This window comes from Callithrix jacchus, chromosome 17, assembly GCF_049354715.1.
Source record: "Callithrix jacchus isolate 240 chromosome 17, calJac240_pri, whole genome shotgun sequence".
NCBI classification, from domain to species: Eukaryota; Metazoa; Chordata; class Mammalia; order Primates; family Cebidae; genus Callithrix; species Callithrix jacchus.
The window spans coordinates 5,016,682-5,159,462 of NC_133518.1; the positions used below are offsets into that span (position 1 = coordinate 5,016,682).

General features: G+C 47.9%; 1 protein-coding gene, 1 long non-coding RNA gene and 1 pseudogene across 2 annotated transcripts; 2 read left to right on the top strand and 1 right to left on the bottom strand.

The window, feature by feature from the left end:
* Nucleotides 1-3,405: 3,405 nt before the first annotated feature.
* Nucleotides 3,406-14,380, bottom strand: LOC128930960 (putative inactive beta-glucuronidase protein GUSBP11). The gene is made up of 10 exons (XM_078355008.1): nucleotides 14,272-14,380; nucleotides 11,460-11,851; nucleotides 10,555-10,741; nucleotides 9,725-9,851; nucleotides 8,972-9,076; nucleotides 7,166-7,283; nucleotides 6,853-6,967; nucleotides 5,645-5,722; nucleotides 3,837-4,043; nucleotides 3,406-3,489 (listed from the first exon to the last, which is right to left on the bottom strand). Exons 1-5 carry the CDS (start codon nucleotides 14,378-14,380, stop codon nucleotides 9,052-9,054), a joined length of 840 nt encoding a protein of 279 aa, XP_078211134.1. The 3' UTR covers nucleotides 3,406-3,489; nucleotides 3,837-4,043; nucleotides 5,645-5,722; nucleotides 6,853-6,967; nucleotides 7,166-7,283; nucleotides 8,972-9,051.
* Nucleotides 14,381-21,763: 7,383 nt separating this feature from the next.
* On the top strand, nucleotides 21,764-22,461 carry LOC144579992 (uncharacterized; annotated as a pseudogene).
* Nucleotides 22,462-38,142: 15,681 nt separating this feature from the next.
* On the top strand, nucleotides 38,143-83,199 carry LOC128930975 (uncharacterized). Its single transcript, XR_013528321.1, has 4 exons — nucleotides 38,143-38,319; nucleotides 42,072-42,234; nucleotides 50,793-50,956; nucleotides 76,509-83,199. It is a non-coding gene; the product is annotated as an uncharacterized LOC128930975 (long non-coding RNA).
* The last annotated feature ends 59,582 nt before the right edge of the window (nucleotides 83,200-142,781 follow it).

Here is a 142,781-nt window from a genome sequence, read left to right on the forward strand (position 1 = left end):
CGCAGTGGCTCATGCCTGTAATCCCAGCACTTTGGGAAGCCGAGGTGGGTGGATCACAAGGTCAAAAGATTGAGACCATCCTGGTCAACATGGTGAAACCCCGTCTCTACTAAAAATACAAAAAATTAGCTGGGCACAGTGGTGCGTGCCTGTAATACCAGCTACTCAGGAGGCTGAGGCAAAAGAATTGCCTGAACCCAGGAGGCAGAGGTTGCAGTGAGCCGAGATCGTGCCATTGCACTCCAGCCTGGGTTACAAGAGCAAAACTCGGTCTCAAAACAAAAAACAAAAAAAAACAGGTGAATGGATAAGGAAAATGTGGTACATATACACAATGGAATATTATTCAGCCATGATAATAATAGAATCCTGTTACTTACAACACCATGAGTAGAACTGGAGATTATTTTATTAACTAAAATAAGTCAGAAAGAGAGAGACAAATTTTGCATGTTCGCAGTCATTTGTGGGTGCTAAAAATTAAAACAATTGAACTCATAAAGATAGAGAGTAGGATGAAGGTTACCAGAGGCTGGAAAGAATAGTGGGCTGGAGGGGGTTCACAGAAATAATTAATAAATACAAAAATACAGTTAGAATGAATAAGATGTAGTACTTGGTAGTACAAAAGAGTGACAATGGTAAACAATAATTTACTTATTTAAAAATAGCTAAAAGGGACCAGGTGTGGTGGCTTATGCTTGCAATCCCAGAACTTTGGAAGGCCAAGGCAGGAGGATCCCCTGCCAGGAGTTTGAAACCAGCCTAACTAACATGGCAAAACCCTGTCTCTACTTAAAATACAAAAATTAGTCTCAGCTACTCAGGAGGCTGAGGCAGGAGAATAATTTCAACCCTGGGGACAGACATTGCAGTGCGATGAGATTGGAACACTGCACTCCAGCCAGGGAGAAAGAGCTACACTCCAGTGCAAAAAAAAAAAAAAAAAAAACAAAGAAAGAAAAAGAAAAAAGGAAAAGAACATAACTGAATTGCTTGTTAAATAAAGAAGGAAAATAAATGCTTAAGATGAGGAGTATCCGATTTACCCTGATGTGATTATTACACATTGCATGCCTGTATCCACTAGGAAGCAGAGGCTGGGCCTGGAAGGGCCTACCACAGGCAGGAGCCAGGCCTGGACAAACCCACAAGAGGAGGCTTTGGGCCTGGAGAGGCCACTGTCAGGCAGGAACTGGGCCTGGAGAGGCCAACTTCAGGACCATTTGGGCCTGCCCAGGCCACTGGAAAAAGGCTGGAGCCAAGCCAAGAGAAGCCAACTTGTGGAAGTTTGGGGCCTGTAGATGCTGACAGAGAGCAGGAGCTGAGCCTGGGGAGGCAACCATGAGCCTTTCGGGCCTATGGAGGACATCAGAAGCTGGGCAGGAGCTGAGTCCACAAAGGATGTTGGGAGGCAGGAGCTGGGCCCAATGAGGTCATTGAGAGACAGAAGCTCACCCTGGAGGGGCCAAAGTGAGGAGGTTTTGCAACCAGAGAGGCCACCAGGATGGCAGGACCTGGGCCAAAATTGGCCAATTTTAGGAACATGTAAACCTCTGAGGCCACCAGGAGGAAGCTAGAGCCAGGCGAATAAAAGCTGACTTGAGCATATTTGGGTCCTCGAGATGCATTCAGAGGGCAGGAGCTGATCTTGGAGATGCCAGTATGAGGCATGAGCTGTGTGGGCCTGGAGAGCTTGATTTCAGGACCTTTCAGGTCTACAAATGCCACAAGGAGCCAAGTTCACAGAGGTTGTTGCAGGGCAGGTGGGGGGCCTGTAGATGAAGCCATGAGGAAAAGCTTGCCCAGAATGGATTCCAGAAAGCAGCACCTGGGCCTGGAGAGGCCACAAAGGAATGAGCTTATGAGCTGGGCTTGGAGAGGCCACCAAAAGCTTCCAAGTAGCGGGCATGCAGGCCTAAATCGTCTAGTGAGGAACAAGCTGGGCCTGCAGAGGATGCCGAAAAACAGGAGCCTCCATCAGCCTGGGGAGGCCATGGTGAGGCATGACATGTGCCTAAAGAGGCCATCAGAGAGCCAGGAGCTGCCATGAGACAGGCACGCAGGCAGGCAGAAATGGCCTGGGGAGGCCAACATCAAGGGTAAGAGCTGGGCCTACCTGTTGGTAGGCAGGAGGTGGGTCTGTCCAGGCCACTGGGAGGCCAAAGGTGGGCCTGGAAAGCCCAACTTGAGGAAGGCTGGAGCCTACACAGACTGCTAGAAGCTGAGCAGGAGCTGGGCCAAATGTTGTTGTGAGGCAGGAGTTGGGCCTGTAGATGCAGCCAGGAGGAAGAGCTGAGACCAGAGAGGCTGACTTGAAAATGTTCTGAGCTGAAATAGGAAGCCAAAAAGCCAATGCTTAGCCTGGAAAGGTGTCTACCACAGGCAGGAGCCGGACCTGGAGAGTTACACGAGAGGACTAGTGCAAAGACACATGTACACATATGTTCACTGCAGCACTGTTTACAATAGCAAAGACTTGGAACCAACCCAAATGCCGATTAATAATAATAGACTGAATAAAGAATATGTGGCATATATACACTATGGGATAGTATGCAGTCTTAAGAAAGGGTGAGTTCATGTCCTTTGCAGGGACATGGATGAATCAGGAAACCATCATTCTCGGCAAATTGACACAAGGAAAGAAAACCAACCACCACATGTTCTGTCCTAAGTAGGTGTTGAAGAATGAGAACACATGAACACAAGAGAGGGGAACATCACACACTGGGGTCTGTTGGGGGGTGTGGGACTAAGGAAGGGATAGTTGGGAGTGGAGAGGTTGGGAAGGTATAACATTAAGAGAAATTCCTGATGTAGGTAATGGGGGCATGGAGGCATCAAACCACCATGGCATGTGTGTACCTATGCAACAATCCTGCAAGATTTGCACACGTACCCCATAACTTAAAGTGTAATAAAATTTTTTAAAAAAGAAAACAGGCTCCAAGGTAGTGACTAAACAATAATTTGTAATGAAACAGACTAAGGCACAAATGAGTCAATAAAATTCAGAAATAATAAAGCAGGCTTTAAAGTAGTGAACTAAACAATATGTAATCAAAAATAATCATATATAAATGATTCAATAAAGTATACAATTTTTTTGAGATAGAGTCTCACTCTGTTGCCAAGACTGAAGCGCAGTGTTGTGATCTCAGCTTTCTGCAATCTTCACGTCCCACACTAAAGCCATCTTCTTACTTCAGCCTCCTGAGTAACTGGAACTATATGCATCCACCACTGTGCCTAATTTGTATTTTTTTTTGTAGAGATGGGGTTTCAACATGTTGTCCAGGCTGGTCTCTAACTCCTGGACTCAAGTGGTCCACCTGCTTTGACCTCCCAAAGTGCTGCAACAGAGCAAGCCACAAGGGCACAAATGCTTCCGTTAGAGTAGTCGGAGCTCCTCCTCCTCCATCAGCTTCCGACTGAAGGCTGCTGGCCCTGGCTGATGCCTGTTACCCACAAAGCCTCCTATGTCACCTGGTTACCAGGAAACAACAAAGTCAGGCCAGTGGCTCACAATGCCACTTCCCACAACCCCACCCAAAGGCTCACAATGCCCATCCCTGCTGCTGGCCACCTGTGGCCACCCTGCCCCTCTCGGTGACTGCATTATTCATCCTGAGTGGCCGGAGATACTCCATTTTTCACCATAGGCCTCAGAAAACCCAGAAATGTCCCTTCATAGATTGTATATAGATAAATATATATAGAATTCTATATAGAGAGTGTATCTAACCTGTGAATAAAAACAAAGGTTTCGTTCGGCATGATAAATCCACAAACACACAGCATTTTCACAGAATCCTTTGGGGCCCACCTCTCACCTTCAGCTTCCTGTTCTTGGTTATTTGGGCTTCTGTCTTGTATGCTCTGTCAAGTTCTAGGCCTTGTAAGGGTGAGTTCCATGTCTCCACTCATTTATATGTGCCCAGGATGGTTGGCTCTTGGGAGGGTCTTCATGACTGAGGCCATGGATCCTTCGCACTGTCCCTTGAATCCACTTGACACAAAATACTCATCCTGCAATGATGCTTTGAAAGTGGTGCTTCCATTCAATTAGAGGCCAACTGTATTACGGATCCCTAGTACCCAATACATGGCATATAAGAAATGAATGAAAAATGAGTGAATGAACTCAAGTGTGCCTACAAGGTGAGAGAAAAATGGTCCTACTTACTAGGTGTACTACGAAGGCATCTGGGACCATTGGCTTTGCTATTTCATAGTAGGCTTGGGGCTTTGAACGCCGGTATTTCCTCATTCTAAACCTCAAATTCTAACAAATTACCACCAAGTGGACAAAGGTCCATGGGCCAGAGCTCTTGGTGTGAACAACATACCTTTTGTGGGTGTGATTAATGGACAGGGACTATACAAAACTAAAAACAATGTTTGTGTGCTACCTGCAAGCCATGGTGATAAAACACTCTGTATACAGGATCTTATTCAATACTTGTTACAAATCCACGAAGTGAATTTTTACGCAAACTTTCTATTCAAGCTTTTTGGAACAAGAGGCTAGTGTGGTGACTTTCACCTACTCGGCAGCAGATTCAGATACTTGTTATCTGATGGCCAATCTCGTTACATGTATACTCCTACATGCTTCTCCTCTCCCTCTCAGGATTTTATAGCAAATCCCACACATCATATAATTTCCTCCCTGACTCTCTTGGTATATGTCTGTAAAAGATACAATTCTTGTTTGTTCTTTCAAGACAAGGTCTCTGTCAACCAGGCTGGAGTTCAGTGGCATGATCTTGGTTCACTGTGGCCTCTCCTGCCTCAGCTTCCTGAGTAGCTGCAACTACAGACTCACACCACCATGCCAAGCTAATTTTTTAATTTGTATTTTAGTAGAGACAGGGTCTTGCTATGTTGCCCAGGCTGGCCTAGAATTCCTGGATTCAAAGGATCTTCCCATCTTGACCTCCGACACTACTGAGATTATAGGTGTGAAGCGCCGTGCCCGGAGACAAGAACTCTTTAAAAAATATAATAATCCCAATACCATCATCAACCAACCATCTCACACCATTGCTCTTTATCACTGTCAACTCTCCTTCTAGCTCCAAATTTCCAGTCATTTCATGTATTTATTGTGTGAATCAGGATCCAAATAAAGTCTCTCCTTGGGATTGTTTGATTCACCTGTTAGGATTTTCTTGATCCTGACAACTTCCCACTTTGATCTCAGTGCTGTCCCTTGCAGTCCATTTATTGAATAAATCAGGTCATTTCCCCAAGGTTTGGATTACGCTAAGTGTGTTACACTAAGGCCAGCCCTGCTCAGACACATTCACTGGCTTGGACATCCCCACCTTAGCAAGACCTGGGGATCCATGCAGGGTCCCCCTCTGAGCAGATAACCTGATTTTCTAACTCTCTCTGCCCTTCCCAGCTCATGTGTGAATCCCTGGGCTATGCAGCAGCCACCCCCACCAGGCCCTTAGGGCACTGGAGTTTCACCCACCTCCCCAGGGGCAGGACACCAATCAGCTTCTGAACCTCCAGCAGCTGCTCAGAGTCTAGGGTCAGCACCATGGCACCTTTGTGGAAAGCCAGGGGCAGGAGGGTCAGGGCAGCCAGGGTCCTCCCATCCAGTACAGCCCCAGCACCTCACCCAGCTCACCTCAGAATCCAGTGGCTCCAGTGATGGGGCTGGGCCCTCTGCAGGTGGGTGTACCCTGGGAAGAGGATGTCATGTTCCCTGTGGGAGAGGAGGAACAGGGGCTTAGGTGGAGGCCAGGTCAAGGCCTGCCAGTGACACTGGGACACTGCAGGCCTGGGTCACCCCGGAAGAAGTGTTGCCCTACAGCACTGCACCTGAATGAGGGATCCAGGATCTCCCAGGGACAAATTGCTCTCAAGGGAAAAAGAGGACGAAATGGGGCCATGTGAACCATGGACTGGGCCTGAGCTGTGGGGCTCCTGGGGTGAGGCTTTGCCAGGAACACCCAAAGCCTGAGCCTCTGTCACTCAGCATCTCCCAGCCAGGGCTAGAAAAGGGGAGGAGGCCCATGTTGGGTATGACTTGGGTATTACTTGGGAGGTTTCATTTGAGGACCCCAGAAATAGCTGGGGCTCATAAAGAGCTGCTCGGAGCAGGTGGGATACCCTGCCCCTCATTCAAGTTACTAATTTTTCATACTTTTAATAGAAACAGGGGTTCATCATGTTGGCCAGGCTGGTCTCAAGCTCCTGACCTCAGATGATCCACCCACCTTGGCCTCCCAAAGTGCTGGGATTACAGGCATGAGCCACTTCGTCCAGCCTGTTGCTGTTTTAAATAAACCAACTTTGCTGAGATATCACTCACACTTTAGTGCACATCCATCACCGATTTTAGAGCATTTTCGTCACCCCCTAAGGAAATTCTGTACTCAAGGCCAGGTACGGTGGCTCAAGCCTGTAATTCCAGCACTTTGGGAGGCCAAGATGGTAGGATCACTTGAGGCTGGGAGTTCAACCAGACCGCGCCACATAGTGAAAACCCGTTACTACAAAAAAATGTAGAAACTTTGCAGGGTGTGGTGCACACCTGTGGTCTTACCTACTCAGAAAGCTGAGGTGGGAAGATCATTTGAGTCCAGGAGTTTAAGGCTGCAGTGAACTATTACTGAGCCACTGCGCTCCAGCCTAGGTGACAGAGCAAGAGCTCATCTCTAAAGACAAACAGAGAAAATTTGGCCGGGTGTGGTTGCTCACGCCTGTAATGCCAGCACTTTGGGAGGTCAATGTGGGTGGACCACAAGATCAGGAGATTGAGAACATCCTGGCCACATGGTAATACCCTGTCTCTACTAAAAAATACAAAAATTAGCTGGGTGTGGCACATACCTGTAGTTCCAGCTACTGTGGAGACTGAGGCAGGAGAATTGCTTGAATCTGGGAGGCAGAGGTTGCACTGAGCCGAGTGCCATTGCACTTCAGCCTGGGTGACAAGAGCAAAACTCTATCTCAAAAAAAAAAAAAGTTAAAAATTTTAAAATTAGGCTGGATGCAGTGGCTTATGCCTATAATCCCAGCACTCTGGCAGGCTGAGGTGGGCAGATCACCTGAGCTCAGGAGTTCAAGAGATCAGCCTGGCCAACATGGTAAAATCCATCTCTACTAAAAAAATACAAAAATTAGCTGCATGTGGTGCACATACCTGTAATCCCAGCTACTTGGGAGGCTGAGGTAGGAGAATCACTTGACCCAGGGAGGCAAAGTTTGCAGGTAGGAGAGATCCCACCACTGCACTCCAGACTAGGTGACAGAGCAAGACCCTGTCTCAAAAAAAAAAAAAGTAAATTAAAGAAACCCTGAGTTCTGTAGCAGACACTCCCTGTTCCTCCTAGCAGCCTTGCACCACCTCCATGGTCACAATTGTGTGCCCTTATTTCCCTCCAAGTCTGAGAAACAGGGGTCACAGGGAGCTGACCAAGAGGAGGGGTCTCTGACAACACGTGGAGACTCCCCAGCAGCTCCTCCTCCAGGTCTGCAAAGAACAAATCCAGACCCAAAAACACCAGGTCCCAGAAGCCAAAGCCTGGGATGAGGCCAGCAGGAGGCAGCCTTTGCCTCTGCCTTTCACCAGATGGGCTGGGTGGGGACACATAATGCGGGAGACGTGGGACACAGGCAGAGTGGGGAGAGACTCTTGCTGCTCCAGGCACAGCCAAGCTAGTGCCTTAGTTTCCTTCCCTCAAATCTGCAAAGGATGAGTTCTCTTCCTTTTTATTTTTTAGTTATTGAGGTGGAGTCTCACTCTGTCTCCTAGGCCGAAGTGCAGTGATGCAATCACAGCTCACTGCAATCTCTGCCTTTTGGGTTCAAGGGATTCTCCTGCCTCAGCCTCCCAAGTAGCTGTGATTACAGGTGCACACCACCACGTCTGGCTAATTTTTGTATTTTTATTAGAGACAGGGTTTCACCATGTTAGCCAGGCTGGTCATGAACTCCTGACCTCAGGTGATCCACCAGCCTCTGCCTCCCAAAGTGCTGGAATTACAGTCATGAGCCACCACACCAGGCCCCACGAAGGGTGACTCTTCCCTGCCTGATAAGCTAGACTGCCATGGGAGTATTGGGGCCTGCAGGAAATGCCCCACTCCTGGCTCTTCTGCCTTGATCTTGGAGTTCTGTAATACCCCTGTACCCCAGGCCCTGGCATATCCACCCTGTTTGTCCCTGCCACCTAGTCTGCTGTTCAGGATGCCATCACACCTCTCTCTAACCCCTGGGTGTACCTTGGGACTCACACCTCTGTGGGATCCACCATGGTCCTGATAGGCTCCCACAGGAGGCCAGAGAGCATCGAGCAGGTCTGCCACATCCATAGTCTAAGCTCCATGACCACCTGTGCAAGCAGGAGGTGATGCTCAGGGAGGCTGATGAGCTGCTTCCCTGGGGAGCCAGGACCCTGCTGAGCTCTAACTGCCCCCTGGGCTCCCCAAGGTTGGGACAGCAAAAAGCAGGGGGTTGGAGGGGCTAGAGGCACCTGGTTATTCCGGCTGCATCCCGTGAGCAGCTTCCCAGCAGTTTTGCCAATGAGCTCTTGGAAGTGAAGGGAGGTCCAGGGTCACAGTCTAGATGCCCAGAGGAGTCAATCCAGGCAGGGCAGCTTTCATCAGCCCTGCCAACCTCCCTCTCTACCCAAGGGCCCCAGGTCTTGCCCAAATCTCTCACCAATTCTGCTTAGCCCTGTTGTTATTTTTTTCTTTCAAATTTTTGTAGTTATGAAACCTTGTTATGTTGCCCATGCAAACTCTTGGCCTCAAGTGATCCTTCCACCAGAGCCTCCCAAAGTGCTAGGATTATAGGCATGAGCCACTGCAACTGGCCCATGTCCTGAGATCATCACTGCTGTCTGCCAATGGTGAAGTAAACGGAACAATGGTGCTAATGCTCCAAGTGGCCCAGGGCCAGGTGGAGACGGGAGGCCAGGAAAGCAGTGGGGCTGCAGGGGTCTTACCTTCAGGTGGTGCTTGCTGGCTGTGTGGATGTCCTAATCATTGGGGTTGAGTCTGAAGGTGCCCTAGGCCCACTTCTCAGTCACCTATAGCAGGTGGCAGTAACGCTGGGGGGCAGGCGAACAGATATCAGGAGTCAGGAGAGCCCCTGCCCTGGTCCCACCCTATCCCTAATGGCTGACTGTCCCTGTCTAGGAGCTGAGTCCTGAAAGCACACCTTGGGAGGGGGCATCTGGGGTGGGGACACCTTCACTCATGAGCCATGTGGGCATCAGGGGTCATTAAAGGATGGAGAGAGGCAGTCATCAAGGCACACAGTTAAACAGCACTTGAGCATTTAATTAGTTCAACATGAAACCACAGACAGGCAACACTGCACTATTTGCTCAGGGATTTGGTGGGAGCCTGGGGCCACAGGGAGGGGCCTCGGGCCACAGGGAGTACCTGGTAAGCTGCCTGTTCCTTGAGCACGATGTGTACCGAGGGGAGCTGGAGTGAGGGTAGCTCCATGGGAAAGGGACAGGATTGCGACCCTGAGCTGTGTGACCATAGGCAAGAAGACCCCTCTTCTCCAAATGAGGTCAACCACACAGGTGATTTTGGGAGCTGGTGCCCGCTCAGTCTGGATTTGAGCTTTGTAGGTGGATGGGAACCTGGGAGGGTTTAGAGATGCTGGGAGAACCTTTTTCCTGGGAGAGCTTTCCAAACAGGGAACAAACAGAGCCACCCTGGGCCCCGCTGAGAAAGGATCCTACTGGAAGCTCTCACCACTGTCTTGCTCCACGCTGGTGGTGACGGTGATGGTGATGTCATCAATGCAGGTGGTGAGTGTCGTGAACAGAAGCACAGACCGCTGCAGTCCCGCCGAGCTGAAGTCAAAGTCTGTGTTGTGGACAAAGTAACCCTTGGGATATCCAGGGTGGGAGAACTGTGGTTTGCTGGACCCCTGCTGTGGGTTGTTTAACCTCAGCTCACATGTCTGTGGCCTCCCCAGATCCAGGCCCGTCCACTCTGTGAAGGCAAATCTGTCCCTAGCAGGAAGACTACTGGGTGGGGTGGGGAGGTGGGGCGTGTGGTGGAGGCAGGATGGTAGCCACTTGCAGGTGTCGGTCATGTAGCAGATGATCCCTGGTGGCTGGATGGAGGGAGTGTGTTGTTGATGGCAATAGTGACAGGGAGGAGGGAGGGCAGGGGCCCCACCTGGACCAGGCTGCTGATGTTGGCCTTGAAGGGGAGGTAAACCCCCCATGCTCTAGCGCATCGACCCCATTCACCCACTGCAGACACTGGAGATATGGGGAGGGGGCGGCAGCTCAGTGCATGAGGAGGGGCCATGTTATCGGGCACTCCCTCATAACTTGCAGCATAGAGCTGAGGCCTGCCAGCCAGACGGGAAGAATGGCATCCCAATGGGGTAGACTAGGTCACCTATCCCCCTACACAGGGAACAGCCTCCAGGGCAGAGCAAGGAAGGGCCCCTCACCATTCCATCCCAGGAGACAGGCTGTGGGTGGCACCTGGGACTCCCATGCGGTACAGCAGCCACACCCACCCACCTGCCCTACGTGCTCCTGGCTGCACTCACCAGAATGGCATAGGAGTGGGCACTGCCAATCCTCAGCACCACTCTTCTCTGCAGGTCCTGGGTCCACCACTCTGGCAAGGTCACTTCCCATTTGTGCCACACCCAGCTGACAAAAATGCCATAGCCGCGAGTCCTGGCAGATGTTCTTGAAGCTGGAGAGAACCTGCATGTCCAGAGTGGGGCCAAACTGTGGAGAGAAGAGTGGAGCTCAGCTCCTAGGACCCCAAACAGATCTGGGACCAAGGTACATTCCTGCCTTCTTTGCAGAGCTGACCTCAGGATGTTTAAACTGTCTCCTCCTCCCCATCCTCAGGTCCAGCTCTGTGCAGCCCAAGACGCTCTGGCCCCACTACTGGGAGGAGTGTTTGGGTGGCTCATGCCGGGAATCAGTGCTTTGGAAGGTCAACATAAAATGATGGCTTAAGGCCAGGAGTTCGAAACCAGCATGGGCAAAGTAGTGAGACCCTATATCTAAAAGAAAATTTTTTTTAATTAGCCAGGCACGGAGCCCCCCAGCTAACTTGCAAGGCTGCAGCAGGAGGATCGCTTGAGCTCAGAAGTTAGGATTGCGCCACTGCGCTCCAGCCTGGGCAACAGGGCCAAGCCCAGTCTCAAAAAATATTTTAAAAATTAGAAACAAACATTAAAAAAAAGGACACTGCCCGGGCTCAGCCTTCGCCTCGGGAGGGGGCTCGGCAGGGGCGCTTCCTCCTCCTCCGCAGCAGTCCTCCTGGGTCCCCTCCCTGCCCCACTCCCCCAACCCAGCGCTCCCAAGCCCACTGACCTTTAACCTCCTCTGGGCCTCCAACCCCCGGGCGACAAGGGGAAGGAGCCTGCGAGGCGGCCCGGGCTCCCCTACTCCCTCCGCCCGGCTTCTGTGTGCCTCCCGGCCCTGCCCTAAGTACCGCAGCAGCGGCCGCTACCACCGCTCCTGGAAGCCCCGGCGCCGGTCGTCTGAGAAGTCGGCGCGGAAGCTCCAGGGGCTGTCCAGCTCCTTGCACTTCCATGACGGGCTCTCCCGGGGGTACAGCATCCCGCCCTGCAGCACCACCGTGCAGCCACACAACAGCCCTGGCGCTGCCTAAACCACTGCGGACCCCAAAGCCAGGCTTTCCGCTCTGCTGCTCGGCTTCCGGCTGCGGGGATAAAAGAAGCGCGGGAGGAGGCCGGCGGGCACGTCGCTTGACGTACTGAGGCCGTCGGCGCCATTTTGGTTGAGGGCGAGTGCCAGGTCTGGAGGGGAGGGGGAGCCGGGAGCTGCTGGGTGGTGCCAGGGACTGGGAACCGCGGGCTAGGCCTTGGCGAAATGGGACACTCACACTCAAACCCAGTCAAGAAGGGCAAGGTCTTCCCACCCCGACCCAGGCTGGACGATCCAGGGCGGCAGGCCAGGACAGAACTGCTGAGATGTGAGATTCCCTATTTTCTTCAAGGAGCACCTCCACTTGCTTTCCCCAGCGTGACTCCTCTGAGCAGGACCCAAGGGAACCTCTTCCATGCCTGCCAGGTGCAGCGGTGGCCCTCGCCTGTAATCCCAGAACTCTGGGAGGCAGAGGTTGGTGGATCACTTGAGGCCAGTCTGGCCAACATGGCGAAAACCGATCTCTACTAAAAAAAATCAATAAATAGCTGGGTGTCCTGGCGGGCACCTGTAATCCCAGCTAGTAGAGAGGCTGAGGCTGGAGAATCGCTTGAACCTGGGAGGCGAAGGTTGCAGTGAGCCAAGATCATGCCATTGCACTCCAGCCTGGTGAGAGACATATCACAAAGAAAAAAAAAAAAAGGCCAGGGCCGCGGCTCAAGCCTGTAATACCAGCAGTTTGGGAGATTGAAGTGGGCAGATCACTTGAGGTCAGGAGTTTGAGACCAACCTGGTCAACATGGAGAAACCCTATTCCCACTAAAAATACAAAAATTAGCCAGGTGTGGTAGTGGTCTCAGACCAGCTACTCAGAAGGCTGAGGCAGGAGAATTGCTTGAACCTGAGAGGCGGCCATTGCCATGAACTGAGATGGTGCCACTGTGCACCAGTCTGGGTGATAGAGTGAGATGCCATCTCAAAAAAAAGTTTACTGAAAACCTTTAGAAAAGGAAGGAAAGGAAAGGAAAGAAGGATAGTACAACTTGGAAGAGGGCCAAGTGTGTGACCTGAGAAACCAAGTGCCCTGCTAGACCTCTTGACTCGGGGTTTCATAAGTTGGCATCCTTCTGGGGTCTTGCCACTCCTGATTCCTTAGCTTGGGGCTGAGAACACACGTTCTTCTTAGACCATAAAGTCATTCTCGGGGAACACATCAGTTACAGCTGTTGGGTGCCCCTGCCATACAGAGGGGGCCCTTGGGTCCTAGGACCACCACCTGGACTCAATTGTTTGTATAATTCCTCCCCACCCCCTGTCTGATGCTTGCCCAGTCTTCTGAAAATGGACCTTAACACTGGAAATGGAGTCCCCAGTGTAGTGAAATAAATACATTCTAGGAACTGACAAGGCCTAAAGGCTTTTTCACAAAGGTTTATGCTCTTTTTTCCTTATTTTCTTTAATTTTACTTTTACATTACCTTAGCAAAAGGTTTACACACTTAAATTAGGATACATTTCACTGTTTATGAGGCAGGTTTAGGCAAAATTTAACAAAAGTAATCCCAGCAACAGGAGAGGCTGAAGCAGGAGAATCGCTTGAACTCAAGAGGCAGAGGTTGCAGTGAGCTGAGATCATGCCACTGCACTCCAGCCTGGGTGACAGAGTGAGACTCCAACTCAACTCATAAGTAAATAAAGGGAGAAACATATATTTATATATGTATAATGTTTATGCTATATGAAAATATGACATTTCTATTTATAAAACAATCTACATATTTAATACATTAATTCATTAAATATATATTTTATATACATTATATATACACATATAAAAAGGAATTTATTATGGGAAGTAGAATTTATTATGGGAAGGTCCTCTCCTGAGAGGCAGAAACTGTTGCCTCCACCACAACTTCTCTCTTGGCTCATTCCAAGCTTGGCCAAATTAGGGAAGTGAGTGGAGGTTGCCCTGCATGCCCCCTCCTCTGCCTAAGTGTGTTTTTGTAACATCAGCTGGCATCACACAAAGGGCAGGAGAAGCAAACACCCAGAACTCTTTTGCTGGTCAGAGATTCCCTGAGTGTCTGTCCTCACCCAAGCCTGCTCTGTGTGTCTGTGTTGTGAAGCTTGAGTCTCTGGAAAGAAATCGGAAGGGGGGCGGGGTGGCGAAAATGTTACCATGAGAATGCTTCTCATTCCTCTGTTCTTGTAGGGTCCTGTTTTGGGGGAGGGTGGGGGTTGGGGGAAGTGTGACCTTGTGTCTTTGTCAATAAACTCATTTACACAAAATTTTTAAAAAAAGGAATTTATTTCTTTGCTGTTCTGAGACTTCCCTGGTCTTCTTTTCCCTGTTGGTTCTGGTCTTGTCTCTGATTCCTGGAGGTAGCCAGCCTCTAAATCCATGGAATTCTTGAATGACAGGTGTGTCTGTTACTCATAGTGGCCACCCCAGGGTCACAGCTTAGTGCATGCTAACCAGATGACTTGGCCAGGGGGACAACCACACCAGAAAGACCAACCATGCGATTTGAAGGTTGTGATGTTGAGCCACATGATGTCAGCCCAACCTCCAGAAAGGAACTGGGGGGCTGGAGATGGACTCAATTGCCTGGCCAATGATTGCATCAACCCACCTGCTGTGATAAAAGCCCTGGACATGGAAGCTACGGTGATCTTCCCTGGTTTGAGATACACATCAGTATGCTGAGAGGATGATGCATCCTGAGGACACAGAAATGTCATCTTCAGGACCCTCTCGGAGTTTATACTACATGTCTCTGCTTTTGACTGGTGTTACTTTTGTCAGTTTTTCTTACATAAAATTGTAATGAAAATATCATGCTCAGCCGGGCACAAAAGCTCATGCCTGTATCCCAGCACTTTGTAAAGTTGAGGCAGGCAGATCACTTGTGTTTGGGAGTTCAAGACCAACCTGGCCAACACAGCGAAACCCTACCAAAAATACAAAAATTAGCCAGGTATGATGGCACTCATCTCTAATCCCAGCTACTAGGGAGACTGAGGCAAAGAGAATCATTTGAACCTGGGAGTCAGAGGTTGCAGTAAGCTGAGATTGTGCCATTGTACTTTTGCTTAACAGTGAGACTTCATCTAACAAAAAAGTATCTTGCTTTTCTGAGTTCTTTGAGTTGTTATAAATTATCAAACCGGAGGACACTGTGGGAACCTCTGAATTTGTAGCCAGTTGGTGAGAAGTACATGTGATCTGAGGACACCCAAACTTGCAGCTTGCATCTAATGTGAAGGCAGCCTAGTGGGGGTTTGTGGCCTTAACTTGTGGCATTTGAAGTTAACATCAGGGAGTTGACATCAGAATTGTGTCATACAGGCCAGCTGTGATGGCTCATGCTTGTAATCCCAGCACTTTGGGAAGCAAGGTAAGAGGATCACTTGAACTTGAGTCTGGGGCTACAGTGAGCTACCACACCACTGCAGCCCAGCATAGGTGACAGAGCAAGACCCCAACTCCAAAAATAAAAAAATTGCATGGCACAGTGCCTGTCTTTAATGGCTCAAATGTTGCAGAAACTTTTTTTTTTCTTTGGAAAGCAGAGTCTCGCTCTGACACCCAGGCTGGAGTGCAGAGGCACAATCTCTGCTCACTGCTACCTCCAATTTCCAGGGTCAAGTGATTTCTCCTGCCTTGGCTTCCCGAATAGCTAGGATTGCAGGTGGCCACCACCATTCCTGGCTAATTTTTGTGTTTTTAGTAGAGATGGGCTTTCACCATGTTGGCCAGGCTGGTCTGGAACTCCTGCTGGGATCCCAGGTGTGAGCCACTTTAGAAACGCTAGAAAATAAAAACCTTTAGAGTATTTTTACCACCTGGTTTTCTTCTCTCAATGTCTTTCTCTAATTTCCTGCTTTAAATCTCTAGCTTAGGGGCTGGGCATGGTAGCTCATGCCTGTAATCCCAGCAATTTGAAAGGCCAGGGTGGGTGGATCACTTGAGGTCAAGAGTTTGAGTTCAGCCTGGCTAATATGGTGCAACCCTGTCTCTATTAAAATACAAACATTACACCTCACCGTGGTGGCACACACCTGTAGTCCCAGCTTCTTGGGATGCTGTGGCAGAAGAATGGTTAGAACACAGGAGGTGGAGGTTGCAGTAAGCCAAGACTGCACTACTGTACTTGATCCTGAGCGACAGAGCGAGACTCCGTCTCAAAAAAACAAAATAAACAAAAATCTCTAAGCTTGGGATTGGCCTTCTCTATTTTTTTTCTTTTTAAAAATATTTTTTAAAAATAGATGTAGATGCTATGTTGCCCAGGTTGGTCTCAAACTCCTGGTGTCAAGTGATCCTCCTGCCATGACTTTAAAAGTGCTGGGATTATACATGTGAGCACTGAGCACAGCTTTGTTTTTTTCTACATGAAAAATAACAGGATTATCTTCCAGAGCTAATAAATATGTTCAAATAACCAAATATTTGGACATTTTTCCAAATAACATTAAGGAAAAATGTCACTTGATAGGAAATAAGCAATCCAGAGCAATATGATCGCACTCTATAAAGGTGAAAAAACTTCATCTTTATTACATTTCCCCAATACATGCACTGCTCTGTTCTCTTGAAAACACACAGTGCATGTCCTCCTTTAAAACATACATCCTCTTTAACATACAAACATGTCAATATGAGGTAAAAAATCATGTCTGAATTCTCACATTTCAAAAACATACACTTAACATCAAATAAAAATTTATTTTTACAGGAATTTAGGGGAACTACCATGTAGCTATAAAGGTAATATACTAAGTAAGTATCAGAGAAAAAAAGTGTCATCCCTTCACCACCACATGTAATAATACATACAAAGATTTAAAGATAAAATACTTAGGATAAAAATAATCCTCTCTTGAAAGAAAAACAAAATTATATTTATGTGTATATAACAGCTATAACACTCATCACACAACTCTATAGGAACAATGTCTTTTCAAAATACCAGGATTTCCAAACTATTTAAAATAAATATAGTAAGAATTCTAGGGGCTGGGTGCGGTGGCTCAAGCCTATAATCCCAGCACTTTGGGAGGCCGAGGCGGGTGGATCACGAGGTCAGGAGATCGAGACCATCCTGGTCAACATGGTGAAACCCCGTCTCTACTAAAAATACAAAAAATTAGCTGGGCATGGTGGCGTGTGCCTGTAATCCCGGCTACTCGGGAGGCTGAGGCAGGAGAATTGCCTGAACCCAGGAGGTGGAGGTTGCAGTGAGCCGAGATCGCACCATTGCACTCCAGCTTGGGTAACCAGAGCGAAACTCCGTCTCAAAAAAAAAAAAAAAAAAAAAAAAAAAGAATTCTATGCCCACCTTTTTCAAAATAAACCAATAAAATGTATAGTATATATTAGACCTATTAACATATACCTAAGATATGTTAAAAATCACAACTGGATTCTCACAATTCAGTAACAAACATGAAACAGCAAATAAAAATTCCTAGTACAAGAATTTACGAGAACTACCACATAGATATGATATAATAGATTACATAAGCATCATAGATAAAAAGAGTGTTCACTTCAGGAGCACATATAATAACAGATAATAAAAGATTTAGGATAAACAAAATTCCTTCTTAAAAATGGAAAGAAAATTATATTTATGTATATGTAACAGCTATAACTGTCATCAAAAAACTCTACAGGAGCAGCATGTCTTCAAAAGTATAAAAATTTCCAAACTATCTGAAATAAATGTACTAATAATTCAATGGCCGACATTTTCCAAACAAACCAACAAAATGCATAGTATGCATGAAGCTATCTGTTACAATCCTGTGGCACTCATATTTTACAAATAATTCTGTGCCAATCTGAGCACGTGCACTGTGCCTTCAAATGCTCCCGGACTGTGGCAACCAAGTCCATAGGAAGCAGGACCTCCAGGTTCCACCCCAGGGAGGTTGAATTCAGCAATCTAAAAAGGGAGGTGGTGCTGCAGGAAGGGGTGGAACAAGAAACACCGCTGGTTTCTCACTGTCCTCCAAGGATGCCCAGAAGTACCCCCTACCCACCACTCCTAGGAGGGCAGCATAATCACTCTATTCTGCTCCTTCTAGAACAGTCCAGGTTCTTCTAGGTTCTTCCAGATGATCTGCACAAATGGTTCCTCTCTTTCTTCCTGGTGTCTGCCATTAACATTGGAATAAACTTCCTGCTGAAAATCCACATCTCCCCTGGGTCCAGTGTTCTGGAAGTGAAAGAGAGGAGGTCACATTTCAAGGAGGCAGTTCTCTAGACAGGAAAGTTACTCACATCCCACTTCAATTCTAACTAGCAATTGACCAATCCAATTTTATCTCCTGCCCTTCATTCTCTACCCTGCTTCTGAACCATCATGTTCAATTGTGATATTCACACTTTGGCGAACCTGACTCCAAATCTCACTTAATACACCCAAGGCCAGCCCCAGCGATCTGCTTCATAGCCAGGACTTTGGGTGGGTCTGCTCAGGGAGTAGAGCACCCTCAGAGAATGTGGCTTTGGACTTCATCACACCTGGGGCCTTTGGTGTAACTTAAGATCTAAACTTGTAACCATGCTAGCTGTGTTTCTAATGTGACATCATCACTAACCACCAATCCAGAAGCCTGATCCGTAATCTCACTTCCTAATGGTTAAGTCTCATGCTGGGTCCTCAACGTGGTTAGCTGCACAAGACATAAACCGAATCTTCACTGAATCCTAGACCCACATCGGTAACTCAAGTGCGTCAATCGTAATCAACCTCCTGGAACTCAGTATTTATGATGATTTTTGATATGGGGTCTCAGACCGGAGTGCAGTGGCAGGATCAGGGCTCCCTGCAGCCCCAACCTCCCAAGCTCCAGAGATCCTCCCTCTTCAGCCTCCTGAGTAGCTGGGAATAGAGATGCCTCCCACGTCACCCAGTTAATTTGTGTATTTTTGTGGAAAAGGGATCTCGCCATGTTGCCCAGGTTTGAAGCTGGTTCAAGCAATTGGGTTCCTCAAATTTCCTAAATAGACCATAATATTCTGCCTTGACTCTAGGGGACACAAATGTACCTTCCCTCAGGCTGATGACCTCAGGCCTCCATGGTCCCTGGAGCTCTAGGAAAGGAAGGCGTGGTCTCATACCCACACCCAGTTCTCTGGATCATAAGCCTGGATCTGGATAAGAAAATGGTCCTTGAGAAGACGGGGACTCCTCAGATGCCCCTCCCTCCCTTCATCCAGTCTCCAATCCACTTGACTCCTCCCCACCTCCTCCACCTCCCCACACCCCACTCACCTTCTCCAACTCCTCTGGGGAAACACAAGCTCTCCAGTGCATGGAACAGAAGAACTGGAACCGAAGCTTCTGGAACAAGGGTCGCTGGAAGCGGTTCTTCCCATACAGGAAGTGGAAGATGGCTTGTTTGGGGGCCTCATCAACCTCCTCCACGTCATTGGCCAGGTACCTGGGGGCAGAAATCAGGTTGCTGCTGAGGGACACTGCCAGTAGAGACCTCCGGCTGAGGTCAACTTCCAGAGAGAAGGGCAGGTGACTGTCCTCAGCTCAGGACTACTACCCACCCTGCAGAGAGCCATGCTTTCCTCAGGAGGAACCTGCTGGGCAGGGACCTGCTGAAAGATTTCTCTCACACCTTCAGGATAGAGAGAAACAAAAACCCAACTGGTGGCCAAGAATGGTGGCTTATGCCAGCAATCCCCCCACTTTGGGAGGCCAAGGCAGAAAGATTGCTTGAGGCCAGGAGTTCGAGACAAGTCTGGACAACATAGCAAAACCCTTGTCTCTATTAAAAATAGAAAAAAACTCTCGGCCATGCATGGTGGTTCACGCCTGGAATCCCAGCACTTTGGGAGGCTGAAGCAGGTGGACTGCTTGAGGCCAGGTGTTTGAAACCAGCCTGGTCAATGTGGAGAACCCCATCTCTACTAAAAATACAAATATCAGCCTGGCATGGTGACACACACCTTATTCCTAGCTACTCACGGAGCTGAGGTGCAAGAATTGCATGAACCCAGGAAATGAATGTTGCAGTAAGCCAAGATCAGGCCACTGCATTCCAGCCTGGGAAACAGGACTCTGTCTCAAGAATTAAGTAGGCTGAGGCTAGGCATGGTGGCTCATGCCTGTAATCCCAGCACTTTGGGAGGCTGAGGTGAGTGAATCACAAGGTCAGGAGTTCAAGACCAGCCTGGCCAAGATGGTGAAACCCTGTCTCTACTAAAAATACAAAAATCAGCTGGGCCTGGTGGCAGGTTCCTATAATTCCAGCTGCTTGGGAGGCTGAGGCAGAGAACTTGAACCCAGGAAGTGGAGGTTGCAGAGTCAAAATCATGACATTGCACTCAAGCCTATGCAACAGAGTGAGATTCTATCTCAAAAAATAATAATAATTAATAGGCTGGGCACTGTGGCTCACACCTATAATCCCAGCACTTTGGGAGGCTGAGGTGGGTGTATCATGAAGTCAGGAGATTGAGACCATTCTGGTTAACATGGTGAAACCCCACCTCTACTAAAAATACAAAAAAAAATTAACTGAGCATGCTGACACACACTTGTAGTCCCAGCTACTTGGAAGGCTAAGGTAGGAGAATTCGTTGAACCCAGGAGGTGGAGGTTGTGGTGAACTGAGATCACACCATTGCACTCCAGCCTGGGCAACAGAACAAGACTTTATCTCAAAAAATAAAATAAAATAAAATAAAAAATAAATAAATAACTGTCCTGGTGTAGGGGCACAGCCCTTTAGTCTGAGCTAATCAGGAGGCTGAGTTGGGAGGATTGCTTGAGCCCAGGAGGTGGAGGCTGCTGTGAGCTATGACCTCACCACTGCACTCCAGCTTGGGGGACAGAGCTAGTCTCTGTCTCAAAAAAAAAATAGGATACACTGATATTTTACAAAACTCTGCCTTCTACAGGCATCTAGTCTAATGGGACTGGAAGAAATCAGGGAAGATCACCTAACCCCAATGTCACATTATAATAGGATGTAACTGGAGTGCTGTGGGTATGCAGCGGTGGGAAGATGAGGGCAGGCATCATAGAGGCGTGGGGTGAACTGACTTTAAGAAATGTGTCATTCTCCTCAAAACACGTGTGCAGGACCCCAGACAGAAAACACAAAGTCGAGTGGTGAGCATTTGGAAGGAGCGGTGAAACCAAGCCAGGAAACACCAAGAGGATGAGCCAGTTTGGCTTTAGAGACATTGCAGAGAGGGTGGAATTGACCCTGGCCTCGATTTCAAAAGACATCAGCTAAGGAAGCTGTTCAGGTGGGCAGTAGGGGGTCAGACCTGGGCTTTGGAGAGATGTTCAGGGTGCACTAGGAAGCCCCCTGGCTTGGGGAGAGGCTCCAGGAGACCACAGCAGGGAGGATTTAACAGTGGATTCGGGTGATGACAGGGGCCTGAACTGTGGCCTCTGTCATGGGAACCCAGAGGCCAATGTACCCTTGCATTTGGGGTTGATGTGGGAAGGAGAGAGACAGAGGAACCAGAAATGGCTGCTTGCTGGGGGAAGTGTCATGTCCACTACATTTCCTCTCCCCTTGGGGGGTGGTTACAATTCTTTTTGATTTATTCTTTTATTTGTAAACTAATGTTTGAGCTTGGGTTTTGTTTTTTTTTTTTTGGCTTTGTTTGTTTTTGAGAAAAAGTCTCAGTCTGTTGCCCACACTGGAGTGCAGTGGCTCAATCTTAGCTTACTACAACCTTTCCCTCCTGGGTTAAAGTAGTTCTCTTGCCTCAGTGTCCTGAGCAGCTGGGATTACAGGTGCACATCACTGTGCCTGGCTAATTTTTGTACTTTTTTAGTAGAGACAGGGTTTCAACATGTTGGCCAGGCTCGTCTCGATCTCCTGACCTCAGGTGATGTGTCCACCTCAGCCTCCCAAAGTGCTGGGATTATAGGCGTGAGTCTGCACCTGGATTGAGTTTGTTTTTAGATAAAGCAGTCTAAAAACATCATGGCATAATGCTATCTTTTCAATACACAGAGTAAAGAGGACAAGTAGGTGAAAGAATAAATGAAAGATTGGAATCCCACTTCCCCCCACTGTCCCAAGGTGTTGGACATTGACGAATAGGAGGAAGCAAGCCACTCACAGGGCCAGGAAGAAATGAATGCATCAGTATTGCCAGGAGAAGAGGCCGGCACAGCTAAAATATGCTATGACCATAGCTAGCAGGTACTGATGGAGAGAAAGGAACACACAGAAAGAAAAGTCACATCTTGGAAGAGGAAGATCCTGGAGATGGGGCAATGGGGGGCTGGGGAGGGGCTGCCCATCAGAGAAGGGACCTCAGTGTTGGGGTGACTGTGCTTATTTGGAATCTGTGGGGTGGAGGGGTATTTGATGGTGGGATGCAAGTCTGAGGAGCCAGAGGAAGGGATGTGGGTGATGCGCCCAGCCTGGTGAGCTCCAGTGGGATCTTTGCAGGGAGTGTGTCTACATTGGCTGGCATCAGGAGGGTCTTTTCTGTGCCAGGCAGTGAACTTTCTGAAAGCACGAGGAGTAGAGAGGCCAGGAGCTTCAGGGCTGTGGCTGGACTGTGGGCCAGGGTTCAGATCTCAAAGGATCGGTAGGAGAGGGAGGGGCCACTCAGTCACTCTGAAACAGACCAGCAGAGTCCCAAGGAAAATGCTGACAAATTATAAAAAGACCAAGAAGAGCCAGGAGTATTCTGTGACCCCAGTTCTTTGACAGGCAGAGACAGGAGGATCACGTGAGCCCAACAGTTCAAGAACAACCACAGCAAGGCCCTCTTTCTACAAAAATGACAGAAATTAGTGGAGCAAGGTGGCCTGTGCCTGTAGTCCCAGCTACTCAGGAGGTTGAGGCAGGAGGACTGCTTGAGCCCAGGAAATTAGAGGCTGCCATGAGCTGCAATCATACCACTGTACTCTATCCTGAGGAACAAAGCTAGACTCTGTCTCAAAAAAAGAAAATGGTGGGCACCAAAACTGAAGACCTTGGGAGCTGGCTGGGCACAGTGGCTCACATCTGTAATCCCAGCACTTTGGGAGGACAAAGCGGGCGGATCACCTGAGGTCAGTTGTTCAAGACCAGCCTGGCCAACATAGCAAAACCCTCTCTCTACTAAAAACACAAAAATTAGCCAGGTGTGGTAGTGCACACACCTGTAATCCCAGCTACTCTGGAAGCTGAGAAAGAATCATTTCAACCCTGGAGGTGGAGGCTGCAGAGAGTCAATTTCATGACATTGCCCTCCAGCCTGGGCAACAGAGCAAGATTCTATCTCAGGAAAAAAACAAAACTGTGGAGGGGGAGCATCAGGTGGGAGATGGTGAAGGGAGAGAGAGGGGAACTGTGGGTGTGGAGGCTGTGTGTTGGAGCAGGAACACAGTTACCTGGAGAACAACCTTACCTTGTCCAGCACCCTCAGATCTTTGTCCCAGGCCAGGAATCTTTTAACGACAAGATCCTCTGTGATCAGAGAGCATGCTACTGTGAGAAGCAGAACGGTTTCCCTGGGAGCAAAAGGGTAGTGAGGAGAAGTGCACCTCTCTGGGGAAAGCCCTCAGGATGGTGTCTCAGGTGAGGTGGATGGGACAGGAGAGAATGACTTTCACTGGGCAAAGGAGAGGCTTCCGCTGTGAGGCTGCCCTGAGAAGTGGCCGAAGAAGGTCCTGAGTGTGCGAATCTATAGGACAGAGAGCTGGGAAGAAGCCAGGATGCCCTCCCCGCAGACACACAGGGATAACTGCAGAGTCATAAAGTAATTCCCGTCATTTCCTCATGAGACAGTCACATCAGGGTGTGACCATGGCTTTGGTATCTCCCTCTAGGGATGGAGACAGTTAGGTTTAGAAAGTCAGCAAGAGGCCGGGCACGTTGACTCATGCCAGTAATCCCAGTACTTTGGGAGGCAGAGGCAGGTAAATCACAAGGTCAGGAGTTTGGGACCAGCCTGGCCAACATGGTGAAACCCCATCTCTACTAAAGATACAAAAAATTAGCTGGGTGTGATGGTGTGCGGCTGTAATTCCAGCTATTCGGGAGGCTGGGGCAGGAGAATCACTTGAACTAGGGAGGTGGAGGAGGCTGCAGTGAGCCGAGATCATGCCACTGCACTCCAGCCTGGACAACAGGGTGAAACTTTGTCTCAAAAAAACAAAGTCAGCAAGAAACATTAAGTTTCAGAGGGCACAGCTGAAACCTTTCTTTGATTTTGTTTTTATTTCAATTGATTGATTGATTGGAGATGGAGTCTCACTCTGTTGCCCAGGCTGGAATGCAATGGCATAATCTCAGCTCACTTGCAACCTCCACCTCCCAAGCAAGCAATTCTCCTGTCTCAGCTTCCTGAGTAGCAGGGATTACAGGTATGCACAGCCACTCCCAGCTATTTTTTGTATTTTTAGTAGAGAGGGGGTTGCACCGTGTTGGTCAGGCTGGTCTCAAACTCCTGACCTCAGGTGATTCACCCATCCACCTCAGCCTCCCAAAGTGCTCAGATTATAGGCATGATCTACCACGCCTGGCCTTGGTTTTTCTTCTGAGATAGGGTTTGGTTCTGTCACCCAGGCTGGAGTGCAGTGGTACAATCACAGCTTACTGCAGTCTCAAAGTCCCGAGTTCAAGCAATCCTCTTGCCTCAGCCTGCAAAAGTGCTGGGATCTCAGGCATGAGCCATGGCGCCTGGCCTGAAACCAAGCAAGCTTTCTTATCCCAATTGCAGACCTTCATCAAGTCTAGCTGAATCCTCTATAGCCTCCTAAGCATCCCTCCTGAGTGATCACTTCTGAGTCCTCCTGTATGGAGAGCTCACCCAATAGGGGGGCATATTTTTCCCATGGGAAAAGTATGGTAATGGGAAGTTTCCCTTTAGGACTGGAGGTGCTCTCTGGGTGTCCTCCTACCAAGCAGCCTGTTGAAGACCTCATAGTGCTCAGGGAGCATGGGCAACACTCGCCGTAGCTTCAGCTTCACCTTCAGACCACACAAGGTCTCCATCACCCAGGTCTCCTCAGGCTCAGGGAGCACCTTCTCTGGCTCCTCCTGATTCGTCTGACCACTCCCTCTTCCGTTTCCAGCACAGAAACCTAAGTGGGCGGGGGGGGGTTGCAATCTACCCAAGGGGTTGAGTAAAAACACAGGCCACCACGTAATGCTTCAGTAACTGATCACCTTAAACCCCGATCCCAAACCACAAAACACTCTCCATCCTCCCCAGCCCTGCAGACTGTTGGCTTCTGCAAGCCATCTTTCTGTCTTTCTTCTTTGTAAACCCCATGTGCCTCTTCTTCTCTTCCCCATTCTTCCATCTCTCTGTCCACAGAATGCATCATTTCCTTTTCTGGTCCCAGCTTTCTGAGTCATATTTCTTGTTTTACTTTATTGCCCAGGCTGGAATGCAGTGGTGCAATCTCCTATCACTGCAACCTCCATCTCCCATGTTCCAGTGATTCTCCTGCCTCAGCCTCCCAAGTAGCTGGGATTACAGGTGCCCACCATAACACCCAGCTCATTGTCATACTTTAGAGACAAGGTTTTACCATGTTGGCCAGGCTGGTCTCATACTTCTGGCCTCAAGCGACCCTCCTGCCTTGGCCTCCCAAAGACCTGGGGTTACATGTGTGAGCCACTGCACCTGGCCTGAGTTCCCTCTTTGCTTCCCCCACACACTCCCTCAGTGCTCCTTCCTGATTACTGGGTTGGTCTTCCCTCCCTTCCCCCCTCCCCCTCCCCTCTCCTTCCCTTCTTCTCTCTCTCTCTCTCTCTCTCTCTTTCTCTCTTTTGAGACAGGGTCTCATTCTCTCCCCTAGAGTGCAGTGACTCCATTTCAGCTCACTGCAACCTTTGCCTCCCAGGTTCAAGAGATTCTCCTACCTCAGCCTCCCTAGTAGCTGGGATTACAGGCATATAACCTGGCTAATTTTTGTATTTTTGGTAGAAATGGGTTTTCACCATGTTGGTGAAAACAGGCTGGTCTCAAACTCCTGATCTCTGTTGATCCACCCACCTTAACCTCCCAAAGTGCTGGGATTACAGGTATGAGCTACCACACCCGGCTTTGTTTTTTCTTCTTCTGAGATGGGGTTTTGCTCTGTCACCCAGGCTGGAGTGCAGTGGAAGAATCGGCTCACTGCAACCTTGGCCTCCCAGGCTTAAGCAATTTTCCTGCCTCAGTGTCTCGAGTAGCTGGGGTTACAGGCACGTACCACTACCACCCAGCTAATATTGTATTTTTAGTAGAGATGGGGTTTCACCATGTTGGGCAGGCTATCTCAAACTGCTGACCTCAGGTGAACCGCCCACCTCAGCCTTCCAAAGTGCTGGGATTACAGGTGTGAGCCAACCCCCAACCCCTACCCTTGTTCCCTCCTGGTTCTTAGTCAATCCTCTCTCATCTCTTCTTCCTCTAGTCCCCTCTCCTGATGGTCCTGGCATTTCATAGTTCACCACCTCTGGGAGGGAGTACTCTGAGGTGCTAGGCTGGGGGCTCTGCTCCTCAACCTGGGGTTGCCATTGATGGCTGGCCATGATCTCCCCCAAATTCTGTTCCCTCCCAGGGAACCTAGTTCCTGTTGTGGCCAAAGCCTTCCTCCATACTCTACTAGGAACCAGAAGAATGTGCTATCTATTCTGAAGGCTGGGAAGAAGTCAGGAGTGGAGAACAGCTCTGAGAAGATACTGTTGTCCACCTGAGTTTCAAAGTCCCCACAGAGTTCAATCCCTCCAATCAGGAAGGGTGGAATCTCTGATGTCATTGGTCATTCCAACCTGGCAACCAGTTTGAAGAAAAACACATGTAACTGCCAGCCTGAGCTCCTGTCCTGGAGATCCGAAGTGAATGGCATCTTTTGCCACCATCCCAACCTCAGACCATTGTCCTAAAGCATCTTCAGGGTTTCCACATCCCTCGCTTCCTGTCCCAGCAGAGGCTGTGTCCTCTCTACTCAAAGCCTGAAGCATGCTGGGGTCTCATCTGGACATGCACATTTCAGAGTCCCATCTGGTAGGAGAGGGAGCAGGGTGGCAAAGAAAAGTAGGGAAAGTAGAAATGATGCAACCTTACAAGAGTGAGACTAATATGTACAAGAGATCCCAGGTTCACTGACTTGATGAAAAAGTTACATCAAAGCACTCAATTTGGCAAAGCTTTTCTGCTGAATGTTTCCTGACATTCACTGTATGAGATTCTGTATTAGGGGTACATGCATCCTCTGCCCTAAGGCATCTTTGAGTCCAAGAGACATTCTGAGGACTGAAAATCATAGGAAACTGTCCATGAGCTCACACCTATTTCCAGTGGTGTCCCCAATTTCAGGAAGTCCATGGATTACCTAAAACTAGCCCCTCCAGTTGAGCTAGGAAACTCTAGTCTACATATCAAGTTTTGTATCATATATATTTCCCTCAACCCAGAAATTTCCCTACCATTTATGGATTCTATGAATAAAATATCACATGTACAAAAAGATTAAGTCAAAAAAATCTCGGCTGTGCACAGTGGTTTTGCTTGTAATCCCAGCACTTTGGTTGGCCAAGGGAGGAAGATTGCTTGAGGCCAGGAGTTCAAGACTAGTGTGGGCAATAGAGCAAGACCCCCATCTCTATTTAAAAAAAAATAAAAAATAAACAAATTAGCCAGGTGTGGTGGCTGGCACCTGTGGTCCAACTACTTGGGAGACTGAGGCAGTAGGATTGCTTGAGCCTAGGAGTTAGAGGCTACAGTGAGCTATGATTGTGCCACAGCACTTTAGCCTGAGCAACAGAGTGAGACCCTGTGTCAAAAAAATTTTTTTAACAAAAAATAAAAGAGTTTCATGGCATTCAGAGACCATCCTGGGAAACTGTGAGTTCTGGCTGTAGTGGCTCATGCCTGTAATCCCATAACTTTGGGAGGCCAAAGCAGGTAGATCACCTGAGGGCAGGAGTTCAAGACCAGCCTGGTCCACATGGTGAAACCCTGTCTCTGCTAAAAGTACAAAAAATTCGCTGGGCATGGTGGCAGCTTCCTGTAATGCCAGCTACTTGGGAGGCTGACAGGAGAATTGCTTCAACCCAGGAGGTGGAGTTTGCAGTGAGCCAAGATAGTGCCACTGCACTCCAGCCTAAGCAACAGTGTGGGACTCCAACTAAAAAAAAGAGCTATGTATTTCTCACCCAATTTGCCTGCTAGGAAATTCCTTGTGAGCACCAAGAACTTTACTGAACTATAAGTCATCCTTGTGCTCACCTGAGACAAGTGCATATCTGATTGCTTCCTCTGCTGGAAAAATGCAGATTCCCTGAGCTAGGCAAAGGCATAAGTGATGGATAGCCAGCAGCAGTGGCTCAGGCCTGAAATCCCAGTATTTTGGGAAGTCAAGGCGGGTGGGATCACCTGAGGTCATGACTTCAGACTCGCCTGACCCACACGTTGAAACCTCATCTCAAATTTGAGAAGTTGAGGCTCCAAAAGGTAAAATTACAAGTTTGAAATATCTTTTTTATTTTTCTTTAGATGGAGTTTGCTCTGATGTCCAAGCTGGAGCCAAGCTGGAGTACAGTGGTGTGATCTTGGCTCACTGAAACCTCTGCCTCCTAAGTTCAGGGAATTCTCCTACCTCAGCCTCCTGTGTAGCTAGGATTACAGGTGCATGCAACCATGCCTGGCTAATTTTTTCCATATTTGTAGTAGAGACAAGGCTTCACCATGTTGGTCAGCATAGTCTTGAACTCCTGACCTTGTGATCCACTCACCTCAGTCTCCCAAAGGGTTGGGATTACAGGTGTAAGCCACCAAGCCTGGCTGGGACTTCTTATTAATGATTTTGAAGAGATAAACTTAATTATTTTAATAAATATAATAATGTGTATGTTTGTAAGCTTAGTGTGATGTTTTGACCTACGTATACATTGTGGAATGATTATATGAAGGTAATTAACACATCCACCATCTCACACATGTACCATTTTTCTGTCGTGAGAACATTTAAAGTCTAATTTTTCCAGTCACAGTGGCTTATGCCTGTAATGCCAACAGTTTGGGAGGCTGGTGCAGGCGAATCATCTGAGGCAGAGTTCAAGACCAGCTGGGTTAACATGGTGAAACCCCACTTCTAAAAATACAAAAATTAGCTGGCCAAGGTGGCACACACCTGTAATCCTAGCTACTCAGGAGGCTGAGGCAGGGAAATCACTTGAACCATGGAGGCGGAGGTTGCAGTGAGCCGACATCGCACCATTGCATTGCAGCCTCAGCAACAGAGAATGACTCTGTCTCAAAAAATATATATATAAAATAAAATAAAATGTACCTTCTTTTTGAGATGGAGTGTGGCTTTCTCACCCATGCTGGAGTGCAATGGCACAATCTCAGCTCACTGCAACCTCTGCCTCCCAGGTTCAACTGATTCACCTGGCCTCAAGTGATCTGCCCTCTTCAGCCTCTCAAACAGCTGGGATTACGGGCATAAGCCACTGGGCCAAACCAAAATCTACTTTTTAAGTAATTTTGAAATATACATTATTAGTAACTATAGTTCGTAATGAATAATACTCTTGATGGGCAATATATCTCAAAAACCCACTCCTCCCATCTAACTCAAATATTGTACCTTTTGGTCAACACGAGAGACGTATTTCACTGCATTTTAAAAATATCATGAAGAGGTCTCAGGAAACATTTGGCATCTTCTTATTTCTGTAGGTCTTACTCATAGACTCTTAGATCTTATTCATCTGCCTGCTGATCTGTTCCTTTTTCAGAGATGTAGATGCTATCCAACATTTTTCTTTCCTTTTTTTTTTTGTTTTGAGATGGAGCCTCGCTCTATTGCCCAGGCTAGAGAGCAGTGATACCATCTCAGCTCACTGCTACGTCCATTTCTCAGGTTCAGGAAATTCTCCTGCCTCAGCCTCCTGAGTAGCTGGGGAGTATAGGCACACACCACCATGCTTAGATAATTTTTGTATTTTAATAGAGACGAGGTTTGACCATACTGGCCAGGCTGGTCTTAAACTCCTGACCTCAGGTGCTCCTTCCACCTTGGCCTCTCAAAGTGCTGGGATTACAGGCGAGAGCCATTGCATCCAACCAGCCATCCAATATTTTTCTGATACCCTTGTTTTTAGCATGATCATAGCTCACTGCAGCCTCCAATTCCTGGGCTCAAGCGATCCTCCCACCTCAGCCTCCCGAGTAACTGGGACTACAGGTGAGCACCACCATGCCCAGCCAATTTTTGTAGTTTTTTTTGTAGAGATGGGGGTCTTGCTTTGTTGCCAGGCTGGTCTGAAACTCCTAGCCCCAAGGGATCCTCCCACTTCAGCCTCCCAAAGTGCTGGGATTACAGGCATGACCCACCATGCCTGGCCAGCTTCACGATTTTACCTGTAGCTTCTGCTTTCCTGAATTTATCTCTGCCTTTGGAAACCCACACCTGCCAATGCCCAGCTAATCCTGTATTTTCAGTAGGGGTGGGGTTTCTCCATGTTGGTCAGGCTGGTGTCAAACTGCCAGCTTAGGTGATATGCCCCCCCTTGGCCTCCCAAAGTGCTGAGATTACAAGCATGAGCCACCGTGTCTGGCCAAAAACGGGTTTTGAAGTTGTATTTGTGAAGCCGTGTTTTTGTATGGGGTAAAATCTCAGGTTCATTGTTCCAAGACCATGGAAAACTGAATGCAGACACTCCAGAGTGAAATTAAGAGTGGAAGTATAACAGACAAAAGAAAGCGAAGAGCTCTCTGTGCAGAGAGGAGTCCTGGAGAAAATGGGTTGCCACTTCCACAGTGAATGAAGAAGGTTTTTTGTTGTAATTTTAGGTAGAGTCTCACTCTGTCTCCCAGGATGAAGTGCAGTCGTGCTATCTCGGCTCACTGCAACCTCTGCCTCCCTGGTTCAAACAATTCTCCTGTCTCAGCCTCTCGAGTAGCTGGGATTACAGGCACCTGCCATATCCTCAGCTTATTTTTGTATTTTTAGTAGAGAGGGGTTTCACCATAATGGCCAGACTGGTCTCTAACTTCTAACCCCAAGTGGCCTCAGGCTTTCAAAGTGCTGGATTTACAGGTTTTACAGAGGAGCTTGAGGAGGTGGTATCTGATTTACATAGGGTGCAAAAGACTGGTTGGACCAGGGATGCTATTTGTAAAGCCTGTGAAAGAAGCTGGCCACTCCACCCTAATCTTTTATCATGCAGATGGTTTTTTACCAGATTGAAGCCATGTTGTCTAGTATTTTATTATTTTATTTTGTATTTTATAATGGAGTCTAGTTCTGTTGTCAGGCTGGAGTGCAGTGGCACAATCATGGCTCATTGCAACTTCCACTTGCTGCCTTCAAGCAATTCTCCTGCTTCAGCCTCCCGAGTAGCTGGGATTACAAGCGGGACCACCATGCCCGGTTAATTTTTGTATTGTTAGCAAAGACAGGGTGTCACCATGTCGGTCAGGCTGGTCTCAAACTCCTGACCTTGTAAACTACCTGCCTCAGCCTCCCTAAAAGCTGGGATTACAGGCATGAGCCACTGCGCCTTGCTGTTCCTCCTCCTCCTCCAATTTTCCTTCTCTTCAGATTACAGGCATGAGCCACCTCACCTGGCTGTTCCTCCTCTTCCTGATCCTTTTTCTCCTCCCCTTTTCCTTCTCTTCCTCCTTCTCAGATTATAGGCATCAGCCACCCCACCTGGTTGTTCCTCCTCCTCCTATTACAGGTATGAGCCACCTCACCTGGCTGTTTCTCCTCCTCAAATTACAGGTGTGAGCCACCATGCCTGGCTGTTCCTCCTCCCCCTCTTCTGGCTGTTTTTTCTCCTCCTCCTACTTATTCATATTATTTTTTAATTCGGTGTCTTGCTCTTGTCACCCAGGCTGGAGTGCAATGATGTAATTCTGGCTCACTGCAACCCCTGCCTCTTAGATTAAACTAATTATCCTGCTTCAGCCTCCCATGTAGCTGGAATTACCGGCATCTGCCACCATGCCCAGCTAATTTTTTTGTATTTTTAGAGACGGGGTTTAACCATGTTGGCCAAGCTGGGCTCAAACTCATTACTTCAGGAGAGCCATCCACCTTGACCTCCAAAGAAAGAAAGGAAAAAAGAGAAGGAAAGAGTCAATGAAAGAAAGAGAGAAAGGAAGGAAAGAAAGAGACATAAAGAAAAGAAGAGAGAAAGAAAGGGGAAAGCAAGGAAGGAAGGAAAGGGAAAGAAGTGGGGGAATAAAAGGAGGAAGGAAAAGAAGGAAAGAAGAAGAAAGGGAGTTGGAAGTGTAAGGGGAAGGGAAGAGAGGAAGAAAGAACAAGAGAGAAAGATGGAAAGAGAAAGGAAGAAAAGAGAGGAAAGAATGAAAGAAAGAGAAAGGAAGGAAGGATAAACAAAGATATAAAGAAAGAAAGGAAGATGAGAAAGAAAGGAAAGAAGGAAGGAAGAGGAAAGAAGTTGGGGAATGAAGGAATGGAGGAAAGGAAGGAGGAGGGCAGGAAGGAGAAAGGGAAGTGTAAGTGCAAAGGGAAGGGAGGAAGAAAGAAAGGAAGAAAGAGAAAGAAAGAAGAAAAAAGAAGAAAGGAAGAAAGGAAGGAAAGAAAAAGGAGAGAAGTGGGGAAAGGAAGGGAGGGAGGAAGGGAAAAAGGAAGGAGGGAAGGAAAGAAGGAAGGAAGAAAGAAGGGGAAGGGGAAGGGGAAGGGAAGGGAGGAAGAAAATAGAAAGAGAAAGAAAGAAACAAAGGAAAAAAGGAAAAAGGAAATAAGGAAAGAAAGAAAGAGGAGAGAAGTAGGGGAAGGGAGGGAGGGAGCGTGGGAGGAAAGGAAGGGAGGGAGGGATGGAGGGGTGTGTCACCAAGGTCAGGTGGAAAAGGTTGGGGCTGGGCTGGGAGGCAGGAGGTGGAAGTAAGCAAGGAAGGAGAGAAATGGAAGCAGGGAGACACTTGAGGAAAGGCAAGAAGAGGATCGAGCAGCAGGAAGGTGCCAGGGTCTGGGCTGGGAGACAGGTGATGCCCTGTGGAGCCCCCATGTTGGTGCTGCTCTGAGGAGCCAGGGTGTGGCTGCAAGTTAGTAGAGGGTGACTGTGTGGCCACCCTCTAGTACTGAGGAGAAAGGGGTTGACAAGACTGGTGGTGGGAAGAGTCACTGGTGGGGTGGGGGAGCCCAGAGAGAGGGGCCCAAGGCCCAGAGAGCAGCTGCTCTCTGCCTCTGGTCTCTCATACTCTTTTCTGCACAGCTGTTCTGGGACATTCCATGACTGGGGGAGTTTATGACTCTCTCCTCACCACAGCTCCTCATACCCAGCACCCTTAGCAGACTGAGACCCTCACTACAAGCCTGGCCCAAGTGCCCAGAGTCACTCCCTTCTCCCCTCCTTCCTCCCTGCCCTGCAGTCGGGCTCATGGCGGTCTGGGATCCCCCAGTACATGCTGGCACTTGCCTTTTTTTGAGACAGTTTCACTCTTGTTGACCAGGCTGGAGTTTGGAGGCAAAATCTCAGCTCATTGCAACCTCTGCCTTCTAGGTTCAAGCATTCAAGCAACTCTCCTGCTTCAGCCTCCTAAGTAGCTGGGATTACAGGTACCCACCACCACACCTGGCTAATTTTTGTACTCTTTGTAGAGACAGGGTTTACCGTGTTGGTCAGACTGGTCTCGAACTCCTGACCTCGTGATCCTGCTGCCTCAGCCCCTCAATGTGCTGAAACAACAGGTGTGAGCCACCAAGCCTGGATAATTTTTTATATTTTTTTAGTAGAGCCAGGGTTTCACCATGCTGGACAGGTTGGTCTTGAACTCCTGACTTCAGATGATCCACCTCCCAAAGTGCTGAGATTACAGGTGTGAGCCACTGCGCCCAGCTTTTGTTTTTGTTTTTCCTGAGATAGAGTCTCACTCTGTTGCCCAGGCTGGCATGTGCGGTATGATCCTGGCTCACTACACCCTCCACCTCCTAGGTTCAAGCAATTGTCTTGCCTCAGCCTCCCTAGTAGCTGGGATTACAGGTTCACAGCACCATGTCCAGCTAATTTTTGTATTTCACCACGTTGGCCAGGCTGGTCTCCAACTCCTGACCTCAGGTGATCCTCCTACCGTGGCCTCCCCAAGCGCTGGGATTACAGGCATAGGCCACTGTTCCTGGCCATACTTGGTGGTCTTTAATGAACACCCTCTGGGTGAGTGAGTGCCCACTGGGAGCTGCCAGGCCCACCCCATGTCTGTGGGGACTGCCCGTCCCCCACCACCTGCTGAGTTTGTGTTCTTTCCCTTTTCTCCAGCTCTCTAGGGACTTCATGAAGCCCCCGTTCCCTACCCACCAGCCTGGGGCACAAGAATCCACTCTCCAGTGTCCCTCACCTCTGGGACTTATGTATTGGTTTGGTGGTTTTCAAATGTCAGCAATTAATTTCCAGCTCATCACTGTTGCGACGACAGTGCATGTCCTTCTGGAAAAAACATGTCTCCATCAACACCTTGGTGCTGAAGAACCTGAGGGGCCCACTCTAAAGATCCATTAATTGCCAGAGAAGGAGTTTCCCATAATTAGAAAATCATATTCTTTAAAATTCCCTAAGTGCCTTTTCACTGAACAGCCCAAACCATAGTCGTTTTACACTTTGCAGAAAATTACAACATGAGGCTCTCCCAGATCCACATCACCCACACACTGAGGGAGCAGTTCCAGGACATTTTCAATAGGAAATACACTGAGCAGTGGAACACCCCCGGGGGAGGGACACGCAGACACTGTGGACAGAGAAGTGGGAGGCTTCCCACTTTCAGCCAAAACTATTCACTCCCTTACACATATTTCTTGAGGATTTACTAAATGCCAGGCATGTCTCAGGCACTGGGGATACTGCGGTGAATGAAACAGGAACTGTACTCATGAGCCTTGCACCTGGGCAACATGGCAAAACCCCGTCTCAACCAAAAATACAAATATATTAGCCAGGTGCGGTGGTGCACTCCTGTGGTCCCAGACACTCAGGAGGGTAAGGCAGGAGAATTGCTTGAGCCAGGGAAGTAGAGGTTGCAGTGAACTGAGATCACACCATTGCACTCCAGCCTGAGCAACAGAAGTGAAACTATCAAAAAAAAAAAAAGAGCCTGGGCTTGGTGGCTCACACCTACAATCCCAGAACTTTTGGAGGCTGAGGTGGGCAGATCATGAGATCAGGAGTTCAAGACCAGCCTGGCCAACTTAATGAAACTCCCTCTTTACTAAAAATACAAAAAATTAGCTGAGTGTCCTGGTGGCCACCTGTAATCCCAGCTACTCAGGAGGCTGAGGCAGGAAAATCACTTGAACCTGGTAGGCAGAGGTTGCAGTGAGTTGAGATCGCCCTACTGCACTTTAGCCTGGGCAACATAGTGAAACTGTCTTAAAAAAAAAAAAAAAAAAGAGGAGCACAGGACATGGTAGCATGTTGGTGTGGCTTCTTCTTTCTTTTTTCCTTTCAGTCAGTCTCTCTGTCACCCATGCTCGAGTGCAGTGGTGTGATCATGGTTCACTATAGCATCAAACTCCTGGGCTCAAGCAATCCTCAGCCTCCCAAGTGGCTGGAACCACAGGCATGCACCACCATGCCCAGCTTTTTAATAGAAATTCTTATGAGAGACAGGGTCTTGCTATGTCCCCCAGGCTGAACTCAAACTCTTAGACTTAAGTGGTCCTCCCGCCTTGGCCTCCCAAAATGCTGGGATTACGGGCATGAGTCACCCTGCTGGCCTATTGTTTTATTTTCTGATCAAATAGCTCATATTTTAATGCCTATACGTTTCCACGGTGCTACAACACTTTCGCATCGTTCACTCTTCTGCATGGATGCCTTTCCATCACATGCGTGAAATCCCATGTACACACGCCCCACACTGCCTCTCACTGCAGACCAGCAGGACCCTGCCTCTCACCCACAGGGGAAGCCTTGGGCATCAGGTACCCGGTCCAAGTGCCCTACAAGTGATAAGAGTAACCCTTGCCCCATAATCATCGAGGGGCTGCTCCCAGAAATCCTGTTCTGAAAACCCTGCACCTTCGAGCTATCCCTCCAGCCCGCTCCCCCACCACTCCGGCCGCCCTCCTACCACTCCAGCCCGCTTTTCTACCGCTCCAGCTGTCTTCCTACCTCTCCCGCCGCCCTCCTACCGCTCCAGCCTGCTCCCCTACGACTCCCGCCGCCCTCCTACCCCTCCAGCCCGCTCCCCAACCCCTCTGGTCGCCCTCCTACTGATCCAACCCAGTCCCCTAAGACTCCGGCCACCCTCCTATCCCTCCAGCCCGCTCCCCTATGACTCCAACCGCTCTCCTACCGCTCCAGCCCACTCCCCTCTGACTCTGGCCTCCCTCCTACCACTCCAACCTGCTCCCCTACGACTCCGGCCGCCCTCCTAACCCTCCAGCCCGCTCCCCTACCTCTCCGGCCATGCTCCTACCGCTCCAGACCGCTCCCCTACGACTCCGGCCGCCCTCCTACCGCTCCAGCCCGCTCACCTACCGCTCCAGCCCGCTCCCCTACCGCTCCAGCCGCCCTCCTACCGCTCCGACCGCCCTCCTACCACTCAGGCCGCCATCCTACCGCTCCAGCCCTCCCCTACCTCTCCGAGCACCCTCCTACCGCTCCGGCTGCCCTCCTACCACTCCAGCCCGCTCCCCTACCTCTCTGACCGCCCTCCTACCGCTCCAGCCCGCTCCCCTACCGCCCCAGCCGCCCTCCTACCGCTCCAGCCCGCTCCCCTACCGCTCCGGCCGCCCTCCTACTGCTCCAGCCCGCTCGCCTATGACTCCAGCCGCCCTCCTACCGCTCCGGCCGCCCTCCTACCGCTCCAGCCCGCTCGCCTATGACTCCAGCCGCCCTCCTACCGCTCCAGCCCGCTCCCCTACCGCTCCGGCCACCCTCCTACCGCTCCGACCGCCCTCCTGCCACTCAGGCCGCCATCCTACCGCTCCAGCCCGCTCCCCTACCGCTCCGGCCGCCCTCCTACCGCTCCAGCCCGCTCCCCTACCGCCCCAGCCGCCCTCCTACCGCTCCGGCCGCCCTCCTACCGCTCCAGCCTGCTCCCCTACCGCCCCAGCCGCCCTCCTACCGCTCCGGCCGCCCTCCTACCGCTCCAGCCCGCTCGCCTATGACTCCAGCCGCCCTCCTACCGCTCCAGCCCGCTCGCCTATGACTCCGGCCGCCCTCCTACGACTCCGACCGCCCTCCTACCTCTCCAGCCGCCCTCCTACCGCTCCAGCCCGCTCGCCTATGACTCCAGCCGCCCTCCTACCGCTCCAGCCCGCTCCCCGATGACTCTGGCCGCCCTCCTACCTCTAGCCCGCTACCTTAGAACTCCGGCCGCCCTCCTACCCCTCCAGCCCGCTCCCCTACAACTCCAGCCGCCCTCCTACCGCTCCAGGCAGCTCCCCTACGACTCCCGCCGCCCTCCTCCTGCTCTAGCCCGTTCCCCTACCACTCCGGCCGCCTTCCTACCGCTCCAGTCTGCTCCCCTATGACTCCGGCCGCCCTCCTACCCTTCCAGCCCGCTCCCCTACCTCTCCAACCACCCGCTCCAGCCCGTTCCCCTACCGGTCCGGCTGCCCTCCTACCGCTCCAGCCCGCTACCCTATGACTCCGGCCGCCACCCTACTCCTCCAGCCCACTACCCTACCTCTCCAGCTGCCTTCCTACCATTCCAGCCCGCTCCCCTACCCCTCCGGCCGCCCTCCTACTGATCCAGCCCGCTCCCTTAAGACTCCGGCCACGCTCCTACCCCTCCAGCCCGCTCCCCTAAGACTCTGACCACACTCCTACCGCTCCAGCCCACTCCCCTCTGACTCTGGCCTCCCTCCTGCCACTCCAGCCTGCTCCCCTACGACGCCGGCCGCCCTCCTACCACTGCAGCCACCCTCCTACCGCTCCAGCCCTCTCCCCTTCGACTCCGGCCACCCTCCTATCACTCCGGCCGGCTGCCTTCCTACCGCTCCAGCCCGCTCCCCTACCACTCCGGCTGCACTCCTACCGCTCCAGCCCGCTCCGCTACAACTCCAACCGCCCTCCTAATGCTCCGGCCGCCCTCCTACCGCTCCAGCCTGCTCCCCTAACGCTCTGGCCGCCCTCCTACCGCTCCAGCCCGCTCCCCTACCGCTCCGGCCGCCCTCCTACCGCTCCAGCCTGCTCCCCTATGCTCCCGACGCCCTCCTACCGCTCCAGCCGCTGCAGTTTCCGTCACCACCACCCACTGCAGCGAGGCCAGCCGCGGTACAGCAGGCTGCAGCCTCCAGCGTGCAGTAGGTGGCTCCGCCGCCCACTGTGAACACAGTGGCTCCGCTAGAAGATACACAAGAGCCTGGAACAGCATGAGGTGACCTCAGCATGCCTTATATACTGAGGTTTTGCCCATGGTTCCTGGACTACATGTTCTGATTGGATGAGAGGAAACCGTTAGGCCTACTCTGATTGGGTTTTATTTTCATGCTCTGATTGGCTGGCCTCAGACTTGTTTTCATCCAATGAGACTGTGTAGTTCAGGAACCTCTGTGCCTAACCTCAGTATATAAATGGCTCTGTTGGGCAGGCACTCCATTCCAGGCTTTTCTGTGTCTATCGGCTGTGCTCCTCCGTGCTGGGCTTAGAGGAGAAGAAGACGGGAGAGCCAGCTGCTGCCTGCTGGACGCTGGAGTCTGCAGTATTGCGGTTCGCCTTGCTGCAGCTCACCTCACTGTGGTTGGTGGTAGCCACGGACGCATGCCCCTGGAGCGGTAGGAGGGGAAACGAGTTTGGGGCGAGGTGGGAGGGCTAAAGAGGGTGGTTATTGCCAAAGGGACAAAGAGGATGGCGAACAGGATAAGATGTTGAAAAAAGACGGTGAGGAAAAGATGGTGGGAAAACTATTTTGGGGTAGATGGAAGGGGAAAATGGAGTGGCAAGTGAGAGGAGGAATGAGAGGATGGTGAGCGGGGAAGCAGGGGGCGAGGAAGAGGGAGAGAAGCTTTTGTGAAAAGATGGTGGGGAAACGTTTTTGGGTAGATGGAAGGGGAAAATAGAGTGGCAAGTGACAGGAGGAATGAGAGGATGGTGAGGGGAGAACCAGGGGGTGAGCAGGAGGGAGAGAAGGTCTGAAAAAATACGGGAGGAAAGAAGACGGTGGGTAAAAAGATTTTGGGCAGATGCAGAAGGGAAGAGGGGGACAAGTGGGAGAAGAAAAGATGATGCAAAGAGGGAGGGGGAAGAGAAAGTGGGCAAGCAGGAGGGAGAGAAGGTTTTGCGAAAAGAAGGGGAGAAAATTTTTTAGGTAGATGAAGAGAGAAAAGAGGGTGGCGAGTGCAGAGGAGAAAAGGTTTTGCAAATAGACGATGGGCAGGAAAGAAAGACTGCAGAAAGAAAAGACAGTGGATAAAGTGGATAGATGGAGGGGGAAGAGGGTGGCAAGTGGGAAGAGAAAAGAGGGGGTGGCCAGAGGGAGTGCAGAAAGAGGGATGGGAAAAAGAAGATGGGAAAAATAGCGTAGAGGGCAAAGACGTGGCAAGCAGGATAAGGGGAAGAAGAGGGTGAGTGGGAAGCGGGGAAGGCTTTGCAAAAAAGATGGTGAGGAGATGTTTTGGGATAGATGGAGAAGGGAAAGAGGGTGGCAAGAAGGAAAGGGGCAAAAGACGATGGGGCAAATAGTTTTGGGGAGATGAAGGGGGAAAAGAGGGTGCTGGGAAGGAGTGGTGAGAAGGCTTTGGTAAAAGATGGGGAAAGTGTTTTTGTGTAGATAGAGGAGCAAACGGGATGAGAGTGAGGCAGGAAAGAGGGTAGGAAAGAGGAAGAAAACACAGTGGGGGAAAATGGTGTAGAAAAGTTTTGGGGTAGATGAGTGGGGAAAACTGTAGTGAGCAAGAGAGTAGAGAAGGCTTTGTGAAATGACAGTGGGGGAAAATGTGGAAAAAGCTTTGGGGTAGATGGAGAAAGAAAAAGGCTGGCGAGAGGGAAGGGCCAAAGGCTGTTGGGAAAAGAAGATGGAAAAATAATGCTGGGGGACGGACAGAGGGTTTGGGTAGATCTTTTTCTGATTTTTAAATAAGGTTATTTGTATTTTTTGCTTTGGAGAAGTTTGAATTCTTTATATGTTTTCTGTATTAGCTGCTTGCCTGATGGCATAGTTTGCAAATTCTTCCATATTCTGAATTTTCTTCATTGTGATTGCTTCCTCTACTTTGCCGAAGCTTCTGTGTTTAATGCAATTGCATTTGACGCTTTTTGCTTTTGTTGTGCTTTTGATGTGTATTTGAAAATCCCTTGTCCTAACCAATTTCATGAAGGATTTATACTGTTTTCTTCTCTAGTAGTTTCATAGTCGCAGGTCCTACATTTAAATCTTTATTTTGAGTAGATTTTTGTATTGGTAAGATAACGGTCTAGATTTATTCTTGACCGTTTATTATGTATGTGTTGTGTTGTCCTAGCACAGTTTATTGAAGAGACTGTCCGTTCCAAAGGTGTGTTTTTGGTGCCTTTGCTAAAAATGAGTTGACTTTAAATGCATGAATTTATTTCTGAGTTCTCTATTCTGTTTCATTTGTATATGTCTGTTTGTCATTCCTCTATGTCTGTGTGTCTCTCTGTGTCTCCCTTGCCACTTTTATGGCCAGTACCATGCTGTTTTTGTTACTAAAGATTTATAATACATTTTAAAATCAGGTATTGTGATGTTTTCAGTTTTTTTCTTTTTGTTCATGATTCTTTTATCTATCTGAGATATTTTGCATTTCTATGTGAATTTTAGGATTTTTTTTCTGTTTCCATGAAGAATGTCTTTTGTAATTTCACATGGATTGCATTGATTCTGCAGATCACATTGGGTGATAGATTTTTTAATGTATTGTTCTAGTGCTTGGACATGGGCGATCTTTCCATTTACACGTGTCTGTTTTGATATCTTGTCTCTTTTATCATTTTCATTGTGGGATCTTCCAAATTTTTTGTTGTGTTTAGGTATCTTTTTTGGGTGGTAGAAGTAATGAAACAGCTTTCTTGAATTACGAAGGAACGTTGAATTTTATTTTTTTCAGCGTTACTGAAATGATGATATATTTTTTCTTGATTTGCTGAATGTGATGCGGCACGTTTACTTATTTGGGTTTATTGAATTGCCCTCGTATTTCTCAGATGAATCCCTCTAAATCGTGGCAGATGATCTGCTTATTGTCTTGTCAAATGCAGTTTTCAAATAGTTGGTTGAGGATTTTTTGCATCTGTGTTTATCGGGGATATTTGCCTGTGGTTTGCTTTTTTGTGTTGTGTTTTGGTCTGGGTTTTGTACCGGGGCTGGCCTCATAGGACAAGTTTGGAAGTGTTCCTTCCTCTTTATTTTTGGGGGAATATTTTGAGTATATTTGGTATTAGCTCTTTTAAAAACGTTTCATTGAATTCAGTAGTAAAACCATGATTCTTGTGCTTTTCTTTAATGGGAGACTTTTTATTACTACTTTAATTGCATTACCCATAATTGGTCTGTTCTGTTTCTTATTTTTCTATCATTCTCTCCACACCAACCAAGGGAAGCAGTGGAGGCCCCAGCAAGTGGCCACACTAGCTGCTGCCCTTCTCTCTAGCCACTGACACATCTGGTTTATCTCAGTATCCCCAGGTGTCATGTGGGGGGCAGAGTGTAGCCTTCCCTGGCCTAGGAATGCACCAACACAGGGCTCCAGGGTGAGCCCAGAGTTGGGGCTGCAGCTAGAACTTCAGGGAAGGAGAGGACCCTGACCTCTTGCTTCCTGGTTCTGGTGGTGAGGTTCCAGGAGTGTGGCCAGAGTGGGCCCACTCAATGTTGTGTAATAACAGGACAGAGAAGACAGCAGCCTTCAACACTTCACATGAAAATGTGGCATAAGAACCACTGATCAATCCAGTCTTGGTCAGAAAGGCATTGCCACTGTTGAGAGAGCCACTGTCTGAGTGCCTGTAGCTATGTATGTATGAAATATATACATATATAATGCTGTTTGGCTTACGGTGTCTAAAATATTTACCATCTAACGTGTCATAAGAAGTGTTTGCCTCTCCCAGTGCTACCTGCTTATGGTTGTGCATGACCCTGTAAAGATTTAACCACTTTTAATAACAATAAACAATATTAGGTACCGTTTACTGAGGCTCAGAAATGTTTAGTAACTTCCCTAAGGTCACACAGCTAGTAAGTGGCATAGTGGGATCTTGCAGTGACAGTTTGGAGGGAGAGGAGAATAAGTGATAGACTTGATTACTGCCATGCAGATGCAGGTGGCCCCCTGGACTTCAGCTTCTCCAGGTCCGTGCATGACTCCAAAACTGCCAGGCAGCTTTGTGACCCCAATATCTCCTCATGAGGTTGCTCTGGGATGGCTGCCAAAGCTTCTTTTTAATAAAAATCCTCATGAGAACACTGTGACCAGAGCTTCTATGTTTCTGGCATTTTCTTTCCCATGGGGCCGCCCAGCCTCAGCCCTTATTTTGTAACTTGGCTAACTCCTTTCTGGTTTCCTCCTAGACTTTACCTTGTGGGTTCACAGGGGAGACTACTGTTGCTAAACCCTGCTGAGCGTCGTTTCTGGTGGGAAGAGTTGACAAGCCACCTGCTTCTTCACTACTCCTGACTCATCTCTGCAGAGCAGACACACCTCACTTTTTGGGCATCACTGAAGAATGTTCTGGTAAGTACGTTTTTCAGGAATCAAAGCTTAGTACTCAGAACACTCAACTTTAGAAATTTGGAATTATTTTGCACATTAAATCTTTTTTTTGTAAAAGATGGGAGTCTTACTCTTACTGCCAAGGCTGGAGTGCAGTGGCACAATCTCAGCTAACTGCAACCTCTGCCTCCCGGCTTCAAGCAATTTTCTTGTGCTAGCCTCCTGAGTAGCTGGGATTACAGGTGCCTGCCACCACACCCAGCTAAGTTTTACATTTTCCGTAAAGACAGAGTTTCACCATGTTGGTCAGGCTGGTCTTGAACTCCTGAGCTCAGGTGATCCACCTGCCTCAGCTTCCCAAATTGCTGGGTCTGTGCTATGACCAGGTCCAAGACAGGACCCAACCAAGTCTAGGGTGACAGCCAGGGCAGGGTCAAACCTAGGGTGTGGCCTAGACAGAGACAAGGCAGGCAGAGCAGGGCCAGGGTGATGCCAAGGCAAGGGAAAGGACAGAGAATGGCCAGGGAAGTGCCAGAACAAGGGTAAGGACAGTGCAGCTTCATGGCATGGCAAGAGTCCAGGGAAATGGTCAGGGCCATAGCAGCACTGGCAACAGGGCTGGGTCTAGAACAGTGACAGCCAGGGTCAGGGCCAGAGTAGTGCAAGACCAGGGTAATTCCAGGCATTTCAGGGTCAGGACAGGATCAGGACCAGGACAGAACCAGGTAAGGCCTTAAGCAAGGAAAGGCCAGGGACGGGTCTAGGTTAGGGTCAGGTCAGGGCCATAACAGAGGGGCAAGGCTAGGGAAGGACCTGAGCAGGATAAGGGCCAGGACCAGGGCTGTGACAGAGCAGGGTCATGGTGGAGCAGGGACAGAGCTGGTTCATAGACAAGACAGGACCAATGTCAAGGTAGAGCCAGGCTAGTGCCAGCTAGTACCAGGGCTGAGAAGGGTCAAGGCATATCGAGGGCAGGACCAGGACCAGGGAAGAGCCAGGAAAGTGTAGGGCAGGGCATTGGCATAACTGGGCTGTTGCAGGGACATTTCAGTGCCAAGACAGGGCAGAACAGGGCAGGATGATGGTAGAGCCGGGACAGGGACAATCCAAAGCTGAACCAGGTCACTTCAGCGCCTGGATACCTCCAAGTCCAGTTCATGACAGGGCAGGTCCAGGATAATACCAGGCCAAAGTATAGGACCAGGGTCAGGTGCAGGGCAGGGCCTAGTCAAGGCTAGGTTAAGGGACAATGGCAGGGTCTGGGGGTGGAGGACAGAGACAGGACATGTCAGGGAAGGGTGGTTTAAGACAAGGGCTATACTAGGACAAACCAGGCCTAGGGACTTGGCAGAGTCATGACAGGTCCTTGGAAGGGCCAGAGACCAGGGAAGGGTCAAGGTCAGGATACGGGCAGTGATAGGGTCAGGGATATGGCAATGACGGGGCAGAACCATGGCGGGGCAGGTCCAGAGGAAGTCCATAGAGAGGGTAGAGAAAAGCCAAGGCAGGGTTAGGGCAGGTATAGGGAGGGACCAGGGCCAGGACATAACCAGGGAAGGGTAGGCCAGGGAAACTACATGACTAGGCTAATGCAGGGCCAGGTCAGTCCTGGGAGAGAGCAGAGCAGGCAAGGCCATGGTGGGGACAGGGCAAGGATGGGCCATGGCAAGGACGGGACCCATCAGGCACATGACATGTCCAAGTCCAGGTCACGGCCAGAACAGGACCAGGAATATGACCTCTGACAGCCTGGGGTCCTGTCAGGATCAAGGTTGGGACAAAAATCAGGGTCAGATGAAGGCACGGCCAGCCCAGGTCCAGGGAAGAGGCAGTACATGCTGGGGCTGGGCCAGTGTAGCACAGGGCCAAAGAAAGGCCAGGGTAGGACAGGACCAAGTCAGGGTCAGGACTATGGCAGGACTGGTGTCAGGGTCAGAGCCATGGTAGGACCAGAGACAGTGCCAGAGCAGGTCCTGGACATGGGTAGGGTTGGGCAGGGCAGGGCCAGAGTAGTCCAGTGCCCAGTCAGAGTTGGGTCAGGGCAGGATAGGGTCTGGGCAGAGCAGTAGTAAGGTAGCACACGGTATTGCCAAAAGCAGGGCATGGTCATAGCAGGGGCAGGCCTAGGAACAGGGACAGGGCAAGCACTGGGCCAGGGTATGGTGGGGCAAATACAGGCCCAGGTTAGAGGATGACAGAGTAGGGCCAAGGCAAGGCCAGGGAGAAGGCACACTCAGGGCCAGGGGCAGGCCAATGCAGAGAGGGCCGATGAAGGGTCAGTGCAGGGTGAGGGCAAGACCAGGACATGGTGGGGCAAGGAAGAGCAAGGGAAGGGCCAGGGTCCAGACCAGGGAAGGCTCAGGATCTGGATAAGGACAGAATAGCACCATTGCAGGGAAGGGCAAGACAGGGCTAGAGCCTGACCATAGAGAGAGCAGGGCAAAAGCCAAGTCAGGGTCAGGGCAAATCCAGGAAGGGGCTAGGGCAGGCCAGAAACAGGGCACAACCAGTGTAGGGTAAGACTGGGTAATGCCATGACTGGACCATGGCAGTGCCAGGAAAGGGCAGTATATGCAGGGACCTGATAGACTAGGTCAGAGACAGGTCCAGGAATGGCTGGGACAAATCAGGCTTAGGACATGTCCACGTCCAGGTCAGGGCCAGAACAGGGCCAGGACAGTGACCACTGGCAGGCTGGGTACCATGACAGGACCAGAGTCAGCAGGAGCAGTAGGGCCAGAATCAAACCATGGCAAGCACAATTCCAGGGAAGGTACAGGGTAGCACATGACCAAGACAAGGATAGGGTAGGGCCAGGGAAGTGGGTACAGCAATGCCTAGTCAGGACTGGATGAGGGCAAACTGGGGCTGGGTCATGGCTCGGGAATAAACAAGGGCAGGGTCACAGCTAGGGACATGATGGGGCCAGGAGAGGTCAAGACATGGGGAAAAACCAGAGCAATGCCGGGGACATGGCAGGGTCAGACCTTGAGAAAAGGTAAGGTTAGACAAGCTCAGGTCCTAGGCAAGCCAGGGCTAAGGTAGCACAGAAGCAAAGCAAGGCAGACAGTGTAGGGTGAGGACAGTGTCAGGGTATGGCAGGGCAGCGACAGAGATACCCAGGGCTGGTACATGGACAGCAGGGCCCACAACAAGGCAGTGTCAGGGAGGGGCTAAGACAAGGGCAAGGCCAGGTCAGAATTACAGCCAGGGTAGTGTAAGACAAGGGCTGGATATGGCCAGTGTAGGGAGGGTCATGTCAGGCTAGGATAGACTAAGGGCAATGTCAGCATTGAGGCAAGACTAGGATAGCACAGGACCAAGGTAGGGTCAGAGAAGGGCAGGGCCAAGGCAGATCCAGGAAATGGCAGGGCCAGCATAGCAGAGAGACAAGGAAAGGCTAGGGCAGGTAGTGGCCAGGGCAGGGCCAGAAGCAAAGTAAGAATGACAGGCATGAATGAATGAAAGGGCAGGACCAGGCCAAGTCAGAGTGAGGGCTATGGCAGGGTGAGGGTCATGGGCAAGTCAGGGCCCAAGCAGTATTAGGGTTAGAGCAGCACCCTGGCATGGGAATTGTAGGGCAGGGCACTGGGGAGTACAGTGCCCAGTTGGTTGTGCTAGGGCAGGACCTGGGTGGGTCATGGTCAGGGAAAAACCAGGGACAGGGTCACAGCCAGGGACATGATAGGACCTAGATTAGGGCCAAAAGCAGTGCAGAATCAAGGCCAAGGCAGGAACGTGGCAGTACCAGGACTTGGCACAGGATAAGGTCAGGATGAACTGGGGGCCAGGTCAGGGCAGAACTAGGGTAGTGCAGAGCCAAGAGAAGGCAAAATCAGTATAAAGTAAAGACAGTGCCCAGGGATGGCAGGGCGGGGACAGGGAATACCAGGGTTGGGAAATGGACAGGAGAGGACCCACAACAAGTCAGGGCCAGAAAGGGGCCATGACAAGGACAAGGGCAGAGAATGGCCAAGGAAAAGGAAGGGCCATGGAAAGGTGAAGGCAACGGGTGGGGAGGGCCAGGGAAAAGGCCATGGCTGAGGCAGGACTAGGACAAGGCAAAGTCAGGTCCTGGGAAGGGTAGAGCCCTGACATTGCCAGGTTCGAACCACGGTATGGCAGGGCCAGATCAGAGTCAGGTCTATGGCATAAACAGAGCAGGGTCAGCTCCGTACTGTAGCCAGGGAAGGTCCAGGGACAATGCAGGGATAAAGAGGGTTCGGGGTGATTTGTATTTTGCTATAGCCCCCTAATTTTAGTAATACTGCCACAAGTACTATTGAGCCAGCAATAGGGGCTTCTACATGGCCTTTGGGAAGTCATGGGTGAAGTCTGTATAGACATATTTTGACTATGGAAGCCATCGTATATGACAACAATGTGGTGTTATTAGTTCAAGAACATAATAATTCTTGGGTTATATTTGTTATTGTTTAGTATATTTAGTGATGAGATGTTTTGGATATATAGGAATGTAATAAGTAAGGGGAGGGATCCCCTAGTATATGAAATAAGAAATATGAGCTTCCATTAAGACATTCTGGCTGATACCCTCAGCGGGTAGTGATGATTAGAATGGGGATTAATGTAGCTTCAAATAGAATATAAAATATAATTAGGTCTGTGGCTGTGAATGCTATAATTAGAAAAATTTGTAGAAGAATTAGTGTGGAAATATAGAGCTATTTGTGGGAAAGAATCAGTGGCTACGTGATGTTGAGTAGCTAGAATTATAAGGGGTAGTAATCAGCTGTTAAAATTAGAAGAGGGGATGTTAATGGGTCTGAAAGGAAAGTCAGTGAGAGGCTGGGTGGGTTGTTGGGTTGGCAAAAGCGTAATAGTGCAAAGAGGCTAATAAATAAGCTATGGGTGGCTGTGTTGATTCCGATTGTTATTTTTTAAAAGTTATGTTGCTGGTAGTAGTATGATATCCCAAATTTTGGGGATAATATTTTTTATATTTTTAAATTATTTTTTAGGGTGTACAGAATATAACTTTTTTTATTGTTCCATTATACAATTTTACCTTTCTTTGGAATCTCCAATTCTCATAGTGGCAGAAAATTAGTCATGGTCATTTCTTGGTAAATTCAGGCATTTTACATTTAAGCTTAGTTAATTATGAATTGTTCTTTTTTCTTAGCCTGGCTCCTAGGCTTGGGGATATACTTTATATCTCAGTCTCAGGGAGAGGTGTCTGCTCCCCAGACCTCCAGGTGGAAGTGTGTCACTGCCACTTCTGCACCTGCATCCCCAAACTTTATCTGGAGAATTCAATAATAGTTTCTCATACTTCTTTACATCTAACCCCTAAGTAGGATACAGGGATATCCCTTCTTGGAGACCATGACTGCTTTTATCATTACTTCCGCCCCATTTCACCTCTTCCCTCAACTCAGCTTTATCTAGTCTGGGGTTGGGAAGAGTGTGAAAAAACTGATTGAGCCAATATACTATTTGTTCAATTTTTGGATCTTATGTCTGAGTTGAGAACTCTTGTCTTAAAACTCAAGAATTTGGCATATTTCTTCACTGATTCCACTGTGACAGCTTCCGTAAACAATGGATATCTTGCATCTATTCCCCCAAATGGTAATTGGAGGAGGAATCCAGAGAAAAGGGAGTGTGGGATGGGGAAACCATAATTGGTGAAACCTCACATATTATCCCAGCTATATAAGAGATAGAGGATGTGAGAAAGACAAACCAAATATTAGCAGAGTTCACACCCAGGGCATAAGACGAAGAGAAGAAGGAAAAAGATTTTGGTTTTACATCTTTCCACATTGCCTAATTTGTTTTTACAATAAACATGTATTTTTTGGACATGAATTTAATTAGTCTAAAGATTAGTGAAATGGTGAAATGGCTCACATCTGTAATCTCAGCACTTTGGAAGGCGAAGGGTGAAGGATTGCTTGAGCCCAGGAGGTTGAGACCAGCCTGCGTAACATAGTGAGATCCCACCTCTACAATACATTTAACAATTAGCCAGGCGTGGTGGTGTGCACCTGTAGTTTAAGTTCTGCACACGGCTTAGGCCATATGTGTTGGAAATTGTGACTAGTAGGGCTATGCCTACTGCAGCTTCACATACAGCAAATACTAGAAGGACAATAGGTATTAGGAACTCAAACTCAGTAGTTTGAGTTCTTTGTTTTGTGTATTAACCGCTTTCCTGAGGCATAGTTTGCAGATACTTCCATATTCTGGATTGTTTCCGCATTCTTCTGATTGCTTCCTCTACTTCACAGAAGTTTCTAATTTGAATGTAATTGCATTTGGTTCTTTTTGCTTTTGTTGCTTGTGCTTTTGATGTCTATTTGAAAATCCCTTTTCCTAATGAATTTCATGAAGCATTTAAGCTGTTTTCTTCTCTAGTAGTTTCATAGTTTCAGGTCCTACATTTAAATCTTTATTTTGAGTAGGTTTTTGTATTTGGTAAGATAACGTTCTAGATTTATTCTTGTACATGTGGGTGTTGTGTTTTCCTAGCAGTTTATTGAAGAGATTGTCTTTTCCAAAGGTGTGTTCTTCGTGCCTTTGTTAAAAATGAGTTTCCTGTAAAGGCATTAATTTATTTCTGAGTTCTCTATTCTGTTTCATCTGTGTATGTCTGTCTGTCATTCTTCTATGTCTGTCTGTCTCTCTCTGTCTCTCACTTGCACCTTTTTTGGCCAGTATTATGCTGTATTTGTTACTATAGATTTGTAATATATTTTGAAATCACGTGTTTTGATGCTTCTAGCTTTTTTCTTTATATTCATGATTCTTTTGTCTATCTGAAGTATTTTGGATGTCTGTGAATTTTAGGATGCTTTTTTTTCTATTTCTATGAAGAATATCTTTTGTAATTTCATGTGGATTGCATTGATTCTGTAGATCTCACTGGGTAATGTATATTTTAACATTCTTCATAGTGCTTGGACATGGGATATATTTCCATTTACATGTGCCTGCTTTAATACTTTCATCTGATTTATTGCTTTTGTTGTGGGATCTTCCAACTTTCTGGTTATCCCTAGGTATCTTTCGTTGGTGGCAGCAGCAATGAAATAGCTTTTTGAATTTTTATTATGAAGGACTGTTGAATTTTACGTTTTTCAGCATCTACTGAAATGATTATATGGTTTTTTTGATTTGCTGAATGTGATGTAGCATATTTATGTATCTGTGTTTATTGAATCATCCTCCTGTTTCTCAGATGAATCGCACTTCATCATGGCAGATGATCCTTTTATTGTCTTGTCAAATGCAGTTTTCATGTATTTTGTTGAGGATTTTTTGTATCTGTGTTCATCAGGTTTATTTGCCTTTTTCTTTTTTGTGTCTTGTTTTGGTCTGATTTTTGTACCAGGATAGTGCTGGCGTCATAAAACAAGTTTGGACATATTCCTTCCTCTTCATTTTTGGGGAAATATTTTGAATAAAATTGGTATTAGCTCTTTTAAAAATGTTTCATTGAATTCATCAGTAAAACCATGATTCTTGTGTTTTTCTTTGACAGGAGACTTTTCATTACTATGTAAATTGCATTACCCATAACTGGTATATTCAGGTTTCTTATCTTTCTATCATTCTATCCACACCGGCCCAGGGATGCAGGGGAGTCCCCAGCGAGTGGCCACACTAGCTGTTGCCTTTCTCTCTGGCCACTGACACATTTTGTTCATTTCGGCATCCCTGGGTGTTCTAAGCAGGGGGCACAGTGTAACCCACACTGGCCTGGGAGTGCACAAACACGAGCCCTGGGTGAGCCCAGAGCTGGGGCTGTAGCTAGAACTTCAGGGCAAGAGAGGCCCCTGGCCTCTCACTTCCTGATCCCAGTCCTGAGGTTTCAGGAGTGGGACCAGAGTGGGCTCACTCAGTGTTGTGTAATGACAGGGCAGAGAAGGCAGCAGCCTTTGACACTTCACATGAAAATGTCACATGAGAAGGACCACTGATCAATCCAGTCTTGGCCAGAAAGTCATTGCCATTGGCGAAAGAGCCCGTGTCTGAGTACTTGTAGCTGTGTATGTATGAACTATATACATGTATATATGTAATGCTTGTTGGCTTACAGTGTCTAAATATTTATCATCTAATGCGTCAGAAGAAATGTTTGCCTTTCCCAGTTCTAACTGATAATGGCCATGTGTGACCCTATAAAAATGTAACCATTTTTGATAACAATAAACAATAATATTAGCTGCCATTTACTGAGGCTCAGAAACATTAAGTAACTTGCCTAAGGTCACACAGCTAGTAAGTGGCAGAGCAGGATCTTACAGTGACAGTTTGGAGGGAAGAGGAGAATAAGTGATGGACTTGATTCCAGCCATGCAGATGCAGGTAGCACCCTGGACTTCAGCTTCTCCAGGGCCGGGCTTAACTCCAGAACTGCCAGGCAGCTGTGTCACCCCATCTCTCATAAGCTTGCTCTGGGATGGCTGCCAAAGCTACTTTTTAATTACAATCCACTTGAGAACACTGGTCAGAAGCTTCTGTCTCCCTGGCATTTTCCTTCCTGTGGGACCTCCCAACCTCAGGAGTTCCTCTGTAACATGGCTAACTCCCCTCTTGTTTCCTCCTAGACTTTACCTTGTGGGTTCAGAGGGGAGATTGCTGTTGCTAAGCCCTGCTGAGCATCATTTCTGGTGTGGCAGAGTTGACAAGCCACCTGCTTCTTGACTACTCCTGACTCATCTCTGCAGAGCAGACACACCTCACTTCTTGGACATCACTGAAGAATGTTCTGGTAAGTAAATTTTTCAGGATTCAAAGCTTACTGCTCAGAACACTCAGCTTTAGAAACCTGGAACTATTTTGCCCGTTAAAGTCTGGGCTCACTGCAACCTCTGCCTCCCGGGTTCAAGCAGTTTTCTTGTGCTAGCCTCCTGAGTAGCTGGGATTACAGGTGCCTGCCACCACACCCAGCTACATTTTATATTTTCAGTAAAGATAGAGTTTCACAGCATTGATCAGGCGGGTCATGAATTTGTGACCTCAAGTGATCCGTCTGCATCAGCATCCCAAAGTGCTGGGTCTGTGCTGTGGTCAGGTCCATGACAGGGCCCAGCCAACTCTTGAGTGATGGCCAGGGTAGGGTCAAACCTAGGGGAGGGCCAAGGCAGAGGCAGGACCAGGATGGTACCAAGACCAAGGAAAGGACAGGGGATGGCCGGGGTAGGGACAGGACAGGGGCAAGGATAGGGCAGGTTCATGTCATGGCCAGGGTCTGGGGACAGTGTCAGGACCATAGCATCACCAGCAACTGGGCTGCGGCCAGGGCAGTAACAGTGCCAGAGTCAGGCCCAGAGCAGTGCAAGACCAGGGTAATGCCAGACATTTCAGGGTCAGATAGGATCAGGACCAGGGAAGAACCAGGGTAAGGCCTCAAGCAGGGCAGGACCAGGACCAGGATGTAGGTTATTGCCAGGGTGGGGCCGTAACAGAGGGGCAAGTCTAAGGAAGGGCCTGAGTAGGTTAAGGATCAGGACCAGGGTGGGGGAAGGGCCAGGACTGTGACAAGGTATGGTCATGGCAGGGCATGGCCAGAGCTGGTTCATAGAGAAGGCAGGGACAGTGCTAAGGTAGGGCCAGGGCTGAGGAAAGGACAGTGAAAATCAAGTGTGGGACCAGGGCCAGGGCACAGGCAAGGCAGGGTAGGTCAGGGCATTGGTATGACTGGGATGTTGTAGTGTCATTTCAGTGCCAAGACAGGGCAGAAAGGGAAAGACAATGGTAGGGCCAAAGTAGGGACAAGCCAAGGCTGGTCCACATCAATTCAGGGCCAGGATACCTCCAAGTCCAGTACAGGACCATGGCAGATTCAGGGTTATTGCAAGCCAAAGTGTAGGACCAGGTCTGGGCTAGGGCCAGGTCCCGTGTGGGGCCTAGTCAAAGCTAGGTTAAGGGCCAAGGTAGGGCCAGGTCAGGGTCTAAGCCAGAGTAGGTCAAGGGCAGAGCTAGGGCAGGGTGAAGACACAGCCAGGGCACAGCAGGGAAGGGTGGGTCAAGACAAGGGCTATACCAGTACAGAGCAGGACCAGGTCAGTGGCATGGACCAGGAAGGGTCAGGGTCAGGCCTGGATAAGAGCAGGGTTATGGTCAGGGATATGGCAGGGACAGGGAAGGACCATGGTAGGGTAGATCCAGAGCCAGTCCATACAGAGTAGAGAAAAAGTCAAGGTAGGGTGAGGACAGGTCCAGCAGGGATGAGGTCCAGGGCACAACCATGGTAGGATAGGCCAGGGCAATGACACTACTGGACCATGGCATGGCCAGGTCAGTCTTGGGAGAGAGCAGAACAGGCAAGGATGTGGTGGAGACAGGGCAGGGAAGGGCCAAGGCAAGGATGGGACAAATCAGGCCCATGGCATGTCCAAGTACAGGTCACAGCTAGAACAGGACAAGGATCATGAGCATTGGCAAGCCTGGGGTCATGTCAGGACCAAGGTCAGGACAAAAGGTAGGGTCACAGTGAAGGCATGGCCAGCCCAGGTCCAGGTAAGGGGTAGGGCCTGCTAGGGCCAGTGTAGTACAGGGACAAGGAAAGGGCAGGGCAGATAGGGGTCAGAGTAGAGGCAGGGACAGGGAAGGCAAAGGGTAAGGAAAAGGCCAAAGAAGTGCCAGAGAAAAAGCAAGCCAGGGAGGGTTGAAGGCAAGAATGGCCATTTCAGAACCTGAGTCAGAGGAGGCCAAAGGCAGGGCCAGGACTGAGGAAGACCAGAGTAGGGAGGGACACATCAAGCCAGGGTAGGGCTAGGGCAAGGTTAGGGACAAGTTAGGACTAAAATAGCACAGGACTAAGGCAGGGCTAGTGCCAGGACAGAATCACAGAATGACAGGACCAGGTCAGGGTCAATTCAATGGCATGGGCAGCGTCAGCACATTGCTATGGGCAGGGCAGGTAAATGCAGAGCCAAGGAGGGGCCAGGGTTAAAGCAGACATAGGGTGGGTCTAGTGTCAAGGCACAGTAATTGCAGGGCGTGTACGTTGCCAGGGCCAGTTTAGGGACAGGTCAAGGTTGGGTGAGGGACAGGGCCAGATCAGGGCAGGACCAGTTAGGGTACAGGGCAAGAGCCGATCCAGAGCAGAACCAGGACCAGGAGAAACCAAAGGTAGGGCCAAGGTAGGGTAGGGCTAGGGCAGAGTAGGACTAAGGTAGCACAGCCTGGCCAAATGCAGGGTAGGACCATAGTAGGGGAAGGATGAGGATCAGGGCAAGGGCAAACACTGGGCCAGGGTATGGTGTGGCCAGTACAGGGCCAGGATAGAGAATGACAGGAGGATGGCTGGAGGAATGGGTAAGATCAGGGCCATGGCCAAGTGAGGGCCATGACAGAACCAGAGCTGGGTTAACACCCTCATATTGGCAATGCAGGGCAAGGAAAATGGCATTGCCCAGTCAGGACTGTGCTAAGGCAGGAGCAGAGCTTGGATAGGACCAGAACTGTGGCAGGGCAAGACCCAGGGTAGGATGAGGGTTGGGTCATGGCCAGGAAAAATTCAGGGGCAGGGTAAGAGCCAGGGACATGAAAGGACAAAGATGAGGGCCAGGGCTGTGTGGAAACAGGGCAGGGCCAGAAAGAGCCAGGAACATGGCACGGCCAGGGCTTGGAACAGGGCAGGTTCAGGACCAGGGCAAGGTAGGGCAGGGATAGGGTAGTGCAGAGCAAAGGCAGGATAGGGCCAGTGTAGAGCAAGAATGCAGCAAGAGGATGTCAGAGTGTGGTCACAGAAGGCCATGCTGAGAACATGGACCCGGCAGGGCCCACAACAAGACAGGGCCAGAAAGGAGCCAGGACAAGGGCAAGGTCACTGAAGGGCCAAGGAAAAGGCAGGGCCACGGAGGAGCTAAGGTAAGGACAGGGCTGTGTGAGAACCAGAGTCAGGCCAGGGCAAGACAAAGGGAAGGGAGGGCCACAGCAGACCAGAGGAGGGCCAGGGCAAGGTCAAAGCTAACACAGGACTAGGAGAGCACAGGTTTAAGACAGGGCCAGTGAAGGGCAAAGCCATGCAATCGCCAGGGCATGGTCAGGTCCATGGCTTGAACAAGGCAGGATCAGTGCCATACCATAACCAGGGAAGGTCCAGGGACAAGACGGGACCAAGATAGACCAGGACCAAGTCAGCCATAAGGTAGATTCAGTGACAGGGCATGGCTGCATCAAGGACAGGGCCAGTCCAAGTCCAGGTTCAGGAAAGGTCTAGAGCATGGATAGAGCCAGTGCAGAACCAGGAAATGACAAAAGCAGGTCCAGGGCAGAGTATGGTTAAGGGTAGGACCAGAGCAAAGCAGGACCAAGGTAGCACATGGCCTGGCCAAATGCAGGGGAGGACTAGGAGTAGGGCCAGGGAAAACACTGGGCTCTGGGCATGGCAGGGCCAGGGCAGAGGAGGGCAGTGCAGGGCCAGACTATACCATGGACAGAGTAGGCCTGGGGTTGTCATCCCAGAGCAGGGTGAGGGCAAGTCTGATAAGAAGGCAGGGCCAGAGCCAAGACAGAGCCAGGGAAGAGCAGGACAATTTCAGGGGAAGGGGAAGGTCAGAGCTTGCAGGGGCAGGGTCATGTAGATCAGGGACAGGATAAGGATAGGACCAGGGTCAGGGCCAGGGCCAGGGCCAGGGCCAGCTCAGGGCAAGGCAGGGAAGTACCAGAACCAGACCATGGGGCAGGGAAAGTCCCAAGGAAGGACGAGGTAGTACCAGGGCTGAATGACAGCTCCAAGTGCAAGGGCTGAGGAAGGATATGGGAAGGTCCATAGCTGAGTCAGGGTCAGATCGAAGACATAAACAGGGAGGGGTCAGGATCAGTACAGGTCCAGGGCACAACCAGGGAAGGGATAGGCAGGGCAATGGGAGGACCAGACCATGGCAAGGCCAAGTCACCACCGGGACAGGGCAGGACAAGACCGGGGTCACACAGGATAAAGGTAGGGCAAGTCCATTGCAGGGCTGGGGTTTGGACCAGAACCAGAGAAGTGCTGAGGCAGGGCCAGTGCTGGGACCAGGACTAGGAAAAAGGGCAATGTCAGGAACAAGGCAAAGAAAGATCCTCAGGGCCAGAGTCAGGGACATGGCAGGACCAGCAACAGGGTTAGGTACAGACAGTGATAGGGCCAGAGTCAGGGCGAGGGCCAGAAGAGTGTGTACTGGGTTAGGACTCAGGCAAATCAGGGCCAGGGCCAGGCCAGTGTCATGATAAGGCCTTAAGCAGGTCAGGACCAGGACAGGGTTAGTGCCATGGCCAGGTCTAGGACAAGACTGGGGCAGGACCATGATAGGGTCGGCACCATGGCAGGACCGGGGTTAGGAGCATGAGCCAGTGGTCAAGGTCAGGGCTAGGGCCAGGTCAGAGTGGCAAGACCAGGAGCAGGGTGAGTGAGGTCAGGACCAGGGTAGAACTAGGATTGTGCAAGGTCAGACCCAGGCCAGAAGCAATGTAAGGTCAGGCTCTAAGACACTGTGGCCATGTCTAGGCTGGGGCCAGGGCCACAGCAGATGCAGAGCCAAGGAGAAAGCAGAAACATGGAGGGTCCAGAGGAGGGCAAGATCAAGGCAGAACCAGAACCAGCAAGAAGCAAAAGCAGGGAGAGGGCAGTGCAAGGCCTGGTTAGGGCCAGTTCCAAAATAGGGCAGGGCTAGGATAGTACAAGGCATAGCAAAAAGCAGGGCAGGGGTCATAGCTGGGGTACAACTAGGAACAGGGCCAGGGTATTCTGGGGCCATTACAGGGCCATAACAGAGGATGACAGTGCAAGGCCAGGGTAAGGAAAATGTAGGGCCAGGGCCAAGGCAGAGAGTGTCAGTACAGGATCATTTCAGGGTGAGAACAAGACCAGGGAATGAATGGGTAGGGAAGGTCCAGGAGAGACCTGTGGTCCAGGGTCAGGGCCTGGAAAAGGAAAGGGCCAGGGCCAGGGATATGACAAGACCACCAAATCAGGGCAGGGCAAAAGTTAAGACAGGGTCAGGACAGGTCCAGAAAAGGGCCAAGGCCAGAGCACAAACTGTTCAGGGTAAGATAGGGTAATGGCATGACTGGTTCATGGCAGAAACAAGTACAGTGTAGCAGAGGGCCAAGGAAAGGACACTGCAGGATAGGGCCAGGGAAACGTCAGGACCATGACAGTACCAGGGCCAGAAGCAGGACAAGACCAGAGTCAGGACAGTTCCAGGGCCAAGAGAGGGTCAGGAACATGGAAGAACAAGTGACAGGATGAGGGTCCTGGGCAAGTCAGGGCCAGGGTACTGGGTAATGCAGTGCCCAGTCATGGGTCAGCCAGGGCAGAACCAGGACTGGGGTCAGGCTGGAGCCTGGACAGAACCTGAGCTGGGTCATGGCCAGGGAGAAATGAGAGGCAGGGTCACAGCCAGTGTTATGACAGTACCAAGACCAGGACCAGGACAAAGTCAGAAACAGGGAAAAACGAGGGCCAGGACAGGGAAAATGCAGGACCAGAACTTGGCACAGGTCGTGGTCAGGACCAGCACAAAGCCAGGGCAGGAAAGGGCAGATACAGGTTGTACAAAACCAAGACAGGGTAGGGCTAGTGCCAGAGCAGGACTAGAAAAGGGCCAGGCTATGACAGGACAGGCACATGCAAGCCCAGAGTCGTGATATGGACAGAGCAGGGCCCCCAAAAAGACGGTGCCAGAAAGGGGCCAGGACAAGTGCAAGGCCAGAGAAGGGTCAGGGGCCAAGGCAAGAGGAGGGCTAGGTCAGATCCAGAGCCTGCACAGGCTGAAGGCAGGGCTCAAGCTAGGCAAGACTAGCATAAGGTCACAGCAAGGTCAGTGCCAAGGCAGGACTGGGATACATAGGGCTAAGGCAGACCAGGGAAGGGTAGAGCCAGGGCAGAACCACAGCAGGGAAGGTTCAAATCCATGGAATGGACAGTGTGTGGCCAGCACCATGTCATAGCCAGGGCAGGTCCAAGGAAAATCCTGGGCCAAGAAGCACCAGGGCCAAGCAATCATAGGATGGGTCCAGTGCCAAGGCACAGCCAGTGGGGGCCAGGGTATTGCCAGGGCCACCATTGGCCAGGCCAAGCCTGGGTTGGTGATAGAGCCAGACAGAGGGCAGTGCCAGCAAGTTTCCAAGGTAAGGGCAGGCCCAGAACAGGACCAGGACTAGGCAAAGGTAGAGCCAGGACAGGACACAGCCAGTGTAGGGCCAGGCCAGAGCAGGACTAAGGTAGTACAGGGCATGGCTAAAAGCAGGGGAGGGCCATAGCAGTGGCAGGAATAGGAACAGGGTTAGGACAAGCAGAGGGCACAGTGTGTGGCTGGAACAGGGCGGAGGAGGTCAGGACCAGGACTAGGTCATGGACAGATTAGTCCTGGGGTCAGCCTTGGGCAAGACCAGGAAAAGTTCAAGGAGAAGGCAGGGCCAGGGCCAAGGCAGAACCAGAGTAGAAAAGGACCAGTGTAAGACCAATGCAGGGTGAAGGTGAGGCCAGAGCACCGAAGGGGTCAGGGCCATGGTGGGTCAGGGTCTGTACAAGGTTAGGGCCAAGCCCCAGAATATTGCAGGACCATGACCAGGGCAGAACCAGAGCCAGACCACAGAGAGGGCAGAGCAAGTACCAAGGCAGGGCCAGGTAGTGCCAGGACTGAGTGACAGTGAATTCTAAGTGCTAGGGCTGAGGCAGGGTCAGGGAATGTGCTGGGCTGAGTCAGGTTTGATCCAATACAATGCTTGGGCCTGCCCAGGGAGGATTCAGGGCCAGGATAGGGTTTGGGAGGGCAATGGGAGGACCAGTACAAGGCAGGGCCAGGTTAGCATTGGCACACAGCAGAGGCAGTCCAGGATAGCACAGAGCAAAGGCAGGACAAAGGTAGGGCAAGTCCAATGCAGGACCTGGGTCCAGATCAATGCCAGAGAAATGCAGGGGCAGGGACAAGGCTGGGACCAGGACCAGGGAAGGGCAATGTCAGAACCAAGACAAAGCCAGAACAGGGCAAGGGCCATGGCAGGACCAGTAACAGGGCTAGTGACAGGGCCAGGTATGGGGTTACGGCCAGGACCATGTACCAGGGCAGGGTGTGCACAAATGGAAAACGATTTCTTTTTCTATAATAGGGGATGTGGCATTTTGGAGTCCCGGCTGGGTTGGGTGGGCCATTAAGATATACAGAGTTTGCTCTGTAATTTAACTTTGACAATTTTATGTAATTATTTTACTAGTATCTTCTTGAAAGAGTTGTAGGGTTTATGGGATTGGCTTGAAACCAGTTTCTGGAGATTTGAATCCCTTTTTCATTTAAGATTTTACATAGGCTGATTCTTTGCATGTGTAATAAAAATGGAGACAGCTATAAAGTCATTATTAGTTATTTAATTGTTCAATGGGAAAAACTTTCATTTTGAGAAAGAGGCTTCTCAGACTATGAAGGCTGTCAGTACCTCTGCAGTTAATGAGATGAATGAGCCTGCAGATGAAATAATATCTCATGCAGTGATGCATCGGGGTAGTTGGAGTATCATCCAGGTATTCCAGATAGGCTGAGAAAATGTGGTGGGAAGAAAGTTAAGTTTACACCTACAAATATAATGGTGAAGTGATTTTTAGCATAGGTTTGCTTAAGTGTGTAGCCTGCAAATAGAGGGAGCCAGTGGATTAAGCCTGCTATCATGGCAAACACTGTCCCTATTGATAGGACATAGTGGAAATGGGCTAATATATAATGTGTGTCATGTAAAATAATGTCTAATGATGAATTGGCTGATAGAATTCCTGTTAAGCCACGTATTGTGGAGAGAAAGATAAAGTCTAGAGCTCAGAGTGTTGCAGGAGACCATTTAATGTTGCCACCGTGTGATGTGGCCAATCAGCTAAAGACTTTTACTCCGGTAGGGATAATGATACTTACAGTGGTGGAGGAAAAGTATGCTCGTGTATCTGTACCTATTCCTACTGTGAATATGTGGTGATCCCATATGATAAAGCCTAGGAAACCAACTGATATTATGGCTCATATTCTACCTATACCCAGATGGTTCTTTTCTGCTGGTATAGTATGTTACAATAAAAGAAATCATTCCAAAATCTGGTAGGATAAGGATTTAGACTTCGGGGTGCCCAAAGAATCAAAATAAATGTTGGTATAGAATAGGGTCACCTCCACTAGCAGGATCAAAAAAGGTATTATTAAGGTTACAGTTAGTAATATAGTAATATCAGTGGTTGGAACAGGGAGAGAAAGAAGTAGAGTAACTGCTATAATAAGGATGGATCAGACAAAAAGGGGTGTTTGGTATTGGCTTATGGCTGGAGGTTTTATATTAATAATTATGGTAATAAAATTTATGATTCCTAGGATAGAACAAATACCTGCTAGGTGGAGTGAGAAGATAGTTAAATCTACGGAGGCTCCTGTGTGTGCCAGACTTCCTGCTGGGGAAGGATAGATTGTTCAGCCGGTTCCAGCACCGGCTTCTAGTACTGAGGACACAAGTAGGAGTAGAAGGGATGTGGGGAGAAGTCAGAAGCTTCTGTTATTTATTTGAAGGAATGCTATATCAGGGCACCGATTATAGAGGGAAAACTCAGTTGCCAAAGACTCCGGTCATGATTGGTATTACTATGAAGAAAATTATAATAAGTGTGTGAGTGGTGACAGTAAAATTATAGATATGGTGGTCTCCTAGTAGGATTGCTGGCTGGCCTAATTCTGATGGAATTAAGAGGCTTAGGGCTGTGCCTACTATTCCTGCTTGTACACTCAGTAATAGATGTAATGTTCTGATATCTTTATGATTAGTTGAAAATAATCAGTAGTTGATGAACATAGGTAGAAAAAGGTAAAATGGCTGAGGAAGCATTCGACTGTAAATCTAAAGACAGGGGAATAGGCCTCTTTTTACCAGTCCAGCGGAGATACTATCATATTGAATTGCAAATTCAAAGCAGCAGCTTCAATCCTGCTGGGACTTCTCCTGCCTTTTTTTTTCTTATGGCAGGAGAAGCAGATTGAAGCCAGTTGACAAGTTATTTAGCTGTTAACTAAATTTTTGTGCGTTAAAGTCCCATCCATCTAGGAAGGGCTTGGTTTAATGAAAGTAGTTGATTTGCATTCAAGTGATGCAGAGTAAAGTTTTGCAGTACATAAAATTGATACAGAAATTAAGTATAATTTACTTCCTGAGGGCTTTGAAGGCTCTTAGTTGTGATTAATATTGACAGGGTTATATGTAGAAGGAGAGTGAAAAAAATGATCAGTGGAGGAAGGAACAGTATGGGTTTTATGTTTTCAAATTGTCGTTCTATTTTTATGTTGTTGGATGTAGGAAATATTGTTATTGAAATAGAGTAAATTAGGCATATGTGAAAGTATAGATTTTGTAGTTATTATCGCTATAGTAATTGGAATAATTGGGTTATTGTTTTTGTTAACTCTTGTTAGCTTTCTTATTTAGGAGAGACTCCTATTAATGGTGGTATGCCTCTTAGGGATAATAGAATTACTGCAATAATAGGTATTAATTACATTAGTTTATTTTGGGTGTGGGATAGTGATAGCGTTTTAGTATTCAAGTTTAAGTTAAGTATTATGGATATAGAAGCTGTTAGAATATAGTAGATAAGTAAGTTTAGGATGGTGATGTTTGGGTCATAGGTTAATACTGCTATTACTCATCCTATATGGGTAATCGAAGCATAGGCTTGGATTTTACATAGTTGTGTTTGATTAAGTCCTCCTCAGCTGCCAATTATAATGGTTAAAATTGAAATTAATAGGAGGTTATTTGTGTTGATTGATGGAAAGATTTGAAGTTACATGAGATGGGAGGTAGTTTTTGCCATGTGAGGAGAAGTATGGCAGGTATTGGGGGGTTTCTCAGCTTACCTCTGGGAGTCAAAAGTGAAAGGGGGGGCTATTCCTTGTTTTATTGCCAGAGCTATTATTATGGGTGAAAGGTGGTTAATGTGAGGGGTAATTGTTCATTTTCCGGAGGGCATGTTGTTAGAAAGAATAGCTATTTTAAGAATTATGATGTGCTTGCTTGTGTTAGGAAGTTTTGGTGGCTGCTTCTGTGGAGCGGTGGCTTATGTTTTTTATTAGGATCGGCATGGTGGCTGATAAATTTATTTCTGAACCTGCACAGATGAGGAATCAGTGTGAGCATAATTGTGTAATGAAAGTTCCTGTAAAAATAGCAAGGGAGATGGTGAGTTGAGCTAGTGGGTTAATTAGCACAGGAAGGATTAAACCAACATTTTTGGGATATGGGCCCAATAAGCTTGTTTAGCTGACCTTACTTTAGTGCATAATACATAGCACGGAAAGTTTTGAATTCTCAGGTGTGGGTTCAATTTCTATAGCCTTAAAATAAAGAGGATTTAAAACTCTATAATTTACTCTATCAAAGTAACTCTTTTTTTCTGGACACATTTCTTGTGTTTGGGGTGGGATGCTGGACATTAGAATAGGTATTGAGATAGATATCATATGCATAGTGCTAGTGTAAGTGATAAAAAATTTTTTCATAATAAATGTATTAGCTGGTCATAGGAGAACTGAGGATTCATTTAAATTCATAAAAATAGGGTGGTTAAGAGAAGGGTTTGGTGATTAAATTTATTGTGTAAAGTTCTGGTGAAATTATGGTGTGGAGTGCTCCTAGAAAAATAGTGTAGTTAAGGCATTTATTATAATATTTATGTATTCCACTATAAAGGAGAGTGAATGAACCTGCAGCATATTCAGTGTTGAAACCTGAGATGAGTTCTGATTCTCCTTCTCTTAGGACCAAAGGAGCTTGATTGGTTTCTGCTAATGTGGAGATAAATCATATTATGGCTAGGAGTCAGGATGGTAGAAGTCAGAAATGTTCTTGTGTTGTAATGAGTGTATATAAAATGTAGGACTGATAATGGAATGATGGCTAGGGTGACTTCATGTGAAATTGTCTGGGTTACAGTCTGTAATGCACCAATTGGTGCACAGTTTGAATTGGGTACTCATCCGGATCATAGAATGGAATAAAAATGGCCAGGCTTGATGTAGCTAATATAAATAGAAGGCCTAAGTTGAAATTGATTGGGGGATCTGGTCTGGGGAGAAGAGCTCATAGGAGGGCAATGGAAAGGGCTAAGGTAGGAGCAGTTATGTAAAGGGTTATAGTAGATGTGGAGGGTCATAAAGATTCTTTTATGAAAAGTTTCATTGGCGAATGGTTGAAGTATTGTGTAGGGACCTATGATGTTGGGCCCTTTACATAGTTGTATATAGCCTAGAATTTTTTGTTTGATGAGTGTTAGAAATGCCGATTAGGGCAGGAATACTTAGGAGGAGGAGGTTCATCATGAACTTGGTGTTAAGAAGAGGAACTGAACCTCTGGGTGTAAAGCTTTGAGTCTTATGTGGGTACTGGGCTCTGCCATCTTAATGAACCCTGTTCTCAGGCAGGGAAAATTGTTAGATTGAGATAATATCATCTGTTGGGTTTGGGCACTTTGTAAAGTAGGCTCTATTTCTCTTGTTCATTCATACTGGGAGAAATATTGAATACATAAAAACCTACCTGGGTGTCTCTGGTCTGAACTCACATCATGTGGTACTTAAATTGTTTGAAAAACGAACCTTTAATAGTGGCTGCACCATTGGGATATCCTGATCTAACATTGAGGTGGTCAACCCCATTGTCGATATGAACTCTAGAATAGGATTTTTCTCCTATCCATACGGTAACTTGGTCCGTTGACCAAGTTATTGGGCCAATGTCTGTTAATTTAGTTAGACTAGCGTGGTCTTAGTTTATACTGTTTGGAGGTTGCTGTACACCAAGGTCACCCCAACCAAAATTTTTAATGCATGGATGATAAGTTAATGCCTGTATGTTTTTTGAGTGTTGTTTGTGTTAGGAAATTGAAGCTCCATAGGATCTTCTCATCTTATTTGGTCATATCCACCTCTTCAGGGATGGATCAGTTTCACTGATGAAAAGTAAGAGACAGTTAGACCCTTGTGTGGCCATTCATACAAGTCCCTATTTGGGGAACAAGTGATTATGCCACCTTTACACAGTCAGGGTACCACAGCCATTGAACATATGTCACTGGGCAGGCAGTGCCTCTAATACTGGTAATGCTTGAGGTAATGTATTTGGTAAACAGGTGGGGGTAAGGTTTGCCGAGTTCTTTTACTTTTTTAAATCTTTCCTTAAGGACATGCCTGAGTTGGGTTAACAGTTTAATATGGTGTTTAGAATATAAGTTATTATAGTTGGGCTGTTATTTCAGTCTGATATAAACTTACACAGGAGAGAATGCTTTTGTTACTTATATTAACATTGTTGCTTCTACTAATAGATTAGTGCAATGTGATGTTAGGTGTTCAGTAAAGTGAGTAGAATTGAAATACTTAAATATTGAGCTCGAACACTTTCTTAATTGGTGGCTGCTTTTAGGTCAACTATGGTAATGAAGTTTTTTACTCTCTTTAAAAGGTTATTTCCTAGGGAGAGAAGAGCTGTCCCTCTTTAACAGTTAAACTTAACCATTAGTCAACCTCCTATAACTGGTCCAGATATACCAAGAGGCAATATTCTTGTGCTTGAATCATCCCAGAGCCATGAGCCAGGCAACTAGGGATGACCCCTATAGCCCAACGCCTACTAAAATTGTTCAAGCTAGCCAAACCCAATCTTGCCCTGCCTGTTTCCTATAGAACCCCCAGTAAAGGCAGTGGCCTAAATGTTCTTGCTCTTGTCTTCTGCCTCCTGACCACCTTAGTGTCTTTCCCATGAGGCCCTGTGTGGCATGCTGTGCATCTTGTTTCTTCAGCAACTCTGAATATTAAAAATCTCTTAATGGCATCAGACTCTCCATGTTATCCTTCAGTCATCTTTGTAAATTAAGACTTGGGCACAATGTATTGGAGATTTAACCACTATTTGATTAGTTAGAAAAGGACTACCCAAAACATGAGTATTCCTATGTTTCCCTTTAAAAATTGCATTTAATATAGTTGTTGCTTTAGGAATAACCATATCTATGTTTAATGAAAAATGAAACAATCTATGTGTACTAATGGAAAAGCTTAATGGAACTCAATCTGTATGATCTAATTGTAGAGTTTGTGACTCTTATTCAGAAGTAGACACAGATAATTTGGAGAATTTTTCCTCTCTTATGTGTGTCTGAAATTTAATTTTTTAAGGAAAAGCTGGAAGTAGAATAATCAGCCAGCTGATTATAAGAGCTAGTAAGCATTGCTTCACACAGAATATTTTTTTTATTTATTTGTAGCTTTAGGGTTTTTTTTTCCCACTAATGTTTTATAGATTTTAATGTGTAGAAGTTTTAACTCCTTGGTTAAATTTGTTCCTTCGTATTTTATGTTTGGATGCAATTGTAAATGGGATTTTTTAAAAATTTCCTTTTTGGATAGTTCATTGTGTATATAGAAACACAACCCATTTTTGTATGTTGATTTTGTATCTTGTAACCTTACTGAATTTGTTTATTAGTTTTAGTAGTTTTTGATGGAGTTGTTGGGGTTTTCTATATGTAAGAGTATGTTATCTGCAAATGGATAATTGTACGTTTTTTGTTTCTGATTTGCATGTCTCATATGTCTTTTTATGGCCTACTTGCTCTGGCTGTGACTTCTGGGTATAATACTGAGAACTGATGTGAGTTGGCTTCCTTGTTTCATTCCTGATCTTTGAGGAAAAATTTTCAACTTTTTAACATTGAGTATGTTAGTCTATAAACTTATGGTCTATGGCCTTCATTGTGTTGAGATACATTCCTTCTGTGTTTCATTTGTGGAGAGATTTTTTTTTTAATTATGAGGATGTTGAATTACATGGAATGCTTTTTCTGTACTATTAAGATAGTTATATTTTTATCCCACATTCTGTTAAATTGACGTATCAAATTGTACATATTGAACTATATTTGTATCTCAGAGATCACAGTATATAATTGTTTTAACATGCTGTCAAATTAGGTTTGCTAGTATTTTGTTGTGGATTTTTGCATCTTTGTTTACCAGGAATTTTGGCCTGTACTTTTCTTTGCTTGTAGTGTACTTGTCTGCCTTTGGTAGCAGGGTAATGCTGACCTTATAAAATTAGTTTGTAAATGTTCCCTATCATTCAATTTCTTTTTGAAGCTTGCGAGAAAGATTAACAATTATTCTACTGTAAATGTTAGAGTTTGCCAGCGTATCCATCAGGTCCTGGACTTTTTCTTTGTTAGGAGTTTTTGATTACTGATTTCATCTCGTTACTCTTTATTTGTCTCCTCTTAGTTTCATTTTTTTCATGGTTTAATATTATTGGATGTATGTTTCTGGGAATTTATCCATTTCTTTTAGGTTATCCAATTTGTGCATAATTGTTCATAGTCTCTTATGATCCTTTGTTTTTCTTTGTTACCAGTTATAATGTCTTATAATTATACTTATCTGAGAGTCATCTCCTTTTTTCTCCTTTTGAAGATTTGTCAGTGTTATCTTTCCAAAAGCAAATCTTAGTTTTGTTGATCTTTCTGTTGTCATTCTAGACTCTATTTCATTTTTTTCTGCTCCATTCTTTCTTATTTTCTTACTTCTGCTGACTTTGTATTTAGTTGCTCTTTTCTAGTTATTTGAGGTATAATATTAGATTGTTCATTTGAAATATTTCTCTTTTTTTAAATGTAGGCACTTGTCGCTATAAACTTCCCTTTTAGAACTGCTTTTACACCATCTCATAAGGGTCATATGTCGTTTTTCCATTTTCACTTGTGTCAAGATACTTTTTCACTTTCTTTTTTGATTCCTTCTCTGACTCAGTATTCAGGAGTATGTTGTTTAATTTCTACGTATTTGTAAATTTGGGATTTTTCTCCTGTTATTTATTTCTAATTTAATACCATTGTGAGTGGAAAGGATGTTTAATATTATTTCAGTCTTCTTAAATTTGTTAAGGCTTATTTTGTAGTCTAACATAGGATCTATGCTAGAAATTGTTTTATGTTCATTTTAAAAGAGTATATATTCTGTTGCAGTTCATTGAAATGTTAGGTTTATATTTGATAGGTTCATTTGGTCTATACTGTTGTTAAAGTTGGCTGGGTCCTTATGGTTTTCTGTCTGGATGACCTGTATATTGTTGAAAGTGAGATGTGGAAATCCTCTACCATTACTGTATTGCCGTCTGTCTCCCTTCAAATCTGGTAATATTTGCCTCATGTACTTAGGTGCTTCATTGTTGGCTGCATATACATTATAATAGTTATATCCACTTGATGAATTGAAACCTTTTTAATTATATAATGACCTCTCTTGTGACAATTTTTGACTTAAAGTCGATTTTTTTTTGTTTCTTGTTGTTTTTAATTGTACTTTAGGTTCTGGGGTACATGTGCAGATCATGCAGGATTGTTGTGTAGGTACACACATGGCAACATGGTTTGCTGCCTCCATCTCCCCGTCACCCACATCTGGCATTTCTCCCCATTTTATCCCTCCCTGATTTCTTTAACACCCTGCTGTCCTTCCTTGCCCCCCACAACAGACCCCAGTGTGTGATGCTCCTCTCCCTGTGTCTATGTGTTCTCATTGTTTAACACCTGCCTATGAGTGAGAATATGCAGTGTGTGATTTTCTGTTCTTCTGTCAGTTTGCTGAGAAGGATGGTTACCAAATTCATCCATGTTCCCACAAAGGAAACGAACTTATCATTTTTTATGGCTGCATAGTATTCCACGGTGTACATGTGCCACATTTTGCTTGTCCAGTCTATGGCAGATAGGCATTTGGGTTGGTTCCAAGTCTTTGCTATTGTAAACAGTGCCACTATTAATATATGTGTACATGTGTCTTTATAATAGAATGACTTATAATCCTTTGGGTATATACCCAGTAACGGAATTGCTGGGTCAAATGGAATTTCTATTTCTAGGTCCTTCAGGAATCGCCACACTGTCTTCCACAATGGCTGAACTAGTTCACACTCTCACCAACAGTGTAAAAGTGTTCCTATTTCTCCACATCCTCTCCAACATCTGTTGTCTCCAGATTTTTTAATGATCACCATTCTAACTGGCATGAGGTGGTATCCCAGTATGGTTTTGATTTGCATTTCTCTAATAATCAGTGATGAGCATTTTTTAATATGTTTGTTGGCCTCATATATGTCTTCTTTTGAAAAACGTCTGTTCATATCCTTCTCCTACTTTTGGATGGGTTTGTTTTTTTTCTTGTAAATCTGTTTTAGTTCTTTGTAGATTTTGAATATTAGCTCTTTGTCAGATGGGTAGATTGCAAAAAATTTTTCCCATTCTGTTGGTTGTGGGTTCACTCTAATCATTGTTTCTTTTGCTGTACAGAAACTCGGGAGTTTGCTTAGGTCCCGTTTGTCTATTTTGGCTTTTGTTGCCAATGCTTTTGATGTTTTGGTCATGAAGTCCTTGCCTATGCCTATGTTCTAAGTGGTTTTGCCTTGGTTTTCTTCTAGGGTTTTTATGGTGTTAGGTATTATGTTTGAGTCTTTAATCCATCTGGAGTTGATTTTAGTGTAAGGTGTTAGAAAGGGGTCCGGTTTCTGTTTTCTGCAAATTGTTAGGCAGTTTTTCCAACACCATTTATTAAACAGGAAATCCTTTCCCCATTGGTTGTTTTCGTCAGATTGTTAAAGACCAGATGGTTGTAGATGTGTGAGGTTGCCCCCAAGACCTCTGTTCTGTAATTTTGTTTGATATGTGTATAGACACCTATGCTCTTCTTTGATTATGTTTTTTTTTTAATTTTTATTGGATTTTAGGTTTTGGGGTACATGAGCAGAGCATGCAAGACAGTTGCGTAGGTACACACATGGCAGTGTGCTTTGCTTTTCTTCTCCCCTTCACCCACATTTGGCATTTCTCCCCAGGCTATCCCTCCCCACCTCCCCCTCCCACTGGCCCTCCCCTTTTCCCCCCAATAGACCCCAGTGTTTAGTACTCCCCTTTCTGTGTCCATGTGTTCTCATTTTTCATCACCCACCTATGAGTGAGAATATGCAGTGTTTCATTTTCTGTTCTTGTGTCAGTTTGCTGAGGATCATGTTCTCCAGATTCATCCATGTCCCTACAAACAACACAAACACATCATTTCTGATTGCTGCATAATATTCCATGGTGTATATGTGCCACATTTTTCCAATCCAGTCTATTATCAATGGGCATTTGGGTTGATTCCAGGTCTTTGCTATTGTAAACAGTGCTGCAATGAACATTCGTGTACATGTGTCCTTATAGTAGAACGATTTACAGACTTTTGGATATATACCCAGTAATGGGATTGCTGGGTCAAATGGAATTTCTATTTCTAAGACCTTGAGGAATCGCCACACTGTCTTCCACAATGGTTGAACTAATTTACACTCCCACCAACAGTGTAAAAGTGTTCCTTTTTCTCCACATCCTCTCCAGCATCTTTTGTCTCCAGATTTTTTAATGATCGCCATTCTAACTGGCGTGAGATGGTATCTCAGTGTGGTTTTGATTTGCATCTCTCTGATGACCAGTGACGAGCATTTTTTCATATGATTGTTGGCCTCATATATGTCTTCTTTCGTAAAGTATCTGTTCATATCCTTTGCCCACTTTTGAATGGGCTTGTTTTTTTCCTGTAAATCTGTTTGAGTTCTTTGTAAATTCTGGATATCAGCCCTTTGTCAGACGGGTAGACTGCGAAAATGTTTTCCCATTCTGTTGGTTGCCGATCCACTCTAGTGACTGTTTCTTTTGCCGTGCAGAAGCTGTGGAGTTTCATGAGGTCCCATTTGTCTATTTTGGCTTTTGTTGCCAATGCTTTTGGTGTTTTGTTCATGAAGTCCTTGCCTACTCCTATGTCCTGGATAGTTTTGCCTAGATTTCCTTCTAGGGTTTTTATGGTGCCAGGTCTTATGTTTAAGTCTTTAATTCAACTGGAGTTAATTTTAGTGTAAGGTGTCAGGAAGGGGTCCAGTTTCTGCTTTCTGCACATGGCTAGCCAGTTTTCACAACACCATTTGTTAAACAAGGAATCCTTTCCCCATTGCTTGTTTTTGTCAGGTTTATCAAAGATTGTATAGTTGTATGTATGTTGTGTTGCCTCCGGTGCCTCTGTTTTGTCCCATTGGTCTATATCTCTGTTTTGGTACCAGTACCATGCTGTTTTGATTACTGTAGTCTTGTAGTATAGTTTGAAATCCAGTAGTGTGATGCCCCCCGCTATGTTCTTTTTGCTTAGAATTGACTTGGATATGCGGGCTCTCTTTTGGTTCCATATGAAGTTCATGGAGGTTTTTTCCAGTTCTGTGAAGAAAGTCAATGGTAGCTTGATGGGGATAGCGTTGATTCTGTAAATTACTTTGGGCAGTATAGCCATTTTCACGATATTAATTCTTCCTAACCATGAACATGGAATGTTTCTCCATCTGTTTGTGTCCTCTCTAATTTCATTGAGCAGTGGTTTGTAGTTCTCCTTGAAGGAGGTCTCTTACGTTCCTGTGAGTTGTATTCCAAGGTATTTTATTCTTTTTGTAGCAATTGCGAATGGCAGTTCGCTCTTGATTTGGCTTTTTTTTAAGTCTGTTATTGGTGTAGACGAATGCTTGTGATTTTTGCACATTGATTTTATATCCTGAGACTTTGCTGAAGTTGCTTATCAGTTTCAAGAGTTTTTGGGCAGAGGCAATGGGGTCTTCTAGGTATACTATCATGTTGTCTGCAAATAGAGACAATTTGGCTTCCACCTTTCCTATTTGAATACCCTTTATTTCTTTTTCTTGCCTGATTTCTCTGGCTAGAACTTCCAGTACTATATTGAATAGGAATGGTGAGAGAGGGCATCCTTGTCTAGTGCCAGATTTCAAAGGGAATGCTTCCAGTTTTTGCCCATTCAGTATGATATTGGCTGTTGGTTTGTCGTAAATAGCTTTTATTACTTTGAGATACGTTCCATCGATACTGAGTTTATTGAGGGTTTTTAGCATAAAGGGCTGTTGAATTTTGTCAAATGCCTTCTCTGCGTCAATTGAGATAATCATATGGTTTTTGCTTTTGGTTCTGTTTATGTGGTGAATTACGTTGATAGACTTGCGTATGTTGAACCAGCCTTGCATCCCTGGGATGAATCCTACTTGATCATGATGAATAAGTTTTTTGATTTGCTGTTGCAATCGGCTTGCCAATATTTTATTGAAGATTTTTGCATCTATGTTCATCATGGATATTGGCCTGAAGTTTTCTTTTCTCGTTGGGTCTCTGCCGGGTTTTGGTATCAGGATGATGTTGGTCTCATAAAATGATTTGGGAAGGATTCCCTCTTTTTGGATTGTTTGAAATAGTTTTAGAATGAATGGTACCAGCTCCTCCTTATGTGTCTGGTAGAATTCGGCTGTGAACCCGTCTGGACCTGGGCTTTTTTTGTGTGGTAGGCTCTTAATTGCTGCCTCAACTTCAGACCTTGTTATTGGTCTATTCATAGTTTCAGCTTCCTCCTGGTTTAGGCTTGGGAGGACACAGGAGTCCAGGAATTTATCCATTTCTTCCAGGTTTACTAGTTTATGCACATAGAGTTGTTTGTAATATTCTCTGATGATGGTTTGAATTTCTGTGGAATCTGTGGTGATTTCCCCTTTATCATTTTTTATTGCATCTATTTGGTTGTTCTCTCTTTTCTTTTTAATCAATCTGGCTAGTGGTCTGTCTATTTTGTTGATCTTTTCAAAAAACCAGCTCTTGGATTTATTGATTTTTTGAAGGGTTTTTCGTGTCTCAATCTCCTTCAGCTCAGCTCTGATCTTAGTAATTTCTTGTCTTCTGCTGGGTTTTGAGTTTTTTTGATCTTGCCCCTCTAGCTCTTTCAATTTTGACGATAGGGTGTCAATTTTGGATCTCTCCATTCTCCTGATATGGGCACTTATTGCTATATACTTTCCTCTAGAGACTGCTTTAAATGTGTCCCAGAGGTTCTGGCACGTTGTGTCTTCGTTCTCATTGGTTTCGAAGAACTTCTTTATTTCTGCCTTCATTTCGTTGTTTACCCAGTCAACATTCAAGAGCCAGTTGTTCAGTTTCCATGAAGCTGTGCAGTTCTGGGTTGGTTTCTGTGTTCTGAGTTCTAACTTGATTGCACTATGGTCTGAGAGGCTGTTTGTTATGATTTCAGTTGTTTTGCATTTGTTGAGCAGTGCTTTACTTCCAATAATGTGGTCAATTTTAGAGTAGGTGTGATGTGGTGCTGAGAAGAATGTGTATTCTGTGGATTTGGGGTGGAGAGTTCTGTAAATGTCTATCAGGTTTGCTTGCTCCAGGTCTGAGTTCAAGCCCTGGATATCCTTGTTGATTTTCTGTCTGGTTGATCTGTCTAATATTGACAGTGGAGTGTTAAAGTCTCCCACTATTATTGTGTGGGAGTCTAAGTCCTTTTGTCAGTCATTAAGAACTTGCCTTATGTATCTGGGTGCTCCTGCATTGGGTCCATATATGTTTAGGATCGTTAGCTCTTCTTGTTGTATCGATCCTTTTACCATTATGTAATGGCCTTCTTTGTCTCTTTTGATCTTTGTTGCTTTAAAATCTATTTTATCAGAGATGAGAATTGCAACTCCTGCTTTTTTTTGCTTTCCATTAGCTTGGTATATCTTCCTCCATCCCTTTATTTTGAGCCTTTGTGTATTCTTGCATGTGAGATGGGTTTCCTGTATACAGCACACTGATGGGTTTTGGATTTTTATCCAATTTGCCAGTCTGTGTCTTTTGATTGGTGCGTTTAGTCCATTTACATTTAGGGTTAATATTGTTATGTGTGAATTTGATACTGCCATTTTGATGCTAAGTGGCTGTTTTGCCTGTTAGTTGTAGATTCTTCACTATATTGATGCTCTTTAGCATTCAGTGTGATTTTGGAATGGCTGGTTCTGGTTGATCCTTTCTATGTGTAGTGCCTCTTTTAGGAGCTCTTGTAAAGCAGGCCTGGTGGTGACAAAATCTCTGAGTACTTGCTTGTTCGCAAAGGATTTTATTCTTCCTTCACTTCTGAAGCTCAGTTTGGCTGGATATGAAATTCTGGGTTGAAAGTTCTTTTCTTTAAGAATGTTGAATATTGGCCCCCACTCTCTTCTGGCTTGTAGTGTTTCTGCCGAGAGATCTGCTGTGAGTCTGATGGGCTTCCCTTTGTGGGTGACCCGACCTTTCTCTCTGGCTGCCCTTAGTATTCTCTCCTTTATTTCAACCCTGTTGAATCTGACGATTATGTGCCTTGGGGTTGCTCTTCTTGCAGAATATCTTTGTGGTGTTCTCTGTATTTCCTGCAATTGAGTGTTGGCCTGTCTTGCTAGGTGGGGGAAATTTTCCCGGATGATGTGCTGAAGAGTATTTTCCAGCTTGGATTCATTCTCTTCGTCCCCTTCTGGTACACCTATCAAACGTAGGTTAGGTCTTTTCACATAGTCCCACATTTCTTGGAGACTTTGTTCATTCCTTTTTGCGCTTTTTTCTCTAATCTAGGTTTCTCATTTTATTTCATTGAGTTGGTCTTCGACTTCAGATATTCTTTCTTCTGCTTGGTCAATTCGGCTATTGAAACTTGTGTTTGCTTCACGAAGTTCTCGTATTGTGTTTTTCAGCTCCTTTAATTCATTCATATTCCTCTCTAAGTTACCCATTCTTGTTATCATTTCCTAGAATCTTTTTTCAAATCTTATTTCAAGGTTCTTAGTTTCTTTGCATTGATTTAATACATGATCTTTTAGCTCACAAAAGTTTCTCATTATCCATCTTCTGAAGTCTAATTCCGTCATTTCGTCACAGTCATTTTCCGTCCAGCTTTGTTCCCTTGCTGGTGAGGAGTTTTGATCCTTTCTAGGAGGCGAGGTGTTCTGGTTTCGGGTGTTTTCCTCCTTTTTGCGCTGGTTTCTTCCCATCTTTGTGGATTTGTCCGCTGGTCGTCTGTGTTGTTGCTGACTTTTCGATTGGGTCTCTGAGTGGACACCCGGAATGTTGATGATGAAGTATTTCTGTTGCTTGGTTTTCCTTCTACCAGTCTAGCCCCTTCACTGTACGACTGCTGAGGTCCGCTCCAGATCCTGCTTGTCTGGGGTGCACCTCTAGCAGCTGTGGCACAGCGAGGGATGCTACCAGTTTCTTTTTCTGCTATCTTTGTCCCAGGATGATGCCTGCCTAATGTCAGTCTTTTGGATATAGAGGGGTCAGGGAGCTGCTTGAGGAGACAGTTTGTACTTTATAGGGGCTCAATTGCTGAGCTGTGAGCTCTGTTGTTCATTCAGGGCTGTTAGGCTGCTATGTTTGATTCTGCAATAACAGAGCTCATTAAAAAACCCTTTTTTTTCTCAAATGCTCTGTGTTGAGGGGTTTGGGCTTTATTTTTGGATATCCGTTGAGGTCCTGCCCAGCTAGGACGCAGACTAGCCACTCTTTGGCTGCTGAGGCTCTGCCCTGCTGTTGTGTGATTCGCCCTGTTCCTGCAGGCTCTGCTGTGGTCTCCGCCATGCCCTGTGGCGGAGTCTCTCTGTTGTAGCGGGTTGCCTCGGCAATGGCAGGCTGCATCAGCAGTGTATCTCAGCAGGTTGCCTCGGCAACGGCAGGCTGCGTCAGCAGTGGGCGTGTATCTCAGTAGGGACGGGTTGCCTCGGCACCGGCTGGCTGCGTCAGCAATGGGCGTGTATCTCAGTTGGGGAGGGTTGCCTCGGTAATTGTGGATGCCCCTCCCCCTCAGAGCGTCTCGGGCCATCTGCCTGGGGCTTGTTTGAAATCGTGGTTTTGTTCGTCCCACTGGGCCAAACCTAACGCTCTGTCCCTGCGATCCCCTGGCTGGCCCACTGTCCAAGTCTAACTCAGTCTCAAGTCCAGCCCTCTCACGTCTCCTGTTGCCGGTTCAACGGGGCACCTGGACAAGCGCGCCCTGTGTGGAGCGCTGGGTAGGGCCGGCTGCCGCCACCCCGGCTGCCGGCTTCACCAGGCGGAGGTTCTGCCTGGTGTCCCGTGTCTCCTCTTCACTTGGGAATTTCCCCATTCCGTGGGCAACAAAGATCAGTCTGGAAATGCAGCTCAGACTCACCTTTCTGCGGACACAACACGAGCTCCAATCCTGGGTTGTTCTCACAGCGCCATCTTGAGTCCTCATCTCTGATTACGTTTTTAATGGAAAATCTTATTCTGTACTTTCGTATTTAGCCTATATGTTTCCTTATAGCTAATGTGAGTTTCTTGTAGGGAGCATAGAGTTAGATCTTTTTGAACATTTATTAAGATTGCAGTGTTTTCTCTTTCTCCAAACACAGTAAGTTTGGACTCACGGGACTTCACTGTGCTAACCAGGATGGACTCAGTCTCCTAGCCTCATGATCTGCCCATCTCAGCCTCCCACTGTGCTAGGATTAGAGGCCTGAGCGACCTCCCCAGCCAAGAAGTAACTATTATTATACCAAGGCTATCTGAAAATATCTCAATTTTAGACACTTTTAATTAACAGCTTGACGTGGCACTGAATTTTAGACTTATTACCATTTTCTCCCCGAAGTTTGAAGGTATGATATCTAACTTCCAGTACTCCTGTGAAAAGTCTGGGCACATGACTATGTTTACCAATCCTTGTAATTTGATTTTTTTTTAGTTTTGCATCCTTCAAAAGAGTTCTCTGTCTCTGGTATTCTGAAATGTCCTCACGATGTTCTTTGATGTGGATCTAATTTCAACCATTGACCTAGGTACTAAGTGAACTGTTTCAAACTGGAAACTTATGCCTTGGCACATTTTCTTGAGTTAATTATCTCATGTATATCCTCTCATTTTCCATTTTCTTTTTCTTAAACTTCTATTGTTTGAATAATGAGTTATCATCCTCTTTGATTTGACCTGAAGTTTTCTCATCTTATTTCCTAATTTCTTTCACTTAATCATTTCACCCTGATTCCCTAGAAAATTTCTAAACTTTATATTATAATCCTTTTATTTATATATAAAAAACTGTTGAGCAATGCTTATATATCAGGCACTGTAAAATATTTGTTTCCCATAAAAGACAATTCCTTGCATATATCTACTATATTTGGTTTTGGTTTTCTCAATCTTTCCACTAATTTGATTTTTATTTTCTCTTCTTTAATCTGTACCCACTTGCTAGGCCCATACTTATTCTCAGTTTCCTTCCACTGATGCATTGAATAATTTATGACTCTGTTACTTCAGCACTACTTGTCCTCTTATATTAGCCTCCTCTTTCAACATGCTCTGGGTTTCCTATCAGGTGGTACCCCACTTCATTCTTTGAGACTTCTTTCCTAATTTTCACTGGGTCTGAATCAGAACTTTATCAGTAATTTTTTAGCCCTCAACCTTCACTTTCAATGATGAAGTTCATTATTGTTACCTTTTTTTGTATGGTTGCCATCAAGAGGCAAGCTTTTCTTTGTTATTAACAAAAGCCAGTAATTAGCAACCATTTAACTTATATGTTTTGAAGGAAAGAAACAATTTTACACGATAATTTTTCTGATATTTGGTAAATCAAGGAGACTTTTTAGAGCCCTTTCAATTCTTAAGGTGATTCTTAGCCTTGAGATTTCTGCTCTAGATTTCTACCCACTGGCTCATGGATCTGATCATTTGAGTTCTGTGATTGAAGCATCACTTTCTAATCTGGCCACTTCTGCAGAGTCAGAAACTGGCATCAAATAACATATATGCTTCCAGATTCATGCAAGTATTTCATTACGTAAATTTTTACAACTTCCTTTGTAGGAGCAAATCATTGCACACTACATTTTATTTTCTACCTATTCAAATATGTTTCAAATTATTCATTTATATTCACTCATTCATGTATTCCAGTTATTAAGTAGGGGTGTGTGTGTGTGTGTGATGTTAAATGACTGAAAAATAATGCATACAAAGATTAGCCTTAAAATGTTGTTTTATACTATTATACATCTGAAATGAGCTGTACAGGCAGTTTCAGGAAAGGACTACATAGCTCAAAGAAGGGAGGAGTAGGGCATGATTGCTGTCTCATTTTAATGTCTCTCTGGGCCTGGTAATTAAAAGCACTTTACATTCTTCAGATAAGTGGTTTTTTTTCCTTTTCTCAGAGTTTATTTAAGAGAAGACTACAATTGTTGAGAGTGCTTTTCTATAAGACTTGTGAAATGTGGGAGGAGAGGACTACTGTTTCTTTGTAATGTAATTTTATAAACTTGGATCTTTTAAACAGTGTGATAAGCAACCTCAATAAATATAAAGGTAATGTAACTGAAATATAAGGAATATTATAACACATACAAAGAAAAAGATATAATTGTTGTTTCTCTTATTACAGATTCCTAACCTGAAAATCTGAAATCCATAGTGCTCCGAAATCTGAAACTTTTTGAGCAACAACATGACACCACGTGTAAGAAATTCCACTTGTGAGTACTTAACACAAACTTTGTTTCGTGCGCAAAATTACTTACAATAGTTTGTAGAATTAACTTCAGGCTGTATGTATAAGGTATATATAAAGCATAACAGAATTTTACATTTAGTTTGAGGTTCCATTCCCAAGAGAGCTCATGTATATGTAAATATTCCCAAATCTGAAAAAATCAGAAATCCAGAACACTTCTTGGCCCAAGCATTTTGGATAAGGATACTCAACCTGTCAGTTGAAAATAAAATATTTTTCTTTGATAGTTTTACATGCCACGAATTTTTCTGACTCCAAACAAGCCCATGTAACTCTTGCTTCACAGATGTGTGATTTGAAGCTTAGCAGAAAACCTGCCTCCCACTTTTTCCATATTGTTTTCTAGGTATACTGCAGATAACTTGTAAAATAACGTTCTAGGGGGCTGGGCGCGGTGGCTCAAGCCTGTAATCCCAGCACTTTGGGAGGCTGAGGCGGGTGGATCACGAGGTCAACAGATCAAGACCATCTTGGTCAACATGGTGAAACCCCGTCTCTACTAAAATTACAAAAAATTAGCTGGGCACGGTGGTGCATGCCTGTAATCCCAGCTGCTCGGGAGGCTGAGGCAGGAGAATTGCCTGAACCCAGGAGGCAGATATTGTGGTGAGCCGAGATCACGCCATTGCACTCCAGCCTGGGTAGCAAGAGCGAAACTCTGTCTCAAAAAAATAAAATAAAATAACGTTCTAGGGTGTAATATATAAATCCTGCCTAAGCAAAAGCAAAAGGCGCAGGAAATAACAATAGGTATAACTTCTAACTGGCTTACTCATGCTTCTCTCCAAGGGAAAAGCCAAAAATGTGCCCCTGAGGTGGACGGCTGGTTAGTAAATTATGGGTAAGACTCTGTGCAAGACAAGAGCAACCTAAGACAGGCACAGCTGTAGGGCAGCGACCAATAGCTAAATTTATAAAAAACCAGTCTGCTCCCATGAAGGAATCGAGAAGCACTAGAAGCAGATGGAGCAGCAGCGTCATTGACAGGCAAGTACGTTGCGGGGAGGCCAGCAACGGCTAAATTCATACTGGGAGCAGACGTACCAGCAGTGTAATTGACAGGCAAGCAAGTTGCCTGTATGTATGCCTCCCAGGTGGATGGCTGGTTAGCCAATGATGGGTAAGAATCTCTGAGGCATGAGAGAAACCTAAGGCAGGCACAGCCTCTGGGAGGCCAGCAAAGGCTAAATTTACACCAGGAGCTGATGCACCAGCAGGATACTTGACAGGCAGGCAAGTAAGTTGCCTGTGTGCCCCCCAGGTGGATGGCTGGTTAGCCAATGACGGGTAAGACTCTCTGAGGGATGAGAGCAACCTAAGACAGGCACAGCCGCGGGGATGCCAGCCAAGGCTAAATTCATACCAGGAGCAGATGCACCAGCAGCGTACTTGACAGGCAAGTAAGTTGCCTGTGTGCCCCCCAGGTGGATGGCTGGTTAGCCAATGACGGGTAAGACTCTGTGAAGGACCAGAGCAACCTAAGACAGGCACAGCCGTGGGGAGGCCAGCAAAGGCTAAATTCATTCTGGGAGCAGATGCACCAGCAGCGTACTTGACAGGCAGACAAGTAAGTTGCCTGTGTGCCCCCCAGGTGGATGGCTGCTTTGCCAATGACGGGTAAGACTCTGAAGCACGAGAGCAACCTAAGACAGGCACAGCCACAGGGAGGCCAGCAAATGCTAAATTCATACCAGTTGCAGATGCACCAGCAGCGTACTTGACAGGCAGACAAGTTGCCTGTGTGCCCCCCAGGTGGATGGCTGGTTGGCCAATGACGGGTAAGACTCTCTGAAGGACCAGAGCAACCTAAGACAGGCACAGCCGCGGGGAGGCCAGCAAAGGCTAAATTCATTCTGGGAGCAGATGCACCAGCAGTGTACTTGACAGGCAGACAAGTAAGTTGCCTGTGTGCCCCCCAGGTGGATGGCTGGTTTGCCAATGACGGGTAAGACTCTCTGAAGGACGAGAGCAACCTAAGACAGGCACAGCCACGGGGAGGCCAGCAAAGGCTAAATTCATTCTGGGAGCAGATGCACCAGCAGTGTACTTGACAGGCAGACAAGTAAGTTGCCTGTGTGCCCCCCAGGTGGATGGCTGGTTTGCCAATGACGGGTAAGACTCTCTGAAGGACGAGAGCAACCTAAGACAGGCACAGCCGCGGGGAGGCCAGCAAAGGCTAAATTCATTCTGGGAGCAGATGCACCAGCAGTGTACTTGACAGGCAGACAAGTTGCCTGTGTGCCCCCCAGGTGGATGGCTGGTTGGCCAATGACAGGTAAGACTCTCTGAAGGACCAGAGCAACCTAAGACAGGCACAGCCGCGGGGAGGCCAGCAAAGGCTAAATTCATTCTGGGAGCAGATGCACCAGCAGTGTACTTGACAGGCAGACAAGTAAGTTGCCTGTGTGCCCCCCAGGTGGATGGCTGGTTTGCCAGTGACGGGTAAGACTCTCTGAAGGACGAGAGCAACCTAAGACAGGCACAGCCGCGGGGAGGCCAGCAAAGGCTAAATTCATTCTGGGAGCAGATGCACCAGCAGTGTACTTGACAGGCAGACAAGTAAGTTGCCTGTGTGCCCCCCAGGTGGATGGCTGGTTTGCCAATGATGGGTAAGACTCTCTGAAGGACGAGAGCAACCTAAGACAGGCACAGCCGCGGGGAGGCCAGCAAAGGCTAAATTCATTCTGGGAGCAGATGCACCAGCAGTGTACTTGACAGGCAGACAAGTAAGTTGCCTGTGTGCCCCCCAGGTGGATGGCTGGTTTGCCAATGACGGGTAAGACTCTCTGAAGGACGAGAGCAACCTAAGACAGGCACAGCTGCGGGGAGGCCAGCAAAGGCTAAATTCATTCTGGGAGCAGATGCACCAGCAGTGTACTTGACAGGCAGACAAGTAAGTTGCCTGTGTGCCCCCCAGGTGGATGGCTGGTTTGCCAATGACGGGTAAGATTCTCTGAAGGACGAGAGCAACCTAAGACAGGCACAGCCGCGGGGAGGCCAGCAAAGGGTAAAGGCATATCGAAAGCCATTCTGCTCCTATGAAGTACAGGAGCAGCGATAGCAGCAAATACACATGCAAGGTAATTCCCAGGCAAGGATGTTGCCAGTGAGGAGACTTGGACTCTGCATTCTGTGCATAAAAAAGATGTAAAAACTTTCTGATAATAGTATCTAGATTTTAAAGGGAAGCTTCTAAAGGGGCAAAATGTGGAAGAAAATGAAAAGTAAATGCAATAGTAGATAGTTTCAATAGTATGTATGTAAGTGGTAGTTAAATAAAAGTTCAAGTAAAGCAGAATGGGAACCCCTCTCTTTACATAGATAAGCTCACCAAAGCACATCTTCAGGTCTGCAAGCAGCACATTTCTGCATTTCCTGATCTTCCTGGATCACCTCCCCCCACCTTTTTACCCCTTACCTCAACTGCAAGTTTATAGAGTCAAATGATCAGGAAGCTTACTTTTGTAAAACCTGATTGTCATCTGAAACCAACTTCCTGCCTCAACTTCCAGCCTCAAACAGCATATAAGCTGGACTGCCTCCTTTGTTAGGCTTCCTAACCGTTTTAGGTGTGAGCCTGCTGCTATCCTGGGTGCGTCTGTAATAAAGTTCTCTTCTGTCTCAAAAGGAAAGAAAAAGATTGGTTAACTTTCATATACCAAACACATTTAGATTCAACAGTTTTCATTTTGTCATATTAGTTTTATCTATGTCTGCCTCTAGCCATCTTTTCGACTGAACCATTTAAAAATAACTTGCAGTTGCAATAAAATTTTATTTTCAAACACTTCCGGATGTATATCCTAAGAATGTCAACATAGGTTTTGAAGGAAATCAAGACCAAATGTGTTTCACTTAGTGATATAGGTAGGCTGTATTAGACCCCTTCTACCATATAATACCTTCCATGTTCTTATTTGATATTTATTGCTTGGAACATTCCAACATATAAACTAGATTCATGAAAATAAAAACACTCTGAGTATTAAAGAGGCCTACTGAGGTTTTATGGATAGGAAGAGAGCTAAGAAAGAGGATGAATGAAAACAGAACAGTGGAGCAGCGATTGTATTTGCATAGGGGAAATTTAATGATTGGATCAGTGGTCCTTAGTATGTCTTAACATAACTGATCATAGGGCCTTGGAAATTGGGAAGTAGGCCAAGGTTATGTTCTCAGGTGGACTTTATGAGCCACTTTCTTTGTTTCTTAAAGCATCCACATCTGTCACTGAAAAACAGTATTTCGCATTGTATATACATAACATGATGGTGCTATTATTTTACTAATAACCTAGTAAACACAGACATATAATTATGAGATCATGTTAGATATGGGATTTGGGCGAGCATACGAAGTATATGTCCAAGTAGAAGGGATTTCAAAATCACTCTTACTGGGTTACGATTGTGTTGTTAAAGTGCTTTGCAACTTGAAAGAGCTATTGAGAATAAAGTTTGTTATTGAGAGATCACTGTAGCTCATGGTTGTTAATGTTGTGACAGTGGAGAACATGGCCTTTTGGGAATGGGCTTCCAGGGACCAATGTATGATGTATATGTTTGAAATAGGGGAAAAATCCAAAAAGTATTTAGAGTTGCAGGACAGACTTTTAGTTTTAACATGTTTAGTGTATTCAAGTTTGGAATTTGTTTTATGTTTGTTAGAGATGGGTTCTCATTCTATTGCCCAGGCTGGAGCGCAGTGGTGTAGTCATAGCTCACTACATCCTTGAACTGTTGGGCTCAAGCAATCCTCTCACCTCAGACTCTTGAGTAGCTGGGACTACATGCATGAGCCACTGCACCTGGCTAATTAAAAATTCATTATAGTGACAGGTCTCACTGGATTACCCAGGCTGGTCTCAAAATCTTGTGCTCAAACAATTCTCCCACTCGGCTTCCAGCATGGCTGGGATGAGAGGCATGGGCCAGACACCTGGCTGTCTTTTATTTGCTGTTCATTCTATATAGTCTAGGTGTTTGGGGAATAAAAATGTGAATCATCTTAACCTTACAGTTCAGGACTTGGACTCTGTGATGGATTGAATAGTGTCCCCCACCCACCCCAAAAAAACATTCCTATGTCCACCACACTAAGAATATTAGAATGTGACTTTATTTGTAAAGAGGGTCCTTATAGATGTAAGTAGTTAGGTGAAGATTGTCATACGAGATTAGGATGGGCTCTTACAGGAAGAGAAGAGGACCCACAGATTCATGGAGGTATAGAGAGAATACCACGTGAAGACATTGGCAGGGATTGGAGTGATGTGCCTATAAGCCAAGAAACACCAAGGATTAGTGGCAACCACTGGATATATATAGAAAGAGACATGGAACAGATTCTCTCTCAGAACCTCCAGAGGAAACAAACCTGCTAGAAGTTTGATTTTGGGAGTTTAAGAGAATAAATTTTTATTGTTTTAAGTTACCTACTTTTTGATCATATATATTTTTTACTTTTAAAACAATTTTTAAAAATTTTTACAAAATTATGGGGTACATGTGAAAATTTATTACATATATGTAATGTATAAGTCATTCAAGGATATATAGGGTGCCCATCACCCAAGGACAATACATTTTTGTTAACTGTAGTCGCCCTATTCTGCTATCAAGCATTAAATTTATTCCTTCCTTTTAACTATGTTTGTACACCTTAACCCACTTATCTTCCCCCTTTCTCTCATGTACCTGTCCCAATATCTGTTATCTCTTTCCACTCTCTACCTCCCCCCACGTGATGAAATGTTTTAGCTCCGACTTGTGAGAACCTGTGATACTTGTATTTTTTCTTTTTTTCTTGAGATGGAGTCTTGCTCTGTTGCCAGGCTAGAGCACAGTGGCTCAGTCTTGGCTCACTGCAGCCTCTCCCTCCTGGGTTCAAGCAATTCTTCTGCCTGAGTAGCTGGGACTACAGGTGCGTGCCAAACGCCCAGATAATTTTTGTATTTTTAGTAGAGATGGTGCTTCACCATGTTGGCCAAGATGGTCTCAATCTCTTGACCTCGTGATCCAACCGCCTTGGCCTCTCAAAGTGCTGGGATTACAGGCATGAGCCACTGCACCTGGCCAATAATTGTATTTTTGTGCCTAGCTTATTTTGCTTAAGATAACATCTTCAGTTCCACCCATGTTGCTCTAAATGACAAGATCTTGTTATTTTTTTATGGTTGAATAGTATTCCATTGTGTATATACACAACTTTTTATTCACTTATTGGTGGACACTTAGGTTGATTCTGTTATCTTTGCTAGTTTGAATAGTGCTGTAGTAAACGTGAGCATAGATTTTTATTTGATATAAATTTTCTTTGGGTTAGATACTCAATGGCATTGCTAGATCAAATGGTAACTCTATTTTTAGATTAGATAGAATGCTCAATAAAAGAAATTTGGTCCATTTGGGATAAAGTCCAGTTTAAATCCTGTTTCTGTGTTTATTTTATATATGTACATGATCAGTCTAATGCTGCGAGTGGGGTGTTAAAGTTCCCCACCATTATTTTATTTTACTTATTTAGAGCTAGCAATATTCACTTCATAAATCTGTGTACTTCAGTGTGGGATATATATATATATATATATATATACACACACATATAATATCTTCTTTCTGATTTCATTCCTTTATTATTGTATAATGAGTTTCTTTGTCTTTTTGCCAACAATCCCATTATTGGATATATACCCAAAGGATTGTAAATTGTTCTGTTATAAAGGCACATGCTCATGTATTTTCACAATAGCAAAGATCTGGAACCAACCCAAATGCTCATCAAGCATAGAATGGATGAAAAAAATGTCACATATATACACCACAGAGTACTATGCAGCCATGCAAAAGGATGAGCTTATTTCCTTCGCCAGAACATGGATGAATCTGGAAACCATCATTCTCAGCAAACTGACACAAGAACAGGAAACCAAACATCACATGTTCTCACTCTTAAGTGGTTGTTGAGCAATGAGAACACATGATACAGGGAGGGGAACATCACACACTGGGGTCTGTTGTGGGTGGAGGGATAGGGGAGGGATAATATTGGGAGAATACCTAATGTAGGCGACTGGTGGATAGAGGCAGCAAACCACCATGTGTGTGCATACCAATGTGCTTGTGCACATGAGCAGGTGAACCAGAGTGAGTGTGACTGCTCCATCCCTGGCCAGAGGGCTCCCTGCAGGTTTCAGGCCCCCCACTGCTCTCTAGGCCATAGACTCAGAGGGAAAGCCTGTGTGTGTTGCAGTGATCCAGGCCTGGGCCACAGGTAGGGAAGAGGCCCAGGCTGGCAGATAGGAGGCATGGTTGCCCATGGGGCAGAATAACCACAGACAAGCCCTGCCTGTCCCTGCCCCTCAGGCCTTTTTGAATGATGGGGATGGGCCAGGGACAGGAGGCCCAGGTGGGGCAGGAGGCAAGCCTGGCAAACCTTGTAAGGGTGGAGGTCACAGCAGAGCAGGAGACCTACAGATGGGGCAGGCTGGGCCCTGCAGGGGGGCAAAGAGGCTGGGCTGGGCTTGGGGACACCAGGCGTCAGACTCGGCCAGTGAGCACACTCTTCCTCCAAGCGTCCTTCTGACATCCAGCAGCACTTTGGGGTCAAGGACCGAGGCACTGGCTTGCTGCAGTCAGGTGATGCCCACCCCCACCTTCCCCCACCCACGTGTTGTCATCGTGGGTCCTGTCCTGTTGGCTGTCCTCTGCCCCCCTGCCCTGCCCTGGTCTTTCTTCACTGGTGCTGACTCCTGGAAAGAGTGGACTTTGCCCCCCAATCCCACTGTTGTTGCCTGCCAATGACAATGTGTCTCTGAGCCTCTGCTTCTTGTCTAACGAAATGGATAATACCTGCACCGAGGGCAGATATGGGGGTGCAGATCAAGGGCCAAGGTTGCAGAGGTGACCCTTCCTCTGGGTCCTGGGGCCTCATCGGGACCCAGTGATCTGGGATCCATCCTGCGGCTGGTGTAGGGAGCTTCTTAAGTCATGTTGGGCAATGCCAACAGAGCCATGATGACCCCGTTTTTAATCTCCTGCCCTCCCCCACATTCCTTCCATTACCATCCACCCTGGAAATCACCTCTTAGGTGATGAGCAGGAAACTCCACCTGGTCAGCCTGAGAGCAGTTCCCAAGCCCAGGGCAGGCACCTGAGAATTGGCCCTGGACTGGCCATGGGCCTGAGGTTCCCTGCCACCCTCTTCTGTAGGGCCCAGGCTTCTGATGGGCTGCCAGAGCAGGGCCTGATACGCTAGCCTGCTGGAAGCTGGTCTGGGACAGTGTAGGAGGCCAGGCAGCCTCCCAGGCCCTCCCTCCAGGAATGTGCCTCCCTGTCCTTGCCCCCACTGAGGCATGGTCCCTCGGGAACTGGGCTCCTGGCTCCCTGGCCTCATTGGCTTTGCCCTCAGAAGCACCCCTCAGGCCAGGCAGAGACTCTGGCCAGTCCTACAATCCAGGGCTAGGGCAAGAGGCCGGTCCTGACTCTGTTCTGGGGGGATGCTGTGTGGCACTAGCTTGGGCCCTGCCTTTTCTGAGCCCTTGGCCCTGGAGTCCATCTGGCTTGGAGGCCCAGTCAGATGTAGGATAAGGTCCCTGTGGTCTGTACTCCATTCAGTGAATGTTTCCCCTCCTGGGAGGGAAGGGTGGAGTGAACTGGCTCTGCCCAGGAACCTGCCTGACCTAAGTGGCATTTCAGTATGCACAATGCCTCCTGAGCTCAGAGTGCCACAGCCACTCACCACCTTCTAGCTGTCCCCATAGCCCAGATAGGGACTTCAAAGCTCAGAGAGGGGATGCAATGGTTCCAGGGCTCATGTGAGACTGGACTGTGCTAGGATGGGGCAAGGCTGTGTGGTCCAGTGTTCCCTGTGGGTGTCCAGGTTCCTGCCCTAGTAGACATTAGCTCTTCCCAGGTCATGAGCCCAACCCTTCCCCCACCTCTTCCTGGGGCTCCCTGGCTAGGCCAGAATAAGTCTGCCTGCCCTGCCCCCGAGATGGGCTCCTGTGGCCCCTCTGGGCTGTGTGCATGCAGTGACCAGTATTTTGGCTGAGAAACAGAGTTCCAGGCACATGGAAAGGAGTGGGCTGCCAGGCTGGTGAGGAAAGGGTGGAGAAGGCCTCACTGCCCAACCCCTGCCCTGCATGGCCCTTGACTTACTGGGGACCTGGCCTGAGCCCCATGTCCCTCCTAGTCCTGGCCTCACTTCCTCATCTGGAGTAAGGCTTTACCTCAAGTATCCTCCATTTAGTGCCCATTGACCATTTATGGGGCCAGCACAGCCCAGGAAGGGGGAGGGGTGGGAGGTGCAGGGAATTGTAGAGAGGGCCATGGGGCTTGGCTCAAGGCAGCTGTGAGAGTTCCCTGGTTCTTTTTGTGGCTCTGTTCTTGGCTGGCTTCTTGGGCTCATGAAAGAGAATTCACACAGTTCCTATTCATTCCAGTGACCTGGCCGGAGGTGGACAAAGCATGCCACACGTCATCTCATTTGATTCTTCTGGTAACCCTGCAGGTTCCCTTCATCAGCTTCACTTATCAGATACAGGGACAAAGGCCAAGACATAGAAGCCACTTGCTTGAGGGCTCACGGTGGACAGCAGCCAGCCCGGAAGAGGGATCTGGCCTCTGCCTCTCCTGCCCACTGGCCTGCATGGTCTGGGTGTCTGGCATCTCAGTGTCCCCAGGGTGGGTGTCTCTGGGCCATCGTGAGAACTCCCAGCATCCTCAGGGACCCTCTAATCTGTTCATGATGGCCCTCACCTGTCACCTTCCCTCGCATAGCTGGGATGGCTCTCCAGGGTGTCCTCACCCCTTTGGCCACCTGAGCCAAGACACCATTCAAGTAGACCAAGACGTGACTCAGTGGACAACTAGGCAAGTCGCCTAATTGGCCTGTGTTCCAGGCATCTGTGCCTTCCCCATGCCCGATAAGGTCAGAGCCAGGTGGAGGGTGCCAGCCAGGTGTCGGTGCTTGCCCAGATCAAAGGGCCAGGGCTGAGAGCTGGGCTGCCTGCTTATTTGTGGGCACCAGGGGCTGCTGGGCCAGGAGACAGGGAGGAGGTGGCTCAGGGATAGGCCTGGGCTTGCTCCTGCTGCCCCCACTCTGGGACCAGGCATGAAAACTGCTGAGGATGGGCCACTTTCCGCATCCCCTTTGCAGATAAGAGTGCTGCTGGCTCAGGCATGGCCCCTGAGTTGCCCACAGCAGTCATAGCTCAGCCTCTGTGAAAACCCAGAGCAGAATTACAACTCACAGGCCAGGTGCAGTGGCTCATGCCTGTAATCCCAGCACTTTGGGAGGCTGAGTCAGGTGGATCATCTGAGGTCAGGAGTTTGAGACAGTCTGGCCAACATGTTAAAGCCCCATCTCTACTAAAAATACAAATATTAGCCAGGTGTGGTGGTTGGCACCTGTAATCCTAGCTACTCAGGAGGCTGAGGCAGAGGAATCACTTGAAGCGGGAGGTGGAGATTGCAGTGAGCCAAGATCATTCCACTGCACTCCAACCTAGGTGCCAGAACAAGACTCCATCTCAAAAAAAAAAAAAAAGGCTGGACGTGGTGGCTCACATCTGCAATCTCAGCACTTTGGGAGTCTGAAGCGGGTGGATCACAAGGTCAGGAGTGTGAGACCAGACTGGCTAATATACTGAAACCCCATCTCTTCTATAAAAATGACATAAATTAGCTGGGCCTGGTGGTATGCATCTGTAATCCCAGCTACTCAGGAGGCTGAGGCAGGAGAATTCCTGGAACCCAGAAGGCAGAGATCGAAGTGAGCCAAGATTGCACCACTGCACTCCAGCCTGAGTGACAGAGAGAGACTCCATCTCAAAAAAAAAAAAAAATTATGGCTCATAGGTTTTGCTGTTTTGGGAAATCAGGAACCACCATGGCCTATACCTAAAGAGGCAGCTGCCGCTGGACCTACTGCTTGGCAAACTGTGTGTTGGGCTCGGCCCAGACTCAGTTTCTTCCCTCAGGTAGATTCCCTCTAGCTACAGGGGCAGAAAGTGTATTATGGCAGAGAGTGTGCGCCACACCCTGGTGGGTGGCAGGTGGAGAATACGTCCTCGAGGAGGAGACATTAGAATGAGGCTTTGAAAGATGAGTTAAGAGTTTGTAGTCAGCATGTGAGATCAAGTAAATGTGTGAAGCCCTCGTTTCTTCTCCAAGCTAGATAAAATATGCCAAGAAAACATGTTTAAATTACAAAGCTGAGCCTGACAGCTAAAGCTAGCAGGAAATTCCCAGATGCCAGAAGCAGAGAGCTGAACTCAGAAAAGGGAGTGGGAGCTAGAATCAAAGCCAAGTGGTGCAGTGTTTAGAGACCAGATAAATGTCTTCAAAGCTTGTCACAGTATTTTTAATATAAACATTTTTACCATGAAAAATTTTCAGCATACATAAAAGCAGTGAGAATAGCCCAACCAACTTCCATATGACATGTCACCCAGATTCAGCAAAGGAACACCAGTGTGGCTCAGTTTCCGGGCCTGGGGCTTCTGCATTTTAATCATGGTGGTTCCATTTCCAGCCAAGCTTCCTGATTCCAAGCTGTGTCCCCACGCTGGTGGGTAGTTTTCTCGTGGAGTTTCCTTTCAAGAATGGACATTTCCCACTGGCTCTGGCTTGATAGAGAGAGCCTAGTTCCAGCCCCTGCTGTATACAGGCCTGGGCCTTCTAATTCCTTCCCCATGGAGGCCCCCTATGTTTCCAGGGACTCCAGCAGAAGCAAATCCCAGACCATTCTTTAGGCAATTCTTCATGATGCAGAGACTACATGGGACACAGGGGACAATCGCCACTGCAGACAAACTCAAATTCCAAATTAATAGAGCAGGCCAGGTGTGGTGGCTCACTCCTGTAATCCCAGCACTTTGGGAGGCCAAGGTGAATGAATCATGAAGTCAGGAGTTCGAGATCAGCCTGACCAACATGGTGAAACCCCGTCTCTATTAAAAATACAAAAATTAGCTGGGCATGCTGGTGTGCACCTGTAATTCCAGCTACTTGGGAGTCTGAGACAGGAGAATTTCTTGAACCCAGGAGGCAAAGGTTGCAGTGAGCCGAGATCGCACCACTGCACTCCAGCCACGTGACAGAGTGAGACTCCATCTCAAAAAAAAAAAAAAAAGATCTGAGGAAATTGATGTCAGTGGAATACAGAGAAGGGCGAGGGAGAACGAAGGTTGTTTGTGATACTGCCTAACTCAGTGACCTGTGTGGCCCATTGGTCATGGGTTGGTGCATGGGGAAAACAGAGGAGAAGAGGCTTGGCAGTGGGTGGAGTCTGACTGTGAAAGGCTTGAAGGCCAAGATAAGGCATGTGGATTTCGTCTTGGGGCAGTGGGGAGCCAGAGAAGGTTTTGGAGCAGGGCAGGTCCATGTAAGATGTGTGTGTCAGGATATTTATTCTGAGATCAAGCGTGGGAAGGGTGGCAGAGGAAGCTGAAGGCCACTCATGGCTGGGGTTCGCGGGGTCATGAGGAAGTACCAGGATGGGGATGGGGGAATGGAGGGAGAGTGGGGACAGGAAGAGCCAGCTCAGACTGAATCTAGACAGTGCCTCTGCTTTAGGGCGAGGCACTTTCTCCCCCACATCGTTGGCCAGCCTGGTGACTGCCTCCTGCTTCAGCGGACTTGGATTCTGAAGGCAGAGTCAGACAGCTCCTGTGCCTTTTCTCCAAGCCTTCCACCCACACTGTTCAAGAGGTGGCTCCAAAACCTCATTCACCCTGAGGCCTGAGAGGCCAGCACAGTTTATATCCTGAGTAGAGGGATCACGGAGGAGGTGGGAAGTCTGAGTGTGGTGAACTCTCAGGAGCCGATGGGGCCATGTGTCCTCAGCACTCTCCCTTGGCTTGGCCAACCTGAGCTGTCCCTTGGATAGTAGAGCCTGGCCCCACCCATGCCTCCTGAGCATCCTCCCTGCCCACAGGATGTGGAGGATGGCAAGTCTTCTCCAAATAACAGGTCAGCCATCTAAAAATAGCCATGGTTCAGCCCAGGCCAAGACAAGCGCTGAATGCAGGGTCCAAGGCCGCAGAGTGGGGGCTCAGTGCTCCCCAAGCTCAGCCCTGTCTCTCCTGCTCCAGAATGGCCTTTTGGGGTCACACGGGCCAGGTGTGCCAGGAGGATGGCTCTCCTCACCATGGATAGGGATCGGGGCTGCCCACCAGGACAGTGTATCCCTGTGGGGGCTCTGAGCTCTGGGCTGCTGTGAGAGGTGGCCAGCACCTGAGGCATCCATCCACCCCCTGTGGCTTTCTGATGGCCTCCTGCCTGAACATTCAGGGGTGGGGGTGAGGCCCCGGCCTGAGACCCTGAGGCAGGTAGGTTGTTCTGAGTCCTCCCTCCTGGCTGCCTCGGCCCCGCCCACCGGGCCCTGGCTGCCTGCCCTTGTCTCTCCATTGTCCCAGACTTGTGGGCTCAACACATGTGAGCTGAGCAAAGGTTCCCCACACCCTCCACAGGATGTCCTTCTGTGGAACTACTGGGAAAGCCACCCCTACCAGAACCAGGGGTGTGGCTGCCAGTGCCGAGAAAGCTCTCCTCAAACAAACAGACCACGGGATTGCAGGATGGTGGGCAGAGGAAGCTTCTAGCCTGGAGGCCTAGCTAGGTTGGTCTTTATTTTCAGCAGAGCTGCCTGCTGGCCTCTGTGTTCACATCAGACGAGGTTCACATGGCTGAGCCATTGCTCAGGTCCCTTCTGCAAGGAACATCCTCTCTGCCCCCTCCCCATGCCTACCCTGCTTGTGTTCAGAAACCTTCAAGGCTTGTGACCTCCCAGAGGGCCAGGAGGGGTCTTCCCTCCTGTCCATCCCGAGCAGAGGGGAGGGTGGCAATGATGGACCCCACCTCCCCCCTGACCCTGGACTGCCTTGTCCCAAGGGAAGGCACTGGGGGGCAGGCAGCGGTGTGGAGTGTCCTTTCCTCACGTGTTGTCATCTAGGGCCAATTCCTCCACCTCTTGAGGCCTCAGTGACCCGAGCTGTAAGATGGTCATGGACATGGGGAGCTAAGGGCATGTAGGTGCTTGGCCAAGTTCATCAGGCTGGGGCCAGTGGGTGAGGATGGAGCGTGCCTGCTTCTGCCAGGAGTCCACCTGTGGTCCTGGGGGATTCTGCCCATCTGAGTGAGCAGCCAGAAACCAGGGAGGGGTTGAAAGATCCAGGAGGGGCCTGCGCTTCCTGCTCCACTGTAGGCAAGAGGGGAGAATGGCCATGATGGCCAGGGTCTGGCCAAGGTCTGGGCCACGTCCCTCTGACGCCTCTTCACCCACCTGGTGGGGGATTTTTCAAGTGGCATTGGGGGCAGTTGTTCTCCCATCACCTTCTAAACACCAGACGCTGTCCTGCTCTTCAGAGTCCAATCCTCCCTCCACGGCCTCCCTTCTCATTGCCTCCTCTTCAGCCTTCTCACACCATGGCCTGACCTTTCTCCTTGCTGTCCTTAATGAGCCCTGAGCCGTCTCTGACCTTGGGAACATCAGTGGGGACCTTCCCGCTTCCCAGCACGGCAGACTGTGGAGTGATTTCGACCAAGCTCTCTGGAGTCTGCCAAATTGGGGTTTGAATTCTGGCTCAGACACACACTAGCAGTGTGACATCACTTCTTTTGGCCTGTATTGTCTCCTCTGTCAAATGAAGAGAACAGAATGAAGTGAGATTGTCTGTGTGTATGTTGAGGCTGCATCCATGGGCCTTGCCTGTAACAAGTGCTCCATGAATAATAAGTGCAGTTATTATGAACACTAAGCTTTATGCCTCATCAATCATTATCTGGTATTGCTGGTAAGATCTGAAGTTTATATTTCAGTGTATATCATTGATGTTAAGTGTTATTGTAATGGTAAACTTCTGTGCATGCTTCAGCACATAGCTTTGACACCGCCACCTCCAGGAAGCCTCTCTTCATCATCCTGGCAGCATTTGGAGCTCCTTGCTGGTTGCTCAGCATAGGTTGTCCGGGGCAACTTATGAACAGGATCTGCCCCTGGCCAGACACGGGGAAACTCCTCCTCTGTTTCTGTCTACTCCCCACCTGGCACAGACAGGCACAGAGAGAGCAACTCTTCCTCCTCCCCCTAACATGTGTGAGTCCTGATGTGACTGGAAATCTCCCTCCTGCCCACATTCTGATCTGATCTCAGGCAGGTCCTTGGAGGCAGACCCAGCAGGAAAAATTCTTTTTCTAGATGTGAGAAAAAAATTTCTGCCCTCACTAACTTAAGGGCCCAGTGTTGACCAAGGCTGGCCTGCTCTGGGCAGGGTGTGGTATTAAGTCTCTCCTTGCATGCGCTAGCCAGTACCCAGACCAGCCCTGGAAAGCTGCTATTTTTATCTTCATTTTATAGATGAGGATGTTAGCATGTTGGCACTGGCTCAGACGGGCTCATGAGAGTCAATTGTTGACATTTCAGGAATGGTATGTGAGCTGGTTGTTAAATACAACCATTGTTAATAACTAGTATCAACTTACAATTAAATAATTAGAAATGGGGGCCAGGTACAGTGGTTCACGCCTATAATCCCAGCACTTTGAGAGGCCAAGGCGGGCAGATCATCGGAGGTCAGGGCTTTGAGATCAGCCTGACCAACATGATGAAACCCCATCTCTACTAAAAACACAAAATTAGGCAGGTACAGCGGTTCCCACCTGTAATCCCAGCTACTGAAGAGGCTGAGGCAGGAGAATCGATTGAACCCTGGAGGCGGAGGTTGCAGTGAGCCGAGATCACACCACTGCACTCCAGCTTGGGGGACAGAGTGAGACTCAATCTCAAAAAAAAAAAAGAAGGTAATAACCCAAAAGCCCTCACTTCCTAATGATTGTGTGGCAGAAACCCCAGACAGCGGTGTGCTCCTCCATATCCCTCTCTAACTCCCATCAGTGACCCGATGTGGGTAGCTTGAACTCAGCCAGAGCGGGTGTTTACACAACAGAAATTAGCAAACACAGCTGGGCATGGTGGCTCATGCCTGTAATCCCAGCACTTTGGAGGCTGAGGTGGGAGGTCAGGTCACCTGAGATCAGGTGTTTGAGACCAGCCTGGCCAACATGGCAAAACCCCATTGCTACTAAAAATACAAAAATTAGCCAGGCATGGTGGTACACACCTGTAATCCCAGCTTGGGAGGCTGAGGCAGGAGAATTGCTTAAACCTGGGAGGTGGAGGTTGCAGTGAAACGAGACCACACCATTGCACTGCAGCCTGGGAGACAGAGCGAGCCTCCAAGTACCAAAAAATAATAATAATAATAATAACAAACATGCCATATGAGGGCTCCTTTTACTCCCTTTTCAGAGTCAGTTAAAGGTTTCTCAGCACACCATTGAAGGTGGGACAGAAAGGTCAGGACCTGACTGAGGTTACTGGCTGGGAATAAGCAGAGGTGAATTTGAGTCCAGGGAGTGTCTCCCATGCCCAGGTCTGTGCACCTGCAAGGGGATTCTGCTCAAGTCCTCTGGAATTAGGGGGTCTCCTGGCACACCCACCATGTACACACACTCTCCAGCCTACTCTTATAAGAGAGGAGCAGTCACTCCCCCAGCCAAGTTCAAGGGGCTGTGCCCAGTCCTCTTGCCCCACCTTCCCCTCTCCTTTCCTCCTTCCTTCCTCTCTTCCTCTTTCTCTTCTCTCAGGTCCCATCTTGCCAGGGTCTCAGGCCCACGCAGGAGCAGCTGGGCCCACACACACATTCAGCCAGGCAGAGGCCAATGGGCTTCCCTGTCTGCCACTCCCAACCTTTGGCCATCTGTCCATCAGCTGTGGGACTGCCTTCCAGGGGGAGGAATGGGGACAGAAGCTGCCTTGCTGTGTGACCTAGGGTCTACCCTGCCTTGCTCTGCCCTCTTCATTCCACCTGGGACATCCAAGGCCCCTCCTATCACTGGCAGTGGCCTCCTGTTGAGTCTTTTAACCTCTTGTCCTGGAAGAACAAAGCCAGGTCATGGTGTGTTCTCAGCATCCCCTCATGTCTTCCTTTGTCATCCATGGACATCACAGTCATCACCGGGGACTCTGATGCCCCACCCTGGCTTCTCTCCTGTCCTCTGACATGCTGAGTGGACTCCTGCCCCAGGGCCTGGGCGCCTGCTGTTCTTGCCCCAAGAATTGCATGATTAGTTTCCTTACCTCCTCCAGCTGCTGGCTGAAATATCTCATCCTCTGACTCCTCTATTTCAAATTGTGGTGGCCGGTTGTGGTGGTTGATGCCTGTAATCCCAGCACTTTGGGAGGCTGAGACAGGCAGATCACTTGAGGTCAGGAGTTTGAGACCAGTCTGGCCAACATGGTAAAACCCTGTCTCTAATAAAAAGACAAAAAATTAGCCAGGCATGGTGGCGTGCAAGTGAGCCTGGTGGCCACAGTCAAAAATAAGGACTGGGCTGAGCACAGTGGCTCATGCCTGTAACCCTAGCATTCCAGCCTGGAGGCTGAGGCAGTGTTCAATTGCTTGAACCCAGGAGTCAGAGGTTGTGGTAAGCTGAGATTGTGCCACTGCGCTCCAGCCTGGGAGACAGAGCGAGACTCTGTCTCAAAAAAAAAAAAATTGGTGGTTGCAGTGGTGGTGAATGACAGGAGGGTAGGATAAGGGGATGGATGACAGTGTTTTCAGCCATCAGGGAAGCCCCTGAGATGCTGGGAGCAAGGGCAGCTCTGTGATTCGGCAGGTGTGAAATGGAGTTCCAGGCCCAGTTCTGCCCTGATTTGCTGGGTGACCTTGTGTAGATCCCTTCCCCTCTCTGAACTTGTTTCCCAAGTAGATTAATGAGTGCAGTGTTGTAAAGTATAAGGAACACAGGCCCTGGAGTCAGGCAGATGGGGTCACATCCCCACTGGGACTTTTATTGCCTGTGGGCTGTTGGGAAAGTCACTTTCCCTCTGCATCTGTCTCTGCATCTGGGAGGTGGGGGAGGCTGGAAAGGTACATGATACATGAGATACAGCCAGGTGCAGTGGCTCACAACTGTAATTCTCACACTTTGGGAGGCCAAAGCAGGTGGATCACTTGAGGCCAGGAGTTCGAGGCCAGCCTGGACAACATGGCCAAACCCCTTCTCTACTAAAATACAAAGATTGGCCAAGTAATGCCAGCTATTCAGGTGGCCGAGGCATGAGAATCACTTGAACCCAGGAGGTGGATGTTGCAGTGAGCTGAGATTGTGCCACTGCACTCCAGCCTGGGTGACAGGGTAAAACCCTGTCTCAAAACAATAAACAGAAGCAAATTTTAAAAAGACACGAGATATGACATGCTGAGCCCCTAGCACAGTGTCTGGCATGTAGAAAGTGTTCGATAAATAGGTCTTTATTCCTTTAGAAAGTACCCAAGGCTGGGTGTGGTGGCTCACGCCTGTAATCCCAGCACTTTGGGAGTCTGTGGTAGGTGGATCATGAGGTCAGGAGTTTAAGACCAGCCTGGCCAACATGGTGAAACCCCATCTCTACTAAAAATACAAAAATTAGCTGGGCATGGTGCCGCAAGTCTGTAATTCCAGCTACTCGGGAGGCTGAGGCAGGAGAATTGCTTGAACCCAGGAGGCGGAGGTTGTAGTGAGCCAAAATCGCACCATTGCACCCCAGCCTGGGTGACAGAGCAAGACTCTCAAAAAGAGTACCCAAAGGGCTCACCTAAAACTGGGCAAACTGGACATATATTAGAGGGGATGGTGCCATAAAATTGCCTGACCTCGTAAGGCTGGTCCTGCCGTCCTGGGTTGCAGGTGGGGCTGAGGTCCCCTCTCTCTGGGCTGCTTCCTCAGTCACTTTTCCCCACAGGCACTTGGCCTCCAGTGAGTGTGAAGTGGGCCGGTGGGCTGGGGCATAGGCTCGGGCTGCCCCACAAGCTCTCCGTTCCCTGTGCAGTGTTCATCTGCAGCTTCATGGTCGCCGCCCCCATTTTCAGCTACCTGAGCAATCGCTTCAACAGGAAGGTGATTCTCAGCTGTGGCATTTTCTTCTGGTCTGCAGTCACCTTCTCCAGCTCCTTCATTCCCCAGCAGGTGAGCCCCGCCCTGGCTTTCCCCCCACCCCTGCATCCTGGGCCCTCCAGTGCATCATGAGTCTCACTGGCCTGTGCTCATCCAGCCTGGGGCTTCCAGCTCCTTTGCTTGAACCCCAGCATCTTCCGAGTGCAGAGGGACAAGGTGGTCTTCAGGCACTTTCACAAACCAGCCCTGCAGCTGGGGCCTTCCCCATGCTGTCCCGACTAGAGAGACCTGTAGCCTTACTGGCCTCCTTACTCCTTCTGAGTGGCCCTCTGACTTGGGATGGATGCCAAGAACAAGTCTGGCCTAGGAGTGAGGGCCCTGGGTTCCAGTCCTTGCTCGGCTGTTACCTGGCTATGTGACCCTGGGAGATTCACTACCCCTCTCTGGTTCTTGCTCAGTTTGTGCTTGGTCTGATGACCAGCTAACTTCTTGGGTTGACATCTCAGAGAAGCAAACATCAATTCAGCACAAAGAAACATCCTCTCATTTAGCTCTCCCAGGGCTCGGCTTGACTATCCCAACTTTGTTGCCTACTCAGATTTGTGACCTGGAGATACTTACGCTTAATCTCTCTGAGCCTCAGTTTTCTCATCGATAAAATGGGGATGATGCTTCCCAACTCGAAGGTTTTTTGTGAGAAGTAGCTGAGCTGTGAAGGGCCAGACCCTGGAACACACCCTGTGTTCATCCAGTCCCTGTTTCTGCTCTTTCTTCTGAAGATGAGCCTGTTGCATTGTGAGATAGTGAGTTTCCCATCTCTAGGTGCATTCAAGCAAAGAGGGGCAATCACATGATGGCTGCTGTAGAGAAAGATGATGGAAGAAGGGGAGAACAGGTCTGTGTTCAATGAGATTTTAGTACAGCCCTGTCCTTAGGAGCACAGAGGCTTTGGGGCAGGAAGATTTGATGGGATATCCTGCACTCAGATCCTTCAAGAGGTGCACAAAGAGTCCTCACTAGAGACAGCTGTCTCTTGAAATCCATGGGGTCAGGGAAGGCTTCCTGGAGGAGGTGGCATTTGAGCTAGGCAGACAGGACTGAGAGATTAGGCCTTTTGGTGAAGGCATCATGGGCAGAAGGGGCCAACCCACAGCTGCAGAAATGGTGCAGTGTATTGAAAGAGTAAGATTGGGCTGGGTGCAGTGGCTCACACCAGTAATCCCAGCACTTTGGGAGGCCGAGATGGGTGGACCACCTGAGGTGAGACGTTCGAGACCAGCCTGGCCAACATGGAGAAACCTCATCTCTACTAAAAATACAAAAATTAGCTGGGCATGATGGTATGCCCCTATAATCCCAGCTACATGGGAGGCTGAGGCAGGAGAATCGCTTGAATCTGGAAAGTGGAGGTTGCAGTGAATGGAGATTGGAGATTGTGCCATTGAACTCCAGCCTAGGTGACAAGAGCAAAGCTCCATCTCAAAAAAAAAAAAAGACTGAGGATTGCATCTTCACTGGAAAGGAAGTGGGGACTGAGTCATGGAGAACCTTGAATGCCAGGCTCGAGGGTCTGAGCTTCCTTCTGTGGTGGTTTGAAGAACAGTGGCCGGGTGAGATGTGGATGGATGGATGGGACACTGGAGGGAGGGCAGAGAGAATCAGCAGGGTTTCAGGAACACCCTTACTTCATGCCGCAGCTTCACAGAGGAGGGTCAGGTCAGGTGTGCTCCAGGCCCAGGATGGCAAGTTAGCCTGGTGGCCACAGTCAAAAGTAAGAACTGGGCCTGGTGCAGTGGCTTACACCTGTAATCCTAGCACTTTGGGAGGCTGAAGCATGCGGATTGCCTGAGCTTAGGAGTTCGAGACCCCCTGGGCAACACAGTGAAACACTATCTCTACTAAAATACAAAAGATATTAGCTGGGCATTGCAATGTGTACCTGTATTCCCAGCTACTCAGGAGGCAGAGGCAAGAGTTACTTGAACCTGGGACGCAAAGGTTGCAGTGAGCCCAGATTGCGCCACTGCACTCCATCCTGGGTGACAGAGAAAGATCTGTCTCTACAGAAAAAAAAGGACTGGATCAGAAACCTCTAGGGCCCGTCAGGGGCTTGTCTTGCCCCTGGCCAGGCCCCTTGTCATCAACCTCTTGGGCTGCTCCTGGGACTGACCAGTGAGTCAAGGCCATCATGCCAGTTCTGTGCCCACCTCTGGGTATGTGAAAGTGGAGGGATGGTTGGTAGAGGAGATAAGCAGAGGCACAGAGAGAAACAGGTCAACCCCACTGAATCTAGAAATCCATCGCAGTCACAATTTGCGTCCCATGGGGGTTTTTGGTAGACCTTGGCCATGTGGTTCTGAAGTTAATTTGGCAGAGAAAATGCCCAGAAGCCACCAAGAACATTGTGAAAAATGAAAGGGGATTTGGCTCTCAGTTATGAAAATGCAGCTATTCTAACTCAAACAGCAGAGCCATGGACTAAGATTTATGTGACAGAGTCCTCATTTCTGTGGGGATTTAGTGGAGGACAAAAGCTGCATCTGTAACAGGTGGCTTTTTTGAGACGGAGTTTCGCTCTTGTTACCCAGGCTGGAGTGCAATGGCGCGATCTCGGCTCACTACAACCTCCGCCTTTTGGGTTCAAGCAATTCTCCTGCCTCAGCCTCCCGAGTAGCTGGGACTACAGGCACGCACCACCATGCCCAGCTAATTTTCGTATTTTTAGTGGAGACGGGGTTTCACCTTGTTGACCAGGATGGTCTCGATGTCTTGACCTCGAGATCCACCCGCCTCAGCCTCCCAAAGTGCTGGGATTATAGGTGTGAGCCACCGCTCCTAGCGATAGCCAAATTTTTAATGTGAAAAAAGATACAATATAAACTAACAAACCCCATGCAGGGTTCAGTGGGGGTGTATTACCATGAGGGGATAAATCTGTTTGTTGGCGCTGCACACCCTGTCAGCGGTGGGCTTCCCGATGGGCTGCCTTGGTTCTGCGTGTGACCTGCTCGACCTGCAGCATCTTGTGCCCTCCTAAGCAGCTCTGCTCTGGCTGGTGCTCTCAGCAGAACTAACACAACTAATGCCCCACTGTGTCTGCTCCTGGTAGGGTAGTGCAGCTAGGGTGTGTGTGTGCATTTCATGCCCAGGACTGGCTGGCAGTCTGCACGGTTGGCCACCAGGGTCAGGTCAGGTGCTGCACCAGACGCATGCGTCTCTGATCTTGGGCATGCCTCAGCAGCTTCTGGCTTGGCCGTGGGTGGGTCCTGCGCACCTGTTTCTGCGTAATCCACCCTGGGATTTCTGGGCCCCGAATGAGGATTCATCACCTTTCCCGTGTCTGTGGGCTGGTGGGTGGGGCTTTGACCTCACAGGTTGTTCCTCCACTGCCATCAGTGGGGGCTGGGCTGGCTTCCCTCAGGGGCCTTGCTGTTATGGCTGTCTTGCTGCTGTCCTTCTGTTGTGGTGCAACAGTTTCCCTCAATGGATCTCTCTGAGTGGAGTTTTATATTCTCACTCTAGAGCAGGATTTTGGACTTCTTGCTCTCAGGACCCCTTTATACTCTTAAAAAGTCCTTGTTGAGGCTGGGCGTGGTTGCTTGTGCCTGTAATCCTAGCACTTTGGGAGGCCAAGGTGGGAGGATCACTTGAGGCTAGGAATTCAAGACCAGCCTGAGCAACATAGGGAGACCCCATCTGTAGAAAAAAGCAAAAAGAATTACCCAGATGTGGTGGTGCATGCCTGTACTCCCAGTTGGTCAGGAGTCTAAGGTGGGACGATTGCCTGAACCCAGGAGTTGAGGCTGCAGTGAGCTCTGCACCACTCACTCCTAGTCTCTGTGAGAGTAAGGCTCTGTGAAAAGAAAAATGTTCTCATTGAGTTTGCATGAGTTGAGCTATTCATCTTTTTAGAAGTTAAATTTCAGAATGTAAAACAACTTCAAAGAATTAAAAACCCAGTGTATCTTAACATAAAAAAATAAAATAAAATAAAATGTTTTAAATTAAAAAAAAAACCCTGTTATCTTCCAGAGTAAAGTAAGTAAAGAGAGTGGCTTTAGTTTTTACCAATCTCAAGAGCTAGATTCTATTAGCTTCTGTGTTCATCCTGTTGTAATTTTACAGGTCAGGTGGCTTCCACAAAGCTTTGACACATGGCACCTTTGTGTTACTGTAGAGAGAGTGCTAACCTTGTGGTCGCAGACCACACTTTGGTCTCTAGGGCTCCCTGAGTGGCCTCTCTTTGCCTCTGCTGGGAAGGCCTTTATCCCAGGAGCACCATCGTGGAAATAGCTGGAAGACGAGCATCCTTTCAGCCACTTTCTGTTGGTCAGGGAGTCATAGAGCCACCTGGATCTGGGGGTGGAAATGGGTGGGAGTGGACAGCCTGCCTCTGGATGGAAGGGGACTCCAGTCATCCCTGGTCTTCCTGTCTCCTCCAGGAGGCCCTGGCTGGCCACCCCAGAGTCCCAGATCTTTTCTCTCTCCCCCTAGCTTCTGGGCACATGTGTTCCACTGCTAGTGGGGATGGGATGTTCCCAGGCTATGTGAGTCTCTGCGAAGGGAGTGTGGGGCCAGTGCTGGTGTTTCCACAGGTTGGTGCCTGCATTGCACACGGCCTCGCCTGCCACTCACGTGCGTCTTTTCTGAAGAAGATGTTTGTCACATTTATAAGCTGAGAGCAGTGCCGTGCTTAGTCCACATTTCCTCTGGGAGGGCTGCTGTGACCCACACTTCTGTGCACGATAGGCTATGCAATCATCTGCTCAGTCTTTGCCTATTTTGTGTTGAATTGATCCTGTGTTTTCTTATGACTGGCATGCGTTCTCTTTATTTTAAGGATATTAATCTTGAGTGTTAAGATTTTTGAGCTTGTTCTTAAAGAGACAGGTAAAAGCTCAGGTGGAAACTATGGGAAGTGCTGGAGCCAGAGTCTCCACAAGTCCCCTGGGTCACAGAGGGGCAGAGAACAGGTGCACCAGGAGCCAGACCAGAGGGCCAGGGAGTGCCAGGGGCCGGGGGAGCTGGGGGCCAGGGGGCAGCCTGGGAGTGCGGGTGCCAGGAAGCCCTGGGCCCACTCCTGCTCTTGGTGGGGCCCGAGAGCTGCTTTTCTTTCCACCATTCCCTACCTTCTTTTACAGCCTCCCACCTTGCCTCCTTTCTGAGTGGCTGGAGCTGCATGCTGGTTAGCTTCTCCATCAGGAAGAAATCCAGACCACACTGACACTCAGCACCACTGACCTGTTCAGGAACTTGGCATGGCCTGGTGCAGATTGGGAGCACATTTGGTCACAGGCTTTACAGAGCATAGGGCAGTGGGCACAGGGCCACGCAGGAGGCTTAGGACAGTGTTTCTCAAGGTCTGTCAAGAACCACTAGTCCTCCTGGACAACCAGGGGAATTTGGGAAGCTCCAGATGAAGTCTGAGACCTCTTGGAAACTCAGAGGACAGCAGTGGTTACTGGCTCCGAGCAAGGGAACTGTGGTTGACTGTGACCTGTTGTTTCCACTCCCTGGCTGTTGCCACCCACCATTCCTACTCCTGTCATCTGCCCTCATCCCGCTCTTAGCTGTTGGAGGTGATGGTGGAACAGGGAAGCATCCAAAAGAACTTAAAGCCTCAGATGGTCCACAGGCACCACCCCAGTGCTGGGATGTAGGCCTGGATGTCTGCCTGGCTCTGCTCCAGAAGTGATTTCACTTCCCTGCATGGGGTGTCAGGTGTTTTTGCACTCAGTGATGCTCCTTTCATACCCTGGTCCAAGCGTGGTGGCTGAGAGCCACAGAGGCTCTGTGATGTGTGCCCTGAGGCTGCCTGCGCTGGTGGGCAGCCGTGTGGTGGGGTGCAGTAGAGGCCTGCTGCTTCTTCGGGAGTGCAGTGGGCATCTTCATTTCCCAGAGGTGGCCATCTCTCCCTCGGTGACAGCAGTGTCCCTTCATTTCACACATTTCTCAGAGATGGACATCTGTCCCTTGGTGACAGGAGCGTCCCTTCATTTTCCACATTTCCTGGAGGTGGCCATCTCTCCCTCTGTGACAGCAGCGTTTCTGCTGAATGGTTTCCTGTGTCCTCCTTGCCTTCATGAATGTGTAACAGATGCTTCTGCTTCAGGGTGGGCTTTATTTTCTCCCCAGACCCACATGTAGCCTCTGAGTACCTGGTGTGCCCAGAGCAGGGAGCAGGTGCTGGATGGGTCTGACCACCCAGGGTGTGCCTCTGCCTGGCCAGCCTGCTGCCTCATGGACGCCTGGATGCAGAGCTTCCTGAGATGAGCTCTGTGTTGGGATGCACAGAGGGGATTTGCTTCCTCTCAGGCTTGGGGTCTTGGGAATGCTTTTTTTTTTCCAAGTCAGGGTCTCACTCTCATTCAGGCTGAAGTGCAGTGGCACAACCATGGGACACTATAACCTCCTCCTGCCTCTTAGGTTTAAACGATTCCCGTATCTCAGCTTCCCAAGTAGCTGGGATTATAGGCGTGTGCCACCCTGCCAGTCTTTTTTTTTTTTTGAGATGGAGTTTTGTTCTTGTCACCCAGGCTGGAGTGGGATGGTGCGATCTTGGCTTACCGCAACCTCTGCCTGCCAGGTTCAAGTGATTCTGCTGCCTCGGCCTCCCTAGTAGCTGAGATAATGGCGAGAGCCACTGTGCCTGCCTTGGGAGTACTTTTTGACATTCACTTCTGTGCTGTCAGTCAGCGTGAAAACCCAGGCGCTTTTCTGGAGGTGGTTGCTGTCAGGAGCTTTTAGAAAACCTTTGTCATTAAAACCTTTCTTTTTTTTAATTCCTTCTTGAAACCTTTATTTTCAAGTACATTCTGTTGTTCCTGCTGGGAAGGCCTCCTACCTTTTTGGCTGAAGCCAGGCTGAGTTGTGTAAGGGTTCCTGGGCATCTATAATTCATGTGAAAATAAAAGCATTGTTTTGTATGACCCTGTGCTGCTCCAAGGCCCTTCCTCCAAGGCAGACCAAAGGCAGCTCTGTGCCGACAATGCAGGATCCTGGCCCACAGCTGTCCTCACAGACTTCTTGGTAGGAGCGGCTGTGTCTGGGGTGCTCTCCCCTGAGCCATCTTCCCTTCTTTGCTTCCTTCTCCTTGTTGGGCACACAGGTTCTAAGTAGTAGCATTTGTGGTTTGTCAGCTCCTGAGCTCTGCAGTGTCACCAGGAGTGCAGCAGGTCCCAGGGTTCACTAGCAGTGTCCTGTCCCCTGAGATGGTTCCTGAGCTGCCCTGGTGGTGGAATGGAGACTTGGGGCCTGGCTGTCCCTGGAAACCTTTGTGGAGCTCACATCCCACTCTCATGAGGGTCTGGAAAGGCCTGGATCCAGGGGCTTGCCATGGCGTGTAGTGGCTGTCCACCGCCTCTGTGAGGCTGGGGTGGGAGACCTGTCTTTTCAGGGCCCACTGTGCAGCATGGACTTGAAGGGTCACCTTCTCTGCCCTTCCCCAGCAGGCTTCTGCTCTGGGACCATTGCAGTTCCAGTTTAACTGCCAGGAACCTCCGTGCATTGTGCCCCTCAGCTGTGTGCATGTGCTCATTGCTCCACGTGGACAGTTGGTCCAGCCTAGCCCAGGGGGCATGTCATTGGAATAGCATATGAGCAGGGTACCTGGTTGGGGGGTTCTGATGTCTGTGTCCCCACTTCCTGTCTGCCTCACCATGTGCAGTGTTCATCCTGCCCTGTCATCACAGCAAAGACACATTGGAATGGGGCTGACTAAGGGCTGGTACACAACAGGCAGAGGCACTGTTGCCTTTGCTGCCCCATGGAGTAGATGGCGGTCCCCTGTCTGCTGCCAGCTTTGTGACCTTGGGCTGTCATTAGGTCTCTAAGCCTCCTTCGTGCCACCTGCCGTGTGGGGACAGGGGTCTCTCTCACTGGTGTGCAGTGACTTCTGCCACAATTGTAGTGGTGGCCACAGTGGTAGGAGCAGGTGCCACAGTCAAGGCCATGGGACTGGTGTCTCCACAGTGCCCTGGCCCCTACACTGACCTGGCAAGGAGGGTGAAATCTGGGCTCATTTTGAGCTTTCTTGGCATCAGTGAGCCCTGAGAGCTCTAGAGATTCTGGCTCAGGCTGGCTGCTCCCCACAGGTACACATGAGGCTGGAGGAGCAAACACATGGGGCTGGGGTTGAGCAGATGGGGCTGTCCACCATCCCCACACTGTACCTGGGATGCAACTGCCTGGTTCCTCCTAGAAATGGAGGGACACACCTGCTTGGGTTTTCTCTGAAGTGTCCCCACCTGACCTGAATCAGGAGGCCATGCCCACGGCTGTGTTTTTTGAGTCCTCTGATGCCCGATTTTAGCTGATGGTCAGAGTGGGGTCAAGGCCAGCATGTGCAGCATCCTCTATCTGGCTGTCACTGGGTCAGGAGGTCCTCCTGGTACTAGAACAACTGAGAGGGCCCCTTGCCCTTCTAAGGGCCGGCATGCCTGCCAGTTGTAGTTGACCGGCAGAGCTGCAGTTTTCTGTCTCATTTCTTCCCCAGAAGTCCAGATCATTTCATTTCTTTTTCTTTCTTTTTATTTTTGAGACGGAGTCTCACTCTGTCACTCAGGCCAGAGTGGGGTGGCACGATCTCAGCTCACTGCAATCTCTGCCTCCTGGGTTCAATTCCTCAGCCTCCTGAGTAGCTGGAATTATAGGCACTCACCACAACACCCAGCTAATTTTTGTATTTTTGGTAGAGACAGGGTTTCGCCATGTTGGCCGGTCTTGTCTTGAACTCCTGACCTCAGGTAATCTGCCTGCCCTGGCTTCCCAAAGTACTGGGATTACAGGCATGAGCCACCATGCCCGGTCTGTCATTTCATTTCTAATCAAAATAATGTCCCCTAAAATGACATATGGAAGGCCCTAGGGTGAGGATGGAGCCCTTTCAGTTAAGGACCTTTTGTGGGCTGGTCCCTGTTACAGAGCCTGAGGTTTCAGTGGCAGCTGTGTGTCCTGGGCCTGGAGCCTGCTACTTGGGAAGGCCACATCCTGCCTCCCTTCACACCTTGCCCTCCCAACCGTGGGGTTCCATTCCAAAGCCTGTGAGGGTTTTACTGGACACCCTAGGCAGGCCCGTGCTTCCCTGGGCTGAGGCCTAGGCTCTCAGCCATAGGCACCTGGTGGTGGATGGGACATCTGTCCTTATCTTTGACTCATGCTCCATACAGCCACCTGAGAGGACCCAAACATCATCCTCCTACAGACAAGGCACTTTGGTGGATCCCCATTGTCTGTGAGATGAGTCCCCTGTCATTGTCTGTGAGTTGGAGTCTTCTCTCTGTCTCTGGCCCTGCCCTGTGTGCACACATGTCATTGTGTGATGTTGGGCTGTTGTCAGGTCTCTGAGTCTCCTTCCCACCACCTGTTGTGTGGGGACAGGGGTGTGACCTGCCTGACTCCCGTCTGTCTGCCTGACCCCATGCAGGCTTCTCTGGCTGTGGGCCCTCAGGCACTTGATCTCTGGCCTCTCTTGTGCCCCGAGCCTTGGGACTGAGACACAGGCAGGGACAGGTGGAGGCAGGTGGAGCTTTCCAGTCACTGTCTGGAAGATGCTTGTCTTTCCTTATCTTCATGCCTTCCTGTAGTTCCTCGACAGCCCTTGATGAGAATGCAAGGCTGCCTCACTGTCAGGGCCCTGGGAGGGTGTTAAAGAGTGAAGTGCAGCCCCTGCCTAAGGCCCGGTCGGGTCATTTCATTGGGGCCTTCGATGGTGGGCCTTTGTCACAGCAGCTCAGCTTGGCTGTATTCACCAGTCAGTGTGAAGATTTTAAAGCCAGATTCACACATTTCCCCTAACAGGGAGAATATGGAGCCCACCTGAGCAGGCTGCATGCCCACTGGGCACACTGATGGAACACTGACCAAAACCTCCCTCGTCTCAGTGAACTCAAGTCCTCTAAAGCGTGCTCTTTTTTTTTTTGAGATGGAGTTTTGCTCTTGTTACCCAGGCTGGAGTAAAATGGCGCGATCTCGGCTCACCGGAATCTCCGCCTCCTGGGTTCAGGCAATTCTCCTGCCTCAGCCTCCTTTGTAGCTGGGATTACAGGCATGCACCACCATGCCCAGCTAATTTTTGTATTTTTAGTAGAGACGGGGTTTCACCATGTTGACCAGGATGGTCTCTATCTCTTGACCTTGTGATCCAGCCGTCTTGGCCTCCCAAAGTGCTGGGATTATAGGCGTGAGCCACTGTGGCTGGACCCCTCTTTCTTTCTTTTTTTTTTTTTTCTTAAGAAATGGCATCTCACTCCGTTGCCAAGGTGGGAATGCAGTGGTGCAGTCATAGCTCACGGCCACCTCAATCTTCTGGGCTCAAGCGACCCTCCAGCATCAGCTTTCAGAGTCACTGGGACCACAGGTGTGTGCCACCATGCCCGACTTACTGGTTTTACTATTATTTATTTTTTCTTAGAGATGGGGTCTGGCTGTATTTTCCAAGCTAGCCTTGAGCTCCTGGCCTCAAGCAGTCATCCCATCTTAGCCTCCCAAAATGCTGGGACTCTAGGCATTTCGCCACCACACCCAGCTAATTTTTGTATCTTTTAGTAGAAACGGGTTTTCACCATACTGGCCAGGGTGGCCTTCAACTGCTGACCTAGTGATTCACTGCCTCAGCCTCCCAAAGTGCTGGGATTACAGGTATGAGCCACCACGTCCAGTCTTTATTCTACTTTTTTTTTTGAGACAGAGTTTTGCTCTTGTTGCCCAGGCTGGAGTGCAGTGGCATGATCTCTGCTCACTGCAACCTCTGCCTCCCAGGTTCAAGCAATTCTCCTGCCTCAGTCTCCCAAGTAGCTGGGATTATGGGCATGTACCACCATGCCTGGCTAATTTTTGTATTTTTAGTAGAGACAGGGTTTCACCATGTTGATCAGCCTGGTTGGTCTTGAACTCCTGAACTCAGGTAATCTACCCGCCTTGGCCTCCTAATGTGCTGGGATTACAGGTGCCTGCCACCATGCCCGGCTAATTTTTTTTTTTTTTTTGTATTTTTAGTAGAGATGGGGTTTTACTGTGTTGGCCAATCTGGTCTTGAACTCCTGCCCTCAGGTGACCCACTTGTCTCGGCCTCTTAAAGTACTGGGATGACAGGCATGAGCCACTGCACCCAGCTGTTTTACTTCTCAGTGCACACCTGTTCTACCAGCTCTCTCATGCACTCACCTGGTCCCTGCTTTGGGTCTCGCTGAACTGTTGTGAGCTGTGGGACACTGGACCTCTGTGGCCCTGGGCACAGTGACTGCTAGGTGCAAACAGAGCAGTGTGGAATATCTAAACACACATGTTTTGAGACTCTCCCCTGCTCATGGGCATTCTCCACTGTTCCACTGGACTTCACTTATAAAACATAAGTTCAGGCCAGGGTCAGTGGCTCACACCTTTAATTCCAGCACTTTGGGAGGCCAAGGAGGGCAGTTCACCAGGTCAGGAGTGAGGCGTAGATGAACAAATAGAAGTAAAGCACATGAAACAGTGCCTAGTACATTTAGGATTATGTGGGGGAATGAGTATTATTATTAATATCATTATTTACCATGTGCAGGCCTTGTGCCAACTGTTGTACACACTGTATCATTTTAGGGTTGCCAGCTTGGGTGTCTGGAGGCCACAGGTGATCTAAAGGGAGACAAGGGCCAGCTGTAGACCCACCCTATCTCAAAGGGGCAGCCATCACTCAGATCTGGTGGTAGCCACCAAGCAAGCAGGAAATGAGCCCAGTACCAGCAAAGCTATTGGCTTTTTCTTTTCTTGGAGGTAGGGTCTCGCTCTCTTTCCCAGGCAGTGGTGCCATCATAGTTCACTGCAGCCTTGACCTCCTGGGCTCAAGCCATCTTCCCACCTCAGCCTCCCAAGTAGCTGGAACCACAGGCACATGCCACCATGCCCAGCTAAATTTTCTTATTTTTTTGAGGTGGAGTCTTGCTCCGTTGCCCAGGCTTGAGTGCAGTGGTGCAATCTTGGCTCACTGCCACCTCTGTGAGATGTTCAGGCTCTGTGTCCCCACCCAAATCTCACCTTGAATTGTACTCCCATAATTCCCATATGTTGTGGGAAGGACCAGTGGGAGATCATTTGAACATGGGGGAAGTTTCCCCCATACTGTTCTCATGGTAGTGAATAAGTCTAGTGAGATCTGATGGATTTATCAGGGGTTTCCACGTTTGCTTCTTCCTCATTTTTTTTTTGCTGCCACCATGTATGTAATGCCTTTCACTTCACTGGCTGGGCATGGTGGTTCATGCCTGTAATTCCAGTACTTTGGGAGGCCAAGGTGGGTGGATCACCTCAGGTCAGGAGTTCGAGACCAGCCTGGCCATCATGGTGAGACCTCATGTCTACTATAAATAGAAAAATTAGCCAAGCATGGTGGTGGGTGCGTGTAATTCCAGCTACTCAGGAGGCTGGGGCAGAAGAATCACTTGAACCCAGGAGGCAGAGGTTGCAGTGAGCTGAGACCATGACATTTCACTCCAGCCTGGGTGACAGAGCAAGAGTCCATCTCAAAAAAAATAAAAAATAAATAAATAAAAATAAAGTACTTAATATTCCTAAGTCTCAGTTTCCTCATCTGTAAAATAGGGAGAATAAAATATTTATGAAAGAAAAAAACAAAAAGAGATGCCTTTCACCAGCTGTGTGTGGTGGCTCACACCTGTAAACCCAGCAAATTAGGAGGCCAAGTTGGGCAAATCACAAGGTTAGGAAAGTGAGACCATTTTGGCCAACATGGCGAAACCCCGTCTCTACTAAAAGGACAAAAATTATCTGTGAGTGGTGGCACACTCCTATAGTCCCAGCTACTTGGGAGTCTGAGGCAGGAGAATTGCTTTAACCTGGGAGGCAGAGGTTGTAGTGAGCCAGGATTGTGCCACTGCATTCCTGCCTGGCAACAGAGCAAGACTCTGTCAAAAAAAAAGAGAGAAAGGGAAAGAGAGGAGAAAGAAAAAAAGAAAAAAGAGAGAGAGAGAAATAAATGCCTTTCCCCTCCCACCATGATGCTGAGGCCTCCCCAGCCATGTGGAACTGTAAATCTAATTAAACCTCTTGTTCTTCCCAGTCTCATGTATGTCTTTGTCAGCAGCATGAAAACAGACTAATACAGTAAATTAGTACCAGTAGAGTAAGATGTTGCTGAAAAGATACCTGAAAATGAGGAAGCGACTTTGGAACTGGGTAACACACAGAGGTTAAAACAGTTTGGAGGGCTCAGAAGAAGACAGGAAAACGTGGGAACATTTGGAACTTCCTAGAGGCTTGTTGAATGGCTTTGACAAAAATACTGATAATGATATGGACAGTGAAATCCAGGCAAAGGGGGTCTCAGGTGGACATGAGGAACTTGTTGGGAACTGGAGCAAAGGTGACTCTTGTTATATTTCAGCAAAGAGACTGGTGCCATTTTGCCTCCACCCTAGAGATTTGTGGAACTTTGAACTTGAGAGAGATGATTTAGGGTATCTGGAAGAAGAACTTTCTAATCAGCAAAGCATTCAAGAGGTGCTGTTAACGGCATCCATTTTTTTTAGACAGATTCCCACTCTGTTGCCGAGGCTGGAATGCAGTGGTGCTATCTTGGCTCACTGAAACCTCCACCACCCAGGTTCAAGCGATTCTCCTGTCTCAGCCTTCTGTGTAGCTGGGATACAGGCATGTGTCACCATGCCCGGCTAATCTTTGTATTTTTAGTAGAGACAGGGTTTCTCCATGTTGGTCAGGCTGGTCTTGAACTCCTGATCTCAGGTGATCTGTCCACCTCAGCCTCCCAGAGTGCTGGGATTACAGGCATGAGCCACCATGCCTTGCCTGAAGGCATTCAGTTTTAAAAGGGAAGCAGAGCATAGAAGTTCAGGAAATTTGCAGCCTGGCAATGGGATAGAAAATAAAATCGCATTTTCTGAGAAGAAATTCAAGCTGGCTGCAGATATTTTCACAAGTAACGAGGAGCTGAATTCTTTTTTGAGACCGAGTTTTCCTCTTGTTTCCCAGGCTGGAGTGCAATGGCACAATGTCAGCTCGTTGCAACCTCCGCCTCCTGGGTTTAAGCAATCCTTTTGCCCCAGCCTCCTGAGGAACTGGGACTACAGTCTGTGCTACCATGCCCAACTAATTTTTTAAATATTTATAATGGAGACAGCGTTTCACTATGTTGACCAGGATGGTCTCGATCTCTTGACCTCGTGATCCACCTGCCTCAGCCAAAAGGCAAGACCTGGCCAGACCAAAAAGTAAGACCAAGCCAAAAGGCCAGTCCAAAAGACAAGGCCAAGCCAGGCCGGGCCAAAAGGTAAGGCCAGACCAAATGGTAAGTCTAGGCCAAACGGCCAGACCAAAAGGCCAGGCCAGACCAGGCCAAAAAAACCAGGCCAAAAGACCAGGCCATACCATAAGGTCAGGCCAAAAGGAAAGGTCAGGCCAATAGATCAGGCAAAAAGGCAAGGATAGGCCAAAAGACTGGTCCAGACCAGAAACCCAGGCCAAAAAGTAAGGCAGGCCAGGCCAGGCAAAAATGCAAGGCCAGGGAAGGTCAGGGAAGACCAAAATGCAAGGTCGGTCCAGTCCAAAATGCAAGGCCAGACCAGACCAGGCCAAAAAGAAGGGCCAGGCCAGGGCAAAACATAAGGCCAAAAGGCCAGGAAGACCAGGCCAAAAGACAAGGCCAGGCCAGTTAAGGCCAGGCCGGGCCAATAGGTAAGGCCATGCCAGACCATGCCAAAAGACCAGGCCAGACCAAAAGGCCAGGCCAAAAGTAAAGGCCAGGCCAATAGGCCACACAGGCCACACCAGACCAAAATGTAAGGCCACTCCAAAAGGCCAGACCTGGCCACGTCAGGCCAAAAGACAAGACTAGGCCAGACCATGCCAGGACAAAAGGCAAGACCAGGTCAGAACAAAAGTCAGGCCAGGCCAGGCTAAAGGAATAGGCCAAAAGGCAAGGCTAGGCCAACAGGCCAGGCCAGGCCAAAAGTTCAGGAGATATGGCAAGGCCAGAACCGGCCAGACCAAAAGGTAAAGCCCGACCAAAAGGCCAAGCCAATAGGCCACTTCAGGCCAAAAGGTAAGGTCAGGCTAGGACAAAAGGCCAGGTCAAAAGGCAAGGTAAGACCAGATCAGACCAAAAGGCCAGGACAAAAGTTCAGGCCAGGTCAAAAGGCCAGGCCAGACCAAAAGGTAAGGCCAGTGAATGTCAGGTCAGGCCAAAAGGCAAGGCCAGGACAAAAGGCAAGGCCAGCGAAAGTCAGGCCAGTACAAAAGGCAAGGCCAGGACAAAAGGTAAGGGCAGGACAAAAGAACAGGACAAAGGACCAGGCCAAACCAAAAGATAAGGCCAGGCCAGACCAGGTCAAAAGGCCAGCCAGGCCAAAAGAACAGGCCAAAAGGCAAGGCCAGGCCAGACCAGACCAAAAGGCCAGGCCACAATGCCAGGCCAAAAGGCAAGCCAGGCCAGGCCAGACAAAAAGGTAAGGCCAGGCCAAAAAGCAAGGCCAGACCAAAAGGCAAGCCAGGTCAAAAGGTAAAGTCAGGCAAAATGCCAGACCAGGCCAGACCAAAAGCACAGGCCAGAAGGCCAGGCCAAGCCAAAAGGTAAGGACAGATCAGGCCAGACCAAAAGGCAAGGTCAGGTCAAAAGGTAAGGGCAGGCCAGCCCAGGCCAGACCAAAACACAAGGTGAGGCCAGACCAAACCAAAAGGCAATATGAGACCAGGCCAGACCAAAAGATAAGGCCAGGCAAGCCCAGGACAGAAGGTCAGGCCAAAAGGCTAGGCCAGGCCAGAACAAAAGGTAAAGCCAGGCCAGACAAGGCCAAAAGCCCAGGTCAGTTCAAAACGCAAGGCTAGGCTAATAGGAGAGGCCAAAAGGCAAGGCCAGGCCAGGATAAAAGCCCAGGCAAAAAGGCAAGACCAGGTGAATAGGCCAGGACAAAAGGTGAGGCCAGACCAAGAGGCCAGGCCAAGCCAAATGGCAAGAACAGCCCAGACCAAAAGGTAAGACCAGGCCAAAAGGTAAGGCCAGGCCAAAAGGCAAGACCAGGCCAATAGGCCACACCAAAAGACAAGGTCAGGTCAGGCCAGACCAAAAGGCCAGGCCAAAGGCCAGGTCAGACCAAAAGGTAAGACAAGGCTGAAAGGCCAGGCCAAAATGCAAGGCCAGATCAGGCCAGACCAAAAGACATGGCAAGGTCAAAAGTCAAGGATTGGCTAAAAGGTAATGCCAAGCCATGCCAGGACAAGACGCCAGGCCAGACCAAAAGGTAAGGCCGGGACAAATGTCAAGACAAGGCCAGAGTAGGCGAAAAGACAAGGCTAGGCCAAAAGGCCAGGCCAGACCAAAAGAGAAGCTCAGGCCAGGTCAGACCAAAAGGTAAGACCACGTCAGACCATAGACCAAAAGGCAAGGCAAGGCTAAAAGACCAGGCCAGACCAAAAGGATAGGCCAAAAGCAAGGCCAGGCCAAAGGCTAGGCCAAAAGGCCAGCCCAGGTCAAAAGATAGGATCAGACCAGACCAGGCCAAAAAACCAGGCCAAAAGGCAAGGCCAGGCCAGATGAAATGTCAAGGCCAAAAGGCCTGGCCAGACCAAAAGGGAAGGTCAGGCCAGACCAAAAGGCAAGGTAAGACCAAAAGACTTTCTCTCATCTTCTGTTCTGTTTTCTTTTTCTACCATTGTCTTCTTACCACTCCCCATAATTCTTGCTAACATTTTTTAGATACTGTTAATTTACCATTTCCTTCTCCCAGCTCCCACTCCCCAGTCTTTCTCCCCACTCCCCACTCCCTTTTTCCCTCTTCTCCTGATCCCTGCTCTCTTCTTCCCTCTTCCTCCCCCAGCTCCCTTCCTCCCTCTTCCCCCAGCTCCTGCTGTTTTTCCTACTGCTCCCACCTTCTTTCAGTCCTGTCTTCTCGCTGCTCCCATCTCTTCTCCCCATAGCCTTCTGATTCCCTCTCCCCCCCATATTTTTCTCCCCACTGTTTTTTCCTTACATTCCCTCCCCCTACCTTTTAGTGCACACCTTCTTCTTTTCCCTGCTTCCTCTCCTCTTCCTGCCGTTTCTTAGCCATGGCCATCTCACAACCCTTTCTCTCTCTCTCTCTCCCCATGGTATCTTGCCTATCTCCTCTCCCCACAAACTTCTCATTTCCTCTGACCCCAACCCCTCCCCACTGCCACTGTCTTGTTCCCACTGTCTTTTCCCCACCCCCTCTCCCCATGTTCTTCTCACCACCCCATGCCCTCTCCCACTATCTTGTTATGACACTCATCTCACCACCTCCTTGGTCTCTCCTCAAGTTCTTCTCCCTGACTTTTATATTCTTCTCCCATGTTCTTTCTCCTCACTGTCACAATCCCCAAATCTCCCAGCATTATCTACTGGTCTTCTTCTCCCTGCTCTCTTCTCTTTGCCAAATTCCCTCTCCTCACCACCTTCTTCCAACTGTCTTTTCCCCACTGTCCTTTCCCTTTTTAGTAGAGATGGGGTTTCTCCATGTTGGTCATGCTGGTCTCAAACTCCTGACTTCAGGTGATCCACCCACTTTGGCCTCCCAAAGTGCTGGGATTACAGGTATGAGCCACTGTGCCCAGCCTTTTCTTCCATTTTTAAAAATCAGTGTTTTATAATGATAACTATAGAGATCTTTGACTTCTCTAGTTAAAGTTACGTATAGGCATTTTTTTGGTAGCTATTGTAAATAGGATTGCTTTTTTTCTTGTTCAGATTGTTCATTGTTGCTGTCTAGAAATATGACTAATTTTTTTGAGACTGAATCTCACTCTGTTGCCCAGGCTGGAGTACAGTGGCATGATCTCAGCTCCCTGCAGTCTCTGCTTCCTGGGTTCAAGCCATTCTTGTGCCTCAGCCTCCTGAGTAGCTGGGATTAGAGGCACTCACCTCCACACCTGGCTAATTTTTGTATTTTTAGTACACACATGGTATCACCGTATTTTCCAGGCTGGTCTTGAACTTCTGACCTCAAATGATCTTCCCTTCTTGGCTTCCTAAAGTGCTAGGATTATAGGCCTGAGCCACTGTGCCTGGCCAGAAATGGGACTGACTCTGTATTTTGTAACTTTACAGGAATTTGCATATCAGCTTTAAGAATTTTTTGTGGAATCATTAGATCTTTCTAAATATAGGTTCATATTGTTTGCAAAAAAGGATAATTTGATTTTTTTTCTTTCCAATTTAGATACCTTTAGTTTCTTTCTCTTGCCTAATTGCTCTGGCTAGGACTGCTGGTATTGTGTTGCATGAAAGTGGTGAAGGTGGTCATCCTTGTCTTGTTCCTGGTCTTAGAAGAAAGGCTTTCAGTGTTCTCAAATGATAGCAGTGTGTTTGTCATTGATGGCCTTTATTGTTCTAATGTATGTTCTTTCTGTATACAGTTTGTTGAGAGTCCTTATCAGGAAGGGATGTTAAATATTACTGAATTTTTAAAGCATCTATTGAAATCATATGATTTTTGTTCTTGATTCTGTTAGTGTAATATATAATTTTTGTTGATTTGCTTATGTCAAACTATCCTTGAGTCGCTATAATGAGTCCCACGTGATCATCATGAATTATATTGTTGTTGAATTTTGTTTGCTAGTATTTTGTTGAGGATTTTTGTGTCTATGTTCATCAGGGATACTGGCCTGTAGTTTTCTTTCTTCATCATGTACTTGTCTGGTTTTGGTATCAGAATAATGCTGGCCTTACGAGTTTGATAATATTCTCCCCTCTTCAATTATTTGGACAAATTTGAATATAATTGGTATTAGTTCTTTAAATGTGTGGTAGAATTCAGGAGTAAAGCCATCAGGCCCTGAGGTTTTTGTGTTTTTGTTTTGCTGGTAAATTTTGAAATTACTGCCACAGTCTCCTTACTCATGATTAGTCTGTTCAGGTTTTCTGTTTCATCATGGTTCAGTCTTAATAGATTCTATGTGTCCAGGAATTTATTCATTTCTTCTAGGTTTTCTAGTTGTTTGGCATTTGGTTGTTCATGATATCTTAATAGTTTCTACCAGTGTTTTTTTTTTTTTTCCTTTTTGAGAAGGAATCTTACTCTGTCACTCAGACTGGAGTGCAGTGGCACCATCTCAGCTCACCGCAACCTCTACCTCCTGTGTTCAAGTGATTCTCCTGCCTCAGCCTTCCAAGTAGCTGGAATTACAGGTGCGTACCAGCATGCTCAGCTAATTTTTTATTTTTAGTAGAGATGGGGTTTCACTGTGTTGGCCAGGCTGGTCTCAAACTCCTGACTTCAGGTGATCTACCCACCTTGGCTTCCCAAAGTGCTGGGATTGCAGGAGTGAGTCACTGCGTCTGGCCTTTTTTTTTTTTTTAATAATTTTTATTTTGGAGACGGAGTCTCTGTCATGCAGACTGGAGTGCAGTGATGTTATCCTGGCTCACTGAAACCTCTGCCTTCTGGGTTCAAGTGATTCTCTTGTCTCAGCCTCCCAAGTAGCTGTGACTGTAGGCATTGGTGTTCTATTGGAGACTGTAGTTAATACTGTATATTTCAAAATAGCTAGAAGAGAGTTTTGAATGTTCTTACCATGAATAAATAAACGTGTGAGGTGATAGAGACGCTAACTGCCCTGATTTGGCTTTTTGTTTTGTTTTGTTTGAGATGGAGTTTTGCTCTTGGTGCCCAGGCTGGAGTGTAATGGTGTGACCTCAGCTCAGTGCAACCTTCGCCTCCTGAGTTCCAGCGATTTTCCTGCCTCAGCCTTCCGAGTAGCTAGGATTACAGGCCTGTGCCACCATGCCTAGATAATTTTTGTACTTTTAGTAGCGATGGAGTTTCACCATGTTGGCCAGGCTGGTCTTGAACTCCTGATCTCAGGTGATCCACCCACCTTGGCCTCCCAAAGTGCTGGGTTTAGAGTCAGGACCCACCACATCTGGCCTTTAACAATTCTTTCTACTTCTGTGGTATCAGTTGTAATGTCTCCCTACTGCCTCTGTTTTTATTTATTTGAGTATTTTTCTCTTCTCAGTTTAGCTAAAGATTTTTCAGTTTTATCTTTTCAAAAAATCAACCTTTTGTTTTGTTGGTCTTTTGAATGTGTTTTTTTTTGTTTGTTTGTCTGTTTGGTTTTTTTTTTTGAGACAGTCTCTGTCTGTCTCCCAGTGTGGAGTGCAGTGGTGCAATCCTGACTCACTGTGACCTCCTCCTCCTGGGTTCAAGTCATTCTGCTGCCTCAGCCTCCTGAGTAGCTGAGACTATTGGTGCCTGCCACCACGCCCAGATCAGTTTTTGTATTTTGAGTAGATATGGGATTTCATTATGTTGGCCAGGCTGGTCATGATTAATTTTTTTTAAGAGACCGAGTTGGGCCAGAATTGGTGGCTCATGCCTGTAATACCAGCACATTGGGAGGTTGATGGGGGTGGATCACCTGAGGTCAGCAGTTCAAGACCAGCCTGGCCAACTTGGTGAAACCCTGCCTCTACTAAAAAAAATTTAGCTGGGTGTCATGGTGCATGCCTGTAATCCCAAATACATGGGTGGCTGAGGCAAGACAATCGCTTGAACCCAGGAGGCAGAGGTTGCAGTGAGCTAAGATCACACCCTTGCACTCCAGCCTGGGCAAAAAGAGTGAAACTCGGTTTCAAAAAAAATCGTGACAGGGTCTTGCTCTGTTGCCTAGACTGGAGTGCTGTGGCATGATTATAATTCACTGTGGCCTCAAACTCCTGGGATCAACTGATCCTCCTGCCTCAGTGTCCCAAGTCCCAGGGACTACAGGTACATGCCACCATGCCAGACTAATTTTATTTTTATTTTTAGAAACAGGATCTTGCTATGTTACCTAGACTGGTCTTGAATTCATAGCTTCAAGCTATCCTCCTGCCTCAGCCGACCAAAGTGCTGGGATTATAGGTGTGAGCCACTGTGGCTGGCTTTCTATTCTCTATTTCTAGGAGATACTTTTTTTTAGTTTTCACATGTGTGAACATGTGGCATTTATCTTTCTGCGCCCAGGTTATTTCACTAACATAATGTATTCCAGGCTCACCCATGTTGATGTGAATGACAGGATTTCATTCTCTTTTAATGGCTAAATAACATTCCATTGTATATATATAGTCCACATTTTTTATCCATTCATCTTTTGACAGACACTTATGTTGATTCTCTATCTCAGTTATTATGAGTAGGGCCACAATAGGCATGAGGGTGCAGATCTCTTCAACATACTGATTCCCTTTCCTTTGCATATATATTCAGAAGTGGGATTACTGGATCAGATGATATAGATATTTTTAGGTTTTTAAAGAGTCTCCATACTGTTTTGCATAATGGCTTCACCAGTTTACATTCCCACCAATAATTGGTCCTGAGTTGATTTCTCACTTGAGCAGCATGGTAGTTAGACTTAACTTCATCTACATCTGGCCCATTACTTGCCAGTTGTTTGATCTTGGGAAAGGCACTCATTTCTTTGTATCTCAGGTTTCTCATCTGTAAAATGGGTATATATCAGTAATTAATTCACACGGCTGTGTAAGGATAAAAAAGACAGTATATATAAAAGGCTTCCACCTTTTACAAGAAATAGTGATTTGATGATACTCATTGTTATTATGTTATTTTATTCCATCTTATTTATTTATTTAGATACAAAGTCTAATCCTGTTGCCCAGGCTGAAGTAAGTGGCACAATTATACTTCATTGCAGCCTCAAACTCCTGGCCTCAAGTGGGCTCATCTCAAGTTTTTTATTTTTATTTAATTTTAATTTTTTCTTTGAGACGGAGTTTCACTCTTGTTACCCAGGCTGGAGTGCAATGGTGTGATCTCGGCTCACCGCAACCTCTGCCTCCTGGGTTCAGGCAATTCTCCTGCCTCAGCCTCCCGAGTAGCTGGGATTACAGGCATGCACCACCATGCCCAGCTAATTTTTTGTGTTTTTAGTAGAGACGGGGTTTCACCATGTTGACCAGGATGGTCTTGATCTCTTGACCTCGTGATCCACCTGCCTCAGCCTCCTAAAGTGCTGGGAATACAGGGGTGAGCCAAAATGTGAGGCCTCATCTCTATCTCTAGGGTTAGTCACTAGCACCTTAAATTTTTCATTTAGGGATGTCCTGTTTCTCTTTTTGATCTTGATCCTTATGGCTGTGTGCCAATGTCTGTGCATTGACATAGGTACCAAAGCCAGTCTTCATCGTCTGGCTTTGTTTGGGCTCTTCTTTCATCAGTAATCCTATGCCAGATTAAGGAGAGGCTGATTGGTCAGGACCCTAAGCCCATGACTGCATCAGCTGTTGTAGTGCTAGGGCATGCCCTAAGCCCAGGATCACTGCGGTTGGAATTCTTTGGCTGCTGAGACTGACACAGCCCTGGGTCACACCTGAAGCACAGCACTGGGCATGCCCAAGACTCATGGCTGTGATGGCTTGCCTACTGCTGCTGAGATTTATTCAGGGCCCAAGGTTACTGTAGTTGGCAGGTGGTGATGTGGGCCAGATCCCAAGTCTTTGTCTCTGGGGCTGTGTGTTCTCATCTGGCACTAGGGTGATGAGATCTGCCTGTGGGTACTGGTCTAGTATCTGGGAGATGCAGCTCTGCCCAGTACTGGGCTTTACTGTTGTGAACCTAGCACTGAGTTCCCAGGCAAAGTCCTCCACTTACCTCTCTTTTTCCCTCAAGCAAACAGTGTCTCTCTTCATGCTGCTGTGCTGGGGTTGGGGGAGGGGTGCAAGCATAACCCTATGGCCACTAAGGCTGACACAATATTGGATCACACTCAGAGTCCACTGCCGTGAGACCAGCCCAGCACCAGGATGCGCCTAGGGCCTGAAAGTGCTACAGCCTACCTGCAGCTGAGGTTTATCTGAGGCCTGTGATTGCTGCAGCCAGCTGGCGGTGATGCAGCCAGAACACAAGTCTGTCCTACCAGGGCCCTAGGTTCCCTTCCAGTGTGGGGTGGGTTGAGAGGCTTCCTCTGGGGGTACCAGCCTGGCATGAGGGGCTGAGGGTCTCTGCTCAATGCTGGCTTTTTCTGAAGTGGGCCTGATCTTGGGTTGCAAAGCAAAGTCTTATGCGAGCTTCCCTGTCCTTCCCCAAGAGGGTGTTACGGGTTAGGATTTGGCAGTCCATTTTGAGGAAGAATGGATATGTGTGGGACCCAGGGTAGGGTCCCAACCTTGATCTCTATGAGGCATCTCCCCAGGTATCTCCTGCTCTTTGGCATCAGAACAGATTACATGAATACACATTCCCCCTTCTCGAATCCTTACCTACCCGCATTGTATTTTCACAGAGATCCCATTGTGCCTGGCTCACTCACATGAGCTCTTCCTGGAAGTGAGGTCGTGCTATTCCCAACATGGGCCTGGCAGTCAGGCTTTGGGGTTTTGGAGTGATCACAAATGGTCAAGGCTATTGGGTTCCTGAGACGAACTTGTCAGTCAGTCCTGGCTGAGTCTCCACAGTCGCCAGCAGATCTTGTCAGAAAGAAGGAAGCAGACAGCAACATGAAGAGGAAGAGAAGCAGCCCAGAGAGCATCCTGGGGCCTGGGACTACCCTCATGTCATTAGCCCCTCCCACTTTTCTCTTCCTGACTGCATGTCAATGCTTGCCTCACCCCCTGAGCTCTGAAACAGCAGAGCTTTGTGGCTGATGGCACCTGCTTTCTTGTGCCTGAATTTCTGCATCTTTCATATCAGGATACAGCCTGGGCTTTAGGAAAATCTTATTTCTAAAAAACAAATACAAAATAGGGATAATAACAGTATGAAACATGGGGTTGTTGGGAGGATTAAATGGGGTGATCTGTGGAAACTGCTTTAAGTCAGTGCTGGGTGTCCAGTGACAGTTAGCCTTAGCTCCCATATTTACTGCTGAGGTACCTTTGTACCAGTCTGTCTGGAGGCAACGTGCTCCTGATGATCTGGGAGCAGAAATCTGTGCTCACCTGCAAACCCAAATTTTTTCTTTTTCATTGCCATATCTCATAAGCAAAGCCCTTTCCTCAAAAATTCTGACTTTACTGCTACTTCCTCCCTCTTAAATTGCCCACCTTGTGGGGTCTGCGGAGCCTAAGGTTGGGTTGGAAGAGAGGAGGCTGGGTGCTAGGCTTCAGAGAGATGCCTTTTGTTTTTCTCCTATTTTTGTAAGTTCCTTCTGACTTTCAGCCTCTCAGGGTGAGATTGTATTAGGTGAATCTTCCCCAAACCTGCCTTTTAATCTCCTGCCTCCCTGTGGTGGGTACTGGGCAGGGACCTCTCCCCTGGCATTGGACATGGACAAACTGGGGAGTTCCTCTTGTCCCCTGAGACCCACAGATGCAGATTTGGACTCAACTCCATGGAGAATACTTTGAATGAGAGGAACCCATAATTCTCAGTTATGCTTTCTCTAATGTTTCTTTCTTTTTCTTCCCCAACAATTGCTTGTACTACTCAATTGGCAGTGAATAATTTACATTTTTGGTGACATCTCATTTTTCCTAATGGACTATTAAAACTTCTTTTTGTTGAACTTTTTAAAAACTTTTTTTTATTGAACTTTTTTCTCTCCTTCTTTCTTTTCTTCCCTCCTTTATTTTTTCCTTCCCTCCCTCCCTCCTTCCTTCCTTCCTTCCTTTTTTCCTTCCTTCCTTCCCTCCCTCTCTCCCTCCCTCCTTTCTTCATTCCTTCCTTCCTTCCTTCTCTTCCTTTCCTTTTGATGGAGTTTTGCTGTGTGGCCCAGGCTGGAGTGCAGTGGCATGATCTTGGCTCCCTGTAACCTCCACCTGCCAGGTTCAAGCAATTTTCCTGCCTCAGCCTCCCAAGAAGATGGGATTACAGGCACACATTACTACACTCAGCCAATTTTTGTAGAGACGGAGTTTCACCATGTTGGCCAGCCTGTTCTCTAACCCCTGACCTCAGGTGATCCACCTGCCTCGGCCTCCCAGTGTTGGCATTACAGGTGTGAGCCACTGTGCCTGGCCCATGTTATCAAACTTTTTAAAGTTTCATGCTTGGTATCTTCTCTCCAATTTGTTTGCAATCTCTTGAGTGAACACTTTGTACCTCTGAGAGAACTTTATAGGGTTTGATGTCTTTGGTAGATTTAAGAAATCATTTTATTTTTGTTAACTTCTTGTTTTTTAAGACAGAGTTCCATTCTTGTCCAGGCTGGAGTACAGCAGTGCAATCATGGCTCACTGGAACCTCTGCCTGCCAGATTCAAGCAATTCTTCTGCCTCAGCCTCCCAAGTTGCTGGGATTATAGGCACCTGCCATGATGCCCAGCTGAATTTTTTTGTATTTTTAGTAGAGACAGGGCTTTTGCCATGTGGACCAGGCTGGTCTCCAACTCCTGACCCCAGGTGACCCACCTGCCTCAGCCTCCCAGAGTGCTGGGGTTACAGGCATGAGCCACCACACCCAGCAGTTTCAAATTCTTTACCTAGGCCTTGCCCTCAGTATTTTTTTCTCTTCCCCTTATAGGCCTGGTTGGTTTACACAACGTTGGACAGACCTGCTGCCTTAACTCTTTAATTCAGGTTTGTAATGAATGTGGACTTCACCAGGATATTGAAGAGGTAAGCCTCTTCTTCAGGCTGATAAGCATGTGTATTATTTCATTTTTAATATATTCAGTTATTCACAGTGACTTGAACTTTTTGAGATGTTCTCTCAGAAGTTGGCAGAGAGAAGACCTGTTTCTGCATATTCTGGACTACACATTATTTCTAAAACTTTTTAGGTTGGTATAGGGTGGGGCCCAGGTATTGATACTTTTTAAAAGCACTCCTTGGTTGACTTTAACGTGAAGCCAGGATTGATGGCCACTGACTTGGTTAAAGAGACAGTTGGAACTAGACTGATGTTGGGAAGGAGTCAGTGGACAGTACACACTTCCCTTCCCCCAACACTCACACAATGCGTGCTCTCTCTCTCTCTCTCTCTCTCTCTCTCTCTCTCTCTCTCTCTCTCTCTCTCTCTTTCTGTCTTTATCACTCCTTTCCTGCCCTGTGCTCTCTCCTTTTTCTCATCCAGGTAGTGCCTGTAATTAAATGAATCATTGCCAAACCACAAGGAAAGCTCTTCGTGTTGCCCTTTCTTCCTGGGGCTTAACCCAGCTTGTGCCTCTGCAGTTTGGAGAGCTTTAGGCTGGACGTTTGCTGCTTGCCTGAGATGTGGAGCCAGGACCTCCTCATGCACCTGCCCTCTGCTCTTACATGACTGCTGGGCAGAGTGCAGAGGGGCTGAGGCAGCAGTCATGCTGATGTCCCTCTCTAGAGGGTCTCCTGTACAGCAGATTTACTCATGTGGTGCTTCTCAACCTTGGCCACACATTGAAATAATCTGGGGAAATAAAACATCCTGATAACTGGGCCCCACCCTCCAGAATTCTGGTATAATTTGTATGGGCATGGCCTGGATATGGAGATTTAAATTTTTTCCCAAGTGATTACAGTGTGCACTTATCTTCAAAAACTACACGTAAGGAAGTTTCCATCCATTCTTTTGTGGCAGGACCATGGTTCCCAAGGGAGCTGACAAGCAGAGAAGTGTCCCTTTCCAGCTGCTTCTGCTGCAGGAGAAGATGGAGGACAGCTGGCAGAATGCAGTGCAGCCCCTGGAGCTGGCCTACTTCCTGCAGAAGTACAGCATGCTGGTAAGATGCCACCCTGCTGGCTCCTGCCTGCTGATTCCAAGGGGGTGGGAAGCTTAAAGGCAGAGTGAAGAGAGGAACTAACAGCCAGTGAAGCAACAAGAAACAAGTTAGGTAGCCTGGAACTCTCAGATTATAGAGACATTTGTGTAAGAGACACACATTTTTGGAGGTGCAGAATTGATATTATTTATGGAGATTTTACTTCCATACCCCCCTTTTTCTGCTTCTCAGTAGCGTAAGCAAAGGCTTATCCTCCAAGCTTATTCAGCCACAGTTAAGGAACTGCAGGAAAACAGAATAAAGGAATAAAAAACAAAACATGTTCTACAAAATAATTCATAAATAGGTTAGATTTTTTTAAGATGGCAATATTGAGATGTGCATCACATACTGTAAAATTCATCCATTTAAAAACATACAATTCAGAGGTTTGTAGTGTATTCACAGAGACGTGCCCTCATCGTCACAATCTAAGTTCATAGTATTTTCATCACTCCCAAAAGAAATCCCATACTTACAGGTTTTCTGTTGTGTATAACACACTGCCTTTCTCATGCTGCTTTCAGAATCCTTTGTCTTTAACTTTTTAAATCAATTATGATGTGGTTTGGTGTGGGTTATCTTATGGCGTCCTTTGGGCTTCCTGGATGCAGATTTCTATTTTGTCCCTGGTTTGGGAAGTTTTCTATCATTACCGCTATGTGTTGCTTAACATCAGAGATATGTTCTGAAAAATGCATCAGTAAGTGATCTTGTCATTGCGTGAACATCATGGAGCAGACTTCACAAACCTAGATGGGGAAGCCTGCTAAACACGTAGGCTATAAGCTATGGCCATTGTGCTTCTGTGGTCTGCCATTGACTGAAATGTCAATCTGCCACTCGTGACTGTTACTTCTTTGGATAAAGTTTCTGTCTCTTCTCACTCTCCTCTTTCTGGCACTCTGATAATGCCTATTTTGGTCTGCTTTCTGTCCCACAACTCTGTTTAGATATCTTCACTCTTTTTCTTTTTTGAAACAAAGTCTCACTCTGTCACCCAGGCTGGAGTGCAGTGGCATGATCTTGGCTCACTGCAACCTCTGCCTCCCAGGTTCAGACAATTCTCCTGCCTCTGCCTCCTGAGTAGCTGGGATTATAGGTGTGCACCACCATGCCCAGCTAATTTTTGTATTTTTAGTAGAGCCAGGGTTTCACCATGTTGATCAGGTGAGTCTCAAATTCCTGACCTTGTGATCCACATGCCTCAGCCTCCCAAAGTGCTGGGATTACAGGCCTGAACCACTGGGTTCAGCATCTGCACTCCTTTTCATTCGTTTTTGTTTTTGCTTCTCTGAATGATTTCCAGCGACCTATCTTCTAGTTTGCTAATCCTTTCTTCTGCTTGATTTAGTCTGTTGAGCTTCTTTTGTGAACTCTTATTTCAGTTATCGTATTCTTCAGCTCTATTATTTGTTTGATACTTTGAACTTTGTTCTATCTCTTTGCTGAAATTCTTACTTTATTCATAGTTTGCTCTCCTAGACATGTTAAACATATTCATGATCATTATTTTGAGTAGTCATTAGGTAAGTCACTTATCTTCATTTCACTGGGGCATTTTCTGGAGATTTATCTTGTTCTTTTGCTTGGAATATATTTCTCTGTTTCTTCATTGTTCCGGATTCTGTTATTTTCTGTACATTAGCTAAGAAAAATACCTTTCACAGTCTTGTCCCACTGGCCTTGTAGAGGAGATGAACTTGCCAAGTAGCCCTGCCAGAGACTTGGAGCACCTCTTGACCTGTGCTTGTCCAAACTACTATCTATGCTCTTAGCAGCCCTCAGGAGATTAGAATGTGTCAAGTCCTGTCAGTTACCCAGACAGGGGAGATAGAAGCCAGCCCCTTGAGGTGCAGCTGGAGATGTTGGGGCATTTCCAGTTTATTCTATCCTTAGGGAAAAGCTGGGAACATGAGTTTATCCTTCACTGGCTCTGCAATAAGCTGGACAGAGGATCTGTGGCAAGTGCCTGCACTCCCTGTTTAAACTGCACACACCCTTGATGCATTGCTTTCCTCTTTGTCACCCCAGGGGCCTAGTGAATGCTGGCTCCTGTCTGCTTAGAGATGGACAGGTTAGTTGGAAGCTTGGCGCTATCTGTGGAGCAAACCAGTGAGAGCAGCTGTGGAAGTGCTCACCTACCTGTTCAGGGTCTCAGAGGAGTACTGGTTTCCTGCTCTGTCAGCTCCCAGATGCATGGCAGCCCCAGGGCAGCAGCTGCACATGTGCAGACAGACATCTTCTAAGAAGAAAGTGAGAGCCGGGCATTTCTGCCTATTCACACTGCTCTCAGTGGGCCTGGGGGTTAGCACTGGAAGTGCTTACATGCGCATCTCACACCTGTTCTTTGATACCTGTGGGCTTGTGGGACTGACAAATACAGAGCCTCATCAGCTCCCAAAGCTCAGTGATTGAGGAGCTAGTCCTTCATTCGAGAGAGCTAAATGTTGTGTACTCAATGTGTGATGTTAGAGACCTGATTTTATCCTGGGGTAGGGGGTGGGAGAAGGCATGGGACTTGCCCACACATGCCTGACCAGACTCCTGGAAATCTATTGTTTACCTGCCTGGTTGGCTCCAGGTGCTGACTAGTTATTAATAGAAGCCCATCCCTCACCTCAGGCAACAGCTAGGAGAGCCTGCACACAGGATAAGGTCAGGATGAACTGGGGGCCAGGTCAGGGCAGAGCTAGGCTAGTGCAGAGCCAAGAGAAGGCAAAATCAGTATAAAGCAAAGACAGTGCCCAGGGATGGCAGGGCAGGGACAGGGAATGCCAGGATTGGGAAAAGAGGACCCACAACAAGTCAGGTCAGGACCAGAAAGGGGCCATGACAAGGGCAAGGGCAGAGAATGGCCAAGAAAAAGGCAGGGCCACGGAAAGGTGAAGGCAAGGGGTGGGCAGGGCCAGGGAAAAGGCCATGGCTGAGGCAGGACTAGGATAGCACAAGGCAAAGGCAGGTCCTGGGAAGGGCAGAGCACAGACATCGCCAGGTTTGAACCACGGTATGGCAGGGCCAGATCAGGATCAGGTCTATGTGGACCTTCCCTGGCTATGGTACGGAGCCAACTCTGCTCTGTTTATGCCATAGCCCTGACCCTGACTTGGCCCTGTCCTACCCTGGCCTTTCTTTGGCCCTGTGCTACACTGGCCCAGCCCCAGCATGCACTGCCTCTTCCCTGAACCTGGGTTGGCCGTGCCTTCATCTGACCCTGATTTTTGTCCTGACCTTGGTCCTGACATGACCCCAGGCTGTCAGAGGTCATAGTCCTGGTGCTGTTCTGACCGTGACCTAGACTTGGGACATGTCATGTGCCTGATGGGTCCCGTCCTTGCCGTGGCCCATCCTTGCCCTGTCCCCACCATGGCCTTGCCTGCTCTGCTCTCTCCCAGGACTGACCTGGCCCTGCATTAGCCTAGTCATGTAGTTTCCCTGGCCTACCCTTCCCTGGTTATGTCCTGGCCCTGGTCCCTCCCTATACCTGCCCTAACCCTGCCTTGGCTTTTCTCTACCCTCTCTATGGACTTCCTCTGGACCTGCCCTGCCATGGTTCTTCCCCGTCATTGCCATATCCCTGACCCTATCACTGCCCGTATCCTGACCTTGACCCTTCCCTGGTCCCTGGCCCTTCCAAGGACCTGTCATGACTCTGCCAGGAACCTAGGCCTGGTTTGCCCTAGTATAGCCCTTGTCTTAAACCACCCTTCCCTGACATGTCCTGTCTCTGTCCTCAGCTCCCAGACCCTGCCGTTGTCCCTTAACCAGCCTTGACTAGGCCCTGCTCTGGACCTGACCTTGGTCCTATACTTTGGCCTGGTATTACCCTGGTTTTGCCCTGTCATGAACTGGACTTGGAGGTATCCAGGCGCTGAACTGACCTGGTTCAGCCTTGGATTGTCCCTGTCCTGGCTCTACCATCATCCTGCCCTGTTCTGCCCTGTCTTGGCACTGAAATGGCCCTGCAACAGCCCAGTTATGCCAATGCCCTGCCCTACACTTTCCTGGCTCTTCCCTGGTCCTGGTCCTGCCCTCGATATGCCTTGACCCTTTCTCAGCCCTGGTATGAGCTGGCACTAGCCTGACTCTACCTTGACATTGGTCCTGTCTTGTCTATGAACCAGCTCTGTCCCTGCTCCACCATGACCCTGCTCTGTCACAGCCCTGTCAAAAACTCTGTCTTTACTGAAAATGTAAAACTTAGCTGGGTGTGGTGGCAGGCACCTGTAATCCCAGCTACTCAGGAGGCTAGCACAAGAAAATTGCTTGAAGCCGGGAGGCAGAGGTTGCAGTGAGCTGAGATTGTGCCACTGCACTCCAGCCTTGGCAGTAAGAGTAAGACTCTTTCGTTTACAAAAAAAAAAAAAGATTTAATATGCAAAATAATTCCTGGCCCTGGCCCTTATCCTGCTCAGGTCCTTCCCTAGCCTTGCCCCTCTGTTATGGCCCTGACCTGACCCTAACCTAGACCCGTCCCTGGCCTTTCCCTGCTTAAGGCCTTACCTGGTTCTGTCCTGGTCCTGATCCCGTCCTGACCCTGAAATGCCTGGAATTACCCTGGTCTTGCACTACTTTGGCCCTGACCCTGGCTGTCACTGTCCTAGACCCAGCCCTGTTGCCGGTGCTGCTATGGCCCTGACCATTTCCCTGGACTCCTGCCATGCCATGAAGTTGCACTGTCCTTACCCTTGTTCTGGCACTGCCCTGGCCATTCTCTGTCCTTTCCCTTGCCTTGGCATCACCCTGGCCCTGCTCTGCCTGGCTTGTCTCTGTCTAGGCCACACCCTAGGTTTGACCCTGCCCTGGCTGTCACCCTAGACTTGGTTGGATCCTGTCTTGGACCTGGCCGTAGCACAGACCCAGCAATTTGGGAAGCTGAGGCAGGTGGATCACCTGAGCTCAGGAGTTCAAGACCAGCCTGACCAACATGGTGAAACTCTGTCTTTATGGAAAATGTAAAACTAAGCTGAGTGTGGTGGCAGGCACCTGTAATCCCAGCTACTCAGGAGGCTAGCACAAGAAAATTGCCTGAAGCCGGGAGGCAGAGGTTGCAGTTAGCTGAGATTGTACCACTGCACTCCAGCCTTGGCAGTAAGAGTAAGACTCCATCTTTTACAAAAAAAAAATTTAATGGGCAAAATAATTCCAAATGTCTAAAGTTGAGTGTTCTGAGCAGTGAGCTTTGATTCCTGAAAAACGTACTTACCAGAACATTCTTCAGTGATGCCCAAAAAGTGAGGTGTGTCTGCTCTGCAGAGATGAGTCAGGAGTAGTGAAGAAGCAGGTGGCTTGTCAACTCTTCCCACCAGAAACGACGCTCAGCAGGGTTTAGCAACAGTAGTCTCCCCTGTGAACCCACAGGGTAAAGTCTAGGAGGAAACCAGAAAGGAGTTAGCCATGTTACAAAATAAGGGCTGAAACTGGGCAGTCCCACGGGAAGGAAAATGCCAGAAACATAGAAGCTCTGGCCACAGTGTTCTCATGAGGATTTTTATTAAAAAGCAGCTTTGGCAGCCATCCCAGAGCAACCTCAAGAGGAGATATTGGGGTCACAGAGCTGCCTGGGAGTTTTGTAGTCATGCATAGACCTGGAGAAGCTGAAGTCCAGGGGGCCACCTGCATCTGCATGGCAGTAATCAAGTCTATCACTTATTCTCCTCTCCCTCCAAACTGTCACTGCAAGATCCCACTATGCCACTTACTAGCTGTGTGACCTTAGGCAAGTTACTAAACATTTCTGAGCCTCAGTAAACGGTAGCTAATATTGTTTATTGTTATTAAAAGTGGTTAAATCTTTACAGGGTCACGCATACCCATAAGCAGGTCGCATTGGGAGAGGCAAACATTTCTTATGACACGTTAGATGGTAAATATTTTAGACACCGTAAGCCAAACAGCATTATATATATGTATATATTTCATACATACATAGCTACAGGCACTCAGACAGTGGCTCTCTCAACAATGGCAATGCCTTTCTGGCCAAGACTGGATTGATCAGTGGTTCTTATGCCACATTTTCATGTGAAGTGTTGAAGGCTGCTGTCTTCTCTGTCCTGTTATTACACAACATTGAGTGGGCCCACTCTGGCCACACTCCTGGAACCTCACCACCAAAACCAGGAAGAGGTCAGGGTCCTCTCATTCCCTAAAGTTCTAGCTGCAGCCCCAACTCTGGGCTCACCCTGGAGCCCTGTGTTGGTGCATTCCTAGGCCAGGGAAGGCTACACTCTGCCCCCCACATGACACCTGGGGATACTGAGATGAGCCAGATGTGTCAGTGGCCAGAGAGAAGGGCAGCAGCTAGTGTGGCCACTTGCTGGTGCCTCCGCTGCTTCCCTTGGTTGGTGTGGAGAGAATGATAGAAAAATAAGAAACAGAACAGACCAATTATGGGTAATGCAATTAAAGTAGTAATAAAAAGTCTCCCATCAAAGAAAAGCACAAGAATCATGGTTTTACTACTGAATTCAATGAAACGTTTTTAAAAGAGCTAATACCAAATATACTCAAAATATTCCCCCAAAAATAAAGAGGAAGGAACACTTCCAAACTTGTCCTATGAGGCCAGCCCCGGTACAAAAACCAGACCAAAACACAACACAAAAAAGCAAACCACAGGCAAATATCCCTGATAAACACAGATGCAAAAAATCCTCAACCAACTATTTGAAAACTGCATTTGACAATACAATAATCAGATCATCTGCCACGATTTAGAGGGATTCATCTGAGAAATATGAGGGTAATTCAATAAACCCAAATAAGTAAGTGTGCCGCATCACATTCAGCAAATCAAGAAAAAATATATCATCATTTCAGTAATGCTGAAAAAAATAAAATTCAACATTCCTTCATAATTCAAGAAAGCTGTTTCATAACTTCTACCACCCAAAAAAGATACCCAAACATAGCAAATAAGTTGGAAGATCCCACAATGAAAATGATAAAAGAGACAAGATATCAAAACAGACACGTGTAAATGGAAAGATCGCCCATGTCCAAGCACTAGAACAATACATTAAAATATCTATCACCCAATGTGATCTGCAGAATCAATGCAATCCATGTGAAATTACAAAAGACATTCTTCATGGAAACAGAAAAAAAATCCTAAAATTCACATAGAAATGCAAAATATCTCAGATAGATAAAAGAATCATGAACAAAAAGAAAAAAGCTGAAAACATCACAATACATGATTTTAAAATGTATTATAAATCTTTAGTAACAAAAACAGCATGGTACTGGCCATAAAAGGGGCAAGGGAGAGACAGAGAGACACACAGACATAGAGGAATGACAGACATATACAAATGAAACAGAATAGAGAACTCAGAAATAAATTCATGCATTTAGAGTCAACTCATTTTTAGCAAAGCCACCAAAACACACCCTTGGAACGGACAGTCTCTTCAATAAACTGTGCTAGGACAACACAACACATACATAATAAACCATCAAGAATAAATCTAGACCGTTATCTTACCAAATACAAAAATCTACTCAAAATAAAGATTTAAATATAGGACCTGCGACCAATAAACTACTAGAGAAGAAAACAGTATAAATCCTTCATGAAATTGGTTAGGACAAGGGATTTTCAAATCCACATCAAATGCACAAGCAACAAAAGCAAAAAGCATCAAATGCAATTGCATTAAACATAGAAGCTTCTGCAAAGTGGAGGAAGCAAATGGAATGAAGAAAATTCAGAATACAGAAGAATTTGCAAACTATGCCATCAGGCAAGCGGCTAATACAGAAAACATATAAAGAATTCAAACTTCTCCAAAGCAAAAAATACAAATAACCTTATTTAAAAATCAGAAAAAGATCTACCCAAATCCTTTGTCCCCCAGCATTATTTTTCCATCTTCTTTTCCCAACAGCCTTTGGCCCCTCCCTCTCGCCAGCCTTTTTCTTTCTCCATCTACCCCAAAACTTTTTCCACATTTTTCCCCACTGTCATTTCACAAAGACTTCTCTACTCTTGCTCACTACAGTTTTCTCCACCCATCTACCCCAAAACTTTTCTACACCGTTTTCCCCCACTGTGCTTTCTTCCTTTCTTTCCTGCCCTCTTCCCCGCCTGACTCTCATCCCGTTTGCTCCTGTATCTATACAAAAACATTTTCCTCATCTTTTACCAAAGCCTTCTCACCACTCCTGCTCAGCACCCTCTTTTCCCCCTTCATCTTCCCAAAACTGCCCCATCGTCTTTTTCCCCTTTCCTTCTTGCCACCCGCCTTCCCTTCTCCATCTATCACAAAACATTTCCTCACCATCTTTTTTGCAAAGCCTTCCCCGCTTCTCACTCACCCTCTTCTTCCCCTTATCCTGCTTGCCACGTCTTTTGCCCTCTACGCTATTTTCCCCATCTTCTTTTTCCCATCCCTCTTTCTGCACTCCCTCTGGCCACCCCCTCTTTTCTCTTCCCACTCGCCACCGTCTTCTCCCTCCATCTATCCACTTTATCCACTGTCTTTTCTTTCTGCACTGTCTTTCTTTCCTGCCCATCGTCTATTCGCAAAACCTTTTCTACTTCCCACTCGCTACCCCCTTTTCCCTCTTCGTCCACCTAAAACATTTTCTCCCCTTCTTTTCGCAAAACCTTCTCTCCCTCCTGCTTGCCCACTTTCTCTTCCCCCTCCCTCGTTGCATCACCTTTCCTTCTCCCACTTGTCTCCCTCTTCCCTTCTGCATCTGCCCAAAATATTTTTACGCACCGTCTTCTTTCCTCCCGTATTTTTTCAGACCTTCTCTCCCTCCTGCTCACCTCCTGCTTCCCCCCTCACCATCCTCTCATTCCTCCTCTCACTTGCCACTCTATTTTCCCCTTCCATCTACCCCAAAATAGTTTTCCCACTATCTTTTCCTCACCGTCTTTTTTCAACATCTTATCCTGTTCACCATCCTCTTTGTCCCTTTGGCAATAACCACCCTCTTTAGCCCTCCCACCTTGCCCCAAACTCGTTTCCCCTCCTACCGCTCCAGGGGCATGACTCCGTGGCTTCCGCCAACCACAGTGAGGTGAGCTGCAGCAAGGCGAACCGAACCGCAGTATTGCAGACTCCAGCTTCCAGCAGGCGGCAGCTGGCTCTCCTGTCTTCTACTCCTCTAAGCCCAGCACCGAGGAGCACAGCCGACGGACGCAGAAAAGCCTGGAGTGGAGTGCCTGCCCAACAGATCCATTTATATACTGAGGTTATGCACAGAGGTCCCTGAACTACACGGTCTCATTGGATGAAAACAAGTCTGAGGACAACCAATAAGAGCATGAAAATAAAATCCAATCAGAGTAGGCCTAAAGGTTTCCTCTCATTCAATGAGAACATGCAGGAACCATGGGCAAAAACCTCAGTATATAACGCATGCTGAGAACGCCTCATGCAGTTCCAGCCTCTTGTGTATGTTCCTGAGGAGTCACTGTGTTCCCGGCTTAGAGGACCAGGATAAGGGGTGGCGGAGCCACCTACTGCACGGTGGAGGCTGCAGCCTGCGGTTCCGTGGCTGGCCTCGCTGCAGTGGGTGGTGGTGATGGAAACTGCAGCAGCTGGAGCAGTAGGAGGGCGGCGGGAGCGGTAGGGGAGCGAACTGGAGCGGTAGGAGGGCGGCCGGAGAGGTAGGGAAGCGGGCTGGAGCGGTAGGAGGGCGGCCGGAGTCATAGGGGAGCGGTCTGGAGAGGTAGGAGGGTGGCCGGAGAGGTAGGAGAGCGGGCTGGAGGGTTAGGAGGGCAGCCAGAGTGGTAGGAGGGTGGCCGGAGTCGTAGGGGAGCAGGCTGAAGTGGTAGGAGGGAGGCCAGAGTCAGAGGGGAGTGGGCTGGAGCGGTAGGAGAGCGGTTGGAGTCTTAGGGGAGCGGGCTGGAGGGATAGGAGGGTGGCAGGAGTCTTAGGGGAGTGGGTTGGATCAGTAGGAGGGCGACCAGAGGGGTTGGGGAGCGGGCTGGAGGGGTAGGAGGGCGGCGGGAGTCGTAGGGGAGCGGGCTGGAGCGGTAGGAGGGCGGCCGGAGCGGTAGGAAGACAGCTGGAGTGGTAGGAAAGCGGGCTGGAGGTGGTAGGAGGGCGGCCGGAGTGGTGGGGGAGCAGGCTGGAGCGATAGCTGGAAGGTGCAGGGTTTTCAGAACAGGATTTCTGGGAGCAGCCCCTCGATGATTATGGGGCAGGGGTTACTCTTATCACTTGGAGGGCACTTGGACCGGGTACCTGATGCCCAAGGCTTCCCCTGTGGGTGAGAGGCAGGGTCCTCGTGTGTACATGGGATTTCACGCATGTGATGGAAAGACATCCATGCAGAAGAGTGAACGATTCGAAAGTGTTGTAGCACCGTGGAAACGTATAGGCATTGCAATCTGAGCTATTTGATCAGAAAATAAAAAAATAGGCCAGGATGGTGACTCATGTCTGTAATCCCAGCATTTTGGGAGGCCAAGGCGGGAGGACCACTTGAGTCTAAGAGTTTGAGTTCAGCCTGGGGGACATAGCAAGACCCTGTCTCTCCTAAGAATTTCTTTTAAAAAGCTGGGCATGGTGGTGCATGCCTGTGGTTCCAGCCACTTGGGAGGCTGAGGATTGCTTGAGCCCAGGAGTTTGATGCTATAGTGAACCATGATCACACCACTGCACTCGAGCATGGGTGACAGAGAGACTGTCTGAAAGGAAAAAAGAAAGAAGAAGCCACACCAACATGCTACCATGTCCTATGCTCCTCTTGTTTTTTTTTTTTTTAAGACCGTTTCACTATGTTGCCCAGGCTAAAGTGCAGTAGGGCGATCTCAACTCACTGCAACCTCTGCCTACCAGGTTCAAACGATTTTCCTGCCTCAACCTCCTGAGTAGCTGGGATTACAGGTGGCCACCAGGACACTTAGCTAACTTTTTGTATTTTTAGTAAAGAGGGAGTTTCATTAAGTTGGCCAGGCTGGTCTTGAACTCCTGATCTCATGATCTGCCCACCTCAGCCTCCAAAAGTGCTGGGATTCTAGGTGTGAGCCACCAAGCCCAGGCTTTTTTGTTTTGGATACAGTTTCACTTCTGTTGCTCAGGCTGGAGTGCAATGGTGTGATCTCAGTTCACTGCAACCTCCACTTCCCAGGCTCAAGCAATTCTCCTGCCTCACCCCCGTGAGTATCTGGGACCACAGGAGTGCACCACTGCACCTGGCTAATATATTTGTATTTTTGGTTGAGATGGGGTTTTGCCATGTTGCCCAGGTGCAAGGCTCATGAGTACAGTTCCTGTTTCATTCACCGCAGTATCCCCAGTGCCTGAGACATGCCTGGCATTTAGTAAATCCTCAAGAAATATGTGTAAGGGAGTGAATAGTTTTGGCTGAAAGTGGGAAGCCTCCCACTTCTCTGTCCACAGTGTCTGCGTGTCCCTCCCCCGGGGGTGTTCCACTGCTCACTGTATTTCCTATTGAAAATGTCCTGGACCTGCTCCCTCAGTGTGTGGGTGATGTGGGTATGGGAGAGCCTCGTATTGTAATTTTCTGCAAAGTGTAAAACGACTATTGTTTGGGCTGTTCAGTGAAAAGGCACTTGGGGAATTTTAAGGAATATGATTTTCTAATTATGGGAAACTCCTTCTCTGGCAATTAATGGATCTTTAGAGTGGGCCCCTCAGGTCCTTCAGCACCAAGGTGTTGATGGAGACATGTTTTTTCCAGAAGGACATGCACTGTCGTCGCAACGGTGATGAGCTGGAAATTAATTGCTGACATTTGAAAACCACCAAACCAATACATAAGTCCCAGAGGTGAGACACACTGTGGAGAGTGGATTCTTGTGCCCCAGGCTGGTGGGTAGGGAACGGGGGCTACATGAAGTCCCTAGAGAGCTGGAGAAAAGGGAAAGAACACAAGCTCAGCTAACTCAGCAGGTAGTGGGGGACGAGCAGTCCCCACAGACACGGGGTGGGCCTGGCAGCTCCCAGTGGGCACTCACTCACCCAGAGGGTGTTCATTAAAGACCACCAAGTATGGCCAGGAACAGTGGCCTATGCCTGTAATCCCAGTGCTTGGGGAGGCCACGGTAGGAGGATCACCTGAGGTCAGGAGTTGGAGACCAGCCTGGCCAGCATGGTGAAACTAGAAATACAAAAATGAGCTGGGCATTGTGCTGTGAACCTGTAATCCCAGCTACTAGGGAGGCTGAGGCAAGACAATTGCTTGAACCTAGGAGGTGGAAGGTGTAGTGAGCCAGGATCATACCCCACATGCCAGCCTGGGCAACAGAGTGAGACTCTATCTCAGAAAACAAAACAAAAGCTGGGCGCAGTGGCTCACACCTGTAATCTCAGCACTTTGGGAGGTGGATCATCTGAAGTCAGGAGTTCAAGACCAACCTGTCCAGCATGGTGAAACCCTGGCTCTACTAAAAAAATATAAAAAATTATCCAGGCTTGGTGGTTCACACCTGATGTTTCAGCACATTGAGAGGCTGAGGCAGTAGGATCACGAGGTCAGGAGTTCGAGACAAGTCTGACCAACCTGGTGAAACCCTGTCTCTACAAAGAGTACAAAAATTATCCGGGTGTGGTGGTGTGTACCTGTAATCCCAGCTACTCAGGAGGCTGAAGCAGGAGAGTTGCTTGAATGCTTGAACCTAGAAGGCAGAGGTTGCAATGAGCCGAGATTTTGCCTCCAAACTCCAGCCTGGTCAACAAGAGTGAAACTCTGTCTCAAAAAAAGGCAAGTGCCAGCATGTACTCGGGGATCCCATACCGCCATGAGCCCCTGACTGCAGGGCAGGGAGGAAGGAGGGGAGGAGGGAGTGACTCTGGGCAGTTGGGCCAGGCTTGTAGTGAGGGTCTCAGTCTGCTAAGGGGGCTGGGTATGAGGAGCTGTGGTGAGGAGAGAGTCATGAACTCCCCCAGTCATGGAATGTCCCAGAACAGCTGTGCAGAAAGTATGAGAGACCAGAGGCAGAGAGCAGCTGCTCTCTGGGCCTTGGGCCCCTCTCTCTGGGCTCCCCCACCCCACCAGCGACTCTTCCCACCACCAGTCTTGTCAACCCCTTTCTCCTCAGTACTAGAGGGTGGCCACACAGTCACCCTCTACTAACTTGCAGCCACACCCTGGCTCCTCAGAGCAGCACCAACATGGGGGCTCCACATGGCATCACCTGTCTCCCAGCTCAGACCCTGGCACGTTCCTGCTGCTCGATCCTCCTCTTGCCTTTCCTCAAGTGTCTCCCTGCTTCCATTCCTCTCTTTCCTTGCTTACTTCCACCTCCTGCCTCCCAGCCCAGACCCAACCTTTTCCACCTGACCTTGGTGACACACCCCTCCCTCCCCTCCCTCCCTCCCTTCCTTTTTTCCTTTCTTCCCTCCCTCCCTTCCCCTAATTCTCTCCTCTTTCTTTCTTTTCTTATTTTCTTTATCCTTCCTTCCTTCCTTTCTTTCTCTTTCTTTCTTTCTCCCTTCCCTTCCCCTTCCACTTCCCCTTCTCCTTCCTTCCTTCTTTCCTTCCCTCCTTCCTTTTTCCCTTCCTCCCTCCCTTTCTTTCCCCACTTTTCTCCTTTCTTTTTCTTTTCTTCCTTTCTTCCTTTTTTTCTTTTTTCCTTCTTTCTTTCACTTTCTTCCTTTCTTTCTTCCTCCCTTCCCTTTGCACTTACACTTCCCTTTCTCCTTCCTGCCCTCCTCCTTCCTTTCCTCCCTTCCTTCATTCCCCAACTTTCTTCCTCTTCCTTCCTTCTTTCCTCTTTCTTTCTCTTCTTCCTTTCTTTCTTTGTCTTTTTGTCTATCCTTCCTTCCTTCCTTTCTCTTTCATTCTTTCCTTTCTGTCTCTTTCTTTTCTTCCATTCTCTTTCCATCTTTCTATCTCTCTCGTTCTTTCTTCCTCTCTTCCCTTCCCCTTACACTTCCACTTCCCTTTCTTCTTTCCTTCTTTTCCTTCTTCCTTTCCTTCCCCCACTTCTTTCCCTTTCCTTCCTTCCTTGCTTTCCCCTCTTTCTTTCTCTTCTTTTCTTTCTGTCTCTTTCTTTCCTTTTTTCTTCCTTTCTCTGTTTCTTTCTTTCATTCTTTCCTCTCTTTTTTTCTCTTTTTTTCTTTCTTTCGTGGGAGGTCAAGGTGGATGGCTCACCTGAAGTAATAAGTTTGAGCCCAGCTTGGCCAACATGGTTAAACCCCATCTCTAAAAATACAAAAAAATTAGCTGGGCATGGTGGCAGATGCCTGTAATTCCAGCTACATGGGAGGCTGAAGCAGGATAATTACTTTCATCTAAGAGGCAGAGGTTGCAGTGAGCCAGAATTACACCATTGCACTCCAGCCTGGGTGACAAGAGCAAGACACTGAATTAAAAAATAAAATGAATAAGGAGGAGGAGGAAAGGGGTGGAAGAGGAGGAGGAGGAGGAGAAAAAACAGCCAGAAGAGGGGGAGGAGGAACAGCCAGGCATGGTGGCTCACACCTGTAATTTGAGGAGGAGAAACAGCCAGGTGGGGTGGCTCATGCCTGTAATAGGAGGGGGAGGAACATCCAGGTGGGGTGGCTGATGCCTATAATCTGAGGAGAAGGAGGAAGAGAAGGAAAAGGGGAGGAGAAAAAAGATCAGGAAGAGGAAGAACAGCCAGGGGAGGTGGCTCATACCTGTCATCTGAGGAGAAGGAAAATTGGAGGAGGAGGAAGAACAGCAAGGCGCAGTGGCTCATGCCTGTAATCCTGGCTTTTAGGGAGGCTGAGGCAGGCAGATTACAAGGTCAGGAGTTTGAGAGCAGCCTGACCGACATGGTGACACCCTGTCTTTGCTAACAATACAAAAATTAACCGGGCATGGTGGTCCTGCTTTTAATCCCAGCTATTTGGGAGGCTGAAGCAGGAGAATTGCTTGAACGCAGCAAATGGAAGTTGCAATGAGCCATGATTGTGCCACTGCACTCCAGCCTGACTACAGAGCTAGACTCCATTATAAAATACAAAATAAAATAATAAAGTACTGGACAACATGGCTTCAATCTGGTAAAAAAAAAAACCCATCTGCATAATAAAAGATTAGGGTGGAGTGGCCAGCTTCTTTCACAGGCTTTACAAATAGCATCCCTGGTCCAACCAGTCTTTTGCACCCTATGTAAATCAGATACCACCTCCTCAAGCTCCTCTGTAAAACCTGTAAATCCAGCACTTTGAAAGGCTGAGGCCACTTGCGGTCAGAAGTTCAAGACCAGCCTGGCCATTATGGTGAAACCCATCTCTACTAAAAATACAAAAATAAGCTGAGGATATGGCAGGTGCCTGTAATCCCAGCTACTCGAGAGGCTGAGACAGGAGAATTGTTTGAACCAGGGAGGCAGAGGTTGCAGTGAGCCGAGATAGCACCACTGCACTTCATCCTGGGAGACAGAGTGAGACTCTACCTAAAATTAAAATAACAAACCTCCTTCATTCACCGTGGAAGTCGCAACCCATTTTCTCTGGGACTCCTCTCTGCACAGAGAGCTCTTCTCTTTCTTTTGTCTGTCACACATCCACTCTTAATTTCACTCTGGAGTGTCTGCATTCAGTTTTCCGTGGTCTTGGGACAATGAACCTGAGATTTTACCCCATACAAAAACACGGCTTCACAAATACAACTTCAAAACCCGTTTTTGGCCAGACACGGTGGCTCATGCTTGTAATCTCAGCACTCTGGGAGGCCAAGGGGGGGCATATCACCTGAGTTGGCAGTTCGACACCAGCCTGAGCAACATGGAGAAACCCCACCCCTACTGAAAATACAGGATTAGCAGGGCATTGGCAGGTGCAGGTTTCCAAAGGCAGAGATAAATTCGGGAAAGCAGAAGCTACAGGTAAAATCGTGAAGCTGGCCAGGCATGGTGGGCCATGCCTGTAATCCCAGCACTTTGGGAGGCTGAGGTGGGAGGATCCCTTGGGGCTAGGAGTTCCAGACCAGCCTGGCAACAAAGCAAGACCCCCATCTCTACAAAAAAACTACAAAAATTGGCTGGGCATGGTGGTGCTCACCTGTTGTCCCAGTTACTCGGGAGGCTGAGGTGGGAGGATTGCTTCAGCCCAGGAATTGGAGGCTGCAGTGAGCTATGATCATGCTAAAAACAAGGGTATCAGAAAAATATTGGATGGCTGGTTCGATGCAATGGCTCTCTCCTGTAATCCCAGCACTTTAAGAGGCTGAGGTGGAAGGAGCACCTGAGGTCAGGAGTTTAAGACCAGCCTGGCCAGTATGGTCAAACCTCGTCTCTATTAAAATACAAAAATTATCTAAGCATGGTGGTGTGTGCCTATACTCCCCAGCTACTCAGGAGGCTGAGGCAGGAGAATTACCTGAACCTGAGAAATGGACGTAGCAGTGAGCTGAGATGGTATCACTGCTCTCTAGCCTGGGCAATAGAGCGATGCTCCATCTCAAAACAAAAAAAAAAGGAAAGAAAAATGTTGGATAGCATCTACATCTCTGAAAAAGGAACAGATCAGCAGGCTGATGAATAATATCTAAGAGTCTATGAGTAAGACCTACAGAAATAAGAAGATGCCAAATGTTTCCTGAGACCTCTTCATGATATTTTTAAAATGCAGTGAAATACGTCTCTCGTGTTGACCAAAAGGTACAATATTTGAGTTAGATGGGAGGAGTGGGTTTTTGAGATATATTTATTGCCCATCAAGAGTATTATTCATTACGAACTATAGTTACTAATAATGTATATTTCAAAATTACTTAAAAAGTATATTTGGGTTCGGCCCAGTGGCTCATGCCCGTAATCCCAGCTGTTTGAGAGGCTGAAGAGGGCAGATCACTTGAGGCCAGGTGAATCAGTTGAACCTGGGAGGCAGAGGTTGCAGTGAGCTGAGATTGTGCCATTGCACTCCAGCATGGGTGAGAAAGCCACACTCCATCTCAAAAAGAAGGTACATTTTATTTTATTTTATATTTTGGTTTTTTTTTTTCTTTGAGACAGAGTCACTCTCTGTTGCTGAGGTTGCAAGGCAATGGTGCGATGTCGGCTCACTGCAACCTCCGCCTCCATGGTTCAAGTGATTTTCCTGCCTCAGCCTCCTGAGTAGCTAGGATTACAGGTGTGTGCCACCTTGGCCAGCTACTTTTTATATTTTTAGAAGTGGGGTTTCACCATGTTGGCCCAGCTGGTCTTGAACTTGACCTCAGATGATTCGCCTTCACCAGCCTCCCAAACTGTTGGCATTACAGGCGTAAGCCACTGTGACTGGAAAAAATAGACATTAAATGTTCTCACGACAGAGAAATGGTACATGTGTGAGATGGTGGATATGTTAATTACATTCATATAATTATTCCACAACGTATACATAGATCAAAACGTCACACCAAGCCCACAAACATACACAATTACTACATTTATTAAAATAATAAAGCTTATCTCTTCAAAAACATTAATAAGTCCCAGCCAGGCCTGGTTGCCTACACCTGTAATCCCAACACTTTGGGAGACTGAGGTGAGCGGATCACAAGGTCAGGAGTTCAAGACCACGCTGACCAACATGGTGAAACCTTGTCTCTACTAAAAATACGAAAAAAATTAGCCAGGCATGGTTGCATGCACCTGTAATCCCAGCTACACAGGAGGCTGAGGCAGGAGAATTCCCTGAACCCAGGAGGCAGAGGTTGCAGTGAGCCAAGATCATGGCACTGTACTCCAGCTTGGACGTCAGAGCAAACTCCATCTAAAGAAAAATAAAAAAGGTATTTCAAACTTGTAATTTTACCTCTTGGAGCCTCAACTTCTCAAATTTGAGATGAGGTTTCACCATGTGGGTCAGGCCAGTCCTTAAGTCATGACCTCAGGTGATCCCACCCGGCTTCCCAAAATGCTGGGATTTCAGGCCTGAGCCACTGCTGCTGGCTATCCATCACTTATGCCTTTGCCTAGATCAGGGAATCTGCATTTTTCCAGCAGAGGAAGCAATCAGATAGGCACTTGTCTCAGGTGAGCAGAAGGATGACTTACAGTTCAGTAAAGTTCTTGGTGGCCACAAGGAATTTCCTAGTAGGCAAATTGGGTGAGAGATACATAGCTCTTTCTTTTTTTTTTTTTTTTTTGAGTTGGAGTCCCACTCTGTTGCTTAGGCTGGAGTGCAGTGGCACTATCTTGGCTCACTGCAATCTCCACCTCCTGGGTTGAAGCGATTCTCCTGTCTCAGCCTCCCAAGTAGCTGGCATTACAGGAAGCTGCCACCATGCCCAGCTAATTTTTTGTACTTTTAGCAGAGATGGGGTTTCACCATGTGGACAAGGCTGGTCTTGAACTCCTGCCCTCAGGTGATCCACCTTCTTTGGCCTCCCAAAGTGATGGGATTACAGGCATGAGCCACTACAGCCAGAACTCAGTTTCCCAGGATGGTCTCTGAATGCCATGAAACTCTTTTATTTTTTGTTAAAAAAATTTTTTTTGACACAGGGTCTCACTCTGTTGCTCAGGCTAAAGTGCTTGTGGCACAATCATAGCTCACCTTAGCCTCTAACTCCTGGGCTCAAGCAGTCCTACTGCCTCAGTCTCCCAAGTAGTTGGAACACAGGTGCCAGCCACCACACCTGGCTAATTTGTTTATTTTTTATTTTTTTCAATAGAGATGGGGTCTTGCTCTGTTGCCCACACTGGTCTTGAACTCCTGGGCTCAAGCAGTCTTCCTCCCTTGGCCAACCAAAGTGCTTGGATTACAAGCACAAACCACTGTGCATAGCCGAGATTTTTTTGACTTAGTCTTTTTGTACATGTAATATTTTATTCATAGAATCCATAAATGGTAGGGAAATTTCTGAGTTGAGGGAAATATATATGATACAAAACTTGATATGTAGACTAGAGTTTCTTAGTTCAACTGGAGGGGCTAGTATTAGGTAATCCATGGACTTCCTGAAATTGGGGACACCACTGGAAATAGGTGTGAGCTCATGGACAGTTTCCTATGATTTTCAGTTCTCAGAATAACTCTTGGACTCGAAGATGCCTTAGGGCAGAGGATGCATGTACCCCTAATACAGAATCTCGGACAGTGAATGTCAGGAAACATTCAGCAGAAAAGCTTTTCCAAATTGAGTGCTTTGATGTAACCTTTTCATCAAGTGAGTGTACCTGGGATCTCTTATACATATTAGTCTCACTCTTGTAAGGTTTCATCATTTCTACTTTCCCTACTTTTCCTTGCCACCCTGCTCCCTCTCCTACCAGACGGGACTCTGAAATGTGCATGTCCAGATGAGACCCCAGCATGCTTTAGCCTTTGAGTAGAGAGGACACAGCCTCTGCTGCGACAGGAAGCGAGGGATGTGGAGACCCTGAAGATGCTTTAGGACAATGGTCTGAGGTTGGGACGGTGGCAAAAGATGCCATTCACTTCGAATCTCCAGGACAGGAGCTCAGGCTGGCAGTCACATGTGTTTTTCTTCAAACTGGTTGCCAGGTTGGAATGACCGATGACATCAGAGATTCCACCCTTCCTGATTGGAGGGATTGAACTCCGTGGGGACTTTGAAACTCAGGTGGACAACAGTATATTCTCAGAGATATTCTCCAATCCTGACTTCTTCCCAGCCTTCTGAATAGATAGCACATTCTTCTGGTTCCTAATAGAGTGTGGAGGAAGGCTTTGGCTGCAAGAGGAACTAGGTTCCCTGGGAGGGAACAGAGTTTGGGGGAGATCATGGCCAGCCATCAATGGCAACCCCAGGTTGAGGAGCAGAGCCCCCAGCCTAGCACCTCAGAGTACTCCCTCCCAGAGGTGGTGAACTATGAAATGCCAGGACCACCAGGTGAAGGGGCTAGAGGAAGAAGAGATGAGAGAAGATTGACTGAGAACCAGGAGGGAATGAGGGTAGGGGTTGGGGGTTGGCTCACACCTGTAATTTCAGCACTTTGGAAGGCTGAGGTGGGCAGCTCACCTGAGGTCAGCAGTTTGATAGCCTGCCCAACATGGTGAAACCCCATTTCTACTAAGAATACAATATTAGCTGGGTGGTAGTGGTACGTGCCTGTAACCCCAGCTACTCGGGATACTGAGGCAGGAAAATTGCTTAAGCCTGGGAGGCCAAGTTTGCAGTGAGCCAAGATCCTGCCACTGCACTCCAGCCTGGGTGACAGCAAAACCCCATCTCAGAAGAAAAACCAAAGCCGGATGTGGTAGCTCATACCTGTAATCCCAGCACTTTGGGAGGTTGAGGTGGGTGGATCAACTTAGGTCAGGAGTTTGAGACCAGCGTGACCAACATGGTGAAAACCCATTTCTGCCAAAAATACAAAAATTAGCTGGGTTGTATGCCTGTAATCCCAGCTTCCAGGGAGGCTGAGGTAGGGGAATCTCTTGAACCTGGGAGGCAAAGGTTGCAGTGAGCTGAGATGGAGTCACTGCACTCTAGGAGAGAGAATGAGACCCTATCTCAAAAGAGAGAGAGAGAGAGAGAGAGAGAGAAGGAGGGAAGGAGAGGGGAAGGGTCTGCGGGAAGGGAGGGGAGACCAACCCAGTAATCAGGAAGGAGCACTGAGGGAGTATGTGGGGGAAGCAAGCAGGGACTCAGGCCAGGTGCAGTGGCTCACACCTGTAACCCCAGGTCTTTGGGAGGCCAA

Bases quoted from the DNA above. Each gene is read 5' to 3' on its own strand.
- LOC128930960 (XM_078355008.1), bottom strand. From the start codon at position 14,380: ATGACATTTCTGTGTCCTCAGGATGCATCATCCTCTCAGCATACTGAT. The intron at 10,742-11,459 runs GTACTTAGGGCA...TTCTCTCCACAG, and splicing joins TGGTAGCGGCCGCTGCTGCG to TTTGGCCCCACTCTGGACAT. The intron at 9,852-10,554 runs GTGAGTGCAGCC...TCCACAACACAG, and splicing joins CCCACTCCTATGCCATTCTG to ACTTTGACTTCAGCTCGGCG.